This window comes from Anopheles nili, chromosome 3 (assembly GCF_943737925.1).
Source record: "Anopheles nili chromosome 3, idAnoNiliSN_F5_01, whole genome shotgun sequence".
NCBI lineage: Eukaryota > Metazoa > Arthropoda > Insecta > Diptera > Culicidae > Anopheles > Anopheles nili.
This window is the reverse complement of record NC_071292.1, coordinates 28,077,739-28,221,917: the sequence shown is the minus strand read 5'-3', so window position 1 is coordinate 28,221,917 and position 144,179 is coordinate 28,077,739. Positions and strand designations below refer to the sequence as shown.

General features: G+C 49.0%; 1 protein-coding gene across 1 annotated transcript; it reads right to left on the bottom strand.

The window, feature by feature from the left end:
- Nucleotides 1–48,929: 48,929 nt before the first annotated feature.
- LOC128723620 (transcription factor hamlet-like) lies at nucleotides 48,930–143,506 on the bottom strand. Its single transcript, XM_053817377.1, has 10 exons — nucleotides 143,470–143,506; nucleotides 88,164–88,345; nucleotides 87,927–88,103; nucleotides 73,850–73,975; nucleotides 73,577–73,691; nucleotides 63,841–64,174; nucleotides 56,342–56,498; nucleotides 55,963–56,052; nucleotides 50,410–51,636; nucleotides 48,930–50,330 (listed from the first exon to the last, which is right to left on the bottom strand). The coding sequence occupies exons 1-10, from the start codon at nucleotides 143,504–143,506 to the stop codon at nucleotides 48,930–48,932; spliced, it is 3,846 nt and encodes a 1,281-aa protein (XP_053673352.1).
- Between the last annotated feature and the right edge of the window lie 673 nt (nucleotides 143,507–144,179).

Genomic DNA, 144,179 nt, shown 5'->3' with positions numbered 1-144,179 from the left:
CGAGGCCATTTGGGTGCAATTTTAAACGCAAACAACGCCCGTCGTTGAGGCGTGTTCGCATCGCGCTGACCTGAGGTTGATTCCTTTGCGAGGCTCGCGGAGCACGACCGAACGCTTTTCACAGCTCGCTGACAGTGATGAAGAGTTGGTGCGCACGCCTAGCAGAAGCGCAGCCGCGCAAGCAAACGACGCAAGAAACAGCAAAAACAAACGCACCACAAATCGCGCCACCGAAGGTCTCTCAAAAGGGCTTGACCGGTGGAGAACATCCTGCACCGGTCGGGGATTGCGTCCACTTCCACTTTTGATAAACTTCAAGGCAACTGGTCGAGGTCGAGTGAGCGCCCCGTGATGCGAAGGAATGCGATCGTTTTGGTCCCGATCGTCGGCTCCCCGTCGAGGTTCGCCGTTGGGATCCTTGAGTTTGACCCTGTTTTAGCTGACACCGGTGCTGGGGAATCGGAAAAGTCAACGCACGGCTCACTCAAACACACGTCCACGGTGATCGCGGGCAGACCCTGTCGAGGAAAAGAATTCTTTATTCCACACCACAGCCGCTACCGGGGCTGCTATTTATTTTTGCATCCCATTTCGCCCGACCAGCAATCTGGCAGGTCTGGTTGATGACAGCTACCACACGACATGACACGCGTACAATGGTCTCGATGGTGGAAAGTTTTGAGCGATATTCAAAATAACTGCCGTTGCTGCCGCTGCTTCATCGTTGTTGCGCTTTCGCTAAATCACCACGCTCGCCGAGGTGCAGCTTCCGTTGCAGAAAATGGCAGCTTCTGGGTTATGGAAATATTTTTCCACTCGCACCGTGGATGCGAAGTGATGGATGTACTTGCGCATGTCATTGAGCAGTGCACCGGTTGGGGGTCCGTGCAGCCACGACAGGTGAAGAAATGAACAGCAGCGTGCCGCTAAAAGGCACTTTCGTACTTCCGTGTAGATGGATGCGAGAAATAGATGGGCTAGATATGCACTGCGAAAACGGACCGAAGAAAGCTCCCAAATAATGTTTTGCAACATGTCGAGCTCAAGTACAGGGGTTTTGGGTTATTTATACGTTATGTATTTTTTAAATTTGCTTATGTAAGATTTATATTAGTTTGTAGATTAAAATTTCTTGATAGATCGGAATTGATTCAAGAGTTAGATATTTTTAATCTATGCTCATAAGGTAACCTATTTGAATTACTTTTTATCATCTTGCAAAGACAGGTTACTGTTTTGATTAATTTTCTAATTGTTTTTCTAGTTTTTGAATATTGTATAAATGTTTTGAATTGTTTCTATTATCGCATATATAAATTAAAGAAGTCTAAGACACGAACTATCAATACAAATGTGTGCCACGAAGTAAAACAACATTATATTCAATCGTATTAAACCTGCATCTGAGAAAAAGATCTAAACAAAAAGTAATTAAAAGCGATAACAATTTACATAACCATGAGCAAAACAAACTGCTCGGCACAACCACTCAGCTTAACACTAAATCCTAACGCTCGGCCATTGCCTTAGAGAACCCCCACGAGTAACCGGTCCCGTATCGTTCGCCACCCATCGACGGCCAGGAAGCTTAGCGAGATGAATTGACAAGCTTAAAATAATTTCCTACAATTTTCCATTCCCCAACCGTGGTGGCCCCCTGATTCCAACCAACGCGGAGCACTTTCTTCCGCGATCACGGAAGACAATCGGTCCCGGAATCGGCAAACACGCCGCCGGATGGATTTATTCATCCCCGCGTCCGGAACGACCCGGACGGCAAAATGTAGCAAATCCTTCCACCAACGCCGAAACATGACCACTTCCCGTGGCACGCCGGAGCTTTTATTTCATGTCTGCACACACACACACACACGCTCGAGGCCGCTCGTCAAACGTCATCGTCTCCCGTCGATGAAACGTTGTAAATCAAAAAGCCTAACATCGAAAATATTTTAATCGTTTTTTGTCTCACCCACCTGCGCCATTAAACGGCCACCGGTGAGGGGCTTTCATGATGGGGTGGGTGGGAAACCCTCCGGACCGCCGGCATCGAACATCGAGCTCCATATTTCACTTCCCTCCCCCCCCCCCCACTTGTCCGCGTGCACGGTTTGCCCGCTCCTACTGCTCCATTTCGGGCGTCTCTCCACAAGGCCCAACTCCACACGCGGTGAACTTGCTCGGGTGGCGGTTTTGCGCGCGAACCGGTGGCCTCGGTTGAGCCTTGCACCGTGAGCCACCTTCACCCGGGGGTGGAGCGTTCGAGCTTGGCTTTTAAACCCGCTTCGTAGCGCTGGAAAAGCACATGCAAATCGACGGCATCTGACGCGGCGACTACTAATCCTTTCCTAACCGCGAGCGGGATGCCGAAAAATAATAAGAGAAATAATTTTCGGATTAAACATCGCTAATTCGAGCGATAAATTATCCTCCGTGCAGTGCGCTAGTGCTAGGAGCCGTGAGGCGGGAGGCACGATTTTTCTATCAAACATTCCGACAGCCACGTTGACAGGCGGCCGGACGCCGAGGGTCATGGGCAGGAAGCATGACACAGCATCGATCGACATGGAACGCGGTTTTTTTTTTCTGCATCCCTTCGTGGCCAAGGGGGTGGCTAATGGAAGTCGTGCAAAAACATAAATAGATATGAAAAAAAAACGACGACGATGGAGAACAATATGCGACGCCAAGTGGTGGCCTTCCAAAGGTCTCGCGATCGATGACGAAGGAGGCAGCATTTTAGAAGGCGGCGTGGAAATTTTAAACAAACTCCCCCTCGAGGGCTGGGAAATCGAGAAGGAATCTTGAATTCTGAACGTTCGAATGAATCAACGAAGCTTTGCGCTTGTGGGACAACTTTCACGGGACACAAATGGGCTATGCAATGCATCACCGAGCGAGGACGAAAGAAAGGATCGATTGGACGTGGTTATGCAAAAGAGAAAAAAAAAGTGGCGTAGAAAAAAGTGGGGTCGACACCCAGGCACGACCTCGGCCACGACACGCTCACGGGTTTAACATTGCCCCCTTGCACAAGCAGGCTCACATCATTGCACCAAGTGCACCACGAAAAATAATCACCCCAAAATCGCACCACTAACAAGCGATCGAGCGATCGAGCGAGAACATCCTCCGATCGAATGGCCAGGCCGATTCCCACACGGCATCAAGGAGAAAAGTAAAAGTGAACCACCTCGTCACCAAGTGAGCTGACTGCCCAACGCCTTGCAAGCGCTGTCAGCAGGATGATCAACCCCAAGATCAGCCTCAAATCGTTCACTCCCTGTATGGGTGGACGACACCACGTTGCCACCGGACCGGTGACAGGCGAACGCAGCGAACCGAAAGTAAACCCCACCAAAAGCGGTAGTTCTCGGGGGAGCCTTTGTCTTCTTTCTTTTTTCCACCCCATTTCAGGGCTGGGATGTGTTTTCGGGTTGGGATATATTCGAGCTTTGTAGGAACGGTTGTTTTTTTTTTCCATTTCATTTGTTTCCTCTTCTTCGCCGCGAGAGGACGCGCTCACTTTTCGCATGAAAGATGCCTGCATTGCACCGAGACCTCGACGATCGAAATCCGGCGCGTCCTGTACGATTCGAAAATTAAAAATCATGTGAACCGAAAACCCGCTCACGAGCCACCCCGGGACAGTCGCAAATATGGTTTGGACGAACGAATTAAGGACCAGAAGAAAAAAAAAAAGGCCAGCGCTTCAACGACCCATACCAGACCGGGTAGGTCCGCTAGGTGCATTCCGTTAATTTAATTAAAAAAAGGAAGGTGTACATTTTTGCCCACCACTTACCGAAACGGGCGCATCGCGGGCTCGAATTTTAAGGCGATCCTCGATCCAAATAACGCTAACGAGAGCCTCACCGAGCGTTGGCACAGTCTGGCTGGATCCGACACTAATTACGACCCCGACTCATCGCTTCATTATGTGTGCGCTTTGCTGCCAGTGTGTGTGTGTCTGATCAACCGGTGCAGCATTACTTGTCGATCGGTGTTTTATGGCATCCTGCGTCGGGTGGTTTCGGAGAATTTCACGCACATATCGCATCGTTTCGGGGAATGTTGGGTTTGTGAGAATTTTTTGGAATGAAATTTTCGAGACGACGATTCCCGTGGGGATTTTCGCGCACTCGTCCTGCCGAACATAATGGAGGGACTACCGGTTGTTCCATCTCGATTTTCAGCAAGCTCGAGATTCATTGGGCAAAAGCGACGCGATCACATCCTTCGCGGGGCGCAAATAGTATTCTTTTTCCTGTGCACTAGATTCGCAAGAAGAGAAATGTTAATTTGACCTTAAATCTTCCCCCGTTAACACGTCGACAAAGCGGAAAAAAATAGAGAAAGAGGGCAGGCTCACTGCAGGCTGCACCGGTTTAAGCCACACGGACATGAGGCACAATTCTTAATGATAACATTTCATTAGCGTCGCTCCTTGGCCGCGTCCGCACGCGAAGTGCAAATTGGCCGTCACTCGAACCGGCTGCGCGCAAAAGTGCGAAAGGAAATTATAGCCCCCACCGTGCCGGTAACAACAAGCTTGCGATACAAAAATAAAAAAAAAAACCCCTCCGTCGACGAAACCGCAAAAGTAATACAACTAAAAGACCGACCGCGGGCGCGAGCAGAGCACAATTTCGAGCTCATATAGCGCCTTTCCACGGTACCACGGGATGGCCAGCGCGCCAACACCTGACTGGCTGTTGCGAAATTCTACACTCTTCGCTGCTCCGCCGGAATCGCAATTCTTCAACCCTCGAAATGCCCACCGCCGCCAGGGGCATTCGCCGCCCAAAAACCGTCCGACCGTCCGTCAACTGACAGTTATGCTGCGTTTGGATCGTAAATTTTAATGAACACGTACACGCGGTGCCTCGCCTCGTTCGGCGGGAGTTGGGGTTGAAGCGAACTCGACCAACCCGCGGAAGGAAATCCCAGGCAGCGAACACGATAATTCGGAGCGAAACATTCACGGGTGACATCGGCGCGATGGGCCGAGCCGCCATCTAACGGATGAAGATGTTCGCATTTAAATTTGGCGCACCCCCTGTACGGGATACTTTTTCCCACCGAACCACTCGATTGGGTGTCTCGACTGTGCGAGCTTTTGGGGCCTGGTCGGGGTCAGAACAACTCTTCTCCCTTTTTTGTTTCGTTTTTTTTTGTTCTTGTTTTATTCGCCAGCTTTTGTAAGGTGTGAAATTCGGCACATTGCGTGGAAACGAAAGCTGATACACGCGTGCGGCGAGCTCTGAATTGGAGGTTTTTTTCTTTCTGGCGAGGATCGTATCGGATCGGGTTCCCAATTGCGGCCCTGATTGCAGGGCTGGGTGCATGTGCAACAGAGTCGCGATTCGTGGAAATCCGTCAAACCAGCCGCATCAATGTCGGATCGTCACTGGCAACGAGACATTGTCAGAGTGTGTCGGGTGGTTTTTAAAATTGGGGTGAATTGAGCGCGAGTTAATTTCCACAAATTTTTGATAAAAATCACCCGTCGCAGTGGAAGTTTGTCCGGTTATTGTGGCCGATTGCTCTGGGACGCTTCGCCAGCGGTTTTTGTTAGGCTTAACGAGATGGACGAGGTGAGCCAACATAAAGGCCGCCTGATTCCGCGATTGTGCATCTTGACAAATCTCTCCGAAGCTGGCCCGCACAATGGTGGATCGTAAAACTTGTTTTTCTCGTGCACGTGCTCGCTGCAGTCTTCATAAGCCCTACTCACCTTCTTGAGAGAGCCACAAAAAAAATGCCCAATGTTGTCCCAATTGAGCATCGGATTAAATGCGCCTTGTTTGCATGTGCGTACACTTTTCGAGCCAATTTGTGTGTGTGTGTTTTTTTTTTAATCGTTACCTTGCGCCGGTGAATCTCTCGTGATCGTCACCGAAGGAGTGAAATCGGAGGCGCGTGGACTCGTGTCGGTCACACTTGGAACATCCAGGAGTGCGAAATCACGACGCGTGAGGAGATCATCGGACCGAGGGAGCAACATCAAAAAACCTTTAATTGATTCTGACAGTTGAAGGTAATTGTATCGCCCGGATGACCTTTTTGCTGCGCTGCGTTTCCTCGTGCGAAGCGTGGTGGATTGACGTGGGCCCGAAATTGGAAATTGATCCAAGGTTCATCATTTTGACGTCGCTCGACGTCATGTCTGGGTGTGTTCAAGGAAATTTTCATCTCAACAGATTCAAGATTGCATCGCTGCTGCATTCGAATTGTTGAGAAAAAAAAAGCCGTCGCAATGTCAACGTCAATTTATTAGAGTGTATTTTGTAGCAGATACAAAAAATGTAACCCTACCTGCTGTTTGCATTTCATTGCATCTAGGGAAGATGATGTCGTGCATACCTATGAGACCCCTTAATTGATCTATCCAATTGTCACGGTGCTCCAACGCCACTACCAATCGATTTCCCGAAGAAAAGGCGAAGAGTTAATTATCCCGTGATTTACCGCCCAATCTGCTTATTTATGCATACACCCGATCTCGGCGATCAACAACTTTGGCGAAAGCTTTTACTAGCGTCGTAACTTACGCCGACCGGTACCGTAACGCACCACTTTATGGGCAATACCGTCCACCCAACCGGACGAATCACCGCAAATCCTCATGTATTTTGCTGCAGCGCACGAAATGGGTCGTTAAAAGTGAACGATGCAGCACAAGAACTGATCGGATCTTTATTGATCGCAATTAAAATGTGACTCCCGAAACGCGGCTGGCTCGTAACCGCGCAATCCAATCAAGAGAAGGATGCGTTCGATGGAAGGAATCTTCCAAAGGGAACGCACCGGTACCTATTTGATGTTAAGTACTGCAATCGATCAACGAGCGAAACGATTTCCAACCGATATATTTATGGCCGCTGATGCAATCGGTGCAGCAGAACCTTTCACCCGAAAAATCGGACCGTTTGCACGGTAGCATTTTCAACGTTCGGCTGTGAAAGTCACATCACGAGGCAATCACTCAGTGGGGCCTCCTTTCAACTGTTCTGCGAGCTCAAATGCGATCAGAACCGTCGCAAACTAACGCCCTTATCGCTGCAAACAAGATGGATTGCATCAAAGTGATCTTGCGGCTGCTAATTATTCAGCCGGAGACTTCAACGCAAACGGCAAGCGACGAAACGGAAGCTTCGGCCAAATATTGTGCCGCTTTCTCTGCTTCCAGCTTTGGAATTTTCACGACCGCAATCGTAAATCTTATCATCGGCGAATGGGAAACAGCGATCGAGAACAGCCGAATTCGCCGGTTCGATCGATCAATCCGGTGCAGCGAATCGATCGAACGTAGGAAGACGATCGCTAACGGTACCACGCGTTCGGTTAAAAGCTTTGACATTTTGCAACCGGCCGGGGTCGTTCCGGTGTGGCCGGTGCAGCGGCTCTAATATCATCCCGATCGGCGTGATTGCACACACTGGCATGGCATGGCGCGGGTTGTATTCATTTTTTTTTTGTTGCTTCAACAGCTGGCTAGATTATTGTTTATTTTCGTTTCGAATTTTATTTGCGCCTAATGCGCTGGGATGTCCTGGTTTTTGTTTTATTTGACGAATTTTTTTTTGCTTCTTCTGCCCGTGTGCTTTTGCACACTCCAATTCAGCGCAGGCTGCATTTTCTAAGCACTTTTTAGTTGTTGATTGCACCGCAATAAACGGCCCCGTAGCGTTCGCCGATTGCGGAGGATTTTGCCAGACATTTTACAGCCGGCTCTCCTAACTGGGTCACCTTCTGCAGGCGGCTGCTTGCGGGGACTTTATATTCTCCCCCAGCCCAGAACGGGGCACACAAATGAAGCCATGCACAACCGGTCTCCAACCGGGTTGCGCGCGCGCGGAGCTGAAGGATTAACGGCCAAGCGCCCGGAAGGGGAATAGACACGACAACGCTTTCGCGCCATCGCGTCCCATCGTGGGCACCGAATTTTTGGCAGGCTTGCGCGAATCCGCATGGCGATGATGCGATGGCTTGCGTGTTGCGCATGTTCCCCAAACGGAGGATGATGTCGATGACGTTCTCGGCTCAGACACTGGCCACCAAATGTCGATGCACACTGGGGTCCGGGTTTGAATTAGCATAGTATAAACTTTACAATGCCCGTGATTCCCGCACCGGCCGCCGAAGGTGGTCGTCTTCGTACGTGTCTGCATCTCAATCCAAATCGACCGATCGACCAGCGATGGCTACGAAAAAGGGAAAGAAAAGCTGCACCATTGCAAAATGCAGCCATATAAATTTTACGATAGCCATACAAACGCAAACAAACAACGGCGTAGCGAAACAAAACGGGCAAACGCCAGGCTTTGCTACAGGATTGTTTCCCGATTTATTTGCTTTGCATTTATGACGCGGAATTATACTTCTCGCTGATCTCTTTTCATTTTTATCCGCGATCGTGACCAAATCGAGCCGAGTGATATTTAGCTCGACTTTGTATTAGGAAAATGCACTCCACCAGTGGGACCGCACGAACGCTGTCAAATTTCCGATGAAGTCTTCTTTAAGTTATCTTGGTTCTCAAATGCTGCTGCCACGATTCTTGCGATCGTTCACGTTTAAACAGAACACTTTCGATTATGTTGCTCGTTCTGTTACGATCGCGAAGCTTAACAATCAGGCTTTGAAAAAGAATACGATCTTCTTCAAGCGCCCACAACAATAATCTTCCGTTTGGTAAATCATTTGCTAATAGGATCAATTCTGCATAATTTTAAGATCACATGCCAGTCAAAGAACCTATAAAGTGGTATTACGATCGGTTCTCAAAAGGAATCGCCCAAAATCGACAATCGCCCCGATTGTTCTTGCGCAGCAGGATGTGCTAAGACGTGCTCGTTTTATGGCCTCTGGGATGAAAGTTTATAGTTTTGATTTCGTGAGATGTCAAAACGGACGGACGCTCACTGAATTCTGAGACCGTGAAAATTTGTACCCCAAACCCACACTAGAATTCCGTAATTCCGTGGGTCCAAAATCACCTTCAATCAGCGATGATCGATACCAAATGAGGCACTTAACACGAGGCACGTCTAATGCTCATGTCCTAGTTCCCTCATAACACAGAAGTCAAAACCCCAGCCTTGCAGTTATGTTGCCCCGGTTTGCGAGACCGCGCACACATTTCCCCCGTGAGACCTTGACGTCGCAGTTCAGCGAAATCACAAATCAGCCATCTGTGGTCCTCGGAGCATGGTCGATTCCACACATTCCAATGCCTTGCTTAACGCCAGGTTCCTCACACTCGTTTTCATCGCGATCGATTCGCGGTTCATCGCCGTTCGAGAGCGGTCGCGATCTGCGCCACCGGAACGCGAACTGCGACCGAAATGAGTTCAGAGGGTAAACATAGTTATTTGGAGCGAATGACCGTTGATGATAGGTATTCAAATGAACTGCAACCACTCGGTTCAACCGCGACCAGAGCTCGCATACCTCAGCCAGACAGCCCTCGACGGCGTGCATGGTAGAGCGCTCACCGCGACTGGGTCACCTTTGCTGAAACCGTGGACTCACCGAAATTACGTATGCGTTCTCTGTTGGTTCGATTTTAATTTCGGTGCGGACGAAACATCCTTTTAGCACGCTTCCCAAATTCACTGGTCGATGGAATGGTGACGCCACGGAAGCTACTCCGTGATATGGCCGATAAAGTCGCAATGTGTACTTTCACCTCATCCAGACGGGAACGCAAACTGTTCAACAAGAAGGTCCGAACAGTCAGCAAGATAACGCGCTAAGTGCAGACTTAAGAAATCCCTAACATCCTAATGACGAACGAGCTAAAGTAGAGTAAAGTCGTCACATTCCGGAACGCTGAGTTATTGGTTATCTAACAATCGAAAACTCCTTAAAGCTCATCAATCATCGCCACCAGCGAGCGGGCTGGATTTTCTATCAGCGAAACCGTTTCTTCAATCACGGTGCAAATACAGAGCTCGGTTTATAAAAACCACCACCTGGGCCGGCCACATCGTGCTAGCTGGCCTGCGAATCGTAACATTTCTCGAACCACCCAAAAAGCCGCGCGAACCAACCGATCACTATCGACCCTCTCCCACCCGTGGTGACAATATTAAATAGTTCGCAAGTGGGCAAGAAATGAGCCAAAACTGCCGAACCCAATTACGATAAAATCGATCCCGGAATCACAACTCCACCGCAAAGGGGACAGGCAAGACATTGGTTTGTTTCTTTTTTATTTGTTTTTTTTTTGTTGTTGTTGCCATTCAGCTCGCTTTGCTCCTCACATTATAGTGGGGAGCTTTTTTTGTTTCTTTTGCCATTCAAAAGCGAACGAAATTGGAGCAAACCAGCGATACCGACGGATGGACACGCAGGCCTCGGGGGAGTTTTTCGCTCCATTTTTTTATCTTCACTTCACTTCGCGTGATAGCACGGTGTGGCCTGACGGGGCGAATAGTGCTACAAGAAAATTTAAAACACAAAAAAAACACACAAACAATGACCAAACATTAAACGAGCGCCATTCTCCTTCACCATCACAGCACCATCACCCACCGACCGTCGTGCGGCAAAAAAAACCAAGCCCAAAAGGATGGCCAGCCGATGGCGTGTGGATCAGCGCGAAATTGAGACACTTTGCGCTTTGGCACTCGCGCACCGGAATGAAGTCAATCCGGGCTCTGCACGCCTACGCCGCTGCGTGGAGCTAACGAAAGAAACAGAGAAAAAAAAACCCCTCACCGATCCGCATTTGCGTAAATCCGCGCACCAGCACCGAAACCCACCCCAAAAGAGCTACGGCCACGATCAGAAACTCGGCCCCCATCAACAGGTCGTTTCGTCGGCCCACCTGCGATCGCGCGCCAAGTGCTCGTGGTGGTCATTTGAAACGAAATTGAAGCATAAATGTCGGCAATAGAGATAACACCACTGAACGCCGCATCATCCGCGGGCCCGGTTTGGGGGATGAATCTTTCACATTTTCCTCGCGCTAAAGGGGGTGCGCTCGCCGTTAAGGGTGCTGGAGAAGTTCAAACTACTTCCATCCCTCGGGCCGGTCTAGGCACACGGTCGGGACGGATTAAGTTTCCTACTTCCTCGCTCGCTCGGTCGGAGCGCATTAGCGCGGATGGATAAAGTGATGAGAGCAGTGCGAAAAGGAGCAACAATATTAAAGAGAAGCAAAAGAAAAGAAGAAAAAAAAACCACCCCAAAGCAGAGATCCTGCACCGTCTCCCGAAAGGCTGGCCAGCGTAGAGGAGAGTTCGCAAGATTTATGCGCACGGTGAAGGTTAATTACCTTACTTTAACAAATTTATTCACCACCGAAAAGGCAAATGATGCGAGCAGCGACGTGTACGGGCCAGTGTACGGAGTGAGCGCAAAACTGAGCTAAAGCTACACACACGTCAAAAAAAAAAAGTGGGCATAACCGAACAACATACAAGCACATTAAACTGGTCTCCCCTACGGCCTATGACGGAGTGTCGCACGAGCCAAAACGACTTATGACCGTCGCTGCGCCGGTGGTAATAGTCCGCTAATCTCCTGCAATATCCACCTGACCGGCAGGCGATGGTTTGCTATTTTTTTGTGTGCTTTTTGTTTAAGCTCTTTCCCCAGCCTCAAAGGCATGTTGGGTCGCTTTTTGCTCGTCGCTCGATCGCGCACCAGAAAAAGATGGTTTTTGTCTCCACGCGAATGGAAGTTTAGATCATCCGCCGATGTTGGCTACGGTTTCGCGAGTGACCCATCATCTTTAGGATTAGCTGGCCCCTCGTCTTATACCACCCTGCAAGGAAGGCGTACCATTTTGATAGAGTTATTAGGCGCTGTTTTGTGGCTCATGCACAAGTGAGAGTGCGCCGGCAAAAGCTGGCCACCCCTGGCGAAGGTGAGCGTGTGCCCAATCCACCGTTGGCGTATTGAGTGGCTCTTAAACAAGATTTACTAGCCTTCCGGGGGTGGGATTTGCTTGCGCTTTTTTTTTTTGTATATGGTTGTCCGGAACTTTCAACGGAACGTAACGTAACGTGTCGCATCTTTCGGGAGCGTTTCTATTTGCGCAAAAAAAAAGCTGACTTCAGCTTAGGTGTACGCTTAAATTTACGTTTTGTGCGCAACATTAACGGCCCGCGGCCCGGTGCTTAGCGGCGCTTATGGACGCTAGAATTTAAGACTATGGTGAAGATTTATTAGACGTCTTTTGCCTTTTTGTCAAGCGTCGCGCAAATGCCTCCATTAAGCGTGGCTGACAGAAAACGAATTTATTCTGACGCCACACATGGTGAATCAATCCCACCGATGGTGCGATCGCTCGCGCATGTGGTTTTGGCATTTGTGTAGCCATCGGTCGTTTTTCCGATCGTTTAACGCCAAACGGTGTGCCGTGCGTGCTGGGGAGCGTGTTTAAATTCACCAGAACGGTTCGAAGCGCTTTACAGACTCGAACGAATAGCAAAAAGGAGAGAAATACAGCGCTAAATCAACACGCCATTGATCGGAGAGTGATCGTAAAATATGCCACCTTAGCACGCTTCTGCTGTTCTTCCTCGACAGTTCTGGTGCGCAAATCATGCGCGCCCTTCCACAACCACGGGATCCCTTCAGCTTTTTCGTGCTCCTTGAGGTTGAACCCAACCGAAACCGAATCAATAGCTTCATCGATCGTGTTGCGTGCTGCTCCATCACCACCAAACGATCGGAGTCCGCACAGCTGTAAGCCAAGCGCTAACGATACTCCGGACAAAGTTGTCCACACGATCGACGTGGACTCGAGCGGGGAGGTCGATCGCGCAGAAACTCCACCACTCGTGCTCGACAAAAGGGTTCCGATTTAATTAATTTCGACTCTAATTCCTTCGGAATCAATTTTCCTTCCAATCGGTGCGGCTGATTTATGGCGTCAAGTGTTTGATTGATGTCTTAATGGAATCTTGAGCCTGCTGATGCTGGTGAGCATGCGCATTCTTCAGGGCAGGTGTCCGGTGCGGCGATCCAGCACACGTTAGATCTATGAGCTGCTGATGGGAACTTAAATTACGCACATCAAACGCTTGCTCGTGCGTGGTAATCTTGATCCACCGCAAAAGGTATCCCTCACAAATGGGTACTTGTTGTCAGCGAGCTCGTCACATGCTATTTTGTTTAAAAGACACTCAGCTATTGGAAGCCGTCTTGGGTGTACAAGCATTTGGATGTCCTTGGCTCTGGCCTTAGCTTCCTGAATGGCAGTAGTAGAATTTCCAGTACACCGTGCATTAGGTATTCAATCAACCTTTGCGACATCCAATCGATGAGATACTTCCCTTGAACTTTACATTCAAACCACCATCGATCACTCGATACGTTTCCGTTTCGCAGACAAATGAAGGGGCAACACCTAGCCCCGATTTCGAAAAGAAATCATTCCAGCACTGATAATCTTGAAATAACGAGCCGATAAGCTCAATAAAACATAATCAACATTTATTGCACCTTCGGCGAAAGTGTGTCCTTTACGCAACGCCGCCATCAAATTTTGCCCGATCGCGTAAAAAAAAATCCGTCCGCGTGACGAATCAACGGCACGGGGTGAAGTGCACGATTTTTTTTTTGCTTCACTACGAAAGCAAACCCACCGAAAGCACCGTTTGAGCGTAGCAGAATACACCAAACTCGTGGGCTAGCGTTGGAGCTCACCACTCTAGCCATTTCCCGATCCTTTTAGATCTGCCAGGCGCGATTTAACCCACGCGAACCGTTGGAAACTCTTTCAACCGCATGTTCGACAGCGTGTTGCCTGTTCCGCTGTTGCTTTTTTTTTTTTGTTCATCTCCTACTCGGTTTTGCACCATTTTAGGGGGAGCTCGTGCTTATCGTGATAGCACGTGCCGAAAACGACTAAAACAAATAATTCCATCCACCTATCGGTCGGATCGGGGCTAGCGAATGGTGAACTTGTTTATGGCTTTTAAATCAAATACCTTTCCAAACCGATTTTTGAGGGTGTTTTTTTGTTGTTGCTGCCGCTCTCTACGCTGCACCTTCGATTGATGGGTGTCTTCTTTGGTGTTTCTTCCGCTCGTGCAGATAGGTGGAGCGTGATATCGTGACGGCCTCATTCCGGAACGAACGCGTGAAGGTAGCTTGAAAAATGATTTTACTGCAAACTATATATTTTCTTAACATTTATACTAACTATAACGAACGCTTAAAGAGCTTATGAAAGTAATGGTATGTTTTAAATTGATGTAAAAGTCTTACCAAAATTACATTTATTAAATTATTTTAATATCCTTTAAAAAAAATCATTAAAAATGTGAAAGATGCATCACAATTTATTTAAAACTATTATGTTAAATTTTTCCTAAAGAATACTCAACTCATCCAGTACGCTGTACATCAATCGAATAATAAGCTAAACACTTTCACAACACTTGCCGCAGTGGATCTGGCATCTGGTCATAAATTAACGAAAAATCACATCTCACGATACGGCAAGTTTTTTAATCTCTTTTCCCACCGCGCCCGTATGATTATCGTCCCCAAGGATCGTCGCTTTTCCCATAAATCAACCCAGCGGTTCGCTCTCTCGCTCCAGATCGCACCGACGTTGATCGGTGATCGACATGAATATCATCACCGTTGTCGTCGGGCGTCGATCGTCCTTGGCAGAACCGGCACACTGCCTCTGATTGGCTATCTCGTGCAATGAATCCCATACTCATTACTCAAAATAAATATTTGCATAAACCTTTACGACCGTAATTCTTGCTCTCATTTCCTTTCCACTTATGACACGGTGAAACGCAATCACCATCTAACTTTACGTTACTGCCCCGTCGAGCGGTTGGGACGCGTCGGTTTGCCGGGTTTCGTAACGCAGCGCGTCTCGAACGGTGTGGCAGCGCGATGCTCCTTGCAGGCTAAAATGGTGATGGCAAAATTTGCTTATTGAAACCCCATTTTCAGGGCAACCAGCTAGGTGAATACAAAACATTCAATTATTTTAAAGTAATTTTCAACACGTTTCACTTGTCAGTTGTGTGCATTTTCGGTGTCGATCTTTTTCACAAATATGAGCCCGATTTAAATAAGCGAAAAAATATGACCAATCGGCCCGACGACACGTCAACACAACACCATGTTCGCGGTAATGTTTCCTCCCAACCTGCACCGCGATGCATTCGCGTGCACCGGTGTGTGTGTGCAGAATGGGCATTTTACGACGCTACGTGCACCCAACCGAAGATCATTTCACCCGTGAATGCCATCAGCAACGAAAACACGCATCTGCACCCTGAAAACATCCATGTCGTCTCCTCTGAATCCCTTTCTCCCGGCGGGTGGTATCCTTTTTATTGCGCTCATTTTTCTCTCTCTCTCTCTCTCTCTCTCTCTCCTTCACTAGTGCATGAGACGTACCATCTATGCCAAGGTTGTACGAAGACGGAACGCGATCCTGTCGTAAAACGTCGTTCAAAAATTGGCCAACTGCTCGTCCTGCAGCGTCAGCCGGCGAAAGGAGATCCATCAGGCGCACGTAAAACTCAAAACAACCGGTAAATGGTAAATCACTCACTCGCATCTCGCCCGGGCGTAAAACATGGCGATTGTTAGCGTAATCTTGTTTAGGACCCATCCAGCTTCCAGCATTGCTTCTGGGGATGCGCTTCGAACACCCATTCACGGCCGCTATTCAACGAGGGCGACTTGATGGTTCCATGTTTTCCCCGTTCCCGGGCACGTTTGACGATCCTGTTGCACCGCCACGGCACGGCAATAAAAAGTTCAATTATAAAATCCAAACTTTAAGAACGTCGTCGCCGGGTCCGCACGTCTTCATGGTTGCTTTTCGCCAATGGCGACTTAATTATCGATCCCGTGCCACGCCACATTCTCGCCGACTCAAACCAAACCAGCCACGAGCCGCTGCGACCGGTTGGCGGTGATTGCGCCAATAAATCACACATTTATTCCTCGCCCGTTGAGCGAACTGGAGGGTTTCATTTATCTCCGTAATAGCCGCAATATGATCGTTTTTTAACGTTCCATTATCCGTTCCATCGTTTGTGTGTCTGTTTTCTCCGGTGATTTTCTTCCAACCGGCGAGTCTGCGCTCGCTCAAACGCAGACGTTGGGAGGAAATTCGCAACATTGTTACAATCGTTTCCTCTGGTTTGGTGCACCGAGAAGAGAACGCTTGATGAGAAGCTTCTTTTGCAAGAAGCCATCTCCAACCATATCCAGGGAGAGCGATAGCTGCCGATGATCACTCAATATCATTCACCCAAGCACGTCCTGCTGCGAGGAAACCGATCGCAACGCTGGCTTTCGCACATTCCGAACCCGTGGGTGCCAATTAATCTCGCCTCAGCAGCTTAGACGACAATAAAGCGCACCAATTCGATCGTTTGCGAAAGCCAAGCGGCCACGACGAAAAACCGTTTCGACGCGTTCAGCCCCGGGGAAAAGTTTCCCGCGAAACCGATCGGTGCGAAACCGCACCCAACACCGGACGGGAATCCTGTATCGGTTTGTTCGGTCGGCACCTTTCGCACCTGATCGGAACGGCTCCGTCTCGCGGATAACCACCTCACCGAGTGGCTCGAGGGCAACGTCGCGCAGTCGCACATTTGTCACATTTTAATTACGACGAATCCGGTCGTAATTTACACCGTTATTGTGACAGTTATGTTTGCTCCAGATATTTCTGTTTTCTTTTCTTTCCGTCCAGCAGCTCGCGACGATCGTGGCTGCCTCCCGCGGCTGCTTCTCATCTTTCGCTGGTTCTGGGCTGGCGCTTAATGGATCAAGCGATCGTTGGACCCTTTTTCCGAGCGAGGATGCCTGCGAACGGGTCGAATATGAGATACGCCACGCTCGCAACGTTCACATCATCTGCCTGCGCCCCATCCGGTGGTTTTATTTTATCGATACAATTTTCGTTTCTGTTTTACCACGCCCGGGACAGGAAGCCCGACTCACCATCGGGCGCTTATCAATGGAATCGTTTCTCTGGTTTGGCTCGAGGTTGGGCCCTTTAAGCGCGAACACGCAGCGCGTAGATTCGCGCAGTGGAAATCAACGCCTGAGCAACGCCTGAGCAACGCCTGGGTAACGTCTGAACAACCGAGTGCCGTCCCGATCGATCGCAGCTCGCGACCCTCGAGGTGCTGCTTACGAGACCAATTTGGTCAGCTATCATAACAATAATAATAAATTATTTCAACTTACCCTTTCCGATCGCCCTTCCGTTTTGGTTTGGCTGGCACGCAGGACGCCCTTCTGGCTTTTGGACGATATTTTACTCATGGCCCCCAGCATGGAGCCTCACAACTCGGGGAAAGGATGAGTTTATCGCTACGATGCGGTTTTTCCAGAGCTCGGTTGACAAGCACTCACGCGATCAGTTTCCTTTTTCTTCACGTTGAAGTTTTGTTTTTATTAACCCCAACACAGCCCACCGGCATAACGGATGCGCTGCTGCTCCGTTGTTGTGTTTATTTCGAACGCGCGAACCAGGCAACTCGCTTCATCGCGCCTTGTCATCGCGTCCGTCCACCATCAAACGGACCATCATCGTGGTCATCATAACCGGAGCGCGGATGGTTCGATCTGATCGATCAGCAACTCAGGCAGGTCGGAGCTAAATGTGCCCAAAATGTGGACCCACGATAAGATCGAGATCGCCGGCGATGGATGGAACCCGCGATGGCGATGGTGCAGAATTTCGATCCCATCCCGTCCGATCCTCGGCGTCTTATTTTCACCCCTGGTTTGCCGTCGGAGGCGTTGGCCCAGAGTGACAGAGTGCGACGCACCCTGCGGCATCGGCTCGGGGAACGGCATTTTCGATATCAACCGGTAATTTACTACAATTTATGATTATTAAAAATATATTCAATACCCCCAGCCATCGGGTGAGATCGCTGTTCGCAACGCGATCGCGACCATGGCTAAGGGATGCGCCGTACGCAGGTGGTCGCTCCGGTCGGGAACATAAACCGTTTCCCGAATCGATGCTCAAAGTCGAACGCATCCTGCCCTACCGCAATAACGGTGCCCATGGGGCATAGACGTGTACCACACCGAGCGATGGAGCCAAATTTTGGGAAGCCCTCGATCGTGGCGGATTCGTAAATGGAACGGTTTTCTGGCCGGCTGGCTGGCTCGGAGTGGAAAAGTGCTGACCGAGCGCTGAAATCAGATGACGCAGCAAATGATCATACTTTAAGCGCGGCTGATTATAATGTTTAATGTGGTTAAATTGGTAAACGATGCCATTTTGCGTCTTGTAAAATCAATTGTTACTTCATAATCACTCGCACCGGGTGGATGATGGTGTTTTTCCGTTTCGTATGTGTCGTGCTAAAACGATGCATCCTACCCCAGAAAGCGAGCCTTAATGCGACTGTTTGTTTTCGGTGCTAGACCGATGAGGAAGCTCAATGATGAAAGTATAACGATCAAAAGCAAAGCTCCCTTGATGCTATATGATGCTGCGACGTTAAAAATTGCCATCATCTCGAAGCTGATACACTGGCTTGGCTCCAAACGAGCCCGTGTAGCTTCTTGCTTTGATAATGAAGGGGTTCTCGAAAACCAGACAACACTTTCCACCCGTACCGGAGCAATTTGCCTACGTCAACCAAATTATCGGTACTCAACTGCTCATAAACGGATATCACACGATTTTTCAATTTGCATCCGGCCCCGCGCGCGATCACCACCGATCGATAAGCGCCCGCTGCTGGAAAGATTCCCATCCACCGGGTTCGCATTTAATAATGATGTTTCTGTATAATTTTCGAATTAAGCAACCAATAGCCCCGGCGATCGGCGACCGACCGAGCGCCTTCGATCGATCATTATGCGTCACGAGTATCACACTATATTTTTACCGAAAATAAAAGCGCAAGATTACCTGCCCATCGCCGCATATGTCCCGCGGTTGCCAGTGCTCCTCTGCCGTAGCTATCTTTTTTTTTTTGGCGGATGGCTACGAAATTGAATCTTTAACGATAAACTGCACTGCCAAAAATAACGACCATGGTAATTCTTCAACGTCCGAAACCAGGGTACGGGAATTGATTTCTTCTTCTCGTTCGCTCATCTGAATATTGGTAGCACCGCATGGCTCGTGAATATCCCGCATGGCTCGAAATAAAGATTCCACGCCGTGCAGCGGGATGAAAATTAATCCCCGCGCCAGGGTAGCGCCGAGGACGCAAGCTTTCCCGAACCGAAGCCCAAGACACCGAAAGGGCGGTCGCCGCTTAATGGCAGCGCGCCAAACTGGCCAAGAATAAATTGTGGAACAAATTGTAGCTGCCGGGCATTATTTCCTGTGATTCCGTGCGTTGTTTCGGCGCGAAAAGGTCCTCCTTGAACGTTGATTTATTTAGTTTACTTTCCCGCAAGTAAGCGCTCGAGCACGCGTGTGTGTGTTTGCCAGGTTGATTGAAATAAAATAAATTTGATAAATTTATTTTGACTCACCGTTAAATTGATATGTTATTTCTTGCACGCCAGCTCGACGTTCGGCAGTCGACTGGCCTTCTTTTGCGCCGGCAACAAAAAAAAAACAATGGGAAGCGCCAGCGCAGCGTTTCATCGCGCACGGTTTTAAATGCTTTTGGAAGTTAATTTTCGGTAATGCCTCATGTGGGCAACATTTTGACAGCTTTTTGAAGCAAATTGACGTCCCGGGGACGTCAGGTACCGGACGACGAGAGTAAGCATGACTAAAAGGCGTAGCGTTTTTGCATAATACAACCATATTGGTATCATGTAAACATCTACATTTAGTGGAAGGTTTCGTCTTGAATAGATTCAATCCAATCCACCGTGAGGTTCGTCATCAAAAAGGCTTTACTTTGCGTTACTATATTTTTTGAGCGATATCAAAAATTTAAATTAATGATACCTAAGCTTCAATTATGAAGCGAAAAACGTATTTGCAAACCAAAAAATTTGTTCATCAAAAATGTATTTCAAATCTATCGTTCGATATCATACGATACGTACATAGTGTATTTCAAGCATTGATCTCTTACAACCTCGGCCATAATGGCATGCCTGTGTTGGACAGTTACTCGAAATGACATTAAAAATATGTCTCCCGGCTATCATAAACGATGGACGAGCCCACTGAAATTGGTTACCGGTCGAGAGAGAGAGCGCGTAAAAGGACGACACAACGCCATCCGGCCAAAAGAAGCCTCCAAGCTTTCGGGAGGGCAAAATAAAAATTCAATAAAAAGCCGACCCCTGGGTAGAGTTGATATCGTCCCGAAACGACGCAGCGCAACCGTGTTTGCACAAAATTACTCAAGCCTCGCCTATCTGGAGCGATTTATCAACCTTTATGTGCGGAATTAATCAACATCCTCGGCAGCGCCGAGCGCATGGCTATGTACGCGAACAGCCCGTCGCCAGAACCATTTTGCTCGATTTTTGACCACGGCCCCACGACTTGCACACTTATCTCGTGCCTTTCCAGTGTGTTGCAAAAGCAGCTTAAAATAAAAGCAAACCATCAACGCACAGCTCCGATGGAATCGATTGACAAACGGTTAACCCGAACATGTGAAAATTATCATGTTTCCCAGGCGCCTTGCGAGAGCGATGCGCCCCGGCTGCGGGCGCAGATTAATTGAATTTAATTCCTCACAGATCCCCCTTTAATTAATTATGCGACGCTTATCGCGGCCCGGACCCACCAAGCCAATGTCTCGTGCATGGGGGAATTCCGTGGCCGTGTGTTAAAAAACAACACCATCACAGGCCGAAAAAAAAATGGATGCTTCCATTTTTGGATCGCCATCGACGTTGCGCGGTGCCTTTTTTTTGCGGCTCTTTTTTTCGTCCAGAAAAGCTCCGAAGCGCTAATTAATATCCTCCTTCGGTGAAGCGCACCTCGGTGATGCATTGGAGAAGCAACATCCACACGGAATGGCACATCTTCCCGCCGCTGGAAACCCTGGGAGTGTCGCCAATTTGCGCCCTCCCATCCGAAGATTAATTACACCGTCAAACCGTTTAAACGGCGACGCCAGAACGGTGGTGGTGTGAGCGAAGCTCCACGCCTTGGCGCGAATTTTAATTAAACCGCAAAACGTTAACCAACATCGCCGCAATCGCCAAATAATAACAAGCTAGTGCGAGCCGGCCATCCCGTGTCGGGCTCGTTAAGCGGTTTTTGGGGCGAGTGAAAAGCATCCCGCCCGCGAAAGAAAACAAAAAGAAATACATCGGGTATCACGTGTGCGCCGTTTTGATTCCTTGGCGCGCCAAAAACTAATATCAATTACAATTAAAAGACTCACGGGCCCTCCCATGGGTCGGGGCTGAGGATTGAACGAAACAACCGAGCTCGTACGTTGGGGAGGAAAATTCGCCAACACTAGCTTGATAAATCGAATTGCACCGTTGAATGCTCAAGCCCACGAGAAAAAGGGACACTGGAGCGCGATTTCGGAAAGCCAACTTTTATCGATCGTTTCATTATGACGCACGCAGCTCCCACTAGGGGAGCTAATTTTCATGCATGGAAAACACGGCGGGAAAACGCATTCCGCCCCACTAATGGGAACCCATTTGTCACATGCTTGTAAACGGCGTAACAACGGCGTGGCCGTCGTTTTGCTGGAAAAAGTGTCGCAATTTGCGTGCCCCTGATTACACGCAGAAGGCTGCGGTTTCCCTTGTTTTTTTTTTTAGGGTTGGGCCTCGTTTGAAGCCACCAAAAACAACAACCCCAAAAGTGGTTAAGTGAACGCGTATCTGATCTAAATTAAAACTTAATTTTCATCACCATTATTATAAGCCATGCATAACCGAACCACCGCCCGGTCGCCCGGTCAGCCGATCGATCCTGCGGGACGATCCTGGCACGGCCATTACGCGCTGGCAATCAAATTAACAGCTTCCATCAATCAGCAGCGCGACTATAAAGTCACTTTCCCGTGCGTTCCCTCGGCCGGCGGTTTCGGTTCACTGATATAAACCTGCGTCCCCGCCGAGATCGTGCGCCTTTACAGCACCGGGCCCAATTTGTCGCCGAGCCGAGCCCCGAATGGCACGAATTGCGAAACCGCTAGCCAGCGGCACCGTACCTATCGGAACCGTTGTGATAAAGCGCTGATAAGAATGCGCGAGCTCGAACGGGATCAGCAACACCCCATTCGTCCCTGAGCGGTCTGGTTGGACGCGAAGGAAGAAGCGAAACGGCATCACCACTTCAGGGACCTCATGGGGTTCGGTTGGGTCCAACCTGGGAGCGATTGTGCGGGCATCCGTGATCAAAACACACACCTAAGCTCGACCCGCGGGAAGGCACACACCCCTAAAGACGAGAAGCATCGGTTCGGTTCGTTGGGGGTAGAAAATGAAAATACGTACAAAAAAAAAACTCTTTTCCATCCCCGAGCAAGGCCGCCCGATCGGGACCCGACGGTTCCATCCTCGCGATCGCGGGACGGTGGTTTGATGCAAAATTAATTGTTACTAATTAGCGGTTCCGCGCTTCGGGCAGCATTAATGTTTGTGTCAGTTTTCCACTTTTTGGGATTGTTATTTTATGGGTGCGTTTTTTTTTTTTTGCCTTTGGGATTTTTTTCTTTGTTACTAGAGCACCACTGTCTGCGGTGAGTAGTGAATTGAATTGGCCAGAGCTTTAGCTCCGGGACACCTGCTGAGACGTGGTGGAGGGTGGAAATTTGGGGCTCGCGCGGGGATAGGGCGTTCCAATCAGCAACATCCTCCGAGGTGTTACGCCGGACCAACGCGAAACTGAAGGTGAGAGTGCCTCCGTTAATGTGGAATCAAAGTAAATCATCGAAAGCGGGAGGATTTCCCCACGTAAGCTTTCATCCTAACCTCAATTCCGCGCTTGGAGTGGTGGAAAATTAGCTCTAAACAAAAAAAACAAACACACCCTAACACACCAGCATCACACCACAGGACCTCATTCGGCGAGTTTGCGCACAGTATGGGGCACCTTTTTACAACCGCCCCGGAGTTTGTCACTTGGTCGGCAATGAATTTCGCTCACCGGTTGGACCCCTGGCGGTGCTTTTAGTGCGTTTAATAATTGGCAGGAATTATTTCCTCCACACCGTGGCCATTTTATTGGCGTATGGTGTACGGTACTACCCGAAACGTGAGCCAAAACTTTTTGCGATGGGCATTCGCGATGAACGCGGCGCTGATCGGAACGCGCGCGATAGCTGCCAGTGGGTGTCCTTAAATTCGATCGCTTTATGGTCCCGTCCAATTCGCGCACATTGATCGAGACGATCGATAAACGGGCAGACGGACCAGTCGCGCTGGTATGCAGCTGTAAACTATAACGGTTTGCTATTTTCCCTCCTGTTTTTTTTCTGGGAGATTCGCTGATTAATTCGCTCAAATTGATATTGGTCCCGGGGGATCACTGATCGGGAACAGTGGCCTTTGGAGATTTCGCAAGTTTCAGGGGAAATTTAAAAAAAAAATAGATAGGATTGCAAATTTATCACGCTTTGGACGATTTTGATCTATTTTTTTTTTGTTTCATCATCTCAAACGCTTCATCTGACGCTGGATGGACACAGGTTTCATATATTAAAGCGCACGCTGGTCGTAAAGAAAAAACAAGCATTCATCGTCATAAATCCTTACCGCTGCTAATGGTGTCCCATAAATTCTATTTAATTGCAATTATTTACACCCATCGATGCATTTTTTTTCACCCCCAATGACGATCCGGCCGGAACGGTGCGCAATTCGCTATCTCGTGGTTTCGCTACTCAAACGAACGGAATTAGCATCCGGGCAACGGCAGACCCGGTAGCACGGGCTTACTAGGACCAGACCTAGAACACCACGACCGGACTCAAGCAAATGTGTTTACAAAGCTTACGGTCCATAAAGACCGCCTTGCAGACCATTCCACCGAAACGCCGGCCACCGGACCCGGTGTTTAATGGGATCCCGGGATCCCTCCGCATGCCAAATGTAAACACTTTTATTCCAACTAATTAATCACGATTTTAGCTTTTATTGCTCCGGCGCTACCGGTCGCCAGTCGCCGTGGCAAGTGAGCCTCCGCATCGAGGACGGGATCCCGCCGGCTACCGGCACGATCGCCACAAATGAAGACGAATGGTGTTTCGGTTGCGGCAGATGCGAATGAGCCGCGTGCTATTTGTTTTGGGCTGTTTAGGAGCGCGATTCCGTGATTCCCCGGATACAAACCGCGTCCGTCGGCGATCGGTTGTTGAAATAGCTCAGCTGCACGCGAACAACCTCCGCTGCGGTGGTTTAAACGAAAAAGAAAAACCTCTTCACCGCTCGCAACTAGAAACGCATCTACGGAAAATGCAACGTCAAATGCCGCTTCCCAATGTTTGTCCGCTTTGGTCCGTTCGGCCCGTGATCCCACCTTGTAAGGGATGTTATTCGTGTCTGACTCGCGTGAACCTTACCGAAACCTGTTGCTGATCGCCACGAAAACGGGGCTCGAATTTCGGAATGCGCCTTGCCGGTTGGACCCGGTCGCGGGTCCGATTTGGACCGGCGGACATAAACATTAATTAGCACTACATCAAATACGTGGCGCACGCGATATGCGACGGTTTTTTCCGGGAATCGGGCGCGGATTCCCGGTTTCACAAAATGCCATCCCTTCGGGCTGCGTGCACCGATTGTGGCGCTGGATGTTGCCAATTTTAATTGGCCACAGAAGAAGTTTGTTAGCTTGCCGTGCTGGATCTGCAGGGACGCTTAAACGCGCCACGGAGAAGATATTTTGCATTAACCGTTTTTCGTATTTCCTTTGGGTTATGCAGTTTTAAAATAAAATTTAACATTGGCGAATATAATTTTCAATTTTAGTAAGAAACACATCACCGAGGTTAGGCTTAAATCATCACAAACACACTGCTTTTCACGGCATTGCAATTAAACATTTCCTTTTCCCTTGAAGTTTTCACGCAAAAATCATAAAAGTAAACACAAAACAGCTCATCCGGAAGTGGAAATTTATTTATTATCTACAAATATTTTTTATCAAATATCTTATGCAATCATCCTAAAAGTTTCCATGCTTAAACTATTCATACAAAAAATACTTTGGCTACCTGTAACAGTGACAGATGATCTCGCTTACAAAGCAACAACCTCAATCAACGCAAACATTAAAAGGATTTCCACCAAATCGCATCCGCCGTCAGCAAAGCGTCCGGAAACGGCATTAGCTCCATTCGCTCACTGCCTACACACACAGCTCCACCATAAACCGCCTCGCTGATGTGCTCAAAAGGTACCATTAACAATTCATTCGATGTTACAATTTAATGGTCCAACATTCAGAAAGCAGCTTACCACCTAATACATCCCACCTCCGGCACGCTGCGACCCGTGCTGGCGCGGTGATAATTTGCTCGATTACATCCGTATCGCACGTGCCGCACAAACGGGTTCCAATCCCTACCAAGTGGCGAGGGATCACAGAGGAAAAACAAACTCCAAAAACCCCGGGAGAGTTGCAAGCAAAATAATCCCGTCCCAGGGGAACCGAACCTCGTCCGTGTCGGTTACGTTTTCTTGCAAAAGGCTCCTGCATTATGGCGAGAGATTGCGACCAGCCGAGCGCGCGTGCGCGTCCTGCCAATTCCAATGCTAATGCGTTTGCTCCAACCACACACACACACGCACACAAACCCGCTCAAATCCATTCGCTTGCAGCGAGCCCCAACCAACCGTGCATGATGATCGGTCCGAGCGATCGCATTACAGATAAATCTGCGGCCCCTTGCGATGCCGTTACGTTAAAAAGTGAAAGGAGAAAAACTGGGCGTTGCACATGGCGGCTCGCTGCGGTTGACAGAACCGGATCAAATTGGACGTGTTGCCAGGCCGGGCCCACTGTGGCATCCATGTGCATGTGCGCCTTGTCTCAGCGAGTCCAACCGATCCGTCCTTGGGGATCCGTCGACGGTGGACTTCTGGTCCCGGGGCGCGAACCAGTTCTTTGGGCGATCTCGCTCGCTCTTTGCCGCTCTGCTGCAGCGATTCCGTGCGATCAACAATTAATCTTGTGCCCGTTTTCATCGGTGCAGTATTTGGCTTATCGAGTGGTGCTTCCTGCGCGGGCGATTGTCTCACCACCAACTCACCAGTGCGCCAGCGCACGGGTCGCACTTAAGCTCAGTCAGATGAGGCGAACGATTCGTAATCGACACACCAAGCCCCGAAAAAGGAGCCCGACACACGCACGGGCGTCAATTGCGGGTTAATTTATTTTTCGCAAGCATCTTTTTTCCTGCCAGAACAATTTTACCCGGGGGCCAAATTCGAAAGTTGCTTCCCGCTCTGATCGCGATCGCAGGACCCGATGCAGGACCGATAGCTACGCTGCCTTAATGGGGTAGTGGTCAACCGCGCCGAACCGGTCAGCTGGAATCGAAGGACAATGTTGGCGAAATGAAGCAACCAAGGAGAGAAACACAAAAAAAAATCACGTACCATACTCCTCGCTGCCAATGTTGCCGGAATCCAGCGGCGAGTGGTCCTTTTTATTCGGTGGTTTTGTTGCTCACATTTTATTTGTCTTACAATAAGAAGAAATCACTCTCCGGCCTTTCTCCTTCGTCACGGGCACGATCCGTACGGCCGGTGAATGCGGAAAATCCACGACACCAGCGCGCAAAACACCTGTGCCGTTCGTGGGAAACTAGCGCTCTGCCACACATGCGCGGTAAATGATGATTGAAATGTGCTGCCTTTAATTAACGTTTTCGCGTAATTTGGTTCTTACAAAGTAGTTTTACGACAAATGCGTCCATCCTACCGATTTCCGTGGGCCCACCCTTTTCGAGGGGTTTGATAAAACACATTAGCAGAAGCGCTGCTCGATCTGCTCGATCGTCTCCGCCCCGTACGCACTAATGAAATGTCGCACCCTTTTTTTTAATTGTGCGCCCACTTTGTGCGTCCCTTCAAAAGCCCGTTGCTTTTGCTCGATCTATCTCTCTCTCTCTCTCTCTCTCTCTCTCTCTCTCTCGCCCATCAATCCCATCACCGGCTTCGTCTTATCACGCACGGATCAGATGACCCACGAGAGCGGTGAAACTTTTAATTTCGAACGCAATCAATCAATGAGCGAGCAACGAAGAGCGTACCATCTTCACGCAACCGATCAACCGATCCACAACCGATCGAAGGCCAGTTGAACCCTTTGCCTGGTTGTACATCGCCACGAAACCAAAGAAAAAGGCACTAAGGGCATCCTTCCCGGTGAAAGGATGTCGTCCTTTCTCGTCTCGGCTTTCTGGCACTGCTCAAGGACTAGCTTTCCATCCCACCACGCGGTCGATGATGATGATGATGACGATCATTACGCCATCGACAGTGGCACCAACGCCGCATGTTCTGGTGATCGTGAGCAGCGATAAAAAATCATCATGCTTGTCGTCCCCATTTATCCCGCGCATTCGGGTCGGGTTGCGGCTTCGCCGACGCTTCCGCGCAAACGATGATTTATAAATCAATTTGTCATCTTTGTTTACCATTATTTTTAACAACGTTAAATTTTGTTATATTTTATACACCCCGCACCGCGCGTTTATGCGGAAAATTGCACTTGCATTAAGGTTATAATTATTATTAATGAACGATCGATTGATGTCAATCTCATTTTCTGCCGCGATGCTGCGTCCGTTACGATCGGGTTTTTCTTTCTCTCTCTCGCGCGCGCGCGCTCTTTCGCTCCATGCTCGATCGTTTGGGCCGCTGAACCATCCTGCAGTTGCTCGATGCATCGTGGTGCATTTTTACGGCTGTAGCACTAACGTTGTACTGTTCCCGTCGCAACCCTTACGTAACGGTGCGCTTCCCAACGCAGCGACGCTAAAGTGTGTACAGACTTTTCTCTACCCGCCTTTTCTTATGCATCCTTTTGGGGCGCTTTATTTCGTGTCCGTGTCCGTGCCCGTCGTCCGGCGCGGTACGATGATGAAAGTTGTCGTGATCTCGTCGAGAAATCTGTTCGTATTCGGCGTGGACGAACGGCAATCCGGGCAATTGACGATGGAGCTACCGAACGAAACGAACTCGGTCTACCTTTGGCCGGGTCAGAGGCAACGAAAGCAAAATGTTCTCGCAAAAGTGAACGCCTGCAAAAGTCGTTGGGGAGGATGTACGGACGCTTTTTTTTTTGCCTTCTTTTTCTGCTCCTGCGAGTTTGACAGAAAAGCCACTTTTGATTACCTCACTGCGATCGCGAGAAAGGGAATGATAATGCATGCATAACATTTAGCTCAACGCGTCGTGTGCTAGGGTGGTATGATCGCAGGAAGATCATACACGTGTAGGGAGGAGCATCATACACTAGTGTAGAACAATTTAAAATCACCAAAGTAATTCTAGGCACACATAACAGTAATTTTTATTTGTTAAAATGTGATTCATTAATAAAAGGACATTGAAACATCTCTAGCAATCATCTCATCAGTCTAAAAATCATATGAATTCATACGAATCATGATGGATTCAGTTTGACCGATAAATTTAAACCCATACTCAAGCATATGGCAAGGCGAGGCTCCTATTTTACGCTTACTGTTCCGTTTTAAGCTTTTATTGCCACTGGATTACATTTCAATCGCAAACTTGTTCCATTCAAATAAATTACCAAAATTCCTGCGATCCGATTTCGCTCTCGTTCAGCCTCGCGCGCGAATCCTCTCGGTTTATGGAGCAGCAACACTTTTGGTACGAGTTATACACACACAAACACACACTCCTGCACATGCACAATGCAACTGCACCTCGCTCTCCAAGCGCCCACCCCATGCGCCCACAGCACTCATAAAGTTGAGCCATTTTTAAAGCAATAAATTTTTACGTTATTCCGCTTATTGGCAATTTCACGAAGCCCATCGAAGGCTTTTGCGTGGCGAATCCCGGCCCCTTGCTACCGGCAACACTTTGGCCGGTTTGTTGCCGTTGTTGTTGTTGTCTTTGCTTTGTCTCGGCTGTCCCCTTTTTTCCCTGGCGTCCAGTCCCACAGCAGAAGAAGCAGAAGAAGAAGAAGAAGAAGAAACGCCAGCTACCATGCTTACAAATGGAGCGCAGATAATGCGAAATGATACACTTTGCATAATGAGCTATCGCGTCACGGTCCTGGACGGTGGGTGCATCGGGAAGGGCGGTAAAATTGCATTAAAACCCACCCCCTTTTCCAGCTACCCCCAACCGGTCGGTTTGAGGACCCCACGAACACGAATCAGACGCCTACCAATGACATCTTCGTGCCAAAAATGGTGCCTTCTTTCCCAAGGACATCGGCACCTCGATGGGTCACGCTTTCGAGGCGTCCGTACGGACTTCCCAACGGTATCTCGTCTGCCCGACCCGAATTTCCTCCCCACCGAGGATAAACTCCCCCCCACAGGAATGGGCGAGACGAGTCGTTTCGTTTTAGTATCGATCGCATCAGCAGCGCTCGAATTACGCCACCTTCCTGCCTGGTGGCACCGGAATCAGACCCGAGTCCGGTTCGGTTTCACTTTCAAACAATCGAAATGCCCTCGGTGATGGAAGGCAGAAGGATAGTTCAACGCGTGGAAGATGAGGGGAGATGGCCATTCAAAAGAGAGAGAGAGAGAGAGAGAGAGAGAGAGAGAGAAAATGCACGCAAAAATCACTCACACGGCACGATTCGATTCGGTTCGATTTTTCGCGATGCCGCAATTATGCTGCTGCTGCTGCTGCGGGTGCAATTGCAACGCAAAATGCAATTAATTCAACACCACACCGAAGGCCGCTGGGAACGCGATGCAATGCAGCGTGGCATTAAATTATGCCCCCAGAACACCATCCATCCGCTCAAAGATCGCGCACAATCAAAAGCCACCACCGATGCATCGGTTCAACGCCGCCAACGGTGGAACATCATCCAACGATCGCAATTCAATTTCGCTCAGCTCCGGCGGTAATGATTAATGGCGCATCGAAAGGTTCGTTCGATTTTTCGGGGGGTTCCTCCCAAAATAAAACGCATCACACTCAGGGTTCGCGTAATGGCGACGATTGAATGCATGGAAGGCGTCCGTTTGGCTCAATCAGTGCGACCATTGTTGCACCCATCCGTACGGTCCCATATCTCACGCCAGTGCATGCATCACGCGTGCACCGATTACAATGCAGCGAGCACAAACGAGCAGTCAACATTACACCACCGTAGCACAGGAATTATGACCCCTTCAGTTACAACAAACCAGCGTGAGGGTGATGATCGACCGTAAGGGTGGGTGCGTTCGATCGTGAAGGGGTGAAAAGCGATAAAAATCGCGACCACCCCGACCGCGTGTGTGTGTGTTTGTGTGCGCACACACGCTCAGACTCGCTGCATCGGTGGTAGCAGATTTCGCAGCGATCGTGCAACAAATCAGCTGCACATGCGCGATAGCGCGTTCCCAGGGCGGAAACACTTGCTTGGGTCGAAACCAGGCCGGTTGCATTCCTGTTCGAGTTTTGTTTTCCCCCGTTTGCGTGGTTTCGTTGTTGCCGCCACGCTTTTTTTTTCTTTTGTTTGGCCCACACCAGCGCTTTTGGTGACCTGCTTTTTGCACATGGGAAGTGTGATGATGTGTTCGCTGCTCGCGAGAAACCCGCGTGCGTTTGTTTGTTTTTCCACCGTCCGGGGCTTTTTTTTGGCGCGCCAAAACCCAAGTGCGTCCCGAAGCGCTCGCGGGCAGGCCAGGCGAATACAATAATGATACACAAGATTACATTTATCAATATGCGCGCATGTTCCACGATCGTGTGGTGGGTCGTGGGTCGGGGATATGTTTTTACATTTTTATATTTCACTCGCTTGTTTGCGCGCCTCGACGACCCAGACGACGCGTCCTGGCCCTGGTGTGGTGGTAAATTTAGCCAATTTTTATAATATTTCTTCGGCCTCCATCGCCGCCCCGTTCGGCTCCACGTTTAGCCACCTCGAGGGGGCAATATATTGTGCCCCACACGCATGCAGCTCAATTTAGCTTGGCGTCGTGTGCGACTGGGATCTGTTTTCGCATCCTTAACGATCCTTGTTGCGGATCTGGGGTGATGACGTCCTTCCCCAACGCTGTGTGTGTGTGTGTTTACAAGCACGAGGACGGAGAGAACATACAAAAAAAAAGCGATCCCTTCCATTGGTATCACTTGTAGGCTACCACCAACGATCGTTATCGTGTGATCCAATTGTGGTTAATCGTTTTTCGTGACGAAGTAATTTGAATTCGAAGAAGCCATTAATCGACGCGACCGCCGTCCGCCCGTCGGTGAGGTGCGTATGAGAACACGGTCCTCGTCCTCGGGCAGGATCGGTCGTGTCGGTTTTTGTGTGATTAATTACTCGACCGAGGTTTTTAAATGATTGGCAAATTTGCGGCCCTACGATCGGGAAGCTCGATCGGCGAGATATGCGGCGAGGGGTTTGTTTGCATTTTTTTTTTCTCCTCTTTTCTCTTTCGAAAACTTATCGCTCGTTTCGGCGTCAATAAGTGATTGATTCGTAATCCACCAAAAACGGTGGGATTATGATCATTATGCCTTCGGTTTACAATTGTGAGCATATGAATAAGTTTTATTTACATCTACAACAAGCATTGCGCAAGGAAAAGGGTCTGTCAATTGGCAGAAAAGGGAGTATGCTGTCCTGCGTACCGGTCACCTTCGAAACGATGCAGGAATGAAACAGGGACTGTTGTCGGGTTGCTTTTTATTTCGCTTTTAACATGAAACCCACGAGTGGCCCCAAATAAAGAAGATCTTCTCGTAGCATACGCTTCCCAGGAAAGGCACATTTATTCAAGCCACCCCATACGCTACGCAATAAATCTACCAACGGCAATTCTTTATCGCCTCGTTTTGTACCGAAATCAACGCGTCCTTTCTCTCGGCAGGCGTCATCCCCGGCAGGCGAGCTGACTGAGGTGAGTTGAGGTGCTTTTGAAGCAAAAAAAAGGCAACAAAAAATAATAACCATACAGCCACGAGGGAAATAAAACCACCACACCACGCACCGGGACAGAGACAACAAAATTGCTAATTTGAAAATTTCGCTTTTACCCGCGAACGATTAATAAATTTGATAAGCGACAAAATTTATGAGTGTTTTATTGAAAATCTCTCACCACGCGCGAACGTTCGCCCGGAGCCGGGCTGATAGTGGGCTCCTGCCCGGGTGGGGATTCCTTCACCGTCAGGAGCAGGCCTCGCGGCGTCACGGGACAGTGAACATGCACAACGTAACGAACTGCCAATTCGCAGCTTCACACGAAAATGCACCGGGACAAACTAAAAAAAAACAAAAACGAAGAAGGTCCCGAAAGCTCCCTGCAGGACAGGCCAGTCCTTCTGCAGCCCAACGAGCCATTTTGGCATGTGTGTAGGCATTCGAAAGTGTCTTCCCGCCGGGCTTCCCAGGGCAACTCGCACGCACTGCCAGCCGTAAAAAGCTGATAAATAAATTATTTATTTCGACTACGATTTTTTCGTGTTTGATATGAGCAACATAAATATTCATATAATTGTCAACCAATAATTTATCATCTCGTTTCCGTTTTCCACCCCGGCGCGAGTCCCGGGAGGTCCTCGTTCCTACCTTACCTTGCTGGTCGTGTTTCATTTATTGAGCAAACCGAACGTGAACAGCACCAAATGCACGCTGAATCTCTGCAAACGCATCCGCGTCGCCTTTCTTTTCGTGCAGCTTCCCGGGCAGCGTCTTCATTCACCGGCCGGTCGAGTAATTGGCCCGAACGGGGTTGGGCCGAACACTTTAGCACGAACAAGGGCACCCGGCGCTCAAGGTTGCCTCCGGGCGGGCGCGCGCTTCTGCAAACAACAAAAACGTAACGAAATTAAGCCCCACAACGCGGTTTGTCCTTGGCTTGTGCTTTTGCAATCCCACTTTGACCTCTTATGCTTGGAGAGTGTACAAAAAAAACAAGGCGGGCGAACAAAAAATGCACCACCATTCAATCAATAAATTGCAATCGAACAATGATTGTATCGGCCCGTTGTAACGAATGTTAATAAACATATCATTGCGAACTGAAGAGAAACACAGCAGCAACCGCGCGAGCACCGTATCTCCCGTTAACGTTATCGCATGAAACTCCCTTTCGGGGGTTGAAAAAAAGGTTCCATTTTAAGAGGCTGCTCTCTCGATCACTCACCGATCGCGCGCATTGGATAGATTGATCGAAGTATTTCCCTCAGCCGGCTGATAACGCCATTTCCCCACATTCCCAAGGCTGGATGCTGGATCTTCGACCCGCGGACATCGAGCCGATCGGGTTGAGTGATAAAAACGATCCAATCTTTCACGGGGAGGTGTACATATCGCCAAAAAACCTCCCAGTTTCGCTTGGTTCCGCGGTCGGTAAATTGGTACCGAGCGACCGACGGCGATTATCACCGAAATGACGCTCATGAATTTCGAAAATGGATGAAATTCTTCACTGTCAATTTGGCGAGCCCTTCAAGCTCGACCGTACGGTGCCATGCAGGAGATGCAGGCACGACCGCAATGATAAAGCACAGGATGCCATCCATCCTGGCCGGCTGACTCGGTGCTCCAAGGCCATCTCCATCGATGCCGGTGTCCGTTCTGCATTTTGCACGAGAAAATATCGTTCTGTCCGCAGCTTTTCACTGTGGCTTTTTGGTTGTTTTTCATTTTCTTTCTCACTCTCTCTCTCTCACCGCAAGTTGTTCAGACGTGACCCGAGCGTTCGGTAATCACGGTCTCACAGATAACGTGAGATGCAAATTGAATTCCACCAGCAAAAATAACGCAACCCGGTTGCTTCACCGCGTGTGTGCGCGTGCGCACGCGTGTGGAAAAGAAATCCCCAAAAATACAAAAAAAAAAAAAAACGTCTCAAAAATTAGCTCCCCACGAAGCTGAGCTCAGCCCTTTGGCGAGACTTGGCGGTCAGCGGCGTGAGGCTGCCTTTTCAACCCGAAAAGTGTAGCATGTTTCGCGTTCGTGTTGCCAAATCGTTGGCTGTCGAATTCGCTTCAACCGAAATTAATAAAACCACACTTCATCCCAGCCGGGCAGACTGGTGCTGAAGGAGCACCACGGAAAGCCCGCAGGAGCTCTTGGGGAAATGTAGCAAACAACGGCACAGCCCGATGCACTCGGTGCACTCGAAGTGCGTCAGTGCATGTCAAACTTTCCTTCCACGTGCACGCGGATGCTTGGCTTTTGGCTTTTTTATTTTTTGCGTTGTTACCGCGAGCTTGAGGTTGCTCAAAATTCTGGGCGGGCCACATTCATCACGCCTCGCAAGCGCCTGCGCCTGGCCCAGTTTGCTTCGCTTTGCGTATGCCAATTGATATTAATATTGCAATTACACCCATTATTATCCCGCTACCGGTCTGTTATCTGCCCGGGTACGGTGAACCGCACCGTTTAGAGAGCCCCCATGGGTCGTGTCTTGGCCTGCTTCGGCCGCACGTGATTGCCGAACATTAATATCGCGTTGCGACAGCGCGATTCACCCGCGATAATAATGGTACGCTGGGAAATGCACCACCGGACCCGTTGGCGGTGGTCTGCAATTGTGAGCTCTCAATTCTTTTGTCCCCACACGACGTGGAAAACCGTTTTCCGGCCGTGCGTGCGTGCAAGTTTACAAACAACGCGCAGCAAACGATGACAATGGCAGGTTTCCTAAGCAAGAATGCAACCCATCGGCCCCGTCCGGTTGCATCGGTGCACCCGTGGGGGTGCAGTCCCGATGGGACTGTTCCGCTGCTCGCGATCGCTTTATTTCGAAACTAAAACAAAAGAACACCCCCTCCGCAAACGGCGTTGGCTGGCGATCATTCTCGGCGATCGTTGGACAACAAACCATCCAGCGATGTGAAATTGCCCGCAAACATGCCAGCTCCCAGCGCCGGCCATTCCCGGCCAGCTCGATCGTGTCGGATCGCATTAAACGTTACCGATCGTTACCGATTTCACTGGTACGCCTGGGAGCCTGCTGCTTATCCCTACGAGACGGACACCCGATCGACGGGTGTGGTCGTCCCTTGATACGACAGTTATCCTTTAAATTACGACAGCGCGCGCCAGGTGAGGGCGAAAACGTGCGCGAAAACCAAAACGACACACCAAACGCACTCGCCGGTTGCGTAAGTGCTTTTCTTTAGCACGAGCTTTTTGCTTGTTTGTTTGTTTGCAAGCGCAATCGGTCGTAAATTTGACGAAATATACCATTCGGTTTCGCTACCGGTTTGCGTCAAGTGTGCGTTTCGCTTGAGCGGCAGATAAATGTGCGGCGTGCGCTAAATGGTGGAGCATTCTTTTTTTTTTATCATTATTATTTTCACCACATCGCGGGAGTTTCGCTTTCAGTGACCGCGTGGAAGTTTATTAGTTGTTAATGTGGAGGGGGCGATCCAGCAGTCGGTCATATTTCACGTCCGTCGGCGTGGCTCGAACAGAACGTCATCGTATACAGATCAATTAATGCCAAAGTGAAACGGTTTTTACTGCAGAACGTTTCCAGGACCTGGCCCCCCTGTGAATTGACTTTAAATTATTTGCCCTTCTCAATTTCGATCTCGTATAAATTCGAAGTGCTTTGCTGGTGTCGCTCTCACTCGCATCATCTCGCCCCAAAAAATATCCCACTCAACCTGGCACAAGGAAGCCCCACAAACACGGGCCCGATCCGAATTTATGCGACATCAATGCGTATCCGTTTCGCACGGTAAAATATGTGCGAACTATTTAGCGAACGTTTTAAATGGGTCTCCTGTTTTTCTTTTTTCTTTTTGGACAGCACGACCTTTCGTCGGTACTTACGCCCAACCAACGGTGCAACCGGGCGTGCTAACCCACAGCTACCCGTAACGGCTCGATCGATCCGACGACCCTCATCGATATGATTCCCCTTTCACCGGGAACCCGGATTGCAGCGCGGATCGGATGATAAAGGCACCCAGAGCCCGGTGCAATAATCGAGCGACCCGCCCGATAGGACAGCGCACCGTTTTCACCGATAACCGTACGTTGATCATGATTATTACTCGCTCGGTCAAGCCGGTGATGAAGTCATCAGCCGGTCCTGTCGTTGCCACAGCCCGACCGGGGCTTGGATTGGGAACGTTCGCATCCATTGCGTATGAGAAGAAGAAGAAAGAGTGCATACACGGCGCTGATGGACCGATTTCCTTGTTGTTTTTTTTGTTTGTCTTCTTCTTCTACTTAGCTTATGTTCAAGAGCGAACACCACGCCAACGCACGGTATCGTTCCGCGGAAAGTGGGCTAAGTTTCCGAAACCGAAACCAAAAACCAAATTGCAACCGGATCGGGATCGTGAGAATACTTACCACGATCGGTGCGGGGAGATAATAAAATGCAAATAAACATTTGCCAACGGTCGCCGGTGCGGTTGGTTCGATGTTTTTCCACCTCCTGGGTGCGATAAACAAGCGAAACAATTGCGCTACAACGAGCGGTGGCTTCTGCACGCGAGCCAGTATTTACACACACTCGCACGCGCTGGTCTATTATTTATTTCGCGTGCACATGCAATGGCCACAAAGCCGCCTGAACGTTGCCTGAACGTTGCCCAAGTGCCCGAGCGTTTTAGCAGCAATAGACGGTGCAGCTGCAACACCCAGGTGCATCTTGCCTGGGTCGCGCGTAAAGGTTGTTTTGGGAGTGGGAAAATGAATTTTTCCACCCAACACCAGGCACCAGGCTCGAGTTAATGCGTTTAATGGCATCGCCTTAAGTATGTTTGCCCTCCAATCAATCACCACACACGCCCCCCGAAAGGGCTTTCCGATCGCGAAACGCGTTCGTGCGACCGCATCGCGTTCGCGAACAGTGCAGCAGTCCCTTTCATTAACCAACATGGCACATAAAATTAATTCCAACATAAAACAGTCACCTTCGCCAAACATTTTATGTGCCGTCGGTGACGTGCGGAGGGCTGGAATTTTGTTTTTTTTTTGTTTTGTTTTGGTTTCGTTGCCACTGATGCATTAAAGATAACGAGAACCGGCACTCGAAAACTGCACTAGCATCCTTGCGAATCCCATCGCTCGCCCGATCGCCGGTCGCTCGCTTTATTGGGGTGGATGGTATCTTTTTTTTTTTTCTCGCACCCCAGCAACCTGGCAGGATGGTTCGCGAAGCCTTGTCTTGCGCGCCAACGGGTTGCTTGTTGCGCGATAGGTTTGATGGTGAATAAATTAAATTACAATTTAATCAACCAAAACGACCACGACACCGCCGTCGTTCGGTGACGCGATGCCGTTGGCAGAAGGACGAAGCGGCCAGGAACAGGCGAGCAAAAAAAATTAACAGCGATGATTGTGGCGTGGAGGTTGTTTGCTGTTTTTTTTTTGTGAGTGTGTGCCTTCATCAGCTCTAGCCAGTTCGTTGGCCAAAACCCGGGCGAAATATGTTTAATGAAAAAGGCACCGCCTCTGTCGGTCGCCGCTTCCCACAGCCACAAAGTAAAAGTGAATAATGAGCTCCTGTGGTGCATTTCGTGGGCTCAAAAACAATTACTTTTTTAACGTTCGAATGCATCCTTGCCAACAATCTTCCAATCGACCACATCATACTTATGCAAATGCAAACCCAAATCATGGCAATGATGATGAGGAAAATTAAAACATTTTTTGGCTGTTCTGTTTTTGCTTTTGTTCTGCTTCAGATAACGGTTCGGGAAAGCAAAAAACCGACAAACAGAATTCCTTCAACAACGGCGATCGTGCGATCGATGCGTCTTCTTTATCGAGCGAGAATCGATCAACTACGCCGATCGCAGCATCATCGCGTACCGATCGGGGTCCCATTTTTCATTTTCGCTCATTTGATGGATTATCGAAAGCGCCGAATCACCCCGTAACCGTGGCCAATTAACCGTCGGCGAAGGAAGCAACATCACCGAACGAGACGGCAGCAAAATAAGCCCAAAATAAGATGACTCAAAATCCCACCGAGGCCTCGAACGGGTCCTTTCGCTGTCACCGTTTCGAACGGTCGAAATCAGCCGATTTCGGGACATTCAAAGGCAACCGCAATGTCAACGTTACGAACTCCTGCGCCAAGCTGTGCCCGTCAAAATTCGGCGCCCATCATCGCCGATCGCCAACCTGGCAAAAACCTGGGGAGGATCAATCGTGGCGTTCTCTTTCGCCCGGGCACGTCTCACCGACAGGCTCGTCTGCCAATCCTGCCAAGCCGGACGTGCTCGATTTGCAGATGAATTTAATGGAATCGCGATGAAATAATAACATTAAGCAAGATTAAATCTGCCTATCGCAAGCGGCAAACGCGGCATCCTTCACTGCAGCAGACGATGGAAGGAAAGAAAGAAAAACAATCAGCGCCCTTCGTATCTGCGCGGAACGCATCATCGCTCATTTCACCGGAGCGGAGGATTCGTGAAAGGATTTTTGCATCCCTCCCAGTCCGGTTCGTCTTTTGCATCCCTGACGGGCAGATGATCGTCCATGCTTTTGGGCTTTGTGTCATGCACGCGAGATGTTCCGAGCTGATTTCGGGACTCATCCCACCCGGTCGGCTTTCGTGAAGCTCACCCAAAGGCAGATGACTCGGAAGATAGGCCGAAAAATATTGATCCATTAGCGAAATGCTAAAGGGAACTGCGAATTGTACGCGCCTTTCCAAATCACCGCTCCGTGTTTCGATCAACCTTCAATCCTGCCGTGATCCAATTAAAAAGTAAACGTTGCCCGCACAATCCACGAGGCGAACAGTAGGCTGTGAAGCTGTGGCTGATTTCAGCGTCTCGTAAATTCTGGAGGCTTTTGCGTTGGGCCGCCTCTTTGCTCCGTGTTTGAGTCTGTGTTGCTGCAAATTGCGCCCTCGCTCGCCCGCGGTCGCTTTTCAATCAATCGTCAATCTGCCAACCGACGCCTACCCAGCCGGCGGCGTTTCATTAAGCCTGCCAGTGCGAGATGAGTGCTGCCAAGCGCCGTTGCGCCTTTCGGATTGCCGGCGATCCGCGACAACAACATGTCCCCGGGGCTAATTATTTGGCGACAATGTTTACCCACATCCTTCCGCGATAACCATCGCGCCGGTTCTCGCCCGGGTCGGCACATGGTGAAAAGGGGCTCTCTCTTTCTCTCTCTCGAAGCGATCGACGCGAACGGGCTGGGCGAGATTCGTGATGTAACCGGAACACAAAAGTGCTCCAATCGCCGGCTGAGACGACGCCGATTGGGGTCGATTTCCGAATCGCCGCCGTTTGCCGCCCGCGCAACACCGAACACCGTGATGCGAATCGGCACGGATCGATGCACATTTGCATACACCTTCCAATAATCCAATTAAAATGCAATCGCAGCTCGAACTGGGGGCCTTTTGCGACATCGCGCGAGTGCGCGCGCGCGTGCCCCGTGCACTTCGTTTTGCCGTTTTGGTGCCGCCTGGTGCGATTGGGATAAACTCATAGATCACATTGTCCGACGCCCACGTGGAAATACCGGGGCAATCATAACCGGGCAAACATAATCGCTACAGGAAGCGGTCGAAACAAGTTTTGTCCCTTGGCGGTGTTAAGCGTGTGCGCACTGGGGGGTTTTTCTTATTGGCTTTCGATTCTACCGCTTTGCTGAAGCCTGTTTAATAGTGAAGAATTCAGATGTGATTTTGCAACCGATCGGTTTCGATTCTCAACCACACTGGAACGGAACGTTAAAAACAAGTTTGAATAATTTCGACTAAGCCTAATGCATTTAATGCTAATGTGATTAAATTTCATGATACTAAATTTTTCAATTCCTATCCTAAATGCTTTTAATAAATCATCATCCATTCATGATTGCATCGAATTTCATTTCCTTTAGAAATAATATCTTCAAGCAACCGATATCTATGCTTGACAAATTGTTAGTTTTAAAAACAGTTCAACTAATCCTATAAACCTGAAGAAAACATAAATCAAAGCAAGCTATCTTTACTCACATACTAAACTTTAGCAATCATTTAACTTATCCGCATTCATCATCTGCGCTTAACTTATCTTATAAGCCTAATGAGTATCAAACAAGACCCAAACAAGATTACTTTACTTACCTACTAAACCCAAGCAAACAGCTACCACAAAACTCCCGAAGAAAGTCATTGAATAACCCAGTCAAACATGATCATCATCTACTGTCTGTATATAACCTGTAGAAAATTAAAAAAAAACTTACATCTTCGCGCAAATACAACCTTTCTCAACCTGCTTGAAAGCGATCTTTCGTTACTAATTAGCGATCTCGGTGAAAGGTCACTTGTAAAGGTCCTCGAACCCATCCCATCGCTTACCACTCGCAAGCGATCGTATCCAAAACCGATCCATTTGCATCCTCGATTCATTGCCACGCACTTGAATTGTGTTGTTTTAAGAAGGCTACCAGATGCACCGATGCACCCGCCAGCGAATTAATGTGCACCTTCATCACCCCATCACTGCAGTAGCCACGGCAAATACCAGATCACATCCGCCGATGCGCATGCCCAGTGCCCATTTTCTGCGTGACCTTTCGCGTGGCCACCAACTGTCCTGCTTGGCCATCGCATCGGCATCGGGTGCATCCTCACGCGGGTGCATCGTGCGATCACGGTGCGTGATACGTCATTTAAAATGCATTAAGATGAACGGTTTATTCCCGCTGCTCGAGATAATGACTTTATTAAACGCAAGCCGTAGCCAACTGGCGGCGACAGGACGTGCGCACGCCCTCGTGCAGTTCGTGCATCAGCCGGAGCCCATGAGAACCGTCGAGACGGGCGTGTTTAATTTCGCGGGTCCCGAAATTATGGACCCATCCCTGGGGGCACTTAATCACCGAAAGGGGTACTACCCGTGGAGGAGGATCCCCGGCTTCAGGTCAGTGAAGGTGATCGCACCCGACCCGAAATCCGCCAGCAAACCAGGCAACCTCTAAGAGCGACCTTAACCGATCGTGCATCGATCGTGCACTTTCTCCCACCAGGTTGATTAGTTACGCAAAGGCAGCAGTGCAGGGAAAAAAAAAACAGCGGAACAACCCGGGACAATATATATAGTGTGCGAAAATCATCGCATGATTACGGATACGTGGATGCATCCGCACCTTTTGCGTACTGCGGCGCCGAATCTACTTGCGCCTGAATTATGTGCCCGTGACGTGCTATAATTACTCAAATTAATGGGTCGGAGATGTTTACATTCGGTGGGTGCGTTCGGTGCGATGTACAACAGCCAAAAAAAATAAAAGCAAGCCTGCCCGATTGTCAAAATATGCCGGCACATGCGTGACACCGGCAGCTCGGTGGCGGCTTCATCGAGGATGCGGTGCTAGCTATATATGGTAGAAAGCCGTATCGTTTGGCAAAAGTGGGCCGGCTTTTGCACAAACATTTTAATCAAACACGATGATGGGCTTTACTTCACGCACGCGTTAATGGGCCCGATGGAACGATGGGACGCAGATTGAACATTTATCGGGCGGAAAAGCTTTACGAGGTTGCTGGCACGATCGTTAAAGATCGTTCATTAGTACACAAAATTAAACCCGATGCTCGGTCGCATGTGTGCACATTTCGCTAAATATATTTCACAGTCGATCAACGGGCGATGATCGAAACATTTAAGTGTCGCTTTCTCGCGGCATATTTCGCACCGTACGGTAGCTTTTAAACACGAAAAAGAACCCCAGTGCAACATAAATACCCTTTCGAAGGGGATGCCTTTCAGGGAAGATGAACGGTACCATCCAATGGCAAAGGTTAAAGGCTTCGTTTTCCGGGAAGCCCACGACACATCATGCAATCCGGCGGCACATTCGAACGCCCAAGCCCGACGGTTCGGCTGTAAATTGGAAAATAAACGCAACAATAATCAATTATCGTCATTACCGGTGCCGACGGAAACACTTCCAGTCCTGTACGCTGGAAGCTCACCTCGACCATCCCCAGTTGTGCCCGGTTTTTGGGGTGCATTTTGCGTTGAAAAAGGGCTCGGTTCACACAGCTGATGCGTGCAGCGACCACAAAATCTGCTGGTTGTCCCCGGCGGGTGCGATGCATCGCAATGCAGCGACCGCCGCGCGCATCCTGCGGCGGATGTGTCTTTTGGCACGTCTCGCAAATAACTTAATTTCGAGCCGAGCGTGTTAAAAGCGATCCCATAAACCTATACTTACGTCAATGACCCGGTCCTTGGTTGAACATTCAAAATTACAACGGAAGGTAAAACAAAAACATCCTCACGCGCACACACACACACACACACACGCTCTTCCCTTTGGCGGGTGCCACCTGGAGAAAGAAAACGTGTTCAACATGACGCCTCCTGACCAACGTCCGCCGGCTCATCTCTGTCGCTTGGTAGCGGCGTTCAGCACGATCGAAAGAAGACACCCTTTCGCGCCCAGGACACGGCGTGGACGAAGGAAAAGCATTCCGTAAAATAAGCTCAGAAACGGGAGGGAGAAAAAAAAAACGACCGAATCTGATACCTTCGGGGGATGTTTTATTGTGCCCGCGTTATTGCCGGCACCGATCGTGTGATGTACGCACGGAAAGGCATCCGAAACACTCCCGTTTCGTGTTATGTTTGGTTGGAGCGGGCAGGCCACGTGAAAAAAAGCTCAGCGGGCTCAAGCCGATCACGGGAGAAATGGTTGAAAGCGCAAGAAAATGCACACGCACAGCGCCTCGATCAGTGATCGATCGTGGATTCCTCCCAATAGCACGCTGATTGATATGCATGCTGTTGGAGTAACGCTGGTAACGGGTTTCGATATCATGACGAGCTCGTCACTCAACTCACCAAAAACACAATCACCTGCAAAAGCACACGAACCGTTTCTAAAACTAAACTAAATAAACGTCTGACCCCCTCCGAACGATCACGATTTTGCGAGACGAACAAATCGATCCGGTCCCCTTTTTTGTCCCGAGCTCTTTTTTTTTTTGGCAGTTGACATCGATGCGATTTACAATGCATTTACATCACATGAGTGTCAAGCTCGGCTCGCACCACGACACCACGAAAGCTCATCCATGCGCTTTTCGCCATATCCTTACTCGCGCTTCAATCCTCGGACCATCATCCATCATCCGGGCCGTATCGTATGGTCCCGCGCGAACAAAGCAAAGAAACCCATCCATCCGACCCGCATGATGGATCACCGGTGGCCGCGGAATTAGCCAAATAAAAAAAAAGCTGCCAAACAATCGGCAATTCAAGAAGCCCAAGATTACGCTTAATCCCCGCCGAAACGCAGGACTGAAAATTGGACAAAAAAGGCCTCGATCTGCAACACACCCTCTTTGATGGTAACAGAACGCGACGGAGGTGTGACTCATGATGAACCTTACCCATAGGCAGGGCAGGTCACCTTCGGTTTGGTTGGATGGATTGGAGGGAGAGCTCACAACAACAAAAAAAAAGGCTCAACAGAAAACAACACTCAACGTTTTCGGGTGGGTCGCAGACCACCCACGGGTAGATAGATAAGTTCAACCGCGGATGCGAAAGCCACAAAAACGCACACTTTGCTGTCGAAAGGCAGCGGAATGGCTGCCAAAATTGAGACAGAGAGAGAGAGAGAGAGAGAGAGAGAGAGCGAACAAAAAAAGAACATCACCAACCATAAGCCTAACCCGGGTGCCCGGGGGCTTCCAATTAGAGGGGGTGGATCAGTTTGGTGAAATCATAAATCATAGAAAACGGCGAGATATACCTTCCCCGATAACGCACGTCCGGATTCAATCCATCACCGGGTGCGCAAATGGAGGCGCGGTTCGAGCGACAACAGTGCGGGGTTAGAAGATGAAAAAAAAAGGCACACATAAATCGAAAACAAGCATCCCAATTGAGGAAGCGGAAACACGTTTCGGTTGAGTGGTGGAAATGTTTTTTTTTGTTGCAGATCTATCGCTGTAGATAGCGTCTTTGGTGGGTAGGGAGTGAGTGAGCTGAAGTCAGTAGTAGAAAAGTCGTCAAAGAAGCGGTTGCTATAGGCAACGCTTAAGCTTTCGCAGTTGCTATGGTTTAAAATACTTCTTTTAAACTCTGATTACTTTGAGCCGTTTAATGTAATTATTAAAATGTGCATAGGTTTACAGAAGCACTTTTAATAAGCTAAATAATTTAAACAAGCGCAATTTTATTGCTACACAAAATGGTTTTGCCTATATATAATTTAAAGTACAATTCAATAATTTTAACAATTAACATAGAGTGAATTATGAATATATTCTTATTTTGCAGTTCTGCATGTATTTGCTATATTTTTTTGCATCCATAATCAATAATATATTGTCTAATTTTAAGCTTTAATCAATTTCAAATTTTTGATCAGTGGAAAATCTAGCAAGCCAGCAAACTTTATCATTTCCGCAGTTCATACGTTGCCTTGTACATTTGATAATGAAACGCATTTTCACCACACGAAATCCCCATTCGATGCACCACAAATGCACATCGTTCAGTGTTGCTCCATTTAAAGAACGCAAGAAAAAAAATACGATACCATTTTTTCCCTACTGCCCAGAAGCAACCCGTGCCGTTGATTGGACCTTCACGAGGGCTCCATTTGCCGGACTCGTCGCTGGGTTTAGTCGGTGAGCCAAAGAGAGTGTGGCCAGGCGAAAGCCACCACCCTCAGGCCTGGCAAATAACTGTCCTCCCAGCCCACAACGCGGCCCTTTCTTCGCCATTCAAACGGAAACCGCCCGCCCGGAACCGATTTCGATACTTGTTTGCTCTTGGCATGCTCCGTGCTCCAGCGACCACCGACCAGTAGCTCCCAATCCACAGGCACGAGACAAACACGGGCGAAAAAACAACATCGATGCCCTCTTAACTGCTGCCCTCGATTGCGATTGTCCGAGGGCAGTTCACGATGCCCTCTTGCACGCTAGCCCCACGGTGTCGCTGGCCACCGCAATGGCTGCTGGAAACAATGCACCAACGTGGCCACGAGCCACGGTTAGGCGCTACATTGTTGGTTTGCGGAGTTCGCGAAACGGCATTCCACCGTTATCGGTTCGGTCCCGTTTTTCCTAATTGACTAACCGCGAGCGAACGTGGCCGTTTTCGCGCCGATCTGGTGACATCCGCGCGCGCCTGAGAGCCACTTTCACGCAAGCTTTAATTAATTTGCGCGAATCCTTTTCACTCCACCGGCTTTCCTTAATCAGCTAATTGTGCGCTTGCATCAAACGTAAGCCTGCGATCATCTTCCCAAAAAACTCTTACGCCTTCCGTGCGAGACGACAGCGCGCCGATCGGATGGGACATTTGTGATAAATTATCACCCATCGTTCGCGCAAAAGGAAGACAGCAGCGAGTGCAATAGCGCAAAAACAAAAAAAAAAAACAAAAATGCCACGTTAAACGAGATTTGATTTTGCCTCCGCACGCCACTGATCCAGATGATCGCAGATTTAATGTTCAGGCTCGTCCGGTCGGGTGCGATTACGAAACGGCACCCTGAAAGTGATCGTTCGCTGATTGACGGCCATCTCCTAGCACCGATGCACCGACGGAAACAAATCCTTTCTTTATACCCTTAATCTCGCGGCCGTGCTACCGGATACCCGGATCGAGCGGCAGAATGATATCAGCGCGCAGTCCGCGAGTTTCGCGACCCCGATGGCAGGCACCTTTGGCGTAGCGGCGATCTCCAATGAATTAGGCTACTTTATGGTGTCATCAATGGCGCAATCGGGAAGCCAAATCGGTAAATGCATCAAAGGTGAAACACCGGAAAATGGCGCTCCGATGGGGCAAGCTTCCTGTACCGCACGGCGCACCAGCAGCACCAGCAGCAAGTCACGCTGCAGTCACAACCAGGAGTTCGGCGAGAAAATACAAAAAAAGAAAAAACCAAACCCTGCCACAAAACGACAACCCGACAGCCTACATAACAGTGGAAGGAATGAGCTGCAACATTAAGCCTGAAAGCACAATTTACCATCGAAACCGACCGTCGTACTCTCATTTCGGTGGCCCGGGCCGATTATTCATGAGCCGTTCCTTTTCCTTCACCGGTTTGAGGAGACTTTCCCTTAATTGTGCCATATTTTTCAACTCCCGGGAATGCGAAACCCCGCGTGCTGCGGGTTTGTTTTTGCTTTGCGTTATGTTTATGTTTATTTTGCCTGCGTTTATTTGTACTTTGTTTTTTTTTTGTTTTGTTTTGTTTTTTTTTTTTATTTTTTGTTTGCCCCCGGTGGTGGTGTTTTAGCCCGTCCGGATGATACGCGCTTCACCCCGGTCTAAAGCCCCTGTTCCGGGAGATTCGAGGCCCAACGCTTCCAAGGGTTCGTCGCTTTCGCCAGCGCTGCAGTCGTTTGTTCGTGCGCTGCGGAATGATAATGATACGGCCCGCGGAAACGCGATTTAACCGGTGCGGGCGAACTCGCGTGCGGTGTTTATTTGCTTAATCAAAATTGCTCGCCAACTGCAGGAGGTTTTATTGCTAGAAAATGCACTCCTTCGGCCATCGGACCATCGGTGGACCACTTCAAACAGAAGCCTGACATATCGGTGCCAATCCGCGGTTCATTAGCGGCTCCCACTGCGTTCATCATTGTGGAGGATCATTCAACGACGCCAAACCTCGCTTGTCGCGCTTCAGAGTGACCTTCTCTCATTCAGCGCGTAGTGCCAATAATTAATCAATTGCACAATAGCTTTCCGGCCTCCCTAAACGTCGGCGCAAAGCCAGGCGATGGCAGGCGATGGTTTGAATTTAACGGCGGTTTGCATCGCGATCGTTATCGCGATCCCCGCGCGACTCCACACCGATACCGATGGCTTTTGCTCGACTTAAACAAAAGTATCACCGCCAACAAAGGGACCGCAAAACGGCCGATGGTGTCCGCTCGGGTGATCAAGTGCAATTACTTCTGACAGTGCGAAGAGAAACCAATTACGAGCGCCCGCTCCAGGCAGGCCGCTGTGAAGTAACAAACCGAAGACAGACACACAAAAAATGTACGCAAAACCACCGGGTATCGGGTGTCATGCGGTGGGCAATGAGATCAACAACGAGAAACCGAGAGAGAGAGTGAGATAGAGAGAGAAAGAGAAAAGCGACAGAAATCATACCAAAGTGATACCCCATAGAAGCCGATTTCGGTAGCTTTCAAAATCAATGGGAATCATTTCGGTAACGAGCCTTCAATGTTTGCAATCCCGCCGCCGTAAGGACACGTCGTAAGGTGCTTCGGTGGGAAATTATGTGCATTCCGGCCGTATGTGAGTGACGTACTGCGTACAGCCGGTGGAACGGAACGTTTCATTTACATGCGAAAAAGGGGGAAAAAAATAACACGCCACCGCATATACATAACGTGAGTTTCGTTTTATTCAGATAGCATGAAGTGTAGTTTTGAATATATAGTACATTCTGATCGGGTTCGCCTGGCGGCTGCTTTAAAACCTATGCTTTGATTTCATATTTCGCGCGTGAGCTCGCTACCGCGTTCATGATGCTGTTTGCTGTAATTACTGCATAAGTGCATTCCCGCTCATTGTCCTGCTGCGCTAGTAGTAAGTCGTTGGTTTGATAATAAGTTCGTTATCCTTGCGCTTATCGCATCCCTTCATCCTTCTACCCTGCTGCTACTACCCATTCTCATAGGTCGCCTTTTTTTTTACACATAACCTAACTTCTGCGCTTCGCTTAATTCGTTGTAAATCGATCCTGACTTTCGTCTAACTTGCGCTAGAGAATCCTTTCTTTTTACATTTGTTGCTTATGCACAGCTTGCCCCATGTATTTGTGCTGTAGCACTAACGAGCGTGTTCCAATTTGGTGTGGGTAAGAGTTCACAAGAGTTGATCCGTTACATTAACTGGTAAACCTTTTGCGTAGTAGCTTTCAGTGCGTGAAATTGAGAAAGGTCCGGCTCAGCTGGGTGAATTGACCCGACCCCGCGTCCGTTCTGGAGGCTTTCAGCGCGTGATTCTAATGCTTTAATGTACAGATTTTAAAACTAACTAACAATTGCCCTTACGCGCTACAACGGAGAAGCCTCCGTTGAATGATTCGCAATTCCCTTCCATCGATCCGGCCATAATTGTGCTAATACCAGGTTGAATTAAACAAAACGCTACTGTCCTTTCCCTGCGCCTTCGAGTCCCTGGAGTTTACATGCTAGTTCCTACCATTATTGACTAATTATCGAAGAAGTTATTCACAGATGCGTGTGTGTTATTTTTTTTTTCTTTATTTTATTTCTATCGTGTAAACATAAGCTCGCAACGCAGGAGAGAAATAAGTTACTTTTGTCTGTTTTTGTGTGTATTTTTTTTTTCAGCTTAAACGCTCCGATTGTAATTTTCTACTTTAAAAAGAAAAATATCGTAGCATGATATTACGACCCCAACCGGCCTTACTCTTAGTTCCAGCGTGTGGCCCACCGTTCAACGCGTAAGCACGTCGGTTGCGCGAAAGCTAGTGATTTTTGGAATAGTTTAGCATATCTTTATGTGTTCACTTTATCCCTGTTCTCTCGACAGGTGTCTTCGATTGCTATGAGTAGAAAATGAAAACAAAATCCTTCCAGTCCCAATCTAACTGGCTAGCCCCATCCGCTCGTTATCCTCGAGCTGTAAGATTAATCTGTGTGTGTATATGTGTAGAATTCCCCAGCTCCATCCGAACATCTGAGACATCACAAACGATCCCCTTTTTTAATGAATCCTAAATCCTAACCTAGCACCTATTCTATTCGACTGCAGAAAAAGCTCCTTTCGCTCATTCCGGTTCTCCTTGTCTGTCGGCTTATCCTCGTAGAGTTTGATTATTAGAATTCGAAGAACGTTGTGTGTAAAGAAAATTCTAAGCTATTTGAGCCCTGTCCTATTTACATACCCTAAACACCCTCAATTTGGCTCCTGCAGCCAATGCGCCATTAGGTCGACACCTCGATCGTGTCGTTGTTGTTGATCGTATCCTTATCGGAGTCGATGTTGATCAGATCACTCTCCCCATCGCAGCTGGCCGCATCCTCTAGCTCTTCCTCCTCCTCTTCCTCTTCCTCCTCATCCTCTCCACCGGTCACATCCAGTGGCGTTGCATACCGACGCCTTCCAGCGACACTTCCGGCGCGACTTCCATCACCATCGTCCAAACCATCCACTCCTTTGCTGGCCAGTGGAAGCTCCAACTCAGGCGCTCCAACCACCCCAGTTCCGGTGACTCCCCCAACCAACCCAGCCGCTGCCGCTGGCCCCGAATACGTCACCTTGCCCATAAACGACCGGATCTCATCGAAGAACACATCATCACCCCGTTCAGCCTCGTTGGATGAAGGCGAATCGCCCAACACCAGCCCGGCCGCATCTGCGTCGTGCTTCTTCAGATGCCGATCGAGGTTCGTCTGCTGGCCAAAGCATCGTTCGCACAGGTGACACTTAAACGGCCGTTCCTTGTTGTGGATGTTGCGCACGTGCCGCTGCAGGTTGCTCGAGATGCTGAAGGAACGCTCGCAGTACCGGCACTTGTACGGTTGTTCGCCCGTGTGCGTGCGCAGGTGCCGTGTTAGGTTGGCTGAGCGTGGGAACACCTTGCCGCAGTACTTGCACGAGTATCGATCTTTCACCTTGCCGGCGGCACTAGGTTGGCCAGAGTTCGTTGTTCCAGGTTGACCAGGAACGCCACTAGCACCGAGACCGAATCCCGGTGGCATCATACCCGGTGGTGGTTGATGGTGATGATGATGGAACGCTTTCGCCGGCAAGTACTGCTGACGAGTGCGCTTCAACAGGTCCAGGTTGGACTCGAGCGAGTCCAGTAAATTGAAAGCCGGCCGCTGGAAAGCACCCATCGCGCCTGGCCGGTGATACATCGCCTCGAGCAGAAGCGGATAGATGGGCCGAGGGTACGAAATGGGTTGGTGGTGTGGTCCGGCCAATCCAACGCCACCCACGGGGGAGGATGGTGATGGTGTAGGACGCGGTGAGAGCGATGGTGAAGGGCTCGGTAAAGTGAACACGACCGCTGGAGGAGAACCGGATGTCGGCTTTGGAGACAAGGACGAACCCATTGCGTTACGTCCTCGCGCACGCAAGGATAGATCGTGGTGGGTTACTTCCGCTGAACAAGGTGTTGGAACTGACGGGGACCGGATGGGACTGGCCACCTCAATTGGAGTCGGACTTCGGTTAGAGCTGCGGTTCTCGACCTCCTGGGTGTCCTTGTCGTCATCCACATCACCAAGATCATCGGCATCGCCATTGCGGAGCTTTTTCGAGCGACTCAGATCCAACGGTTGCTCTGTCGCTCCACCAGATGCAGGTTCATCCTTTTTCAGCTGGAAATAAAATCGAAAAAAAAAACAAAAACACCATTAGCATCAACCATCACACACCTGTCCATCCGGTCAACGTTACCTTTTTCGATTCAACAGGGCAATCTTCTGACTCGGACGAATCCCCTTCATCGAAAGTACGCCGTCGATCCTGCTTAGCCCCAGGCAATGCCGGTGATTTTGTAGAATCTCGCTCGTTCTTCGATCGCATCGAAAAGTTCTTCACCCGAATCCCAGACCCCACGGCAGGGTCTTCGTCCTCCACGTCAGAGAACTCCTGCTGCCGTTGCTCCACAGCGTCCTTGATCGAGCTGCCACGACTCGAAGCCCTCTTCTGTGGTGGATTGTTGTTCTCCTTGATGTGATTGTTGTTATGACCACCGTCGGTTACTGGATGGTTTCCTATCGAACCCGTCAGAGGACCTGGTGATCCTGCCGAGAGCAACGCCACAGCAGCCGCCGCTGAATTGAAACTGACCGGAATCGGTCGAGCTGGTGAAGGTCTCAAATGGTTGGTCGCTTCTTCACCCGTCGGTGGTGAGATTTTCATCGCCTGATGGCCATATCCCTCGAGCAGGCTGAGATGGCGCGCCGGTGGTGAAGGCGTACGACGATCCGGTTCACCCAACGGTCCTGGTACGGCCGGTTTCGGGAAAAAGGACAAAGGAAACTGCGGCACCTGACCGGGAACACCCGGTGGGAAAATTCCCGGCATGCCCGGGTACGGTCGAAAACCGGGCGCAAAAAAGGGCGCCCCAGGGAACATCAGGAACGGATTCGGAGGAGTCGCCATCCCAGGCGGCAGCGAATGAACACCGGTTCCAGTGGCCACAGTCGGTGTTGGACCACCTCCGGCACCACCAGATGGCGGGATTTGAGTGGTTGAACCCGCACCAAGACCTCCCCGACCGGCGTGCGGATAAGGATCGTGTGGATGGCGCAACTGAGATGGATGAGGAGGTCCACCCGAATGTAACGAGGATGCTCGCGTTACAGCCGTCGAGTCACAGAAGCGTTTGTGCTTGGAAAGTGACGTCGTGGTGCTGAAGCTATCGCCACACTTGTTGCACTTGATCTGCACCTGACAGTCGGCGTGCATTCGCCGGTGACGGCACAGGTTCGAGAACTGGGTGTACGATTTGAAGCACACCTCGCACTGGAACGGCTTCACCGACGAGTGGATGTGCGTGTGCTGCTTTAGCCCTGATGAAGTGGCAAAGGTTTTGCCACACTCTGGACACGCGTGGCTTCGGGCTCCCACGTGGTGTGTCCGGATGTGGCGCTGAAGGTTCGATGGATCGGTGAAAACCTACAATTGGGAAGAAAAGCAAACGATCGATTAGATGCTGGCGCTCTTAGAAGAGGATTTTATTTTTGGGAAAATGTTAGCTGACTCCAATTTCAGGAAGTCTAATTCCTTCCCTGCTAAGAGACTGTTAGAAGGACAAACGAAAGCATGATCCTAAGACAGGCTTAAACCTACACAACCAAACCCCCAACGAAAGAGAGTGGCACTTGTTAGCGCAAGGAGCTGATCCGTTCAATAGGCCCAACAACATTTGTTTTTCGATTTACGCTAAATGCCGCAACGTCACGACGGTTCGCCTTTCCCATCGCCGGCTTAATTATCAAATGAAAATTGAAATCCCAACACCGATTGGATTATTCATTAAACGCGAGCCTAAGGGCGCGTGCGTTTCAGCCAGCTCCTCGCCAAACACTTGACACAGCGTGGAAAGGAAAAGGCTCAGATGTAGACACACAAACACACAGGCCACAGTTATCAAGGCCCTTTCTAACTCCTGGCCACTCTCCGGCGGCCCTTTGGGGCTCCCGCGCGAGTTCCCATTCGCGATCTCCCTTCTAATCAAGATTGACAGTTCGTGACGATGGTTTTGCCGATTGTGATCTTGAGCTTTTGCGCTCGCGCACGCCCGCCCTAAAACGAGTACCGCCCCCGAAACAAGATGGAAAAAAAAGCATGAAAACGAGTCTGAAAAACCACCTCACGCTCTTTTCGATCCGGCTTCGATGGAGGTCTCGGGCGAGTAAATAGCATCAATGAAAGTCGTAGACGCTTTGTGCAAGGGTGGAGTTCTACGACGCACCATGAATGGGGCCAGGCGATCGAGCCACCGGGTGGATCATTCTCAACCCGCTAGTCGATCAATCGAAAGATCAGCGAACTTCGAGATTGTACCATCATCGTGATGTCATTCCGGGATTCGATGCGCTCATTTTGTGATGCTCTTTGTTGATCTTCTTCGAGAAAGAGTGGAGCGATATGGTCACAACTTCGTATAAGGACGAACTAAAAGGACACTTGCTTTCTATTGATTCAAGCTGTGCGTGCCTGGATAATGGAGTACGATTGCGATCTCTGTGTCCAACCACGTAAAGCTGAGAGTCTCCATTTGCCGGCGCCATTACACCTAACCAACCAAGCGAACAAGCGAAACTAATAGGCCAAAAACAGACCAACACTCACCGGACACCCTCGCAGCGAAAGGGACACCATTTTGTACCGATCCTCGCCGCCAAAAAGGCCACAGGACGGGCTTTCAAATCACGGATCACGGTGCAGAACAAAGGTGATTAGCAAAATCAGCTGTCAGATTTGGCAGCCCGCTGCGCTGAGCTCGCTCCCCCGTCGCGTTTGACGGTAGCCCGTAGGGTTTCGAGTAGCCGAGTGCCGCACATAAACGCGCATAACCAACCACCCCGAGGGCTCGCGTCCTTCCGTCAGGGCCGTCACAAAATGCGACATGGCTGCGTAACCGCGGTTCAGGCCACGCCGCGGGTGGAAATAAATCAAAATGATTAGATTGGAAATGTCTATTTAGCGACCGACGCGTGCTGTGCGTTTTTTTCTTCCTCCTGCGGTTGTTCGCGAACAATATCGCCCGAGCCCGAATTGATATTGCGAAAGGAAAATCGACTTGTGGGGGGTGCTAGTTTGCGGTAAACGAGGGAGTAGGAACCAAGTGTTACACAAAGGGGTCTCTTGGTGTGCGAGAACCGCGAAGAGCGACAAACCTTTACGCGATCACACAATGCAACAGTCGTGGCCAGTGTTTTTTTTTTCCTTTTCGTTTGTTGAAAAGTCTCCACTTGAACTGGCCACCCTCTAAGCGCCCGGTGGACGGTTTCCAGCTGGGAAGGAGTAGCCCAAGAGCACACACCGCGAAAACGCGAAAGGGTCCACCGAAATCCCACCGCGAGAAGTCCAAGCTACCGTTCGTCCCGGTTGCCTGGCGCTGTCACTTTCGGCCGCTTGTGGATCAATCGCCACGAAACAGACCGGACGCCCGCGTGGCGCTAGCTGACCGCGCAATCACACCGATTCGATCTCAAACCCTCGGGTGCGGGTTTGTGTCTTAATCAAAAACGCTCGATTCTCGATGCCCCATTAGTGGTTCGGGAGCACTCACCCGAATGGCGTTACGCAAACGGATCGTTCGCGCGAAGGAAAAACCACATTTGTTTGTCGCCTTACTTCACGCGCGACGTCATCTGCCTTCACGCGCGAACAACTTTCGCGCAGCTCGACGTCATCGCTCTAATGAGCGTCCCTCGCCCCTCGCTCCTTTGTCTCGGGAAATTCAACTAACCCTTTTTCAATTGCGGTTATCGTGGGGTTTCCGAATGTGGAAATCGACACCAAACACGGGGAAATTGCGACCACCAGGCGTGCACGTGCACGCCCAACTTGGAGCCCACACAAATCGAGTGTGGGGGGGGGGGAGCATTCGATTGCGAGTTTCCACTCGTTTGCATACATTTCCCGGCCACAAAAGGGGGACGCCTTGGGACGATAACAACGGGCGAACAGGAACACCATCACCGGACTCGACCCCGTAGAAGGAGATGACCCTTGGGGCGGTATCGCTTTGGGAGAATCGAACACCCCCGTGACACGCCCCCATTCGGGATGTGACTGGGAGAGGGGGGGGGAGGAGGAAACCCTCTCACCCTCTCGGGACACGGGGTAATGAAAGCATGACCGCGATTATCCATGTTGAAAGAAAGGGCTACTGAGATAAAACCAAAACCAAAACCAAAAAAAAAAACACCCCCAAGGGGGGTCGCTACCGGTAGTCATTACACGGCACGGAAGCTGGGGCGGAACTCAACCCCCCCACCCCTCCCCCACCCCCCGCGGGTGTGGCCATTGTTTCGGTTTCGCGCAACCAGCGAAGCTGGATTAAAATCATAATTTTATTCCAAATCATGATTCGCCCCGGCGGCCAAAGTCCCGGCCCCTTGCGACCAAAGCGTGCGCTCAGCTCACTTCGTCCGGTTTTGCAGACGAAAACGCGCAGATAAGCGCCCTCGAGATCCTTCGAGTGCGGTTGCGGGATTGCTAGAAACAATAAGAATGCTCCCGCGCCCCGCTCCGGGACAATGTCCGGCTCGGGGAGTGAGCAAACGGTGTAATAATAAATAACCGTTCGCGGTGATCTCGCACACCGGTGGCTGGCTGGCGAGTTTTATCAGCATCGCTTCACGGCACGGTACGATCGCGACTCCCGCGCAGCTTCTATTTCTAAACAAACTCGCAATCATTAATTATAATTAATGAGACCCCTCCCAGGCTGGAAGCCTTCCCAAAAACCCAAAACGCCGAGAGTCCAGAGGCCCTCAGATCGGGCACCCGAAAAAAAAAGAAAGAGAAGAGAAAAAAAACGCCAACCCCCAATTTCACAACACCCACGATCCGAATGGAAGGCCCGGTCCTCGAACCGGTTGCATAATCCGACTCCGACCCATGGCAACTGTCAAATTCCGTCACGTCACTTGTACCATCTCTCGCGGCCCCGTCGAATGGGCGCGCTTGCCCAAGCATCCCGCCTAATATTGGCCGCCCCTAACCGTGAAGCCGCGGGTCACGAGCCGCTTATCTATCGAGTTCAATCGAGGCTCTTTTTTTTTTTTTTACCAGCGCCAGGTTCGAGTGGTGCTCGCGCTTCGATGATTGATTACCCCATCTTCGTCAACTGGATCGGGCAGCCGGGGTCCGGGGGGTTCCAAATCAACACGGACGCCGGGAAAATCGCTCGAAAGGGCTCGCCTCACCAATGATGGCCGGGCGTGCGCCAAGTGCCGACAGCGCCACCTGGTGGAGCGTTCGAGAAAAAACTGCCGGGACTTTGCATTGGGAGGGCACAATTTCGGGGCCCGGGCCATAATAATCGCGCGCGTTTCAAATCGAATCCGAACCCCCGTTTTCGGATCGATGCCTTTGGCATTCCGAGTCCGATTCCGCGGGCCAAAGGTTTTGTTTGCTTAAGCGCGCGCCTCATGACTCTGGCATTGGCAAACGCCGTGGACGTCGTGCGCCGGGCTTTCGATTCTGCAACCGTGATTATTTAACCCTCCCCGTCAAACCGCTAGAGGCTGCTTATCGCGCTAAGGGTTGTTTAGGGAGGCGTACTTTGGGGCGCTTTCTTCAGCCCGATCATGCTCGATCGCGATGCACACCCGCGCGCGCGCTCGTTTGGCAAAAATATATTTTAATATGTCAAAACGCAGCGTCGGATGGCAACCGCCAAAAAGGAGTTGCGCAATCGGCGCGCGATGGCCGGTGGAAAATCGAAAGAAAGGGATGGGTGGTTTTGGTTTGTTCATTGCTTACCCTAGTATCATGAGCTTGCAGAAGGTAACTGAATAGTTCGCCCGACGGGGAAGAGTTGGGGGTTGCTGTGCTCAGCTCGGTTTCTTCGTTCTATAAGAAAAACAATTTACACAATTTCGTTTAGCGTCACGCTAGCAGCCACACCGGCCTTACGTGGTGTTAGTATCCACGTTTTGGGGGAAAGTTGGAAAAACCTCGAGGAAAGAACACATGCGAAAAAAGAGGAACACCAAGGACGGGCTAAACTGTTTCAGTTACCTTCGTGCGCGCTCGCAAGGGACAAAAGAAACCCAGGAAAAACAAAAACTCACACACACACACGGTGGAGCTGAGGAAAACACCACTCCCGGGTATGATTTTCCTTCGCTCCCGTACCTACCTTGGGACAGTTTTCGCAGGGAAAGCGCCTTAGCTCACCGTGCACGATCGCACGATGCCGCAACAACGACGGTCTGTAGCTGTACGCACGCGGACAAAGCTCACACCTGTAGGCGTCCTTCGGGTAATGGTGCGAGATCACGAGATGATCGTCAAGCCTGCGAGAGAGAGAGAGAGAGAGATAAAGAAGACCGCAAAGAACACGTTAATAGCGCGCACCGATTGTCGCCGCTCAATCAAAGACGAAACAAAAACAGCCGAACCCCGCCCGGCAAATGGTTACGAAATTCGAAATTAACCCGGCCTCGAAAGCAGAATGAATATTCAAGGAGGTTCGTGGCAGGAACATAGATCCCTTGTGGCTCCAGGTTTTCCTCTTTGCAACCCTTGGGTGGGTGGATAGAATAATGGTGAGCGGCAGCATAAATCACCATTACCACTGATCAGCCGGCAGCTGGCACACGGAAAAGCGCCACGCCATCGATCGTCGTACGCTAGAACGCCCGGGGTTCATGAATAATCCCAGCGCAACGATTCCGATCCCCGTGTCGCATCAAGCGTCATCCGGTCGCGCGAAAACCCGACAACATAAGAGAGGCGGTACCAGGGCGTTTGAACAAATTTCAACGCGTTATGCTGCACCACCACCACCACCACCACTATTGTCCGTCCACCCACACTGCCGCGTGGCTTTTGTCCTCGCGAAGGAACCTCAACGGTGACGCCAACGTGTCGCAAGTGAGAGGGGTGTTAGTATTTTTTTTTTCGTTTTCTTCTTCCTCTTTCGGGTGGGTGGAAAACATCCCTCGAACCGCCCTGTCACGCGCCACAACACAACACCCTTGAGTCCCGCCAAATGCCAACATGGCTGGGGTTGGCTAGAATTTCCTGATTTGCGTACGTATCAACGGCGGCTCGCGAAGGGCATGGTATGTAAATTTTATAACATCAACATTAACCGAACGGACTGGCACCATCCGGAACTGGCACGGAGGGAACAAATCACCAAAAATTGAATGCCTTCGCTCACCCTTGTGTGCCGCGAGCCACCATTATCTGACCACCCGAATCCGACACCTTCGCGACGCGTCAAATCAATTCCCGGTGCTTTCATTACGAGGGAAATTTGTTAATTATTCACTAAACGAGCAAACCCGTAATTGCGGGTCTGCCTCATCAGTGAAACAACACCCATTTGAAGTGCTCACCATTCGGGGGGGGGTGGTTGTTTTTTATTTTCTTCTTTTGCTCCACCCCCCTCCACGAGGCCACTGACAAACGGAACTGAAGGGTGGTTTAATTTGCTGATGCTATCCTGCCACGAGTGAGTGGAAAGCGTCATCAAACTAAGTTCCCTTTCTCAATCGCGCGGTGGACCTTTGTTGTGAACTTTGACTGCCCATTTGGATGGGTATTCGTGTTTTCTTTTTTTTCGTTTGTGTTCGTACCGGAAAAAGGGATTCACCAAAAAAAAAACCCCCCGGGGCCGGTGGAATGACAGGACACACGAGGAAGACACGCGTCATTGATGTGGACACGGAAGCGCGACTTGCGCTGGTTCTCACCATTAAAAAGGATTACCACGATTGAATGTTCACACGAACGGTGCTTTTAGCGGGTGACCTCCACCAACACCGTGTGGAAGGAAATGTCATCATCATTGGGTTGCATTGTTGATTGAAAGGGTGATTTGAGCACTGTTAGCGATAACCGGTGGTTGTGCGAAGCTCACGCCAGGTGAGTGGAGTTTTTCGGTTCGGGTTTTATCAGCAACCAAAAAAATGGGTGCAAGACATGCTTCAAATGGACATCCTTTTCGAAACCTGTTTCAAAAATGCATCGAAACTATTTTCGAAGCGAATATTCGTCATCACACGGATACGCTACAGAACGTGCTTCACCCGAGCTAACGGTGAGAAAGATTGATCGATGCAAACAAGCGATATAAAATTGCACAAACAAACGTGTGCCTGCATTTTCGATGCATGTTTTCTCCCACACACACATCCTGAATGCAAAGAACAACATAACATCAACCGCTTGCGCTTGCGCTTTCCTCGGCCAATCGGATGTGTTGCTCTCACCCGCGCGAAAAGCGAAAGGAGATCGATCAAGTTGGACAAATCGCGAACCGATCGCGACCGGTCGGTTGCTTCAGTTTGCACTAGGCTTGGTTGGGTGATTTTTTCGAAGGTGAAAGTGATAGACCACGCTCGACTCCTCAACCTCGTAGTGCAAATGCCCACGTCCGGACGCCTGCGCCGGGAAGCTGAACGCGCTAGAGATTAGAAATCTACGCCCCAGCGACCCTGCCGGACTCGCGACCCGGACGGAAATGAAGAACAAGATCGGTGCGATCTGCGGACAGGACCCCCGTTTGGTTTCCCGGCACGTTGGCCTGCGTACCTACCGCGCGGTTCGATGATTGATCGCCGTGGTGAATTCGTCTGACGTTCGCAAAACTTCGCCCTCCTATGTGTGCCGCCTCCGCGAACAACCATGAAATGGTCGGACGATGGTTCCGACACTCATCCAGGGACAGGGGAACTTGGGCACCTTGTGGTGTGGTGTGGAGACCCAAAGCAAGCTCCCAAACATGCCTTCTTTCGTCTAGGAGCCACGGGAAATCGTAAGCGAAAAGAACCGTCTCTCTGACGCGACGACAACGCCCTCCCCAAAGGCGATCCGTTCCCATCGCTCCGGAAAGGGTGTGGCGCGGACCACACGAAACAGGAAACTCGATTCATCCTCTTTCTGTCGCCGGATTCGCATGTCAATGACACTGGCACCGCGTGACCGTTCTGTGGAGGTTTTTCTCCGAAATGCGCAAAAAAAAAACATGCTGATCTTATCGCGATCGCTAGACAGAACAAGCATCTTTTTTCCTTCCTTGGTGGGGGTTTGTTGCCGCGTGATGCTGCCCTTGGAGGAGCTTGAGGATTTTTGCGAGTGGCTGGTAATCTGCCACTAGCCGCTAGCTTAATCGAACTCGTACTCAGATTCGAGGTGGTTGAGATCGTCTCCACAAGATGCGAACAGAAGGCGTTGGCAAATATTTTGACACTACTCAAAGTTGGATGAATTTAGTGCAGATCCTAGAAAAACTTCATCGCTTCCATCGTTGCATAGCCGTACTGCTTCTACATCTTCTCCTTCAACACCAACACACCGTGCACATTCCTCATCAGGCAGCATAATTTGTTTGGGCGAGCGCAACTCGAGAAAGATCGTGTACTACACGACCCGCCCGATGATTGTGTCGCGCAAAAGTTTACGATCGCGTTCGATCGCGAGAGCGCGCACAAACAAAACCGAACACCAGCATCGAGGCAACGACGGTGGTGTTCCACCTACACACGAGCACGCGCCGATCGCATTTAATGAAAATGTCACATAACTCATCACGACCGAGCTCGCGCCTCGGATCGTCCGCGCCCGACCAGCGAGATCCTTTCGGGGTGAACACCGAACCGCCCTGGAGGCCACCTGGTCGACGTGCCGTCTCGATCTCCCCCCCCCCCTCCGATTCCGTTGGTTGTGGGACGATCGTAGGGGTGGTTTCATCCCCCCTTCGAAAGCACCCGGTGCGAACAATTAGAGGCGTGAATAATTTGCGCGAAACCGCCACCCCGGCGGCGACAACTTGCGCACACGGGGCGCTGTCACGCGGCAAAACGCTTGCCCCACGCGCAAGGCTACGAGGACCCGGACATTGAGTTAAATACAAAAAAAACTATATATGTATATACAGACAACCTATCGCGCACCCCCGATCGCTGCTAAACAATGGCAAATCGCGCCGCCGCCACCTCACCGAAAGGTGGCCTTTTCAAATGCACATCCGGTGCAGATCGAGATCGAGCGTCTCGGTTGGCGTTTCGGAGTCAAGGAGTCACGCCCGTGGTTGGGCACGCTTCATCAAACAACGCGTTCCAGTTCGCGCGTGAGGCGCAGACATTTGACCGATTGTTTGCCACAACCAAAGCCCTGGAGACGGAGCCATCCGCGGGAAGGGCGCTGTAATTGTAGCGCCAGCCAGCCGTCAGAAGGCAGCACCATCGATCGACACATTTTTAATCAACACACACACGCGCCAGGTTCGCGGAAAGTAGTCCACCCTGGAGGGAGATAAAGTAGCCTAGATAAGGTGGAACCTGGGTCTGGCAAGCGAGCGAGCAAGAGTGACCCACGAAAGCTCGTGCGCGCGTGGCCACGATCGCAGGATGGGCCCCTACATCACACTCCCAGCAGGAGTGGGCACGATCTTCCGAACGAAAATCATCATCTTAATAATAATGTTCAACGCAGGCACACAGGCAGACTGATCGAGGATAAGAGCGGTCAAGCGGAAACCACGACGACAAGGGATTGCCTGATTGTAATTAGCGATGGACGACCTCCTGAACCGCCCGTGACGCGAGGTTGATCGTCATCGATCGCCAGCCTTTTTTTTCCACAGGTTGCTGCGAAATTTTGGGCTCGCGTGAAACGCTGTACCAGCATGCTTGCGCCACGATCGAGATCGAAAGTGACATGCGCGTAATTACTGGCGCGTCCTGGCCACGGTTCTGTTTGCTCGTGTGCGCGTGTTCGGTCAACACCGAACCAGCAGCGAGGCGTTGATTGATTCCTTCGATTCATTTCGGGCACTTCCGTTTGTGAGCCGCGGGCTGACGATCGATCACGTGGGGCCGCGTGACCTATAAACGGGCTTTCGTGGCTTCCGCGGGTTTGCGTGAGGCGTCGATGGGGGCGCGGACTTGAACAAATGAAGACATTTTTCACTGTCACTTTCGTGTTCGAGTCCCGGAGCTTGGTGAGCAACCATCGGCCTATTTGGGGTTCAGAAGCAACTAGAAACTTTACCGAAAGCCTCATCCAAGTGTGGGGTTTGGATGAAATTATCGCTCCAGCTGGAAGTGCAAGCTCGACGTCACGGAACGAAATCACGGCCCACTTGAAATGGCTTGTGCTAAATTATTCAAGTGCTGATGAATTTCCTCCGTCCTGTTGGAAGCTCAGTCAGTAATTAAAATGCAATCGCAGCAAAGTAATGCCCGCTCGGTTGCAATATTCATGGCCCCCGGGCCGTTTCGTCATTGTTGCCAGCCAACACGACAGTGATGGGACTCGCCACCAACGAACGCACGCGCACCCAGGACACGCGTCCATCAACACCGCGTTGTCACCATGGCACAATGTAGCACATCAACCGCGCTGAAGCAACATCATGATGGGCCAACGCTTCTGGCGCTCGCGAGAAGTCCTTCAGTCACCAGGCACTGAAAGCACCGCGGACGACCTCGTCAATTATTCATACACCAAATCAGTCACTTATTATGGCGTGCCGTGAATCTGTTACAAACCAAATAAATTATTACCTCTTTGCTTCCGGGTCCGCATCGCGCAGTTCGGTTGACAAACGGGTGCTGCTTCTCCGGCACGGAAGCGCCACACGAACAAGGAGCAAATGTTTGCGCGACAGTCACGACACCTTCGAGCTTGCATTGCCCGTCATGTAAACATTATGTGCTTTCAGCCGTTGGTTGACATAAAAATGTTCACACATTCTGATTTCAATTCACGCGTCCCCGTTGAGACAGAAGCAGTTCGATGTCGAGAAAGGATTTTTCCATCACCAATTTAGGGGCAATCACCCAAACGAGGCGTGTTTGAATCGAAAGATGACACAGGCGAGCTTTTCTGTCAATAATGTTCGTCCAAAAGCGTTACGAAAAGCTCCAAAAATCCCCATCAGTAGCTCAACCCCTAGTACGGCTTATTACCCAGCTTCTGGGCTTTAGATCACGACCATTAACTCGCTGGGGGGTTTGAAATCAATTCGAAGCGCATTCCAAACCCACCTAGCTGACATTACAAGACGCTAGCATTTCCTGTCAGCCATCGAACGCCACGCTTACGCTCGGCATCGGCTTGTGCAACTCCCCCGAAAAGGGCTCCGAGAGTAAACCACGCAAAACCCTCCACGACCTTAGGGCAGGCGAACGAGCCGCACGAGAAACAGCTCCATCAAAAGGCCGACATTTTCATTTCGATCACCAGCCACCATTCCCCAACGCCCAAACGGGCGAGTGAATTTAATCCATTTAGAGCTAATAGCACTGATTAAACGTCGGCCGAATGAAGAAATTAATTCTAGCCGGTACCGTCAACCCCACGAGCGTTTTTCCGAAAACGCGACGCCACATAAATCCCCTACTGACCCAGCTAACCAGGCTGGGCTTGCCACTCGAACGCTCCTGGAACTTTCGTTTTCACTGCCACCGCAGGGTGCGTTCCGCATTCCGCGACCCATAATCGATCTTCTTAAGTCCCCCGTCCCTTTTAAGCGCACCTCAACCGTCAGAAGAGGGCGTCAGAACCGGACAGCAAAGGCGCGTAGGTGCGCAATCGGATCGTAAATTAAATTCCCCGTCCGAATGGCGGCTGTAAGGCACACGAGGCAGCCACGTACGGCCTCGAGCGTTGCCGCTTCGTGCTGCAAATAAAAGCTGCACTCTGCACTCTGCTTAGTGGGCCACGGTGGACATCTGGCATCATGGCGCCAACCGCCATCCGTGAGCGAGTAATTTCATTTGCCCCATAACCGCATAAAGCAGAACCTCCGAAACGAGCTGACGAGCGGCTCACATTTCCACTTTATCGCACGGCGTTCGCCACGGGATGGAAGGGCTTTTCCACCTGCACGCGTGCTCATAATTTTATGCGCATCACCACGAAACGGGCTTTCCATTTGCGAAAACGATTTATGTTCGCTGCCGGCGTCTGGTAAGCCACGGCCCGAAGCGCCATCTAGTGGTGGGGGTTTTTTGAAAAAAATAAAAAAAAACCCCTCAACGTCTCGTATGCAAAGCGCACTCGATTCGAGCACGTGCATTGTTTTACCTCCACGCGCCGCACGGACGGCAAACAAATTGAGTCGTAGGTGGACGCAAATTTATTATTTTCCACCCTCCAGGGCGCATGGAACCGCCACGGTTCGGATGCTCGAATCCTAGCTCCAGCGCAGACTTCTCCCCAGACCGAGCGAATGGCAAATAAAATGACACTCGGGTGAAGATTAATTACTCGCTAAACGCCATTCGCTCGCAATCCACAAAACCCCTCAGGGAGGTGGCTCAGAGTTCAAGGGAGGAAAGGGAAGAAAAAAAAACGACCACCGTGCCGTACCCGAGCAAAAGGGGTAGGAAAATTGATTTCCCACCGACAAATATTTGCTCCCGGCTTCGATCGATCTTCTCCTACGCGCGAGGCGCGTCGTAATTCGATTTGGTTTCGTGGTGCGCGCTCGATCACGTCCACAGTCAAACCGGCCACGCAAAACACCCACACCCCGGTGGCAAACGCAAACGCAAACGCAAACACAAAAACGCAAGAGCCCAGCTAATAGCCGGTGGCCTTTGGCCCTTTGCGTCAGAGAGCAACCAGCGCACCAGAGCAGAAATCATAATAAATTATGCGGCCCATACTGCTACTCACTGATCGATATCGTGACACTGGCGATCACAGACGACACACCGCGCGTCGATGCCTTGTTCGTCCTCGTCGTCGTCCTTCGCGTCCGAGTGGTGGTGATGGCTGCCACCGTCCTCTGCCTGATGATGGCCGTTCCCGTTCGCACCGACCTTGCGATGATGGTGGTGGTGGTGATCGTGTCCGGTGCTGCCGTCGTGGCTGCTTCTGCTACTGCTGCTGCTGCTGCTGTGGCTGGTGCCGCTGTGATGGTGATGGTGTTGCTCCTTGCCGTGACTAGCGTCGAGATCGTTCGAGGTGTTGTACTCGTCCTCGTAGTTGTCGCTGTGCTGGGAACCGCCTAGGGGGGGATGGTAGCGATCGGGATCAAAGAAAACAATACCAAACGTACATTAGCATAGCTGCGCAAACCGGTGAAAGGGCTGACATATAAGGGGCGTGAGTTCGAAACGGGCGCTACAATTAAAGATGCGATACAATTGCGAGAGAATGGGCACCATTAATGATGAATTGTGCCGCGTGTTGCGTCTTGTTCCAGCCATGTGTGCGCCAGGACGAGCATCCGTAGAGGACCGTGAGATCGTTAAACCCCCGTCAGGTCGGGTGGTGAAAGAGATCTCTTCAATTCATGAGTCACTTAAAGCGAAAAAAAAGAACTCCAACTGAACTATTTGCTCGTGTAGTGGATGCGAAAAAATCGAACCCCCAAAAACCACGAACCGTCCACGTCCACAAACACGGGCCATCTATTTGGGCGCGCGCGCGCGCTTTTCAACCCCAACCAAAGGGAAGCCAGCGATCGGACGAACCTGGGGCCAAAAGATCGCCGGACAGATAATCGATCAACTGTACGCCCGGGTACACGTGAGCCAATGATATACACGCCCGGCCCTAATGCACCGTTCGCTTGGAAGCTCACTTCGGGCCGGCCGGTTCCGAAAAGCAGTAGTTTTGTTGATACAAACCGGTGACTGAATCGCATCAATCACTTTTCATCTCTCCCCACTGGCTCGCGAAGCTGGCGACCTTCCCTTTGCTGGAGGGTGGTTATGCGTGCATCTCCACCCAACGCCAACGTTCATTCCGAACGTGCCCCGGAGGCTGCAACCCTGGCCAACAGAAGCAGCAGTAGGCAGCATCCCACATGGAGCCGCTTAACGGTACACCGGCGGACTCACGCTCGGTCAGGATTAGGTTGCGGCCGCCGAAAAGGCAAAACTAATCTGTGCCACACATTCCATTCGGGTGGTTTTTTTTTTTTTTTGCTTCATTTTTCGGGAGGCTCCATCTGTGCGCGAGGCCGTCGACTATGGTTGTCGGGTATGGGGAGGACCCTTTTTCGACGGTCAAACAGGTTGGGCAGAGCACCACACGTGATACCCGCAGCCCGGTGGAAGATGGTGCGGTTCGAAATCGACGTCCCAAAAAACAAAGATTGCTCTCGTCGGCTTTCGGGCCCCGTGAGACCGCGCGGTAATCAATCATTTCGATCCTGAAACCCACCGCGAGTGTTCGAAAATGAAGATTACCAGACCAGCGAACGCGCGGAGTGTGCCCATTTGTGGAACGCGCACGGCATCTTTGCCGATCGTCGCCGGATCGATTTGTGTGCGCTAATTGTTTTTCTTTTTTTTGCTTTTTTTTTTGCCACGACAACGGTCCTGCGTGAGCGTCTCTTTCACTTTCGCGAGCCGTCCAAAACGGCGACACATCCTTTGCGAGTGATAATACACCAAATGTGTGCAAATGTAAACCTTTAGCCGGGATCTCTAAATTAAAACAAATGAGCACGGGGTCACGATTTCCGATGTGGAGCACGCGATGTTATGAAACTGCTGCCTTTCGGTTGCTTCTACACGTATACTCACTTCAAATGTAATTGCGTCGCCACGAAAGCAGCTATTCACGGGGAACTATTCTCGCAACACAACACAACGCACGAAAACGCTCACTGCCGAGAGGAGATGGCTCAAAGGCTTCCGATCTTCACGAGGATCCCCGGAACTGTGGAGGAACATCCGAACACGTCTTCACCTGGAACCCGATTGCCGGACCGTCCGGAATCAACGTCACATCAAAGCGACCGGGGAAATCCTTTTTCCCAGCGCGTTCACGCCCCACACACTCTCGCACAGGAAAATAAAAAAAAAGCATCGAGTAAAGCGCATAAACCACCCTCAGAGCATGGGGAGACAGACATCGCTCGTCACTGGCCAACGCTCGCAAGGACCTGCACGCAGTCAATCGTATCGCGACCAGGGGACTCATAAGTCACGCCAAAGGGGTCGCGCAAGGACCACGATGCGGTGCCCCACGTATGCACGCTTCGCATCGGTGCGTCCGTGCGAGAGGAGCCTCACGCACACTCACGCTTCGGCAGGACATGCATGGATGACATGAAGGAATACACCCCATGCTCGGGGTTTGGTCAACGAAGAAGGGGTCCTTCCGTCGTTGCGTTTCGTCCTGATGGTTGGGATCTTACGCAGCAGGGATAGAACAAAAAACCTGTACATTTGACTGAACCTGCTTCTCTCTTTCTCTTCGCTTTCTCTTCTCTTTCATTCAGTCGCATCGTGCGCTTTCGCTCACACAATCATAACGTGTGGCACGATATGATAAAGGATAATGGCACAGGACACTCCGTGTCGTAGCGTAACCGTCAACGGTGGTTGCTTCCCGAAGCGAAAGGACCATGGGGGGTGCGCGCGCGCGCGTTTTCCCGGAGTCACGAACCGTTTGACCACCTGTGCAGCGTCGGTGGTCAACATCCTCGGCAGGAGCAATGGAACCAAGCGTAAAGGGCAAGTTCGGGTAGGAATTGGATTTTCCATACAATACAATAATTGCATCAATTGAAGCGCTCGAGGTGGAACGAGCATGGTGGAAACGAGCAATAGTAATCCGTTTTCCCGAACTCTCAACCGCCGAGGATTCAGGTCAATGTTTCGTGCAATTACACCCCATCGGATGACATCCTTACATTAGAGTGCTTCACCAGCAAATTAAAATAAAAAATTAATTTCAAATGATGGGATTATTAATAACACTGTCCAGTGTTAATTTCACTCTCTACCTCAATAATAAAATAGTTAAAATATATAAATTAAGGAGCTTCCTTAAGAGCCAAAAACTCATTTACCCTCACATAACAATTTGCCATTCGCCAGTTTGCATTAATTTCCAAACATCTCAAAATTGGTAGCATTCTCTTAATTATTTGTCTTCCAGAACTTTTTTATCGCGTTCCCACGCAACTCAACCAGAAACCAACCCTCCTTCGTAGTTCATCTCTCCAAAAGGACCATATTGCACCAAATTTACATGCCACCAGTTCGGTTTGCTTGAGAAAATTTCCTAACCACCCGGTACCACGGAAGACGGCACCGGTAACAGATGGGACCGATTCGTCCCTTCGTATACGACAGCAAGGAAAACGTCGCTCCTGTTAGGCGTGCTGCATTTTTCCCCCTTTTAAATCGAGGGTCCTTTTCTCCAAGCGCAAAACGTCAGCTGGTTGCGCCGGTTTCTTCACTTTCAGGGTACTTTTCCTAACGCCTACCTAACGTAGCTAAGGTGGTGCTTCGGAAGCAGCGTCATCATCGTCGACGATGCTCGGTGACTTACCGGGAAATAGTTTTCCCACGAGGTACATTTTACGGTGTGTTGGCAATGGGCGGATGCTTGCAGAAAGCATACGTTCTAAGGTGAAGCGTCAAGCAAAGGAAGCTTATGCTTAATATATGTGTGAACCTTTGCCCATCTGCAGAAGCTATACCATATGGCTTGACAAAACCAAAGACGGTTATTAGACGGGGTGGGTTTTTAAAGTAAATAATATTAAATAATTCTGAGCCAACATTATGCATAAATTTAATCATTCAAAGAATGATTTGACTAATTATGAAACATTATTTTGCATTCAAACCAGCTTCGGAGCTCATGCTCTCGCTCATGCCATAAGCACCGCTTGGTACGTTTAGTAACGGCCGTTTTGGTCCTTATGAATCTCCCACTCGCAACGGATCAGAGATTCTGACAGGTGTGTATTTCGTATGCACCCTTCGCTGCGACAAGACCATAACCTGCACACAAACCCCATTAACCTTGGTGGGCATTCCAATTGCGATGGCGTCCAGAAAATTGCCAGTTAGCTTGCAATTACGGATTGTTCACCTTTCAGGGCATAGCCCTGGTTGCCCATAAAACCACAAACTAACTTTTATAATGTTTAAGCACACCGAGCAGTTCGCCTCCCGAGAGTGCATTTATTTGGACCAACAAAGCGGAATCAGGACATCTTTTGTGGTTAGGGTCTTATAAATGCATAAAAAATGCCCCGTGTACGTTAAAAGCCTTCAAGCAGCCACACGAAAATAACGTCGTTGGTTTAAACAAACCCTGCTGCGCTGGCAAGCCAAGAATAAATCAAACGATGACAGATAAGGTAAGTTCCCGTCATCGTAGGGCATGACCCCCACGGGACAGGAAGTTCGCCATCACGACCCAAGCAGAAGGCGCGTGCTCTCTGTTTTTTTGTTCTCTTTTTTCTCCCGTTCAGCAAAATGCTTGCCCACAAGCCCCGGAAGTAATCGCACACACACGCACACTCGGCAATAGCACACCATTATCCTGCCCGATGTTGCCGGCGTTTTTTTCCTCCCTCAGGTGCGTTTGCATTAGCGATCGAGATCACCAACGGTCAGAACCAACCACAGGTTAAGGTGAACCCATTCAGAAACCTCCAAAAGCCGTGCGTGCCCACTCGAACCGCCGCGCACCGTAGTTCCAAGTGGATGATTTTCCGATAATGGACTCTGGTTGGCCGACCGTTTATATTCCCCACGCGCAAAAGGTCCTTCCGGTGTGGCTCAAAGAAGTCAAATGCGCGCACGAGCACCGGCCGGCTGCATCGGTCCGGCAATCGGTGTTCCATTCTACGCATCACCCCAGATTTTCCCTTTCTACAGGGAGCGTTTTCCAGGATATTCAAATCAAGCTCGTCGACGGCTGCATTGGAGGAATGATTGGGGTAGACGTACGATCACGAGCCTGCCGTTGAGTAAAGCAATCACAACTGCACGCAGTCGGTAGGGAAAGTTAACATTCGGAGTACGCCCGTTATTGCCACGTGACGATACGCGTGTTAATTGAGTCGGGCACATACATCATGACCTCGCGCGTGAAGGTCCTGCTGTAACTACTCCGGTGTCATGTGTGGGAGAAATGATTTTGCGTTAAATTGCTTGATTCACTTTCTTTTGCCACCGCGAAGCTGTCTGCTATTTTCTTACACACTCAATTTAACCAAACAAAGCAAGTTTACATCGCCTGCAAGCAAGTGTCCTTAAGGTACATGAAAATAAAATAATGAGCATACGATCGTCGTCGCCATCGTCGATCGTGAGAAAGATCGCCGAACGACCGTGCCATACTGAATAACTGTGCCGAAAAGTGCACAACTCGAGTACGAGTATGAGTGCGAAAATGAATAAATGAAATAAAACAAGATAGGCAAAACGACCACTTCGTGTTGAAGGAAAAATTTCAGAAATTTACAATGGGTAGCGCTCTCGTGTTCAGTTTATTGACAAACTGTACACTTCGCCCTGATGTTTCATTTTTAAACTCATATCATTAAACTTTGTGTATGTTTTTACAAGTTTTAGGGATATATTATATAAATGTAAATGATGATTTTTTTCATCCTTAAAGCTTTGAATGGACCCATTCCGTGGGAAAGTATACAATTTATGCATTTCTGCTCAAAACATTCAAGACGTTACACCATATGGCACCAGTTGGGTTATGAAAAACGAAACGGAAAAAGCCCTAACTATTCGTTCACCGCACAAGCAGCCGACGGCCGAGGGATTCGAGCTCAGCCAAGCATAGCTTTACCATACCAAAAGCGAGCATTTCATTATATTAGACAATTATGAGCATATTTTACAATAGCAGGTATGATTATTTTATAACATTTGACCACTTTGGCTGTGCAAGAGTTTTCGAATTAAAATTGCCACTTGGTATTGGACTCACCCGTAATGTATCACATGCGATCAAAGGACATCGTTGCATGAGCTAAAAACTTAAACTCGCCAACGTGCCGCGAATCAACACCATCGATTCGGCATGACCCAACAATTGGCATGGCTGCGGGGAAAATGGCCTGACCCAAAACAGATGCGGGTTTTCCCACTTTTCAATATCTCCCGGTCATCACCACACACCATCGTCATCGTCAGGCGTGCCGACCTCCACCCGACTCGCCACACTCTTGACCTCTTGCCCGCAGGATCACATGTCAATAAGTGCCCTGCGGCCTCGTCTCGCTCCCACATCCGGCACGGGAATTAGTTCGAGTTTGTCGCTAATGTCCCCGTAAGGGGAGGGAAAGCGCACGCGGCCACGGAGAGTGCGGTGAAGTTATAATTTATGACCGAATCTCTATCGCCATTAGGAAATCACGAAAAAGCAAGATGTAACCGTGCTGATAGCGGGACGACTCGTGACCACCATTGATTGTCTACCGGACCCTCTCGACGCGAGTGGCACAAGGACACCAACGGACGTGACGTGACGGCTGATAGGCATAGTACCCGGAGGCAGTTGCAACGAGAAAGCTGCACAAATTCAATCATAACGCCTTTTTCACACTGTTCTGCTAGCTTTGTTGATTGTTTTTTTTGTTTCATACGTTAAAACGTGGGACGCTTTCTTTTTAATTGTAAAGATGAAAGCAGCCCAAAACTGCGATATAATTAGGCTTCACTCGGACTCGTACAAATCATGTTCAAACATCTTAATTACGTTTGATCAGGATTTATGGGACGTATCATATCGAGGATCGTAAGCCAAAAAAAAAAGATCGTCCAATCATCGTACAACCCAGCGATAGCTTCAAACAGACTTTGTATGAAGAACGTGAAAAAAAAGTGTAAACAATATTGTTACTGCCGCAAATAGTGGCGTTAAAGCCCGTGCTGTTAATGATCGGTTACGGATGCGACGATGCACGCGCCCTTCCCATCTATCTGTTTTCCTTCGCTCCGATCATTTGCGATGACATAATTTATCAATTTACACCCCGCGGCCAAACGACAATGAGAGAAAGATTCGCCCGTGCCAACGAAAGTCTCGATGCCGCTCCCTTCTCAGTGGTGTAAAATGCGCAATTCCCCTTCGCTTTCAGTGCCCTAAACGAATTTCGGGTGAAGCTATGATCCTTCCCGTCCTTCGTGGCTCTCGAGCGATCTGCGATGCAGCAGCCGTTCGTCCATTTGCCCCCATTATTTGTCTCTCGCCACCGCCGCAAATCATGTTCAACACGTGTTTAACAGCGGCACATCAGCTCAGAAGCTGCATCGAACCGTGGGGCATGTAATTGTAATCGAAAGATAAATAAATCGTTGCCATCGTTCGTTGGCAGGCAGCGAAGGACACAAGCAAGACCGTCCCTTTCTGCGTGAATGTCCTTTTCCTCGCCTGCTACCGGATGGAAGAGGAACAACAGCAACAGCAACAACAAAAAAAGTGCCAATCATAATCCACCCCTATGCGCATCATGGCACGCACGAGGCGATGGTGTTGCAATCAGCAGCCCATGAACGGACGATTAATGGGACCCTCGACCGGCGTGATGTAACTGTCGCTCGCCAGTCGGATCGGATCGTTCGACAGCACCGGGGAAAAAACCCGAGGGAAAGCCACACGCTTTATCCAGGCGCATCGAACTGCCCGCTAGATGGCCTTGTAACGTATCCGACACTCCCAAAACCGGCACCGGCAAACCAATCGGACATTAATCCTTTACGTCAACTAATAAACTGTCAGCTTTCCGGTCCCGCGCGGAAGGATCTAGCGTCATCCTTCATCGCCAACCGACCGTGTGGACGAGGGTGAGTTTTCGGTCACGCCGTCGAACGGAACGCAGTTGTGACCGAATGTGGTGGCAAAATCAATTAACCGAAAATTGTCCCATCTTTCGATCTTTCGGTCCTCTGCCGGCCGGGATAGTTGCGCGTTTCAAGGTCGAAAAGGATTACGGGAGCGCGGCCCACTATCTTTCAACCTTCACCCTGCACAGTGCCTGCGGTAACAGGGGCAAAAATATCGTCGGAAAACAAAGCCTTTTGCGTCGATGTAACCCTTTTTCCCGCATCGTCACTCGTGCCTCATCATGTTAGATGTTGGATGGCCGGGAACAGGGCGTTGGGCGATCGATCGGCACCGGTGACCATGCGGGATGGATGATTAATAGAGCTGCGGCTCGTGCCGAAAGATATCGATCCTAATGCAATGGTGATAAATGAAGGCTGGGCGGGTGAAATTGCACGAGCAGAAGAGGGCCGTCCTGGACGAATGGAATGGTGGTGCTATCGCAAATTTTCCCAAGCGCCAGCTGTTGCACCACACGATTGAAAGTGATATCTATTTGTGTACACGACGATATTGATACTAGCAATATATCCTATCGTTCTACGACAGCAAGAACCTATAATAAATAGGATTTGCTCGAAGAGTTCTATTAAATTGCCGTTCAAAAGCCGTCTGATAATTTAGCATTATTATTATCATTTTCTTATTAGCAGAACGTAAAATATCTTCTCACGATAATCGTTCACGCGCGTATCTAATTAAACAAAAAAAAGTATATCAATATGTTTTACTGAATGAAAAAATGACCCCCTACAGATTCAGACATTCAGCGCTTTCCCATATCGTTTCAATTAACAACTTCATCAGCACCTCCCTGCTGTTTTCGAGCTGGCGAGACAAAGTTGTTGTTTTTTTTTATACGTAAAATTATGAGCACAAAAAACCTGGTACGTTTCAAGCAAATAAAATCTGGCGCGTGGATAACACACAATTTAAAAAAAAAACTAGCGTTTTTTCTTCACAAAACGGCGTGTTTGGTGCGAAAAAAAACTCCACCCATCCGATGTGTGTTACGGTCGGGGAGTGAAGAAAAATCCCGAACCCGTGCCACTAATTTCCATACCTTGTCGAAGATTTAGAGCCAGGCATAAAAAAAGGCTAATCCATTTGCATATGCATGCATTAGAAATGGGTTGCACACGTAACGCAGGCACACAGCTTGCGACGCTCACCACTAGATGGCGCTGTTTTGCCCCTCGAGCAGGAGCAAGCCCAGCAGCGTGTTTTTTTTTCTTTACTAGTTTATATTAAACAGCACCCTTTTCTCGTGCCCCGCGAAGCCAACGGACACGCGATAATCATCTCATCGCGGGGATTAAAATTATGCGCGTTTTGCATCCGAATCAGATGAGTTAATAAAACGCAGCTCAGCAACCGTCGGCAGCTTGGGCGCAGTTGTTGGCATTAATTGTGCACACTTCACAGGATCACACCAGCGAGGTGACGGCAAACAAACCGAAGGCACGCGCCAATCATGCGGAATGGCGAATGGAATATAATTGTCGCCGTAGAGCATTGTAGGAGACTTTTATACTATCGGTTTTAATCCTTGCTTGATCCTGAGCCTGAATTCACCGAATGCGCAACACACGAAATATGCAATCGGCAGGATATCTGGCACGCGAGTGCGCGCTAATTCTTTTCTCAATTAAATGATCCCATCAACTGAACGGCAAGCCCGCGTTAAAATGACCCACAAACCCGGTAATCCTTTCAAACTGTGAACATCTGCATGCTTTCGGGTGATGAATAAGCGATATGTGGCCAATGAGCCACGCTAGAACGAACACAAATAACTCACCCGAGCCACGTTCGCTCCCCCTCTCGTCTTGGCCATCCCTGGGATGAAGAGGAACCTTTGGTCGCAGCAGCAGCTCCCTTCCGGGACTGATATCACATATCACTTCGTACCACAGCTGAAAATAGACCGCGCGACATCAGACCGAGCAAGGACCGAAGCAGGCGAATGGAAATCAAGAAAATGGATAGAAAGCACAGGCGTTAACGTGCAACGGTCTGATAGGGGTAATTATAGCGATTGCTTCCAACGATCTCATCGATCGCTTAGACTCACATGACCATCTTTGAGGAAGTGTTGCACATTCGCCTCGTCCGCGCTCGTGGTGCAGCGAATGTGCTTCATCCAGTTTGTCGGCTCGAGCGTTGCATCCAGCCAGCCTCGAATATCCAGATCTATCACCTAAGGTAGAAGAAAAAACAAGAAATAAAGTGAATACAACATGAAAGAAGGATTAAAACAACTTCGAAAGAAAGAAAAGCGAGCGTGATGGCCGTTAGCGCCTCTAGCGGCTGATCCCCGAACTACGTATGCTCACTTAGCCAAGACACACTCGAGCACGTCTAGAGCAATTTTACACCACCGCGATGGTGTCTTTCTTTCACGGTGTATTCTTTCCACAGCGCATGACCGTCGTCTAAGGGGCTGAGAAAACTTGTTTCTCATTCATTCATCGTTTTGTCGGTCCCATCTCTTCTCTTCTACCTTGCCATCCTTCTATCTCTCCCTTGCGATTCGATTCGTTACGTCTATTTCATTCCACCGCCAGCGGTGGGTTCCGGCATAGAAAAGCCTATTTTCTAGCGACACCGTTCCTTACCGCGCGCGCCCCTATCGATGGGAAAACGAGCGCCATTGTCCAATCACGAACCGGGAGGACCCCTCCGACGAGTCGCCGCTCCGTCGCCTATCCCTAGAAGGACATCCGATTCGGTCAGTTCGGTTCGAGCGGTAATATCTGTCTCCTTTTCTTGCCTCCTGCAAACCGGACGACCAATCATAAAGACAATCGTCCGATGTGGAAGATTGACACGTACGATTTCCCGCCAGGCGGCAACGGCCATCCCAAAGGCAGCTCCCTTGTTCACGCAGCACTGCTTTGTGTTCGGTTGGAAAGCAAATTAAAATTTAATTTTCAGTGAAAACCCGGATTACAACGCACCGAACAGCGCCTCGCTCTGAGCCGCTGGGCAACGGAAAGAAGGACAATGCTTGGAATGGAGACGGAACAAAAAACAACGCTCAAAAAATGCGAACCAAAATTCATCCCGGATCGGTCGTATCGGCTGAGACGATCCCTAATCCGGGGGTGTGAAGGATCCTGATCCTTTTGCCACGATAATGGGATGCCAGGATCCTGCCGGTCCATGCCGGTTGCAATCTTGCTGCTCTTGAGCAGATTAAACAGTGGCCGTCACCGTGCGCTTTGTTTCGTAAAACTGTTCTACACGAAAAGTCGAGAGAAACGCGCTTCTTCGCCAAAAAGCGAGAACATGCGGAAACCCGATTACCCATGCGGCCTTTCCACAGAGAATGGAAACTACCGAAACAGCCCAGATTCGCTTAACTTTAACGGATGAACACCTTGCAGGACAAGGAAAAAGATGTCCACCAACGCAAAGCTCGGACGGTCTGGTCTTAGACGAAATTGTTTTGCATCAGTAGAAGCGAGCTGAGAAAAAAAAAATCTGACCGAAAATGTAACCTTTTCTTCTCCGGATGTGCGCCCTGAACGGTTCACCCTACCCAAGGCTGCCCCTGTTCGTCGTCGGAACTGGAACACAAGTTCAGCTTTTCCATTAAAACAGTTCCACTTTCGATTCTTCGCATCCACGCCGATTGGCACGTTCGTTTGTGAATAACATATCGCAATGCCTTGCGCTCTCCTACCACGGCTTTCCGGACCCCAGGAGCAGTGTGTCGGAGAAATAATTAAAATTTAAGATTCAAAGACACCACCCGAACACACGCTCGGCACCACATGTTGGAAGAAGCGTGAAACCTGTGACGGAGCGTTGGGACGATTGCGATTGCTGGGAAGATGGAACTGACCGTGCCACGGGTCGCCGGCGAGGAAAGATGATCTTCGTACGTGCCGTTGTACAATACACGAGCTTGGCGATGGCGATCTTTGCTGCCTGCGTTCACCTAGTTTTCAGCTTTAGATGAACGAGAAGACGGACGAAGAAATCATCGCCCCATCATACGGTACGTGAGCTATCATCCTCGAACGCACAACTCATACGTTTTACGATCGGGACACGATCGGACCGATGGCATGAATCCGGCCCTGAGCGTTTGAAAATGCATTATACTCACACCGACACGTTGGCTGGTTGTCGGTCAGACTGGGAAATGGGTCGCACCGTGGGCTGTGTTTCTCAACACAGTGGGACGCTTTTGCTCTTACGCGACCATCATGTCCAGTGGCGACATTCCTAATTGCCGTGACGGCGTGAAAATGTCAGCGTTCGAGTGGCTTTGCTCATATTCGCGTCCAGTGCGCAGCAATCCTTTCAGCCATGTTCCACATTGAAGTAATACAATTAAGTGAGCTAGCGTCGCGTTTGCAATAATTGGGATCCATGATTTGTGAGCTGAGTCAAGGATGAGACACTGTTGCAAAACCGTAGCGCATCCTACCCTATCCGATTATCTTTCAGGACACAAGGATCGTAAGATGCGCCAAAGATAGAGCACCCTTTTTTCCAAACGTTACGCAAGAGTAACCACACAGAAAGGAGATTCATTCAAGAGATCATCACCCATTTCTTACTCTTCTACGGCTTTCGAGTGGCTTCCTCAACCGACACCGTTCGAACGGAGTGCACTGGATGCGCCCAACTGCACTCATGCATGATGCAAAAGGGTGCGATGAACTCCGCAGTCAATCCTCTCTACTCGAGTGTGTTTGTTTAGGCAACTGCTTGAGCGGATAATGAAGTACGCACGGCATCGGATAGCATGGACTGCATGGTTTAGCCTTCGTCGTGATGTCATTTGGAAGACGCGCCGGGTTCAACATCCCAACCAAACCACTCGAGAGACTGGCTTTAAGAAGCACGATCTGTGTCACCTTACCCTCGTTGAGGGTACGCTCTCAAGCGGGAACCGAATTTCACGCTTAATTATAAAGTTATTAAAAATCTATCGCTGCAACCCGGCCGGATCGTGGAGAAATAATCGAAAGCAGCCGAGCATCGAGTACTCGACGCAGCTCGACAGCGACAGATTGGTGCGGGAAATTTACGAGCGTTTTACCGTTTTTAGCGTCTCCTCGTGAAAGGCTGCTCTGTCACAGCTGGTCCCGAACGAATTTTGCCGTCAAGCGTGGACAAACCGGGACAAGACGTGGTCTCTTCCGTGCGACGTTTCGTCAGCCCGCCCCGGAAGCGCACGAACATGTGTCCCGTTTAGTCACAGCCTCCTGGTGGAAAAGCAATGACTAAGCGGCAGCAATTAATAGATGTCCGACAAATCTGGACACAATAACGCCAACGGCTTGGACCATCATCCATCCAATTTTCGACCACATGCACATGTGCCCGCCATTTCGAAACCCGTGCCTGGGCCAGTTCCATCATCTCAGCTTAGTTTGGCTGTCAAAATTGGCTTGTGAACTGCCAAAGCGACGTTTCGATTCGATTTCCGGTGTGAGAAGTGAACGCATTTGCATATCAAGCCACGAGAAAAACCGATAACGAGCGCCCTATTGTCAAACACCATTTGGTTTTGTGTGCGGACACTTCAAACGAGCAACCCGTCAATCACGGGCTGTCAATTTTTGATGACGATTCCTGGTCATCTCACGGACTCCCAGACGATGCAATGGATTCCCTTATTTTGTTTCTCGATTTGCATTAATAATCTCGCGTACGCCCCGAACAGCCTGCGTTCAATAATTGGCTAGCCAATAGGTTGTGGTTTGTCGCGTCAAATCCCTTCCATCCCAGGGATTCTGGATCGATGGAAAATCGGATAGGGCGCGACACATTAAAAATTCATACGAACCGCATCACCACCGTGTCCTTAGACAGTTCGATCGAATATGCGCTCCCGAAGCCCTCGAGTACCTCCTCGAAGGATGTGCAATGAATATCTATGTCAAGCGCACTTTCCCAACGAAGTCGCCATGGAAAACACGAACAGGTCGAAGGTCAACCCGGAGTGCTTTCGAAGGGAAAATATGCTAATTTCCATTACCGAAGGAATAAAAAGCACTCGGTGAAGGAGAGAGCGAAAGAGCGAAAAAAAAACGCGCACACACACACACACACGGAACCACTGGCCCATTCTGTCTCGCCGTGTCGGAAAACTCAGTCCCTGGCCGTTTGGGCGTACCGGTACGGTTCGGCCCTTGATTGACTTCTTCACAGCCGCTCCGGTATGTCTGTCGCGCGGTCTGACGAACGAAGCGAATCGCCGTTACGTAAAACTCGAACCCCTCCGCTTACGAACGACGTCAGTCGTCAGGCGAGTGCCGTGCATCGAATCACCCCCAGTTTTTGTTTCCCATTGCGCCCAGCAGCAGCAGGAGAGCACGCCTTACGCGCCACACCGCCCGGCAAACACAACGCAAATCAACATCCTGCCCAACGGGCGTGCGGAACATGCGGGAATGGAAGGAAAAACATATTTAAAAACACTCCAAGCGGTGGTAATTTAATCAAAATTGAGCAACAACTCCTGCGCCTTTGCTCCCGGGCGCGATGCCAGGACGAAGTTTCGAGGGTTCCGACCGAAACTCGCCGGCAGGATAACGCTCGGGGGCGTTTTTCCAGGATTGATGGTGGATAGAGGGATTGATCTCCGACAAGGAGCAAAGTGCGTGAGCGTGTGCGGTTGGGAAGTGGGAAGATATTTCACCCCCAGCGAAACGCGCGAAACAGATTGAAACATATTTCCCACATTAGCTGTTTGCCATCCCCTTTCGCTTAGAGCGGTCGGATTTTTCCCCTGATAAGGACAATTGATTTTCTCGCATCCTTCCATCACTGGCAACGGCCAGAGATGGGAACTTGAGTGAATGATCTAGCGGAGTTCCTTCGGAAGCGATTTTCCTTACGAAACTAAATTGATTCGTAATAGCCACTTAATGGTTTCCTTTCGGGTGTGGAACTCCTCCAGGGAAAACAAAGCACAGCGAATTCTTTTTCTCCTTTTTTATTCTCAGAACGGTAGCCGAAAAAAAACCAACCGTCACAGTCCGATCATCATGAGTTGCAATTTTTGTGTGAAACCACACCGAAACATGCCATGCGACACTCCACCTGATCTGTGATAAGCCATTATTCATGCCAATTTTCCGCCTCGCCTAACACCTTGAGATGGAACAATACCCCGTTCTCTTATCTCTCTCTCTCTCCGGGGACTGCTGGTGTCATCCTTTGAGCCGGCAAAGGAGAAACATTAACACGTTTCAATCGACGAACAAAAGGTTCAAACACATCGATACCGCTTCCAAACGAGGGTGTCAATATGCGAACGCCGTTCGCATTGTCGGGTTTAATCCTGTGCAGGGGTTTTTTTTTATTCCCGTTTGAGCCATTTCGAAACATAAAGAAGCCAATCGGCCACCAAAGAAGAAGAAACGCGCATGGTCCGCCAGAGACGCGCAGGTAGCATACATATTCATCCGTTTAGTGACCGATGCATGGCTCGATGACAATGCGAAAGTAGCAAAAAAAAACGAAAAGGACACCGTGACAAGGAAGGACCTTCCTAGCGTTTCCGAGCTCACATCTAGACGGGGGGTTTTTCATTCATTTACATTTCATTTACACGGGCAAGATACAGAGAGAGAGAGAGAGAGAGAGAGAGAGATTGTCGCTTCCGAAGCGCAAGAAGCCGTTCCCGAAATTGTTGGTGCACCTTTTCTGGGCCGAACTAGATATTGCCGAAATTCTACCAAAAAGTGCAGTTACTCCTCTTTCGTGCCGGCTAATCCCTTGAAAATGAAGGGCCGCCTTGCATGTGAACACCCCTTTTTACGCCGGCAGTCCGATGTCCGCGTGTCAATCATCAAATTCACACCGCTCACCGTTTGCCAAAAGTAAAAAAAGGGCCAACCAAACCCCATCTCGGACCGAAACAGACAAGGACTGCAAATTGAAATTTACTGCAGCAACCGCCACTGGGAAGGAAACCTCCACGATGATGTTCTCCGGAGCCACACAAGATATGATCTACTTTTCCATCACCGATCTGTGTGGTTTCTCGGTGACAGCGAACCCTCTTTTTCCCGGACGATCTGCTGCACCTTAGGGGCGCTTCCACAAATCGCTTCCAATCGTCGGATCTGCGAGCTGTTTTCCACCCCGGGGCAGATGAAATCCAGCTTCTTCTCGATTTACGAATACGGCCAATAAGCACCGGGGCGGCTGGAAGGGACGATTAATTTACACCTGGACGAGTGCTACCGCTGGTGATTAGCCTTCGAAACGTGGAACCTCAAATTGGGAATGGAAAAGGAAGTGAAAAAAAAACACCCTATCCAGTTGACACCCAAGATCATCGAATCATCCGACAAACCACGTCCACGGCTAATTCGATTTTCAATGCGAATATCGTCTTTTTTTTTGTCTTCGTTTTGCAAAAACTTCCCCGAAACGATCGCTCGGGAGCTGTCGATAGAGACATGCGGAAAAAGGATCAAAAAGGATTAGAAAGAAGGCTAAGCGTTCTAGCCGCTGTCGAGAGTGTGGAAAAATGCCGGATGGTTCGCATCTCGTCAAGGGATCGAAGAAGCGCACAAACGTACGGAAGCTTCCCTGATAGATTTGTCACCATTTTTATTTCCACAATCAGTGCCTGGTGGCGCTTCAGTTCTCTACTCGAGCAAATCATTGCAGCCGTTCATGCCCAACACTTATGCGGATAATTATGACAAGTTTCCACCCTTAGATCGCATCATCTGCTTTAGGCTATTTCCAGCCACGAATAATTTGTTTTGGTTGCAATTTGTAGGATTTATTGCAAAGTGACGGATTGCATCAAACCGAGCATCGTTTAAAAAACCTTTATAAGGTACATGTAGTCTATCAAACGGATCAAAGGATGTGTTGCGCGCCCATTTTCCTTCGAACAAGCTGTGAATGACGCTCCAACAGTCGTGTCAATCATTTCCAACACCCTGCAGCTATCTGTGCATGGAGTCGTTTTTTTTATCCATAAACAGCCAAAGGACCTTGAGATTGGATTCGAGTACTGGACAAATCATATCCCAAGTGTCCGAGGACATGATTAGCATATGAACACATTTCCAATTGACTTAACCGTCGCTCAAGGCACTCTTCATCGCGTCGTGTCGTGGCAAGGATATCCCTTCCTACTAACGGATCGATTGATTGAATAATGGTAGTTGACGCCACGCTCCTTTCAAGGAGCTCGATGACCCGCGAAAGTCAAGAGGCATATAAGTCGGCCACAAGAATATCAAGTTACAGGATCACCCCACTAGCCGGCAGCGTTACATCACAACGTCCGTCTGTCAATCAAAATATTTTCGTTAAAGAAACCAACCCTAGGTGAACGTAATGCTGACTATTGGAGAGGCTAACATGCTTTTGCTAGCTGGTGAAGCAATGGCTGCCAAACGAATGGTCAATCGGGCACGGCTCGGCCTATCGTTTCTAGGTATGCTGCTTTCTACGAACACAACGATGACTTAAAATACCAGCAACATATTGTTCAATCGTTTCAGTGCGGCTCTAAGAAAATGAAAGCTGAACGGAGAAACACGACAAACTCATGCACATCTTCCGTTGCGTATAAAAATGATAATTAAAAATGAAATACAGCCCGTTGCTCTTTCGGCGTGTTATTAGACTCACGTTGTGTGCAAACGCAACGTTTGATGCATTTCGATTAGAGCGTAACGTAATTTTCCTGCAAACCCCCCCCCCCCCCATTTCCAGCGCAAAAGCCCAAAGCCGACGTGACGAAGACAATAAATTGCGTCACATTTCGACGTAATTAACGCATTAAAACCCAACGCAGGTTTGCCGTTGCCACTGCGATTTATCGAGGCGTGAATTATTTTTCATCCCTATCTCCCAACATCTGCCCCCTTTCGGAGGCGCTTGCTTTCACTCCCTGCCTTTCAAACCACCGACAACTGGTGCCGGGTGAGGGTTCATAACTCATTAAAATTTTAGCACTGTGACAAAACTACATCCCGACAGTTTTGTCCTTCGTACGCAAGTGGAACCGACCGTGTGTGTGTGTGTGTGTGTGTTGCAGCACAATCGTGTTGTTAAAAACGGGCGCCATCGTCCCATCGGAAAAAGGACGAAACGAGCGTGCGGTTAAATGGAAAGTTTGCCGCTACACATAATTAATATTTCCGACGAACCCGGTGGCCTCACGGGCGATTGTCCACCACGTAGCGGTGGACTAGAAAATCGACCACCTAACCCTTTGATGTTGTGACGATCCTTCTCTCCCTGGAGGCTGTCCTGGCCGTGCCAGACTCACCATCAGCATCAATGATCAGGTCCTGGCCAAGCCTGTATTAGCATGCGCTGCATTGTGCGCATATCCCCAAGCACCAACCAGCACACCATCAAACGCTTCCCCACGCAAATGATTGTGGAGCGTACAATGCGCGCAAAAAAAGCCCTTTTTCTCTCTCTCTCTCTCTCTCTCTCTCTCTCTCTCTCTCTCCACCCACAACACCAGTAGCAAGCGGGGCTAGCCGAGCGAGAGAAGAAAAAAAAATGGCCCAGCATACACCATCAACATTATCCCGGCCGAGTGCGCATGATATTTTAAGCATGAAATTTTAATCATAATTTTATTGCAACTTTTTAATTTTAATTTCCATTCGGCTTTCCCTTCGCGCCCACCCGTACCCGCCCGGCAGCAACCCAGTCGCTTTGAGGAACTTTTTTTGTTTGTGTGTGCAGTGCTTCCGCTTCCATTACTCAAACGAACCGCACATTTCAGTGCTCCGATGCGTCCACCACCTGGAAGCTGCTGGAACCGGTGCAGCAACAACAACGAAAAAAAAAGTGCACTCCATTGTTCATTTAACTCTAAATAAAACTTGCGTTCCCGCTGGATCCCCGGTGCTCGTGTGTGTGTGAGGGTGTGCTTTTTTTTCACTCTTTTCATTGAAAATTAATTTGTCACCACATAAATGTGTCCCGCGAGGGCGCATGGAAAATAAAAAGGATACGTACGTACGGTGATGGGCGTGCATTGCGCGTTCGACAGCACGTAATGAGGCGGTATCGGACGCAGGCGACCGCAAACGGCGACCACCGTTGCAACTATTTCACAGGTGACTGACGTCGGACACGATTTATGGGCCCACGCCCGGAGCGGATATTAAGCGTCGGTTTTGAGATTAATTGCCCCGTTAGACCCAACTTCACGTGCAACGCAATTTTTAACAATAAATTAATATATTTTAATGGGATATCCTTTGTCGACGGATGCAGCAAATAGTGCACTCTGCTAAAAAAAGAAAAAGCTGCCCACTCGATCCAACCTGCACAAAATTGGTAACACATGCAAAAACCAGCGTAAAGTGTCTTATTTCCCCTTTTGCGTACAAGAAAGCACAAATCCGCAAAACATGACATCAGTTTACGCCGCATTAAGTGGCTCGCCCGGCAAATGGGACAGTCTAACGCGAGCCCCAGCAGGTAAGCCAAATTTACAACGGTAATAACAGACAATGTTCTAGTTCCTTTCTCGATATCCTTCCCATCGTCGAGTGCGGTTGCGACGGTACACGACACAGACAAACGACTAGCCGTTTGGCAGCACACTCGCAAAAAAAAAAAAAACAACCAGCCCGAGACCACTGTCCATTTCGGCCCCCGGTACAAGCCCAACGGAAGGAGGCTTCCTTTCTAGGTGGAGCCATAGCTCACACACACACACACACAGCCATACACACACACACACAAAATTTGCCCAAGAAATACGAGAAACGCTACCGGCAGACAATGGCGTCGTCAGTTGCGCCGTTCCTTCCGTTCGTCGACTTCCGTCCGTTCTTCCTTCACAGGATGGCTATTTAGCTTGTGACGACAGGCAAGCTACCTCCAGGCTACCGTTTGGTCATCCACTTGCCCCTCATATTTTCCACGCCTTTCCTTGCCCACCACCACCCAAAAGGACTCAGGACACTCAGGACAGGCAGGACACTCGGGCAGGACACGTTTTTCATCCCCAGTTTCGTGTCGTTTTCTTTGCCCGGCGGTTTCTTTTTGTTTCTCGCTCTTTGCTACCGTTTTGCAGGCGGTTTAACTCTCCCGCGGCCTGCATGGGTCCGAGGTGAGGGTATATCTTAATAAATGTGTTTGTGTCATGTTGCGGTGATAGTGCAGGTTAGTGTCTTGATCCTTCGCCCTCCCACCAACTGCTAGGGGTTGTTCTTGTGCGGCTCGAACTAACCCCTCGTTGGTTCGCTATTCGGAAAACGTGCTGCTACAACACGTGCTGCAGAGCCGGAACGAGGGAAGAAGGAAATTTATTACATTATTACATATTTCATTCTTCACGAAAATGTTGCCCTCCACTGGCAAAAACGCTGGCCCCGGAAAAGATGGCGTGATCGGTATCGCTCTCTCTCCAGTGGCTTTCGGACCCCTTCGAAGACACTGACGGCTTCATTCGTCCCACGAAACACACGCACAAACACATACTTTCGAGCAAGCAGCATGGTGAGCAGATTTCCTTTGTCTATTAGCAAAGTCCGGGAGTCCGGGGGAAAACTTTCTTTCTCCGACCCACGTGCCGTGCAAAGGTGGTGGTCGAAATCGCACACGGTGCCTCGGAGCTGGCTTGAGATTGGAGTGAGGCGGTCAAGTGCGTGCAACTGACTGACTTGATATTGCTTTATGATTTATCGTTTATTACTTTTTATGAGTGTGCGCGTCTTGGGAGACCCCAAGGCTGAGAGGTTCGTAGGGATAACAAGGGCTACCGGTGTCCATCGGAGCTCGTGGAAGCCCACCAGGGGGTTGGCCCGGAAACTTTTACTTGTTTCCTAGAAAATCACTGCCCTTGTAAGATTGATTAGAATGTGTTCTTTTTTTTTGCTTTTTTGTTTCATTATTCTTAAAATATTAGTACAATCTTAATATCGTTCTAAATACACTCATAATGGAGAGGAATTGAGTGTGTTGCATGTCAAAAATTGCACATTTTTTAATTGAATTTCCACGAAAACGCATCATCGTGGAATCAAAATATCACGCACATCATCATTTATCGAATACTTATTGGCTACTGTCGTGTAAAAATCGCTTCCCCTGGTCATTATCTACAGCGTATCACAATTACGGTTAGATCTTCCGTGCGATCGCCCATCGTCGGGTTCCCTACGCCAGCCTGACGCAACTGCAACTCAAGCGGCACCGGCAGAAGGCGCACCGATGAAACATAAATCATAAATCTCATACGCAAGCAATCAAAAACAGCATTCACCCTCCACTCGCGTTCCCAACCGACCAGCACGACGGTTAGCGTTCAAAATAAATGATTAAGCAATAATAATAACAAACCTCGATCGGGTGTACGCGACCCAACCCGGACCGACGGCGACGATGACGACTGCAATCGTCTTCCCAGCTTGCGGGCGTCTCTCTCTCTCTCTGCCCTGATGGTGGAATATTTATCAGAAAGTTTCTCGCACATTTCACGCACGATTACACCGCGAATCCATTCCCAACAGTTGCGACCGTCCTTCGCTGTAACTCGCCCGAAACGGACGGATGCGCAACGAGCGCAAACCTGCACACCCAATCGGTTCAATAATCGATGGGCGAAAGACACATGAGTGATTATCTCGGCGTGATAGCGAAATTCGATTCATAATTCCATCGTTTCCACGCGTTCGCCATTGTCGTCACGAGGTGTTTGTCCACCTAGGAGAGTAGCGAGATGAGTGATTCATTTCAAAGTCGAAAAGACAATTAAGCCATTCCAACGAACTCAGGCCCTCACTCCATCAAAACGACAGCTCGCAGCGCAAGGAAGCGAACCGTACGGCAGGTAAATCCCGGTAGAAAGGGAAAAAATATATTCACCCCCTGTTGCGAAGGCTCATCTAACCCCATCAGCTATCATCGAGCGCACACCTTCCAACCACCGAAAATCGATCATCTCCACCCCAAATTCGGCGACGAAGCCGGAGAAGGTCATCGGGGCTAATATCAGCACGCGTGACGCCATCAATAAATGACCGTTCGGCTACCGTTGACAATCTTATCCGTCGTAAATCGTCTGCCTTTCCGCGACGATTTCCCTCCGGCAGTTCTCCCAGATGGGGCGGGTAATACTTAAAACACGATAGAAAAAAAAAGCTAATGGAGACGTTTTTCGTAGGCAATTCATCCAACACACAATTCAATTACCCACACACACGCACATACACTCGGCTACTCGGCTTGAAAGGGGAAACATTCGTGCGATTGTTTGTTGTGACACAATCGTTTATCTCGACTGTCACCGCTCTGTCCGATCGCTAGATCGATGCGGCACGAGAACCCAAGTCCATCATCAGCGAGATACACCGGACAATGAGTCGGACATCCCAAGGAAACCCTACGAAACGGGGACCCACCGTGAACCGGAACCCGGGAATCCCTCGAGGGACCCGGGCGCAATGTAGGGCATGTAGGGCGGTCGCACCGGTGTCTTGGCCAGGTTGAAGGTGCGCTTAAGCGAAATCAAATGAAGATCGATAGCAATCTATCCGGGAGAGGTCGATGTCCAGTGTGTGACTATCAATCACCTACTCATCGGTGTGGCTCCCGGATTTGGGGGTGCGTCGATAAAGAATCGGCGGCCGGGACCACCGGACAATGGCATAAACGGACAAGAAACATGTATTTTCTGGTGACGTGCTGTCAAGTAGCGCCACATCTCAGGGAACGATGAATCAAACCATCAGAAACCTATCGAGCTGCCGAGCTGAGGAAACTCTCTACAGATGTTTTGAAACAAAGTGGATCTTTTTTTGTTGGAAATTGAAATCGTACGTGGAATAGGAAAATGAGCCTATGAGATGAGTCAGAAGATTATCTTATAATGCACATGATGCAAAAAAGAGATCCAATCCGAAGAACATTCGATAACCAATTAAGATGACCAGATTCGATAACCAATTCATTGAGAACTATTGAAGTAAATTTCGAGAAAACTATGTACGTACGTAGATGAATCTTTAAATTAATGCATAGGCTTAATTTCTCACATCCTTTTGCGAAACGTATTGTTCAATCGAACAATTTAAAGGTTCAATCGATTCGTTATCTTCCTTAAACTCCATTTTCTTTGATTTTCTTGGAGTTATTTTATCCCGAACAAAACGGAGAAAATTATTACATATTTATATACCACGTATATTGAATAGAAGTAGACATTGTTTGATCAATCAATACTATCTTAAAAGGTCTGTTTGACTTGTTTCAGTTAAACCATTGCGATCTGATCACTTGAAAGTCCTTTTTGTAACGAACGTCGATCATGTGAAACCGATGAAGCCACTTAATGTATACCCGTTTTATTGGGCATTTTTCGACAAAATGTTTGAAATATTGCTTGCTCTTACGTCTTGCGAAATGCCACCCAATAACGTGGGTCGTGTCGTTATTATCCTGTTTCACCGCAACCAAAAAAAAAAAAAAGATCAAAGATAGAGCAGCCTCACAGCACGGCGTCCACCGGCGAAGGGAAAATCAATGGCACCCTCAACCGGATTAACGAAGCGACTTCCCAAAAAAGCACCATATCACGATCATTAGTACAAATAACACACCCGTCAGTGATGCGTGTAATCCGCACACTCGGCAAACCCGAACCCAAGCAAACAGCGAGCCAGCGACCAAAAAGGACCAAACCGGGAGGGTTCTGGTCGCGAAATGGCGGTGCTAAACAGATTTAACTTATTTGCTAGTAATTGTGGCATAACCGCCGGTGTGTGGTACCGCCGTTCTGCTTCAGAGATAGAGCGCAGCAGTCACACAATTGGGTTTTGGGTTGTTTTTTTTTTCTTCTTCTTCTCCCGATCCCACAACACACACACACACACATGGTTCAAGCAATTACCGCCCCAAGAGAAAACAGGAGCAAACATCATCCACAGCAACCGAGGGTTCTTTGTGATCCTTCGTCCTAGGATCCTGGGGGGTGGCTCTTATCTTAATGGTGCGTTAACAAGTTTTTTTTTTCGGCGTCCAACTGTGGAAATTTTCAACATATGCCAGCATCTAACGACTCGTAAAAGGAACCAAAACGATGCCCTTCTGGACTGTCACGTGCCGGTGTGGTATCAATTTTTCCCCATTTTTGGAAGATACACTAACGTCTCATAAGGCTCCTATTTTGCTCTTACCTCCCAGGCGAACCGTCGGTCCATCGGTTCTCGCAGCAGCTTCCCAACGAACGGACCGTACTGTGTCCCTTTCGGGATGGTCTTTAGCGCCACGACAGATCCGGTTTGGACGTCGAGATCGGGCGGCGGTCGCTGCAATCGCGCCATCTGTAGAAGGAACTGTTCCGCACTCTGTAACTGAGGAAATGAAACCATTTAATTAAGATGATCAGAAAGCACGATGTCTGCTCTAAATACCTTTAACCGCTCGCGTACATCGTCTGCCGTTGGTAGGAGGTGATGATGCAGCGTAGTGGGTAAGCTGAACTCAGCCGGACCGTGCTCGTGGTGTTTGCTCATCGGTACCACCTGCAGCCCTGGAGGCACTTCTAAATTCACGGGTAGTCCACGGGATGCGTCCGATTCGTCGCCACTGATGCCTGGGGGATGAAAAATGGACCCCGTTGGGCATTAGAGATATTTCCTTTCGTACACCGAGAATTAGTTTAAACAACCCTGACAAAAACACTTGACACCAAAACCGCGTTTTCTGTGTTCCGAGTTCGCCCGAAGATGACGCAAGTTTTCGACTCGACGACATAAAAAAAACTGTGCTCGCTTTCGTCATTGCGACGATAATCGATGCGATTGTTCACGACATCCAAACGCTTCAATGTAGACGCTTGCCACGCATTACATTTAATCCATTCGGGTTCAAGCTGCGTCATGCTGATTGCGCATCCGCGTTAGAAATTATGCCAACCTCTGCTACACATAACCCCCCGCACTAAACCGCCTCGCGTATCGGCGTTGTTGTGTAAACACATTAGCGCAAATGTCTTCAACTTGTCACTGGGAAGAGTTATTAAACGGCCTCACTTTCATCGAGCAAATGTGGGTATCCAGCCCCAGTGCTTAGCTAAACGCGGGCGCTAGGAATTGTTCTCCAGCACGTCACGCCGTCGCTAGTAACGAAAGACACGCAAGATAAACGATTTCAGGCGTCTGGTTTCGAAGGACCGCAAAGACACCAAAATCATTGCTCCGGCATCCTCACGCTCGCTAAACTATAAACCGGGCACATGGCGCACGATAGCGGCGTGGCATAATTGGTTTCTTCAATTTTCTAGCACAGATTGTCACAGCACTTGATGCGTCGAAGATGAGTGGTTTTTTTTATTATTTGATACGTTTCTGTTCGTCTTCACTTCGTCTTTGTGCCCCAAAATTCCAGAACCCCGCCAGTTGGTTCTTGGAAAAATGATGAAAAATACTCGTCTGCCCGTTTGCCCAGCCACCGAGAAGGGATTTAGAAGTGGCGTTCAACAAACGAGATTGACCTATTTATTTCGGTTTCAGCGTTCAGTGCATTTCTGATTTACTCGTCACGAGCTGACAAATGGTGGCACGCAACAAAACGGGGGTATCGATCTTGCGCACACATTTTCCCGCTCATTTTCACCACTGCCGAAGCCCTTTTCCATACGGCGAAACACAAAAACTGACCGGGGAAAAAAGCTGGCTGACGTAGCGCAGGCAAACAAAACGCGGCTGCTGACGGCACGAGCCATCATCGCCACCATCGGTGGCACCCCGGTGTAACTTATCCGATTTAAATACAACACGATTAGCGCAAACTAATTTTATTCTAATTTGCCGACAATCGGCCACTCCAATCGCATGCAAACCGAAACAAACACACTCGAGCAGCGAGATTTAAATATCGTTTTCAAACCGAACTGTGCGGCCGAGCCGGCTGGGCCTCCAGGGAAACTCGAAACCTTACCTGAGCCGTGTGTGCGTAACGGAAGGGCCGGGTGAAGTTTTCCTAGGAAATCGTTTAATCCTGCGTGAAATCGGATCCGGATACGCCGATCTGTTCCCGCAACGCCACCGGTGGGTAAAGGATCCGGTAAGGAAACGAAAACAAATCAGAGGGCTGAGGCTGGGGCGACACAAGACAAAAAAAATCGCGCAAACCCATTGGCAGAGGTCTTCGTTCGTTGGCCAAAATTAGTGCCAGGAGTCCCTCGTAAAGGAGGGTAGCTTGGATAAAAAAAACAACAACGACGGATCAAAGCTACACGCAAAAAGTATTAAATTTTAAACCAGACCAAATTGCACCACACGCGCGCAACGGATCCGGAAGCTTGCTCTTTCGGTTCTTCTCTATCTCTCTCTCTCTCTCTCTCTCTCTCGGTCGATCGGGAAAAACCCTCGAGAAAATGTCACCATAAGAGTGGGCAAAACATGGGTAAACATCTTTCGGAAGAGCACGGACCGTTAACGTCTTCATTCCGTCCGGAGCGAAGGTTGGCGGCTCTGGCTTTTCGGAACCGTTTTAAAAGGATCGGCACCCAACCATGCGCCTCTGGACGGAGATGTCTCATAATCTGCTGGAAATTGTTTGTTTAGCCCTTGTCAAGCCCGAGATGCCCCGCCAGCCAAGATGCGGCAGCTACTCGAGTGTGGCCTTTTTTTCTTCAGGGGCGCAAAAAGCCAATTACATCACGCGTGTGAAAAGGACGTCACTCCGGTGCTGCGATGCCGGCAAAGGCTGACACCTCGATCGACCTCAATCGGTGGAAGATTAACCATTTCAGGAGCGATATTTGGGATTTACCGTACAAATTGGACAACTCGCGATCGGCTTCCGATCCCGCTCGAAAGGGTGCCCGTGGGCATGCGGGATTGCTTCCGTCTTCTCGAATTTCTTCCCAATATGCCATCCCAAGATTCGCGCGTAACGATTTTTGTTTTTCAAGGTCCTTTTGGAAAGCTTCAATATCCCGTCATGCCGTTCGAATTGCCAGCCGTTAAGCCGCTTCATCTTCGAGTTCGTGAGTCAGGAGAGTCTACCAAGATCGACTCATCGTAATAAACCGCTTGAACGGCACGATGAATGAATCCTACTTTGTAGCCTTACCGAAATTACGGTGCAACTTTGTTGCCCGCGAACTGGAGCTCTTTACCATACAATGCCAGCAAACGGCACGATCGTGCCGTGTCACCAAAAACCTCCAACCAAAACAATCCGTCCGATCATCTAACACAAGTGGGGGCATGAATTTTTTGACAACGGATCCGTATTCCTGGCGTTCTTATTTTTGGCGATTATCGACCGAGAGTAAACAATCCAATATCGGACCATATTCGGGCGAACGTCCATCTGCAACGGGATACCGTGGTGACGATGATGATCGCGGGTTGTCGTGAGACACGCGGCGCCTTCCTATTTTCACGCCACAAAGTATGCAGCGATCGGTTAGTGATGTTAGATATACCCCAGCACGGCGACGAGAGCTGGTGTGTATGGAGCGAAAATAAACAAGCGTCCAGCTCTTCCGCTGGAACTTGATAACTTTCGTTCTTCTTGCTTCAGCAAACTCCAACCGGACTGGCTTTTTTCGTCGTTCATACATTGTTCGCGCTACCGCCGCTATCACTGCGGGAACGAACATCCGGGATGATTAGAAGACATTCGCCGTAATATCTCCTAACCACGACGGCGATCGTGATTAATGTGCTGGAGTGCATGTGTTCTGCTGTCTCCAGGCACCAAAAAAAAACATTACGCGCATCAAACAGGCAGTTGTAAGGATGTTTTTTGGTGGAATCCGTCCATTCACGAGCACATCCGTCCGTATCCAGTTACCTTACGGACAGCGGCATCCGAAGGACATGTGAGCATCGCAATCGGAAGTGTTCAGCCCGGCTTCATGTGCTTACTTTTTTGCCCGATGCGCCCGATGATATCGGACCGAGATTCACCGCAAAACACAATGCAGCGGCACACGAGCTCGGTAGCATCCTCGCCATCGTCGGACGTGTTCCGTTCCACGCCGTGCAAAGGCGTTAAAGAAGGAAGCGAATCAGCGTGCCTTACGAGGAACTCAAAGCAAAACGTTTATCTTTCCCGGACCCGATTCACGCTGCAAACAGGAAGCAGATCCAGCAGCAGCGATGCTGCCGTGGACAGTGGAATTGTCGTTTTTTTTTCACACATATTTTTTGTATAATAAAAGATGGAAGATAATTCATATGGAAGCTCATCACGATCTTCTTCAAAATTTGTGTAAGACACCATGCTGCTCTCGATCTTCTGCTCCAACGGGGCGTGAAACACGAGTCTCATGACCTTACTCGCCTTCAATGGGATGGTACATCAGTCCACCAGGCACGTATGGTTTAAAACCAGTCCGACCAGCAAACAGGTACACGGGTCTAAGACACCCGGCACGGTTAAAGTGCCTTGGAGAACCGCAGGTTCGAGAATGTCCTGTTCGCACAGCAATAAACAAAACAAACCGCGCTACAAGAACAAAGCGAACAAGCAGAGTATCCTGCGAATATTGCTTTAGTTTTAGATCGTCCTTGCTGGCCTCTTCCAGTGAAAACCCACGCATAAGGGCACTTTTCGCTTGCCAAACCGGAAACGATGCGGTTCGGCGACTTTGAATGATAACGAACGATGATCATGGTGAGAAAGATTGACCTGATTTTTTTCTCCCGTGTTCTTTCAACATCCCATTCTAGCAAGCTGATGGGTCCTTGCCAACAAGTCTTACCAATCCGACTGAACGTGATTCCAATTGGCAGTGTTAGTTTGGGATGTTGTTTTGTCTTTCACCGCAGGCGTGCATCAAAAGTGAACACTGAAGCGGTGGAAAAGACACGCAACTTTACCACTCGCACAAAGCAAATGCAATAAACTGATCCCTTAGCGCGGTTGTTTGAAGAGGATCTGGACAGCTTTTACGTAATAAACTCGTGAGCGATAAAGAGCTAAAGATGCATTTTTTTATTTCAGCTAAGGTTTTTTCCACCTTTACATCAATAGAAGCGTCCTTTGCACATGATCACGACCATAGTTAAGCTAAATTTGAAAGCACAATTGCCTTGCATAGATTTGTTATCTAATTTATGTTTAACAAACAGAGAAAGAGACAAGGACCTGGAAAATGTTGGAAGCATTAGTTGGTTCATACCTAAGTCAATGGAAGTGCTCATTCGCTGAAGGTGAAGCGTAATAAAAATGCCAACAATTATATCTTCAAGATCGTACATTTGAGCTAAAACGAGTGCAAGTATTAAACCACCCCACTGGATTAATATTCATCTTCCCGCATCTCATTACACTCTCTAATCGCGACAGATTTGCAAAGCAAAATCTGCTGCCAGTCGCGCGGAGCGCAAATGAAACCCGCCATAAAATGGACCGCGCCAGGACACATAAATCTAAATCTGGTACACCGTGCGGCAGTTAACTTATCGCAATCGCGAACAAGCGCGCACATAAAATATATTTCCAACCTCGTAAAAAAACACGCTCCAACCGTTATCGGTTAAACAGTGCCCAGTGGCTTGGGTCAGTCTGCCAAACGATGCTCCTTGCCATATCCAAAAAACGTGGCGTAGAACGTAACGCAAGTCCGGCTCATCCAGAGCGTGGGTTCATAAAAAAGCAACAGTTCTTAAAAACCGAGCGCGACCTGTTCGGCTTCGTGGAGCGTACTAAATTTCTAATCAGGTACTCAGTTTCCTATTCCACTTACAAAGTAGAACCATACCCTCCAATTGAGCCGACAAGCACAAAAAAGCGCCACAAACTTACGCCAAAGCAGCGTGCCTCGGCACGAACCGTACGCTTTGATGGGAGGCAATGTCGAGCTGAATATTATTTTTAATATCGCACTTAGTTTTGCCTGTTGTATGTCGCTCATTTGCGTACGAAATAAAACACACAAACACCGGCCATACCGGGCAATTAATCGTCCACACCCATGCGTAATAATCATCGAAGTATTTGCCAGCGCGCACGAGCTCCGGCGAGCTCCCTATAACTCTATTACGCCCGTTCGCTTTCATGAGGCATTAATATTGAACAAGCACGCTCGCAGGGAAACACGTAAAATCTGTACAACCTTCCCCCCATTAGAGTGGGCACAAAAATGGCACTCTCCGCGAAAAAATCCCAATTATTCAATCATAAAACAACACCGACAAACGACCCACGGAAAAATATCTCTCCGTCCAATTTTTGGCGACCCGAAACTGCCGTACTCCATCATGTGCGGCACCAGCGTCCTTGCCCAGGTGCCGCTGGTGGTGGCTCCTTTCGTGCTCGATAACGGCGCACCATAAAGGACGATAAAATTTATGCAAATCAGATAACGGCCTGGCCCATTGTTGCGCGATTAACAGACCGCGTGGACGCGATTAGATTGCTCGCGGCACGGTTGCTTGCTGGCCATTTTCTAACGCGCAAACAGGGCGTTGGCGTAAATATGGGCCATATGATTTGGAGCTCTCTTTTTCTTTCGCTGTGCTTTGCGAAGGCAGGTAACCACTGAGCACCAAAGTGTTTAATCATAATTAATTAAATTCCATCCACGCGGCCACTCCGATCGCGGTGCGCTTTCGTGAGCGATAAGCACCGATGGCAAATGCGATCGAGAGTGTACTCGGCAATCGCACGCAAAACCCACCCATTGCTCGGGTCGGATTATTGCCAATATCCTTTATCATTTTACGGCGCATAACAAGTGAAACCTCCATACCTGGCATCATTAGTTCGATGTCAACCATAGCATGGATGGATGCGTTTTTATCCACTGTTGTTGCTGGTCACAGGAGAGAAGCAGTTGCGAACACGCAACCCGACACGGAATCGACTATATTTGTTTGCCTTAATTACGCTCGCAACAACACACGGCACAGAAACACTAATCTAGTTGTCTCGGGTCGACGGACCTTCAGAGCCCTCCGAAAGGGCTGTAGGAATATGCTTTCGCGCTATTTCACTATCTTGGTGTATTTTTCACATGCGATTGGATTCTACAATTCATCTCATTCGATTGGAGAATTGTCAGCCTTTGCCTTCACTACTCTGGTCAGGGTTTACGGGCACGTGTTTTTTTTATTTCAATTTAACTTCACATAGAAGGACACCTTTGCTAATGTTAATCACTCTCCTCGTTCTAATATTTTCGATTTAAATTTTTTTCCGGCAAAAATCAGCAATCACACACGGTTGATAACAAATTCGCATCCCGCTTAACGCGTTCTTCGCGATCATCCACGTGTCCTTGCGTGTCTCACGGGGTACAAAACGTCTAGCACACCACACGCCAGGACGAAACCGTCACCAAACACCGACCGAACTGTGCAATCCCGGGGAAAAAACCTCGAACGCGAAAGGCCTCTGTGTGCGCGCCGATCACGCGGGTTGTCTGTCTGAGGGAGATGCTAAGAATAGAGTAAAGTTCTTCCCAACATGCAACACATCGTTCTGATCGGGCCACGGAGGACGCGCTCGCTCACACGGCTTGCCTTCTCGCTCGCGCACCGAATCACTGTCAACATTAGCAAGGGGTTGGTGTTGTTTTCCCCGTGCTCGACAAATCGAGACGAACGACGACATGAGAGGGATTCCGGCGTTCGACAGCACGGCACGAGAGAAGAGCTAGGCGAAAAATCGCCGAGAGCGACAGGGAGAGAGTGTGCGTGAGAGAGAGAGAGAGAGAGAGCTCGTGACCGAGGGAAAATCTAAAATGAACACAGGATTCCAAAATGAACTCGGTGCCGGCCAGCTGTAGTGGAAAGCGGTGGTGCAAAGAAGCTCCCACAGTGGCAGCCGATGATAAAAATAGTCCACCACACGGCTCCTGGGGCACGGATAACGGGTGCCATTGTCAAGGATAACCTCTCTGCGCGGTACAGGTGAAATCCTGCCAACGCGCATTCACTTCCTGGCTTCTGCCTGTGGATGGACAGCACCAGAGGAGGGGCATCGAATCATCCCTTAGCCTCATCGTGGCGCGCACACATGCGCATGCATCGTTCCATGAAACCCCACCACGGATGGAATGATGGGGAAGGATAACGGAGCCAGTTTTATCTGTCATTCATTCGCTCTACCGTTCGACACGTGCTCCATCTCGCTCTCGCGTAGAAATGTTCTCTTCTCCAGGTCTTCATGTCACATTCGATTCTATCCTGCCTTATCTGGTGTCGTGTCCTTTGCGGAGGTCATTCGTACAGAAGGATATCGACATTGAAGATTTGGTGAGAGACGGCAATGAAATGAACGTAAAATAAAACGAATTGAAGGAAATCTTCTACAACTGAAAATAATCGACATTTTCTTCTAATGAAATAATCGGGAGGAAAATCGAAAAAACGAAGAAGAATATCACAAGCAAGGCAATCGAATGCTTCCGCTCAATGAGTACTAGATCGAAATTCAATTAAAATCACCGAAGGATATCGGTTTGAAAAATTAGTTTGAAGTGTTGCATTATTCAACTCACAACCGCCTTCGGATTCAGTCACATTTAGCTACATCTGTATCGACCCACGGACAAGAGCGCAGTGAACTTTTCGTCCTGTACACCACCGTTCTCTTTCACCACACCGGAAAGGTTCATTCTCGGCGCTCTGATAGCGATGGTGAATGGTGGTGATCTTCCGAAAACAGCAGAACAGGCAGCGCAGTGTCTAAGTATACACATCTCCCATCGCATTCAACCGATCCGGCACGCCGATCCCGTCCGCTTTTCTATTCCTTTTCCGGCGTTACGACCGCCGCATGCTGCAATGCTGTCATGCTGGCTGTAATTCTATGCTGTGTGCGCGTCAATTTAGCTCCTCCTCTCCAATTATGCTGCACACAGCGTTCGTGCCACCGCCAGCCAGTGCCAGTGCGCCGCAGCGTTACGCAAACAGGGTGGAGGCGACGACGACACGCACACACAGATAACGCGCAGACAACCCACAATCATGGAGCGAAGCGCAAGCAGAAGCAGCCACAGCCGCAGCAAAAACGGCAGCCCTTACCAGATAGGGGATGATGACAAACAGGGCACGATTGTTGGCAGCGCGAGCGAGCGTGCGAGCGAGCAGAACACGGACACCGGGAGATCGATAAAAAAGGAGAGCGAGAGCGCGCGTGTGGGTGAGGAGATTTCAGCAATTGTACGGCCAAGGACATGCGAGAAGTGCGCGTGTGGCATGGAGCTCGACCCCGCGGGCGAGCGAATGAACGAGCGCGTCCCATTATCTGCCGACAGAAGGCGGGATTTACAAGAGGATGATGCTGCAGCACTATAGGATGCATTGCGAGCGCCTGGCATTATCTTTCGCTGCTCCATTGGTGCCATCGGTGTGGTCGGCGAAGGAGCATGAAGCGAACACTCGACAGCGAGTGTGCGCACAGTGTCCTGTCGGGTTTTTTCCCGTCACCCTGTGGCCCTGTGGCCAGGACTCCTGGGACCGCGGGCAGAAGATCGCACGCCCGGGATGGATTCTAGTTCTGATACGACGGAATGATGGACAACCTCCAGCGAGGACATCACCATGGCAACCACGAAGTAGTAACTGTAGTCACTAAGCAGCACTGGAACAAGGATGAGGATGAGCGAAAGAGAGAGAGAGAGAGATCGAGAAAGAGAGACATAGCGTACAAAACACACAAAGAGACGAAGAGACAGAAACAGATAGAGAAAGAGAGAGAAAGAAAGAGTGCCATCGAGCGACCGAGAGAACGTTAGACAATCGTACAGAATATATCGCGCTGGTGAACATAGCACCAACACACCAGCGAATCTGGGAAGGCTCCCGTGCGGTAGTATCCACTGGCAGAACATTATCATCCTCGCAGGACTCCGACCAACTGATAACACTTGACGACGCCATTCGTTCGTGTTCGTGTGAGCTCCAGGTTGCTGGTGTTTGTCCTGACGTTAGCGTTTTCGTTCTGCTGCCACACGCCACAGCACATAGCAGCAGTCCAGAAGGCAAGAAGAAGAAGAAGAAGCCAAGGGATGATGAAGCTCGGTTTTGTCACAGGACATCCCATTTTCGCTTGCTGTTTGCGCACGAAACGGCAAACGCCCAGTGAAGTCTTCAACACCGAATGTGTTCCTCCTCGCAGATGGCATCCGAAAGGTGCCGTTTTCGGAGCCCCCAAAAAAAGGACCTTTTTCCAATGTATGCGCCATCGCTTCTTCCACGGTTCACGCCGGAGGGAGTGTTCCGAGTAAAGAGGATACATTTTTATATAACAGCGCTGCAAATGGAGAGAAGGAGAGACATGACGTATCTATGCATGCGGTAAGCGGTTCCTCGAAGGAGTCATGCGCCACATGCGAGGACGTCTACAGTGCGCCAGCAAAAACCCAACCCAATACACACGCAAAAATGGCGTGGGTGAACGGTGACCTCACGGCAAGGAGGGCGAAGCACACGAAGCGCATGTTTTCTCGTCCAATCGTCGTGGTTTATCTTCATTTATCTGTCACGATGCTAAATAAAGCACCCGGGATGGTTGTAGAACGGAGTGAGATACCCAAAACGGGTGCTGTGAACCGATAAAAAAGAGACCAATGGAGGATTGAGACTCGCAGTCGGATGTGATAAGCCACCCTGGGTCGGGTAAAGGATACATAGTACGGCATATTCGTCTTACTTTCTATGGTTCATGGGTTTGCTTTCTGTTGGGCAGCAGAAACATCTCATTGCTGTGGAGCGAGTAGACAGAGCTTCGTCTTATGTAACGATTGCGTGTGATTTGAGCTCTAAAGAAAGTGTCCCAAATATAAGTCCTCGTATAAGTGCCACGTAATATTAGATAGCAGCATTTTGACATCATGCTTACCAAAGGCGATGTGCGAGGCATCTCACGAGTTTTCGACCAAAATAATCGCCTGCTTTTCTGGCCATCGCAAAAAAAAACAATACCACACCATCACAGGCCCGCTAGGATAAAAGGTTAGGCTGCTTCCGTACGTCGGTGACGGTCATGACCGCGGCTACCGATACGCCAGATAATCTCGCAGCCACCGTTAGCTCGGGGTTATGCTCAATTTACCACCGCTCTTGGTCGGTTTCCCGGTCCGGGACACACACAAAAAAAAAGGAAAACAACAGCTCGCATTTTCCCTTGCTACCGTTCACATTATGCATCCCTTTCACGCGCGCGAACTCACCCCTAGAGCTCGTCTGTTTTCCTTTTTGGCCCCCTTCCGCCGACCAGGATAGCTTTCAAACATATATCCCATAATGACATAATAAAGTTGTTCGCACATTAATGCGGATTTTCCTTCCCCGCTGGTGAGCGTTTTTATTCTGCCTTTCCATTCCTTCTGCAGTTCTGCCATTCGCCCTTCTGTTTCTTCGGCCACGGTGCACACATCCCTCTTTGCGGCCCTTTGCCAACCGTAAACCGTAAACGATGAGATGCCGATTGTTTCTACATGCGTGGGCAAACCAAACCCATCATCCCAGGGCAATGGTTTTCGCGCAGGGTGCTAACATAAGGGAGCATATTTTTATAGGGCAGGTTTTTGCGTGGTTGCTGCGAGAGCGTATTTTTTTTCATGCTATCTTTTCCGCTCCCAATCCCTGGCCAGGTTTTGTTTGACGATCGATTTTCCGACTGCTTCCTACCGGAGGCGGGTCTTAATCGTTCGCGCTAGCTCGATGGCCTGGTGGTTCAAGGGGCCAAACATACACCCATTTTGGGGTGGCATATGCGGCCTTGCTGCTGCTGCTGCCGTCAAACGACAGCTTGCACCAATAATTGTTAATCCGATCTCGTTTACACAATGCTACGCCCCGCGGTATCATGCCCGGAATCATTCAATTATCACCAAACGATTAGTGCTTTTCGGTAATGCGTGCCGTTTAGTTAGCCGCCAACGGTGGCAGGAGAATGATGTGTTTTTTTTCCGCTTCTGGGACGCTTCAATGACGATCTATTGGGTGGATAGTTCGTTAATATAAATTAAACATCTCGTTTAACGCTCGGTCAGAAAAACTTTCATAATTGAACGCATTAACACCCAGCGACAACTGTCGTTATCGATGCGAACCGTTCCGTTTTGGTGCTATCAAACGCCTTTCGCAAAGCTTTCCGAACGAACGAAAAAATCCGCCCCCCATTAACCCGGTGCATTTATTTCCCCGTTCAAATAGATCGAATTTCGCAACGTCGTTTTCACCAGAACACCACGATGCCATGATAGTGACTGCCGCACGACCGAAGGATGCGTGCTACGACTATCAATCGGCAGCAGGACGCGAACAATCGAACTCAAGTGGAAATCGCCACCCACACTGCGGTGCTTCCATCCGAAACGAAGCGAAAGCACCGCCCGAACAAAGAACTGCTGCCTGGGGCAAGAAATCGAGCAGTATTTATATTTTATTTGTGTTTGCACAAAGCGCGCCGAGGCCACACGCCGTTTTCCACCATTTTCCCAAATGGACCATCAACGGACACGCCCGGGCACGAACGGTTCACGATCGCTGCTTAGGACCGCTATTAGGCGAAAGAAAGGATACAAAATCTCGAACCCGGTCGACCCACCCATCGCGTGCTCGCGTCCGTTAGCACAGATGCGACCGAGCGGCGAACAATGGCAACGATGGGAAATCCCGAATAACCCAAACGTAACTAACCGATCCGAGGCTCCATGGCACCCCAAAAGCAATACGATTTTTCTTTCCCTTATCTCACACGACGCTGGCGAAAAATAAATGTTTTAAAGTGGAAAACTACTTCCACCGTCCGACCACCGTGCTTGGCACCCGGGATCCGTGTCCTGGAAGCGGACAGAAACGACGCTGAATTCAATGGGAGTGTGAATGTTTTTTTTTTCGCTTTATTTTGCCCGCCACTTTCTCATTCCACACCCACGGCCACCATTACTTGCAGCGGGAAAGCACCGAGCGCATTTGCGGAAAAGTGATTTTCCGTGAAAGGAAAAGGGATAAAATGTAATTCTTCTTCCAAATGGGCATCGGGTTCGTCTGTGTGCAGGGTGGGTCATGGTGAGCGCACATAAAAGTGACAAGTTAGCTTCTCTTCGCTGGTGCTTTGTTCATCTTTTTGTAACCGTTGCTTGGTGGATAAATCCGCATTGAAATAGCCGCAATAGCAGAGCATATCGCCATCCCTTGCACCTGATGGTTGAAATGCGCTTTATTTTTGTTTCTTTTTTTCTTTTGCATCGCAACGATCGAACTTGTGCAGAAACGTTGCACAGAAAAAATCTCATTTGAAACCGGCACGACCAGGACGTGTTATCGAATGGGTCAAATTTATGGTCATCCGTAGCTATTCGGAACGGTCTTATCTGATTCGAGTTACAAACAGAATCACATTTTAAAAATGCGAAGGGAAATCATGCGAGTCGCGTGCTCAAGATGGGAAAGGATGAAAATTCCATGGAAGAGTCTTAGTTGTGAGATTGCACTGTTGATAGCACGGCACTTTAAAGTCAACAGCAAACTTATCTGTTGTCACTGTTGCTTATGCGCTATCAGATCTAACAAACCATTCGTTTTCTTCGCACCTAATGGAATCCAGAAAGAAATGGTAAAAGGATTTTATGCCATCTCCCATACAAACGAATGTCCTCTGACATCCCAGGCCTGCAGATCATCTGAAGTAGTTTATTCTCAGGGGGTCGTCCAATACAAACTGCCCGTTTTTCGTATGGAAATCATTTGCGAATCATGCCTATCAGCATTTCAATGTTCGCCATGCGCCGAAACAAGCCTTGCTCTATTGATGACAATGAGTTAGAAACTGAAGAGCATCACCTAGCTACAACGAATCTGCCCCAGAGTGTGAGCAGCGGAACATCACACCGTCACAATCACCGCCGTACACTCCAGTTGGGCCATTTGAGGTACCGGACTCCACGGGTGTTCCCCCTGACCCGCATTCAACAGTAGCTGGGGGACGTCATGGTGATCAAACAACACAAAAAAATCCCTCCAGCACTCTAGATATCCCTGGCAAATGGCCGTGATCAAAATCAAAACCAAGGTTGCGTTGGACCTCGAGCAAGATAGTCGTCATCGCGCTCCGGGACCCATGGGGCGCCATGAGACTCGCTTTCAGGACCTCCCTTTGACAGCGTGGATGTCATTGACGGCCACATACATTCCACCCCGTGGAATGTACGCTCAGCGTGCAAAGATTGCCAGATGGATGAACCATCTGCGTCAATCAATCTGCGCCGGAATGTCACCCAGCAACGATGGTGGCCCTCGGTTGGAGTTCGACCGATTCTAGGAATTTTCCATGTTTTTTTTTTGCCCGTGAGCTTTAACCGATGACATCTCCCACTAGGAGGGCGCTTTGCTGAAGGCCAGGGATGAAAACGCATTATGTACGTATTTCTGTAATGAAATAACGACCCAAAGCAAGAGAATCTGATGCGAAATCAAGCCTTTCGTGAAACTGAACGATCTATGAAGCGATTGTCAGCATGAATAAATTCTGCTCCTAGTTTATTACAGAAAGGGCTTGACAATTTCACGATCAGTGACATCATAACAAACCAAATTATCCCACCAACAAGGTCTAAGTAAGCGTTGCTTGCAAGGTAAACATAACCTCGAACAAACAGTCTTCCCCGCTGCTCGCTCGACACTCATACTTGGCTGTAGAGCAAAAAAAAAGCATAACAAAACCACTAATTTAAGCATTCAACACAACTTACGCGACAACGCACGCAACGTCTTCATTCCACGCCGCTCTAAAGCATGACTGCAGCGCACTAGAACGGGCAACGGAGCGCGATAATCCTCCCATTCGAATGCAAACAGACAGGACAAAAAACCCTCCAGCTCGGTTTCACGCTCGTTTACGCGCCCAGCGTGTATTACGCACCACGTAACGGAGCGGATAGTAAGCGCATTTTGCTTTTCCCCGGTAGTAACCGAGACCGAGACCGAGACGAACAGCAGATAAAAGGTGCTTCCCATGCAAGTGACAACAGTCGCAGGCTTATGACATCATTACACGCTTCGAACGGATCCACAACATTAAGTGATTCCCGTGCGTGTCCTTTCGCTGCCACACACATTCGAACGTTCGCTGTGACGATAGCGCTTATGGTTGGGTGCGAACGAAGGGTGAAGCGACTGGAAATAGATAATCCTTTCTGTCAACTTTTTTTTTTCTTCCTCCGGCTACCCGGCTGCCACGTCGGCACCATCGTAAACGCATAATAGACACACAATCGAATTTGAATGTAGAGCGATAAATCCGGCACGAACCTTCGGCTGCTTCCCACAGGGGCGAACTTCATACGGACGCAAGACACCAACCCTTCTTGGGTCAATCGCAGGTTGCATATTTACCGATACGTTTTACGAAAGCGGCAAATCTGTGCTTAGCGACAGTTATAATTTTGCATAGCCCAAACGGCGATATAGGTTCCCTTTTTTCTCGTTTCGATGAAGGGGATGAACGGATTTTTAATATCCCCTAGCGGGAACGCTATGAATAAGACATTGGAAAAGATATCTGTTTTGCTTTGCATCCATTAGAAAAGATGCACCAGCAGTCGCTTTCTTCAGCTGGGAGAAAGTTCATTTCGCACTACCTACCTGATACGGGCCCTCTAAGGATCCCTTTCAGATTTATCCTTTTCGCTAAACGACCCTAAATACCTTCATCTATATTAATAACCGTATCTTGTCATTCGCTCCTGTTAGCGCCTCGGGTGAACATCATAAAATAGGTTAATATATGTTATCGCTAAAAGTGCATCCGAAACGTGGCACAATTTTAAATAAATTATTTATTGACTTTTGCAAAACGGATCGGTGTACCTACATGTCTACTGCATATAAATTGCCAATATTACAGGGCGAAACTGTAGAGCCGAGTGAGAAGAAAGTCAAAAAAGGATGCAAATTCGACAGGCAATAATTTAATGTAAACTTACAACCGCAACCTATCGGCCCTCTCCGCTTGGGCAGGACACATGTTTTCACGAGCTCGGTTACTAAAACGCTAATAAATTTATAACTCTCCTGAATCGCTCATGTGAAGATGTGTGGTATGTTTTTTCGTTTAATTCAATTTCACGGATTGTTGAAGCGAACCGTACGCTCTATACACGGTACTACCCGCAGGCACTGTTTGCTCTGCAGCGAGATACCCAATAGGGAGCGACTTGCGGCAGGATTCACAGATGGATGCTCTTTTACCGTCGACCGGACAGGGCCACTGATTGGGTTTCCATGCAAAACAATGCGCACGTCTACGCTCGAGTGGATGATAAAACATCATTTAAAATTCAATCCCATCCGACTGCGTCGTCCTGCGTCGGTCGCTTGTTGACGCACGCTTCGGGCGACCTCGGTGGTGAAGCTCACTGACAAGAGTTGATCACTTGACTCCATGGCCACCGCACCGGAAAATGGGGAAGTTCGCATAAAGAAGCGGTGTGTCGCGGTGGGAGCGCCTGTGTACACAGAAATTTCCGCCTGAAGGAGCTAACTCGGAAAAATAACAACACCAGGCACACGGAAGCAAGACCGGATAATCAAGCCTCCTCTGACAAACAGAACCGAAAGCGAAGCTGCTCTTGGGGTGAATGTAAGGCTGGGTTAAGCTTGTTGTCTGTTGGCTGGTAATGCTGCTGGGAAATAACATTTTTGACCAGCAATCATATCAACGCCGTTGGATTATGAGTGTTACACATAATAACCGGTGTTTCTAAACACTGTGCAATTTAATATATTGCTGGAAAACCCATGATTTGAACACGACATAAATATGTTTTTTAAAAGCAAAGCATAGCAAAAATTGTTCGATGTTTTTATGCTGATATATGCTTGCATTAGTTTGCCAAAGTCCACGACCATTCATTGTTTTAATGCGTGGAATTACAAAGAATGAATCACAGAATATCTTTATTTCTAAGCACGGCGCAATGTTTCGAACGCCATAAATAGAAAAAAAAATAGATTAACACATATGTTCTATTGTGTATATGCTAAAATATGCTTGTACCAGTTCACCAAAGTCAACAACTGCTCATTACTTTCATGTGCAGTATATATTGTTGCAGTTATTCTAACCGTTTCCTAATATTTACAAGCTGAGGCATATTTGCTGCATTTAGATCAGAGAAAACATAAACAAGCTCCCTGTGACGAAAATTGAACCCGAAGAAAAAAAGCGCCTGGCTGTTAAATGAGAACACAATTCATAAACAATACCAACTTATCTGCTAATGGGATCTTTTCTTATCATCAAGCCTTGTTCGTTCTGCAAACAACCACAACAATTCACATTCGGTACGTTGCTGTCTTGAATATCAATTTCCAATTCGTTCCGGGTGCGGTGTTGCTGAAACTTGCCACCGTCACGAATGCTGCAGATTAGAATGCGCTTGTGTGTTTTGTGAAGCAATAATATCTCATAGCAACAAGTTCACCTTGTTTCAAATCGCTCCGAATGGATGCTGTGGCTTTCGATTGGTTGTCCTCAGCGGATCTAATGAACGGTATTAGCCATAGATGATACAAATGCCGAACGCGATAGTATGCCAGCCAGCGATCATGTGAACTGGCCTGCTGAAATAGGCAATCATCCGATGAAGCGTAAAACCCAGTATACCGCTCGGCTGATAACGTTATTTAACGGCGCGACCAACGCGCTACATGCGCCTATATCATGGGTATTATTTTTAAACAAGCAAGCAACTTGGATACACGGTCCGCTTTCGAACGACAAACATCGACCACGCCGCTTCTCGTGGCCTTCGCCAACACTCGCCGTCGAACCGTGGTGAATCGTGACGAAAACGCCACAGAAAGACGGAAAAGAACACGCCAAAGATGTTGCGCGGAGCAGATAGCCATGGTGGAACCGACGCTGAGCACTGGGAACGATGGTTATAATAAATTAATGCAATTTCAGCAACGGCAAACAAAAACCGCAACGCCGGCACACGCGCGTTTCGGGGTCGGGTTTACCAATGCGCATGACATGATGCGTTGGCTGTCGAACGTAAATAGCTCCCGGGAGCGCTGTGGAGCTTGTTTGCGCGAGTCAAGACGTTTTCCAAGATGGATGCGAAGAGCTGATCTCATCCCATTCCGTGGAGGTGCGATATTAAGGTGCATGAAAATCTGTACCAAACTTAACTGTGTCACATCGCATTTTCATTTAAAGGACATTCGGTCTATGTACAGGAAGACCATCGTGTCCATACAAATTGCAACAATCGTGCCCGTTTTTGGAACATTCTAATACGGTTCATCTTCCCCTTAGATCCGAAATTACAAAATCATTACATCTTCTTCATCTTCATGATGCTGCAAACCTAGCATCACCCACGCCAGCCTCTGCAGTGCGTTTCGCAGTGATTTATAACGTTATAAATTATGTTATTATTTTCTCGTAAAATGGGTTTTGTCATCACCAGACAAACCGAACGGGGTTCCCTGGTGTTATGATGCATTCAGTTTTAAATCAACTTCCGACGCAAATTTCCGGCTTCTTGGAAGGTGTTGCGTCACGGGGAAGCGATGTCTGTCGGAGGGATGAGTCCTGGAAAACCTGGTTGGCTTGGAAAAGATTACCCTTCAACACCGGAAGACCTTTTAAGGTTTCTCAGCACTCACTATCGGTGACACAACAGCCAAATTTCACCCCGTTAGTGACCGTGTTCGTTCTTGTGAATTTTCCTCCTTTTTCCCAACATCACCGAGCGGGAATAGAACATAAGTACTGCATGAAACAATCGCATCGTACCTTCCGGATCTGCCCGCAACCAGGCGTTTCCAAGCAATTAACCAAATCGTAATTCCGGGAATCACGACCACAAAACATCACAATTACTTTTCCGCTTTCCCCAACCATCGACCACCTTGATGACAATTTGCCTAACGCGTCTCAATGCGAGCATGAGATCTCTTTGCATCGGGCGATGAAGAAACCCCGAGGAAAGGTTTCTTTCGGAGGTTCCATGCCAGCGACAAGGAAAACCCCCAAGGCGAGGGCCGCGCGATTGTTTTGCTTTATCGCCCGCGCTGCTTCAACGATCCGTAACCGTCGTCGGTTTCAGGAAAACCCACACAATATTGATGATTTTCGTCCTGTTTGTCATCCCGACAGTTTTTGCACCATTGTTAATCATTAATTGAGTTTGCTCTCCGTTCCGTCTCGCAAGGACAGAAGCCATCGGAACGGCGGTCAAAACCGTGTCCCTTTCCTGAGGAAGTCATAAAATTACCTCGGAGGGAAGATACGACTCAGGTGGCAGCAAATGCCCATGGAAAACTGTGTAACATTCAACGGAGCTCAGTATACAAATGTCTGAAACCTCCTCAGTACACAATTTCCGTTAAGTTACTTTTTCTCACAACACTCTGAACATTTACTGTCGAAAATGTACATGCTAGGATATGCGATTGCTCTGTGAGCGAAAAAAGCGAATCCTGGGACGTAAAAAAGACGACCTGAAAATGGGAAATAAATTATGAAAAATATATGTTCTAACCATCCATCTTGCACACCCGCACGCCATTGCCTTCAGCCAGCCGACATCGGTTCCAGTTTTTCGTTGATGCCGAGCGATTCATTCAATGTGATTCAATTTCCCCCACACTCGGCGGTTTGCTCCATCCTCAGTCTCTTTGTAGCTGCTCGTTTCTAGCGACTTTCGTTACTCTTAAAAATAGGATCCGCACACCACTGGAGATGAAGGAAGAGCAACGTTTTTATGTGCTTTCAACACTGACGGTATGAAACTTTTCCCAGCCTGACGGTGGAAGTCAGTGAAGACGCATGCTTTTGACAGTTGACAGGTCGTCCTGCTCCTCACGGCCTGCTGCATGATACAGATTAACGTTTTGCCGATCCTTGGGTGAGGTGTCCGACAAAAAACAGCATCATTGCACGCTGGAAGCACGTTCATTCATCGCTGCTGGCTGATGAAGGATTTATATTCTATTTTGAAATTTCATTTTATTTTCAACACCCGCATAAAAGCGACTATCAACGATGTAGTTACGCTCATTTTTTTTTCTTCCTTCTCTTTTCCTCTCTCTCTCTCTCACTCTCTCGTTCATTATCTTGTAATCATGTCAGAAAAACCCCACCAAAACTGCCATCAACACCTCGACATCACACAACAGCGCAAAAACATGCGCAACTGAGAAACCGTAAAAGTTGTGATACAACATGATAATGAATTTGTCTCGGCGACGAAGGTCGCCTGAAGCTGTTGCCAACAGGTTCAACCTTCGTACCGCCACCGAAAGAGAAACACTTGCCATCGGCGAAGAGCCTGCTGTTGGCAACGGTTCTTGCCGTGGTGATAGAAAGGGAAACCGGGGCTTGGCGAAAGAACAAAAAAAAGCGAGCGCATAGCAACCGAGCCAAGGCTAATCGGTGCCGGGTGGTGACTTATGAAATTTTCTCCCCATCCCAAGGAAAGCCACCTCGAGTGCCTTTCTGATGATGACACCTGCCGGTAGGGTGGGATTTATCAGTCCCATCGGTGCCGAGGTGACCCCTTGCTGGGAAAATTAATTATTAGTTGTGCTCCTTTGCCGAACCAAACCAAACCAAAGATTTGATTTGGCAACCAAAGTTGGGAAGCCGTCGTTACGCCAAATCGTGCCCACCGAGAGGTGTCATTCCGATGGTGCTAAATTGAACACTTTCTCCGACAGCTCATGGCTCACTGCATGCCGTGGAAAGCGATGTTTTTCCACCGCTCAAATGAAATGTCTCTTTCGAACCCCTAATAGAGCCAAGTCTGCTGGGAACATTGATAAGGGAACACGGCTGAACGGTAGAAGAGCACAGCGTAGATGGGCAAACCAACATCAAGCCAATCGACACGCTTCTCAATCACTGCATGTCTATTAAACATCAAAGGACACACATATGAGTGTGCGGGAAAAAAAACCACACTCCTCGAAGTGAAGGGTGGTCAAAAGCCACGAGTGGTCAACGTTTGAGCGCTTGGTTTGCTTTTTGAACTTTCACACATCCGCACCACCACGTCGACGGTTTTCAATCACGGCTTTATAATCAAAACTGTCATATCGGAAACAGCGGGATCCGGAACATTCCCCCACCGGGAACGACGCTGTCAGGATATGATTTCGCGGAATTGGCTCCACTGAACGAATCGAACAGCAAATGTCCCATTCGAGCATAAATGTCGCACCATCCCGGAAAAGCGGCACCGGCCACCATCAACTGACCGTCGCATCTGACACGTCGTCCTTCCGAGGAGTGGCAGGATCAAGTGTGAATCGTGTGACACTGCCGTTACCGCCCACAGCACGCCCAATTTGGTTCACTTCACACGATTCGAACGGTCACACGCCGTTGTCCCTTTGATGGTAGGCGTCCTCATCGCTCTTTTGCCTGCTGCGCTGGAAATGTGGTGGTCCGCATTGGGTGAGCGGATTTGCGATTGAATTTTCATCGATAGTGCCTGCCACAGTTCACCTAATTTTTCACACGTCAACGGCAGAAGACGCTCGGTATCCCACCCAGCGTGTCATTGGCATAGGGCTTATCTTTTTCCGTCCCCGCTGGTGCTTTGATGTTGCACAATGACATCTGTTTTCTTACCTGTAAGAGAAAACATAATGGATACGGGAAAGGATTAGCGTGTTGGATAAATATTATGTATAAAATAGTGAGCTAGTTTGAAAAAACCTTTACAACAGTCGTTCATAACACACATTTTAAAAGCCAAAACATGGATTAATCAAATCTGTGCTACCCAGCATGTAAATCGATCCATTCATATTAAAACTAGGTGGAAATTTAAAGCCATCTGCTATAGATCCAACACTGTTTCTATCACTATACTCTTTGAAGAATTCGTTTTCTAGAGCCAGAGCATTCCCTACAGCTCGTTTCATTTCAAATCGATCACCCAGATACATGCCATAATTAACGCTATCTCAGCGGGATTCCCTTCCAGTGGCAATCGACTACGGCTGTTCGGCATCATTGACCCTACATACAAGTCGAGAAGGGGAAACCCTCATACGATCGACAGAATATGACACAATGATCATTCGGGTTTGGGAAGCACAGCATTTCGTCTAAGGAAAAGCCTGAAGTCTGCTTTCAGAACCCCTTTTTGTCGGCCCAAGCAACTGAATCAAGATGAGTTTCCAATATAGCGAGGGTCACACTTATACAGACTGTGATTTGGTGCCGCTATCTGCACAGTATGGTATCGGAATTAATAAAAAAATCAACATCAAGGACACTCAGAATGTGCACATGAATTGATGATTGAAGAAAAAGGATTGAACGGTAGCGTCGAAACAAAGGGTCTGATTAAAGATCAACCTCGTAAGACGAAGGGGTTGTCAAATGACGACATAGTCGTGAGAAAACATTGTTACTTGAAAAGCTTCCGAAGCTCTTCTTGCACTGTCAATACTCTAATACACAATTGTTCTTTCATGCTGAGTATTTTATTCTTATTTTTTTCTTATTTGAAAATTTAAGACAATAAACTCTAAAATGGAAGCAAGAGCAAGCGTCAATTATATTGTGTCTAAAAAAATATAATGGAAATAATGGAACAAAATTTAGACACATTTCAATGATATTCATTTTGCACAAGGCCAATGAAATGCTGGCCTGTTTGTAGATTTAAGATAGCGCTACTAAAATCTGAATTCAATTCAATTCACAATTCAGATAGCATATGTTTCAGCATAAGAGTCTTAACAGATTACTGGGAATATGGTTTCTGTTGCTGCACGTAAGAAAAAGTACCCAGTAATCCCGTTTCGTCACGCATGTTCTGCTATTTGTCTCCTTCTCAACACAACCCTTCAAGAACCATCCGATATAACGAACGAAAGATTTACCGGAAGTTCACCAAAGTCACCCAAGGATCATCTTCGGTGCTCTTCTTCACCCCACGAACTCGAACCAGCTCGTTTTCCGCACGCAAGCGACCCAAATTGGAGGCTTTCATCGCAAATTCTAACACCATAACAATGGCACGATAAATTGCTTTTAAATTAGTGACTTGTTCGCTTCCCCGAAATCCCCGAAAGAAAGGATGAACTTTGCGAACTTTTCCACCCCTAAACACGCCACGGTGAGATGAAGTTTTCCCAACAGATAGTTTCGTTACACACCGTTATTGATGATACCGTGGTACGGCTTTTGTACCGGGCAAGGATTGTCGGGATTTGAGACGAGAAAATTAATTACTTTGACACTGCAGACACGCCAGATCGTTATGGAACGGGCAAGGTGGCTCGAATTTGTGGGATTTTATTGATTACCCATACAGGATCGATTCTACTGAAATCAAACCAAAACGGCTCTCGAAACCTTTTTACAACCACACAAATACTTGTGAAAAAACTACACTAAGCTCATCAATCATTTCGGTGTTGATGATGCAAATTGATCTCAAGCGAAGACTCGGCGTTCTACTATGGGATTAAAATCGCTTTCGCTCTAAAGTGGAATGCTCCCTTACGACATGCCAACGTACGTCAACGACAGGACGATTGAGCCGTCTCCTTCGGCCCATATATGTACAGCCTGCCGTCACCGACGAACAATGGCAATAACCGTCGCTCGAGATTGATAGGTTTAACTTTACTCGTCCTATTAAAAGCCTCCTGTCCCGCCCGACTGCCCGATTCGACGGCGAAGGAGAGCAAAAAAAAACAAGTACAATAAAACACGGCAAGCACTAACGCCGCGGCAGAAGAAAACGCCGTGCCGTCGTTTTGCACGCGCATCGAAGCTTCACTTCCGGTGCGAGTCCGGCTGCAGCGACGAAGTGGTCCCGCCAAGGTGGCTTCTGATCATCATCACAGCCGGGTTCGTGCGCCATCTCGTGTCCCCTGGTATCATGCCCGGCTGCCCCTGTCTCGGCACGGGAAACTCTATTATTCTCCGATTATAATTACTATGGCTACCGGTCGCTATCCTGCGCGGTCCTCTTTTTTTTTTCGTTCGTTCTCTTTCTATCCCCGAGGCAATTACATTACCGAGGAATCTGTGCGCAGGACACGAGCATCCATTGTGGCGCAGCTGACGCAGAGAAATGTGCCCTATGCATGCACTCTTGCTCTGGAGCTCTGGAGATGCTTTATTTCCGAGGTACAAAAAACCTTCTCGACTTTATCTGGCGTGCATTAGCGATGCTGCCCACAAGACACGACCGCTAGCCAACGAGACCGATCCGCGCAGATTCCGCGTGCCACAAGAACGCAACGAGAAAAACGAGACGCTAGCGAAGGCTCGTCCTCGAAACCGACAAGCACTTCCGCTCACCTTGAGTGAGGGTAGCGACCATCCAAAACCAAACAAAAACATCCAGGACCACCACCGGTTCCGTAGGGCTGGTCGGGACCCCAACTGCATACGCATCGTGTCGCTTCCGTACCGTATCTTCACCGAGATACACCTTTCTTCCGGTGAGTCGGCAAACGAGAACACGCGTACAAACCAACCCGACGTCTGGTGAGACTGCACTCGCACCAGGAAGGAGAGCAAGATCTTCTCCGCTTTCTTGCAGCACAGCGCACAATGCACGGGCACAAAAGCGACGGCTCGCAAACCGGCTGCTGGAACGCCCCTGCAAAAGTATCAAATGCGCGTACCAAGCTGTTGTTTCTGTAGTGCGCGCGCGAACGCCAGACCTTCAAGGACACGCTTGAGAGGGCTATTATACGCCTCCAAGGATTATTACACGCCTCACTCTGTCCACACAAACATCGGTCGCGATCTGTAGTGCGTCTTCTACGAGGAAAAGCAGAGTATGGGTTTTTTTTTCTCCTCCGGTTGCTAGGATCGCTTCGCGGGCACAGGCCTAGTAACGTCCTAGCAACGTCGTTTTAGGTGATGCCTTGGAGAAGCAGTCGTAGTCGATCGGTCTCAGTTGTGGGGCTTTTACGTGGCCTATTATCACCGTTGAAATCCTCCCCTTCGGAGCAGTTTTTGCATCCTTACGTCAGAGAAACAAATGTTCGCTTGATATCCAGATGCACACAAGTCCTTATCCGGGCTGTCGGAACGGCGTGCATTGTCCTTTCCCTTGCGTTGGATCGGAGCAAATTGACGACATCTGGTTGCAAACGCGCTGAAGTCATTCAACCGAACGAGACGTACATATGTTCTTGCACTCGTTCTCCCCGTTTACCGTGGTTATTTTTCCCGCTACCGGTGCACTTCTGAAGAGGCACACGGTTTCAATGTCTTTCGAGCCCAAGGACCAAGGAGGTGGGACCGTAATTTGTTTGTAGGTTAAGGCCAAAACCATATCCGATTTGTGATTGTGCCGCTTCTGCATGGTCCTGCGTCGGATGTGGTGGACAATATTCGTTGTTGTTTTTTTGTTTGCCCCCCGTTTAATGCCTTGCCTTTGATTGTAACTGTATCACACGATTGTCAGCGCCCGCCAATACGCCGGCAACTCGCAATGCAACCTTCGTCAAGGTGGCGAGGTTTTTCTTTTTTGTTTTCTTGCCGCGTGATCAGCCGCACCCATAAGAATGCCGGCCGCTGGCGAAGGTCAAGAGGAACGCCCCGGAGAAACAATGTCACAATAGGCCGCGCGGGATTTCCCTTCCCCGAATGGAAAACTCGCGCCAAAAGACCCTCTCGGGGTGCGGTGCACGAGTGTCGCTGAGAAAACGACTCCAGATGCAAACGGGCGACGATATGCAAAACGTGGTCCACTTCGAACGGAGCCGTTGAGCCTCATGGAGCGATCGATTGTTGGTGCCGATTTGTGTGCCGATTGCAGTAATGAACGGTCGACTATAGCATGCATTCAACAAGCCTCCGAACAAACGTCTTTGTGGCCTTTCTCACGCTCACCCAAACATTGCGTGCGTCTTATCGGAGGGATGTTGCTGTTTGAGGCACGAAAAATTACTTCAAGCCGCAGCACCAAAAATGGTGGAGTGTGCACAGTTTCCAGAAAGCAACAATATGCTTTTTGAAAATCGCAATTACGCCATGGAAGGCACATTATGTATTTAAATTACAAAAAGCAACATACATGAAGAGTAGGAAACAAACGTGCTTTACAAACAAAGAGATGCAAGAGCATTGTAAATCAAATTATTCAATTTATTCTAGTGCTCAAACGTGTCGATAAAAGCGTGTTTGATTTCTTTCATGGCAGTCTTTTGATGATCATAATATAAAATGCTGTATGCTTAATGCATGAGTTTCGATTATTTTTTCCCAACCACAGACACATTAACGAGGGAATTAAGCTGAAAAACTTCATAAAAACAACGAAGCACAGCTTTGAAAAAAACTCCTTACACAAAAGACATTTTATTGATTGTCTTCCACTGATCCTGAGCCACCCAGAGTAGAGCACATCAGTCAAAAAGTCTCCAGGCTCGATGTCAAAACGATGCCGGAAAGCGTCCGAAAATAAGAAAAGGATACGCCACATTGAAACCTTTCGTCAAATTTCCACCCACTGATAGCTTCAGCCATCGGTCTGTTGCCCTTTCGTTTGTGTCGTTTACTAATCGTATACGAAAAAAAAAAAACGAACATCCTGAAAAGGAGCGACCATGGGACGAGGAAAGTGCTATACGTGATATGGTCACGTGACCGTACGCAGTTTAGCAGAGTAATTTATTTTTCCTTTCTTAATTTCCTGCCCACCCTCCATCAGTGGCCCTTGTCCTCACTCAATCCTCCCCCCTGGGCCGTGTTAAAACCGTGAATTTTCCGTTCACTCCAGGCGCAAGAACGTGGCGCGATTGGTGGCTTTTGCCAGTCGATTCCTAAACGGTCGGAAAGTTGTAAAACGTCCTCCTGCACGCCCCCGAAAAAGCCCGCGTAGCCATTCGACCAGGCCACAGCACGGCGGACAGTCACGGAAGGGCCGTATTATCATATCTGACGGAAAAGCGACCCACGTTTCATGTTCGAAACGGCTGAGCAAGTGCCTGCCTGCGGAATCCATTAGCGCACTTGGCGCGGATGATGGCAGCAAATTCGTTACGCTTTTCGCCATCCGGCCCTCGGACACCCTGGGCCCGATTGCGGTCTGTCACGAGCGATTGCTGAGTGTGGCAGGAAAAAGCCACTCAGCCCCGATGGGCTCGTGGAATCTCGCTTTCAGGTGAACCGTACCGTGACGGAAGGATGGCTACTTTATCCCTGTCGAACGGGGAGAGATCCCGAGCGAAAGGGTGACGAGGCAGTTTTATGTTGCCCACGTTGATTTTAATGTTGTTAGACCGGTTTTGATGAGATTATAAACATAAGGCTCCTTAACGTATCCTTTAAACCCCCGTCAAGGAGTTTGGTTTTTGTTTTACTCCCCAAAAAATTGCCAATTATTATTGCAATATCGCGCTGATTTATTCGACGAAAAAAAAACAAACACTAAAACTAAACAGCACCCGTTACGATCAAACGTCTTATCGCGACGCGGCCATAAATAAGTCCCGTTTAATAGTTTCACTCCGTTTCTGCGACAACCCGACCTGGATGGGCTCCACAGGCTCGATAAAGCTGTACAACATTTCCTTTTCGCATTTGCTTGTGCGTAATTGCATTGTTTACACACCGGGTGCGCGGTTTTTCACCACAATCAAACCACCCGCTTCGAACTCGTAAATAACGCCCGAAATAACTGGACGCTTCCTGGCGGCCTCACGCGCTTGGGTGTTCTTAATAGCATCGAGAAATGAAATCGCGTCCGATTGCTTCGGCCTCGGGACGTTCGGTCATGCTAATGATGCTTGAATATGTTCCCCCGGTTGCTGCTTATATGTGCTTTTGTCGTGCGCTTGGTTCCATAAAATACGAAGGCTTGGCCGGCAACACCCTTGCCGATGGGAGCCAATGAAATGCTACCAAAAGCGCTATTTCTTTTAATGACTTCGTACGAAATCTCGTCCCCTACTGACCACCAGAAAGGGATCATGGAAAAGTGTGCCATCTTAGCGGGTCGGGCTCAGCTTACCGTAACTCTTGTAACAAATCTTTTATACGTTATTACTCCCACCTAACGCCATGTTGGAGGTCCAGGCGCCACCGAAGGTCGAGATGTGAATACGCGTGAATTCGCCCAACGCTTGCGTATCTCCCACTAGCGAGTGTCATTTCGCTCTGATTTGTGCGCATTATGCAAACAACACGGTGGACATTTTCCCTGGTGTTGGCGTCTTTTTTAACTAACCCCGGCGCTGATCAAATCCTCCCACCCGGGCTCGGGTGGTTTATTAGGGAACAGCCCGCACATTACATTAACGAATGTGGTGGGGTGGAGGCCCCATTAAGCGCCACCGAGCCAAGAGAGCCTACGCTGTGTCTTAATTATCGCGCAAACGAGCTTCCTCCCGGGGGTTTCGGAGACCCCAACCCAACGGTGACGGGGGCCCAATGTTTGGTCATTTCTCATCGAAACTCTACACCTTTATAGCTCCATTTCTACACCTGTTCCGATGGACGTGGTTCTTAAATTTGGCCCACAGTTCGTGCGAGCCCTTTCGAAACGTGGCAGAGACTTGTTCTCGGGGTTCCTCCCACAAAAACTGGCAGTCGGCCGCGCCATTTCGCGATACGATCGCGTATGATTTACTGGAGCAACAATTCGGCTGCTACGGCGTTGATGAACCACCAGGCTTGGTTGGCGTGTTTGCTCGTTAGCTGCGTTAGCTTTCTAATGATGTGCTCGTGCTGTAAATTTCGACATTTGCTTATCCATCATGGTCGAAGCGAGTGGCAGCCTTCATCGCCAGCAGGAAGAGCTGGAAGTTTGTTCCAGCTTCTTATCACTGCTGTGGTTCATGAAACAGTTGTGATAAATTGAATTACCATCATGGGTGATTCATATGCCCTCATATAAACATATCTCTAAATTACCTCCGATTTCTAACACATTTTCGCTTTAGCATATAAAAGCCTCCATTTTTAGCTTATAACATCAGTGGAAAGTTTTTGTAGCTCATACAGTTCTAGCATTTGACATCATTTGATTGAGATTTCCTTCAACTGGCACACTTCGTCGTGTGCTTTGAACACGCGAGAGAACTTCCCAAAATGGCTTTTATTCCTTCAACAAGCTTCCCATCGAATATCCTCAGGACGAACAATTGAATGTCTATTTGTTGAAAAAAAAATCCATCCCTTCCAAACAAACCCCAAATATCACTCGAAGAAGGAGTTTCTGCCAACAAAAAAATTTCCCACCACCAGCATGACCCAACAAAAGGATGTTTGTGAGGTCTCTCGCGAGTGGAAAATCCCCCACCATAACGCTGCACGAAACACCGCCCAGCCACTAACAAACACAACCGTCACGAGACGTGTGTGTTTATCTCACGTTACAACATCCATCGACGGCATCGCTTCCGCTGACAAATTGACTTCCACATCTCCCCGGCCAGGCAGAGTTCCCTTTTGTAAAACGGTCGCCCATTGTCGCGCGATCCGAAAACTTCCTGCAATCTCCGCCTGCTTCTTTCCCGATTCGCGAAGTCTCCTAAGCGCAGGGGTCCACTGTCTTTCAACCGGGCCCAAAGCCCTAAACATTTACATCAGCCACCCGGCCAAAAGGGCCCTATCTTGGTGAGGTCGGTAACGGAAGCCGCCAAAGAGGTAGGAGGCGCACCGGTCTATCGGAAACGCTGACTTCTTCCGAGCTAGCGACCCCTGACGGAGTTAATTATAGTGTTTAAACGACATCACCAGGCACGAGAAGGCAGCCACGGTTCTCACCGAGTTTCCTGTGCAAAGGAAAAACGGTACGCGCGCGCGCGCGGGAAAGATTCCGTTGCGATTGAATAGGAACCGATGCCGCAGAAAGGATGCAACGACTTCGAAGCTGAAACGGGAGTACCACAGTCACTTGGCATCCCTTCGGCTAGACGAACTCACTCTAAAGGAAGCCTCTTCTTGGCGTCTTCAAAGTTAGCTCGGTACTTCGGCCAACCCTACCAGCGCAACACGCGCTCTTGCGATGTTCGCGCCAAAATCTGTTCCCACTCCTCGAGACCGCCTTTCGTTCCGCCCGAGGCTTACCACTTGAAACAATATGCCCGAAACAGCTGATCCCATCCGGTTGCGTTCGCCAACGGACCACTTCATTGTGCGCTTCGTGCTCGGTTTGCGCTGGCGCGAATAAATACGCGACAAGGACTGCGTGGAGTACTTCAGTGGCGCGCACTCCTCCACGCAGGGTCTCTCGACCAACTGCAGCTACTGTTGAATCAATAGAAACCACGGCCACTTTCCACTTGGGACGTGTGCTTGGGCCCCTCGGCACGGTCGCCGGTGGACCTTTACCCCGTTCTAACGTGCATTGAAAAGCGGCTGCGGCTCGGTCATTCCGCATCACCCACTTCATAGTGTGCGAAAGTGGTGGAAAAACTGAGCGCGCAATAAAAGTCCCATAAACACAAACCGATAATTACGGCAAAAAAGGAACGAGAGTGAGTTCCCACTCGTTCGATGGTTATCTTTCGGGAGTTTTCCCCTTCTACCCCCCCAAAAGAGCTAACGATTTTCCTTTGTCTTTTAGGGACAACTGCGCGCGGTTCGTTGTCCTTCCGCTCCACTCGAAACTATAATTACATGTGAATGAACTGGATAAGAGAGCTTAAATTAGGGTGGATTGGAAACTTCGAGCTAAATGGATTCTGGAGCACATGTGAGCAAAACACACGACGATTTGTGAACCCATTCAACCACGTTATCGTTTTATCCCGTACTCGAATTGGTAAAACGATCGGTGAATGTACACGTTTTACGATTGAATTTCGTACCGATTCTTCAAAGCGATTCGATAAAATTGGTGGTTTAAAATAGATGCTATCTCGAAACCCATCCCTTAACGATTTATTTAAATCAGCATAACCTCATTTCCTACCATCAACCGATGTGTTGAACCGAAGCGCTTACCTTCAAAGCCTTTCTTCGAATGGAAGTTCGTCAAAAAAAAATGTCCAAAAATCACTCAACCGCACCCTTTCACAACCCGGAAATAAACTGCATTCTAGTACGCCAAAAACCCCGTCCGCTCCAGCAGCTTCACAAGTACAGTCCTTACGCGAGGCCGCCCGTTGAACGGAGAAGTCCTTCCGCCGGATTCGTTCAGCCGGTGAGTGTTATTGTGCCACATTCAGGGTGCAACCGTCGGCCACATTACCATCGCCGACGGCAATTAGAGCCCGCGAAACACAATGCTACACATCCACAAGGTTCCGATAACACGCATCGACGGGCAGCATAAGGTCGTATATTTGCGCTGTTGCGTCTTCAAACGCACGCGCTTCCGATTTGCAGCTGATGTTCGTTCAGCTCGCGCCTTACTGGATGGGTTTGATCTCGCTGGTACACAATTTGGACGGCAACAACACCGCGCGTTATTTGTCTTTTTGTTTCCCCGCTCAACCGCTGGCAATCATTAACGAACGAACGTGTTTTTTTCTTTTTCAATTGAGAATTGCTTGCGGAAACCACACACAATCGATCGGACACGATTGCTGCGATGGGTTTTCAACTGCACGGGCTACTTGGATCCACTCTTGGTCGCGGTAAAACGGTTACACGTGCTCGTTCGCGCGCTTATTCAACGCATATGCTAAACAATCACGGTCCTTTAGGACTATGGGAGCGCTTTTCACCGATCACCAACTTGCATCGAGGAAAACCCCTAGGGTACGTTCTTTTCGGATCCAGTGTGTCTGCCAACGGCAAGAAAAAAAAACCCTACAAACTCCGCGCACCAAACCGTCTCCAAACTGACTGACGCGGGAAAAAAACGGAACACGACTAATCTTGGTGGCCTATTCGCGCGACTAAAGCCCCAAAACCCATCACCGGGCGGCGAACCTCCGCCGGTTTGAGGGTTGGGATTCCCTTCGATTTCTGTCCGACGATTTGGCTCCCCGAATTAAATGATAATACACAAACCCCATTCGCGCGGCACTCCCGAACCCGCGGCTCTAATCGACCCCCCCGTGTGGGACGCAATCAGCGAGTGCGAGAGGTTTTCGGGAGTCTAAGGGCGTTGGGAAGTTGGAAGCACGAAAATTCCGCCCAAGGAACCGCTCACCTTTTCCCACCGCTTATCTATCGACGGGCGGGTGTTGTGGCGAGACACGACGTGAGGGTGATATTGACTTATCAACATCATTACACTCGTACGCGGGTAAATGTTTACACGGGCGCAAAAGGGCCGGCACGGAAATGGAAATGGTAGGGATGAGCAGCGCACATAAGCTAATAACACGTGTAATCGTGACACATCGGTGAATGCCGATTGAAGGGCTGTCGAAACTCGCTAGAAGATGCTTCCGTTTATCGTCGAATACTTTCGTTTTATCGTTGAACAATTGAGTAAATTTGTATTCGTCACGCACCGCAAATAACGAGAGAATTAGACGTATTTGATAGAATTAGAAAATACATTTGAGCAACGAGTTTGAGTTTGTTAGATCATAGTTCTTATCATGATTTTCGGAACTCGGCTCGTGGTTCGTAATAAATCTCAGCAGTATGCAACAACATAGAGAATTCGTCATATTTATACGCGACAACATTTCCAACATTTCCTTTCACTACGACGTTCTCCATCGCTCTTTTACGTCGGTCGATACTCAACATACCTTTCTGTCTGCTGATGCAAATGTACCTCATTTGACCCAAAAGCTCATATCTGGTACGACTTCGCGGACCTACCGAAAAAACAAACTCACACCACCAGAAAGCTGTCTCGCCATGATAATCGTAAACCAAAATGATCCCACTTTCGGTGAGAAATGATAGCGATAGGATTTTTATGGCGTCCCTCTCCTGGAACTGCGCGGGTTTTGCAGCTACGGCACCTGACTGTTTTATGGCAGCTTCGCCGGTGTGCCCTTCTGGGGTCTTAGTGAAATGACTGATGCGACAATAAATCGTGTCAGTTTCGCAGTCCTGCGCTGCGCTAGATAAAGTGCCTCTTTTTTCTTGGTACGCCAGTCCGCCCTACCTTGCTTGCGGACAGTGGCATTACAAGTAGGGAGACAACACGATTTATTGAGGTGATAATTCAGATAAATACACGCTTCTTTTTCTTATCAATCAGCGACCGTTGGTATTGGAAAAATTTTGCTCCAAACAGCCCGCGAAAACCTTGAGAAAAGTCATATCTATGATCTCGCTGGCTGAAGTGACGTTCTTTCTCCCAATGACTAATCCGATCGATCGAGCTTCCATTGCGTAACGCACGATTCGTCTATTCCGAGCGAAGTTGTCACGTGAGAAAATGGCCCAATCTGGCAGACAATCTTGGGTGGCCTTTGCACTGAAATCCTTCCACCGAAACGGTAGCCACGGAAAGCGATCTAACTGCAGCGGCGTGCAGATAGCGCCGCTATCATTTTCAATTTACGACCCATTATTAGTGCCTCGATTATCTGCGCAGGAGCCCACACCCAACGAGTGGTGGTGCAGTAAGCCCAAAGTGGCCAAAAAATGAAAAAAACACATCGCAACCGATCATCATCACGACAAATCGCATGAAATTGCGCAAAGAAGCGTCATGGGCGTATCACCATTCGCGGGTTTCGTTGTACTTTATTTTTCTCCCGTCATGCCTATCGACACAAATCGATTCACCTCGGTTCTGAGAAGAGGAAACCCCGGGGACAGACGCCCGGAACCCGGAGAGTCATAAAGCTGAGCCCCAAATTGCGACAGTCACTCTGAGCCCCCACCGAAAAAATGACAGTAGCGCATCGGTGCTGGGGTGACAGCGCACCAGTACCGGGGGTTATAAACTCATCAAAAGGGATCGCGAAATAAATAATCGCTCGCTCGGAAGGGGTGGCTTGACGTTATCATTTTGAAGAGCCTCGTCATAAAACTCGCGCTGATCAGAGGTGTGTCAGTTTTGGGGATCATTTCACATACACGTTAGGGAACATTTACACTTTTGTTTTTCTCTCACCATTGAAGTAAGGCGCTGTGACAAGATAAAAAAGATGCCACCCATAAGCCCCTTTAGCGCGTCAAAGCACGTGAAATCCAATTTGAATCCTGCCTGAAATCCCAGACGTATGACATCACGTTTTTGCTTTGTGACACTTTGCTTTCAAAATGCGCCCCCTATTGATGGATGGCGCGCGCGTCTAGGCCCACCAATAACCCTCTCCAACAAACGGGATCAAGGTCAAATCCGGCCAACTCAGACAACCACGGCCAGGCCACCCGACACGCCGTGTGCCGGTCCGCATTAATCATACTGCACGCGCGCCACCACATCCACCCCAAAAGGCATCATTGCAAGCGCAATCAATGCAACGGTGCGAACCCTCTGGCGCGTCTGGCCAGGTGCTGCTGAAAGATAAAAATCTCTCTCTCTCTCTCCGCGGTTCAGCGCCAGGCAGCACTCCTTCTTCCGGCCCGATCGACCGGTGCCATCACCCGGTCCCGGCTCCGGTGTCATATGATTAACGGCTTCCCGGTTTTCGTTTTCCATGCCTCCGGTGCCATACAGCGGGCCAGAAAATCCAGCTTTAACGGATGCATTCGAGTGACGAACCGCCGAAGACAAGGTAGGGCGGCTGAGTAGAAAGAAAAGAAAAAAAATCTCGAGCACAAGGAAGCACTCATTGTGCCGGTACGGTAGGCCGAAAGGTGCTGGCGCCGTACGCCAGGAAGAGGTCGCTTAATGCTCGACGAAACCGGGCGACAGCTGGAGCCACTTTGGCCACGTCGTCGGAGTTCCGTGCTGCGCGAAAACCCGCCATACGAATAATGGAAACGAGCCGTCGTCCGCACTGGCGCGACTCCTGCTTTTCGGATGCAAATTTGTGCACGCGCTGCACATAATAATGCTTTATGATGGGTTATCTCATTATTCGTCAGATTAACGGGAGGAATTGTTTTCTTTTTCCTTCTCTCTCTCTCTCTCTTACATCTTCTTCTATTACCTCTTTTGCTAGCAGGAAGGAATTGGGAAAAAATGAACCTCTTTTAAATATGACAAAGGTCGAACTGGAATAGAGAGATAATGCTATGGTTGAATCGCTTCCCCTTCACGCTTCAAACGGCAATCCATCACAAACATATGTCCTCACGACATCTTAATAGTCCGTATAATCCAGCGTACCAGCAACGGGGCAGATAGCACCACGGACATCCTTGCACGATTCCATAATTGACTGAGGTCCCTTCCGACAGGAAGCGATCCTTCGCTAGATTGCGGAACACAGTTTAACATTCAATTATCTTCCCATCGTGTGCCATTGCTGTCCGCCAAGGTTCGAGGGTGAAAAATCGACATCCATTACCGGGTCCATTCAACACTTGTTTTTCTTTTCCCCCATGGTGCTAGGAATCCTACCCACCCTAGTTTGGTGGCGTGAAGGCGTTGATGCGCCACACCGACCAGACACGAACGAAACAGACCAAAGCACCCCTTTCGGGTTTTTGTATCCGCTTTTTTTTTATCCACAACCGATGCGTGCGCACGAGTGTCCCGGGAAATGGGAGAAACTTTTCCAATCGGGCACAGAACCGCGCCAGGATGTTTACACGTTCAATATAAATGTTTGACTCTTGGTTGATTGTTTTATTAATTTCAAAAACTCTCTCCCCCAATGGTGGCCAATGTGACTAAATCACGCATCAAAGCGATCGCGTTCGCAACCTCGAGTAGACTATTTTGCTCGTAGATAAACCTTAACTTTCCTCAACGAAACCTTCCAGGTTGGTAGAAAAAAAACGTGCTGAGGTTTGGCATTTTTCTTCGTTTCTTAGACGTATAAGGAGCAATAACCCCTACCCGAATTATATCCCCGTCGGCATACTTCACTGATGCAGTGCTGCTGATAAATGCAGGAATCCGAAGTTGCGTGGCCATTATCATAATTTTGCACACCCGTGCCCACCAAAACCGGTGTGCATTTGCGTTTAAATTGCTCGCCCGCGTACTGGTGCCATGCATTAAATCATCATTTCAACGGAAATTCATCAGCCAAAAATATTGAACGCCTTTGGTCAATAGCACCGGCGTATTAATCAAAATACTCGCGCTCAGCTTATTGCCAGCCGTGCCGTGTGCGTGTACTTACTCCAAGGAAGGCCTTTTTTTTTGGAGGCTTTTAAACAAAGGAATCCAGTCCGTTCCTTGAACCAGGCGGGGGTGGCGCAATTGAATAATTACGGCTACGAGTGAAGTAGCTCCCAAATTAAATTAGGAACGCAAATTGTTATGTTGAAAGGTACTCGTCCACCCTGCTGGCTCCATTCCCACCAGCAAATTGTCATTTCTCGCGCCTCGGACGTACGCGTACTTGCGCGTACTGAACTCAACCACTGATCGGAGCAGCTGATAAAGATCGGCCACACTATCGGGAGAATTTTGTTCTTGGGTAAAACTCGAATACAAATGCTTTCATTAAGACCGGCCCGTTGTGTAGCTTCCTGTGAGCTGAAACTTGTGCGTTATAGAACTGTTGGAATGCCCCGAAAAAATCGGTCGAAAAAAAAAATCCACCAGTACAAAAATTTTGATTAGGGTGTTTCTTCTGCTCAACAAACTTGTCCCAAAGGTTGGACCCGGATGACACAGATTGCTGGCTGAGGTAAGCGAACGGAAGCTTAAATTAACTCCAACTCATCGCTCGATAAAGTGTGCTCATTACGCGAAACAACAAATCGCCCGAATCGTCCCTTCATTAGCCCTCCCAAATATCAGCGCTTCTGATCGATGAACGATCGATCACAAACCGTCCCAACTATATCGCCTGGGAAGATAACACCTCCTGCTTCGTTCGAGGCTTTTCGGGACACGTTTCGGACCAAGCCCAACCCGATAAGGTAGATCAACTGGACCGAGGGCGATGATGGGATTATGATAAGCGATAGCGACGCACCGAACCTGCAGCAGTGACACTTTAATTGCTCGTTAATTGATTGGTTGCGTTTTCGGTTGTCGGGGCTTCTTGCAATGGCTACCGGGTTTTGGGTCGATTATGTGGACCCGGGGGGGGGGGGGGGACAAAATTACGCGCACATTTCAAATCACGCGCTCCGAAACGTAATCCTATCTCTCGCTGGTGGCTCGGTTTAATACGCCAGCCGATAGGGTTTATCAACAAATTCAGCATAAACAGATGGAAGCTTGAAAGAGACAGAGCGAAAACTGCGAGCCTCTACTACTCTAAAAGGCTTAGAAAAGGGCTTTTTATCATGCTGGTTCGATTGTGTGTTATTCAATACTCAAACGTCAGTCAATTTAATCTATAGTTTGCTTCATTACAACGCAGTTTAGGACGTCATCGAGTCGACGAACTACCACACTCCAGGGTAGCTAGATTAATCCCTGTTTTTGCCTCGATTCCAACATGATCTGATAGCGAATCAATCAGAACATGAAGCTCTCAATCTCATCCGAGCAAAGGGCGATTTTAATCTTCACTACCTTCAGCGCAACTGCGATTGCCTAACACCGGGGCACTCGGGAGATTGCACCGACCATGTGGTTACGGATCCACGCTGCCACAGACGGTTGGGCGTAGTGGCATATTTATGGTGACAAATGACTTAATCCAGCTCTCGTCGGGGATTCAACAGAGCAATTCGAAACGGAACGGTGTAACTTTTGCTAAGCTTGGTTGGGCGCTATGGTAGCAAAGTTAAACGAGGCACAAGTACGAGCTGCGATGAAACGCCTTAATCAATCGCTATCACATGTCCAGCCAGCAGGGACGGGCCGGAAAAGGGATTAGCATTATCTTCTGCTTCACCCCGGCGCAGATGACGACACGTTGGGTTTTTTCGAGCGCTTGATTGGAGGTATTTTGGATTTTCTATTCCGAGCCAACGCGATAACGTGTCGAGCGCGGTGCGTGGAAGATACAACCAAGTCATCGTGTCGCGGCCAAATATTGACATTGATAGAAGGAGGATTTGAAATTAATAGCCGAAGATAAGAATAATTTTTAAGCCCATAATTACCGCAACCGTACCGTTCGGCAAGCGTGTGTGATAAACTGTCCGATAAACTGTCAAAACAAGCGTCCTGTACTGGGGTGATGTGCGCAAAACATCAAACGAACGAAACGGAGCAGTGGCTACAGATGATCAAAGTAGCCATAATTAACCGTTTAGCTTGATAACGCGCTCCGTGTGTTGTTTTCACGAACGCAACGTGGCCATTCCCAAGGCACCTACACTGCAACTTCAATACACTCGTCATCGAAATCAAACGCAATGAGCTACAATGTATCGTGAGTCGGTTGTAAATTGGGTTGCCAAAAATAACACGCGTGAACTTTTACACGCCAAATTTACAACTTTAGCAACGTAGCTGAGTGCGTTTTGCATATCTACATTCCATCCCCACTACTACTTCAAACAATGAGGGGAAAAAAGACAGCACAACGCAGAGTTGTGGAACATTATTTTACGCAACATGTCGTATTGAATCTGCCTTCCATGCGCTCAAGAACCCAAGGTTCAGGAAACAGCCGCGATCGGGGGGCGACTCTTGAAAGACAGCTAAATTGGGGAGGCGTTTCCGTTTACTATTTTTGAACTGCTGTTAACCAACCTACAGGCAGTGCATTTTTGGCGCAGGAAAGCAAGGATCATTTTGCTTACTTTTCTTTCCCACTTTTGTGAGGTTATTCTAGGACATTCGCCAGAAACATCGATGGGCGCGCGCAATCAGAAATGTGAATTTTGTAATAATCACACCTGACGTATGGCTTTGGGAACGTAAAGTGTTAAGCAAATAAATTTCTTCTCAATACGTTACAGGCGACCTTCAGCATCACCGGTGAGAAATGTAAATTTTTGGGAAGGTTTATTTTACCCAAAAGGTGGATAGGAAAACTGCCCTTCTCGAAAACATGCACACACGTATCACAACTGAAAGGCAATTTCGTTGACGCCGATTGGCTTTCGATTTCACTGGTTTTATGTTTATTTTTGCCACTTCACTAACTGCTTTCAACGAGAATATGAGGGACACCGCGGCGTGCCACGCGAAAACAGCACTGAAATAAGCGCTCACACATCACCCTGAGTGAGGAAGTTACCTCAATTTCCACAAAAGCGAAGGGAAAGTTTTCGCCCAAAAATGTTCCCCAAAATAAAGTGCCACCATATCGGGAATAAGGCGGACGGCGGTTTGACATCTCAGTGACAGCTCAGGCACAGGCTTTGCAGGAGCCACAACAATTCGCCCATGAAGGACGTGGTGATTTTGTTTTTTTAATACTTTCCCCCCGATATTGTCTTGCCGATTCCGGAGAGTATGGAGCCGAGCCGCGTGCCAATTTTTTTTCCACGCTATTTTCTTCCATCCTTGCGGCCAAAAATGTGCGCCCAGTGTAACCGTGTCCCTGTGTTTTGTTTCTTTTTTTTGCTTGCCTTACTCTTTTTCCCACCTTCGACGGTCGTGACGGCGAAACCACACACATCGCACGTTTGACCGCAAGCCACGGAAAGTTTTCCACTTTCCCTTTCATCGGCCGAAGGGGAGTGTAAAAATAAGAACGAACAAAAAAAAAGGGCCAACGCGGCTCGGGGCCGCAAAGGCCGGAAACAGTTGCCGGTGGGTGTAGAGGTTAATTAAATTTATACGCTAAGGCACCTGGAGGTCGATAATTGTCGAAGGGGGAGGAACACGCTAAACGGGTTCATTGAGTACGGTTTCCATTAGGCGTGTTGCTTAAAAAAGGACAAAATTTGTGTTGTTATTTTTATTTTTATGCAATGAATTTTCTATACATTTGTTTATGTCTCAAGAGTGCTCAAAATTTATTATGTCGAGCTATTGAATCGTACTTATTGATCTTGCGCGTGTGATTCATTGAAAAGAAATGCTTATTTTGTGTAAATACTATTTATTCTGCTCGTCGCCAAGATCATGTCTAACATAAACAACCACAACACCTCGGCCGTGGCAATCTCGCTGCTGCCCACTATTCAAACCACCCCCGACTGGTTTCCATTTGAACAGCAGCGAGCATCGAGAGGTAGGAATTTGGAATTTATGAAATCATAATTCGCTTATCATACACTTTTACACTTCTTTTGCCAGCACCACGGAACCGACCGCGAGTGAGAAAGAATGAGACCCCACGCAAGCGTGTCATGAATATATTTCAGCCCAATCGAGCGAGCGAAAGCGGGCAGAAAAACTTCAAACGATCCTTCCCCATTAGAATTGCTAATTAGTGGGCGAATTGTAAATGGAGTCAAGCGCAAAAAGGCATGCGACCAGGTAAAGTGACCCTCTAGCCAGGACCTGCACGTATGTAACCGGTGGCTTGAAATATAACGACACGGTGAGTACAAATTTGACCGAAAACGGGGGTTCCACGAAGGCTCCACAACACCACGGAAAGTTTCGTGACTCCTTTTTTTTACGACCGAAGGATTTCGCATATCACCCGGGACACTATCGCTAGCTTTGTACTTTGTGATAAACAGATGCTGCCTTTGTCGGCTCTATCTTATCGCACCCGTCCCTGGGGGCTGTGTAGATGGATGGCTTTTTTTTTTTGACTGACGTCTTTTGACAGATTTTTGGGACCAATTTAAAACACACAGAAAAAAATCGCAGATATCTGCTCCCGGATAAGCCCTCAGGGGGAGACCTCAAAAGTGTCAGCTGTGTCGTTGTCCCGAAGATAGCCCTATTCAGAGTGTTTGCATCCGTTTCGAAATCACCGGAAACGAATTCAGAAAACCAGCCCGTAAAGAAGGATACTTGCCATAACCGGCATTGCAAAGCCAAACCCTTCGGTATCTTCCCAATTGCGAACCGCCCGGGACTAAACATGTGTTTACAACACCCGAGCCGCCGGGATGGGTTGGCCATCTTCACGATCGCTTAAGGATACGGCTCAAGGATACGCGAGCGGCGCACGTGTTTCCTGTAATTGAAAAATGCCGAATAAAACATCACACCACCCTGGGGCGAGGACGGATCCTTTGGCCACGTGTCGACGCTCCTGGCGTTGGATTGCGTCTCGTTTCCTGCCCTTTCGTTTCGTGCCAAACGCCAATTGCACCTGGTGGATCGAAACGGTACATCTTCAGCCAAAAGGGGCGCAATGCGGTCTGTGTATTTTATTTTCTTTTTTTTTTTGCTATCTCTTCCTGTAAACGCCACCAGTGGAAGGCATTCCACCCCAACGGAACACGCAGCCAGGGGTTTGTTGAACGGCAGTGTTCATAAATTATCAACAGGACGATGGGACGCCAGCGTTGCGGGAAGTGGACAATGAAACGTGTTGCTTCCTTCCGGATATTATCTTAAGCGAACCTTCCTTGCACCGGTTTTGGCGTTTGGGTTTTACCCTTCCACTAACAAAAAAAAAGCGAGAAAACAATACGTTCCGTTGCCATATGGTCACTGTCTGGGAGTGGGCTGGATCAACGAAGATGGAAAGAAAGCGAAAAGAAGCATGAAAAAAATGATAAAAGCAGCACTTACTCAAACACGAAATTAAGATATCACGCGGGCATTCTGAATAGCTAAGCGAAGCAATCCCTTGACGGCTGGTTTGTTTTTAAAACAAAAAATATTCACGACAGAGACTTCAAATCAGAGTCTCTTCTGTCAATCATTGGCCGTATGCAAAACCGTCCGCCGAAAAGTAGAGCTATAACGGGGGGGAGTTTCATAAACTTACCAAACGCTGTCTGATATCCGCAGGCATGATTTCTAGGGCACGGAAAAAAAACTATCTATCAGCAAGCAAGCCCCAGAAAAAACCTCGTCCGTCATTGCAGTCGTGGCACTTGACACTTCATTCTATGGCCTTTGATTGCGTTCTTCTGCATCTGGTCGAATCACGATCCAGACGTAGTAGGCCAAAATGTTGTATCTGCCTCTAGCGCTATCTTCTGGCTTCTTCCAAGCAGATCATGCTGCTTTTTGGGGTGCACGAAAAACAGGGCAACCAGAGCTCTTACACCAGCAGACCCTTATCATGTGTTGAGTAACGTGTTAGTCACGTTGACCACTTGGCTTGCTACGATCAGTTTCATTCTTTTAGAAGCATAATTGTGTGAGCCATGTGGTGATAGATAGGCTGACGCTATACTTGGTTGAAAAGATTTATATCATTCCCTGTAGGCTAGGAGTTAATTATAGCTAAAATAGACATAAATAATTCCAAGCCTATTTCATGACTTCAATCAACTGCATGTCTAAGCGAGTCTCGTTTTCGTTTCTCCTTCTCAGCCCTTAGCAATTGCCACCCAAATGAAGTTGTTTTTTATTAAACGTGACAGTATCGCACAACTTTCCCCCGGCCAGTTGGAAACAAATTATCATTCACTCGCAAATGAAATGACACAACTGCCCGCCCCACCAAAATCGAGGCAGTTTTTGGGACGTGCGTACGTTTAATACGCTACGCGAATTACGCAGCCGGCCACTTACGCCCGAACGGTGTCGACATCGCACGGGTTGTGCAATTTCCTAGATAGTTAATACACCAACGCCCGGAAGTCAGCTGACAACGGTGCCAGCCCCCCGGTACGAATCCGTTTTGCTGCGTTTGTGGGACGCGCCCCCGGAAATCGGTTCTCGCTTGCGGACGCTAGGAAACGAACCGACGTCACGGATTCAGTGCGTACGGTGAGTCCGGCACCTCGTCGGTGCGAAGGGTTTCTGTCCAATTTCGCACAACTTCCGCGACACACCCTGAAGAAGCAACTTCTGACAGTGCGCACGCACGCACCCACGCTGCACGCATGCAATCTGCACCAGTTTGGATGCCAACTCACTCGATTCGGCATGCCGAAGATACCGAGATATGGAGGCGATGCTTTTCGGTCCTGTCAACCCCACCACCGCACACACACACGCACACGCTACACCTGCACACAGATTCTGGTGTGGTTCGCACGCGCGAAAAACCCATTTGCGCCGGAAGGTGTGTACGCAAAATCCGAACAACCCCGCAACGGATCTCTGCAGTTCAGGTGCAGTAGCGCAGGAAATTGGGCTGTCATCTCGCACAATCGGGCACCGACCGGAAGCATTACAAATACCGGTCGACCGGGTGGGTACCGGGAATAATCGATGCTCGCCCTAAACCAGCGCAGTGTGCAACCGTACCTGTCCGTTTTTCCGACTGACACCACGGGAGCCTCGCGAAAAACCCGCCAGAGGATAGTGCAGGGTTTTTTGAATCCGGTGCGCCGATTTCCGGGGCCCACGTAAACGCGCGGATTGGATTCGATTGCGGTGCGTGCGTGCCGCGTGGGTGTGGGTGTGTAACAATATGTTAATCTCGTTACATTTATTCCCTGCTCGCGGGTTTGCAGGACCATGAGGACCTGCGCCATTATTTGGCACGATGGTTCATAATGGAATTTGGAACGCTAGCAAGAGGCAATAACCACCGGCCACGCGACACACGCGGGTATAATTTATCGAATGGAATCAGAGGCAGCTTTAAAGCCGCAAATCATTTTAAGCCGCGCGGTAAACGTAGGAATGTCCTTTATGGCACGTTATGGTGTCCTTTCCACGAAACCAACCGCCATTCGGTATTGAGCTGGTGTCGCCACCGTCGCGGTACGATCGTCGGGAAGATGAAAATTTATCGGTGCGCATAAATTTAAATTTGCAAAATGAAACGAATCGTGTGTGTGTATCGTGGTGGTTTGCTTTCCCCAAACCGAACAAACGGTGACTGTCACGATTGTCATGGACAGTAGCTGGAATGAATCGCATGGATAAGCTCAATTTCGCGACCGTGGAACAAAAAAACCCAAAAAATACCATAGCGTTGATGTTCAAATTGCTCTCCTACCGATAGTACCCTGCAAAAATTCGGTCGAGCGGCCATGAACTCGCGGAAATATAAAAAAAAGGATAAATTACCATCAACAGTCGCGTTTGACGTAAACCAACAATAAAGCTGTCCTTACGCGCGACATAATTCCGAACGCGTACTGTGTATCGGCACCCTCTCGGCCGGGCAGAACGAAAAGGACCCTCCTTTCATTACTGATAATCGGAACAAACAACAGGCAAAAAAAACACACCGGAAGGATGACACACGACCTCGTGTAATAGCCCAGTGGCCCGGTGACAGGCGCAATTTCAATTACTGCCAACCCACCCGCACGGAGGAAAGTCTTCCCCTAATTGAGGTAAGCGTGCCCTGCAAGATGGTCGGGAAATTGAAAGGAAAGACAAAACAACCGAAACCGTTACAAAAGACACCAATTATGCCACCCGAAACCCTCCCGCACATTGGCACCAATTGTCACCGGAAGTGAAGTATCATCAACTGCACCTCGCTCCGGGGTCCTTGCGCTGGTAGCACATCGCGATAGCGATAGATAGCTATCGCGCCTTGCTTTGGTGGTGAGAGTAAAGGTGCGAGGAAATTAGTGGGAATTTACTTCACCATTGGAAGCGCTCGTGTCCTTAAATTGCGTTGAGGGTGCACGCTTTGGACGTCGTTATTTACCATCCTTACCATGCAACGATTGAGTAAATGATTTGGCTAGGGGAGGGAAAATACTGTTTGATGGGGTAAACAATTATAATCTAACACTATTCCGACAAGTACGCTAATTTATTTTAATTTTGCATCGCGATGGTGAAGATACCATTATGAATACTTTGAAGATTTGGTTTTTGAAGACATTGAATAATTTTCCATATCATACTGCAATACTTTTGACGAAAATTTGCTTTATAATATTATCAATTTTATATGTTTAAACCATCTCTTATCCAACCCAACTCACACCCACACACTGGATCTTGAGAACATCGAAAAACTTCATTCTTGATCTTGAACTTATGCGTGTTTGGAAACCAAGAATGCCATGAAATTACAGAAATGTCATTTGCCAGAGTGCCACTAAGAATATCACCATCAAATAAGAACTGATTGCTTACCTTCACGGGATGAATTTCAAAGATTTCTTTACCGATAAAAAAACTACAACAAAACCCATATATATGATTCGCTCCAGCGTGAGAAGCTCTCCAAAGACTCCGTTACCTGCGTTTCATTCGGAACAATTAGTAGCGCAAACTCGCAGTCCCCATCATCGCCTGCTAGGATCAAAAAGGAATCGATTCTGCCTCGGCAAAGAACACCCATCAGAAGCTAGCATTGGCCGTCCTGCCAGGCGTCAAATCACACGGTGAAACTCCGTGCTGCCGGATGAATTATGCCTTCTAATAACAATAACCGTCAGAATAAAACGCGCCCCGTCTTGAAGCGACAAAAAAGGGAACGCCTTCTCGGGGTGCGCGGGTTCGAAAATCAAAGCAGACGCCTTACAACGGGATCTTCGGGTGTAGAGATGAAAAATGGGAGCCCCCACTTAGCTTTTCCGGCACGCGGTAGCAAAGATCATTTCACCCAACAACCCGAGTCCCCAGGAGTCGTGGGAGGGTGAGAGCGCGAAAATCGCACATAAAATTTATGAATAATAATAAACAAATTAATTTGCTCGCAAATGTCTCCTTGCCCGGGTCTTTGTGTTGCTGTTTGCTGCTCGAGAACTTTCCTACCGGCACGCAAAATAAACCCAAACGATGGAAATCCCACACGCTTTCCCCCAGCGCGCTGAGAACTTCCCGCGCGGCACGATTCCAGTCACGTCCGAAGCCAACGACGGCATCCGCAACCAAATAGACAAACGGTCCCCGGATTTTCCGTCAACCATCCCGGTTCGATGCGGAATCGTTCGTTCGCACGCGTGCGGCATCATTCTTAGCGCTCACTAATTAGTCGCCGAAGGAAACCTCATCGGTACCGCTGGCAGCCCAGCTCGCTGTTGTCGGCCCCGGGCATGTAGCAGCTGCTGTAAACTGCTTCCACGAACCCGGTAAAACGGACCCAAGAAGTCATCCTCCTCAGCTACCGGAGGCTTCACATTAATTCGCGCGTCAGCACCGTGTGATGGAGCGAGAAAACGAGCTTCTCTATCGCCCGCGGAAAAGCGAACGTTCACCAACGCTCGTCCCGTAGTAGGCGACAGAAAACGTTTCCTTCCTTCGCTTGTCATATCTTTATGGGGTAACCGGGCCGGAGAAGGAAACGATTTCTTGCAAGAACCCATTCCGCTTTAAGGGTGGGTGCCGTTTTCCACGGTGTGGGTAGGGTGAAGTGCAACAGCGAGCGGGAGAAATTATGTGTGTGAAAATCTTTTGATAATTAAAATTGATAATTATTGCCCACCCCCGTCGAGGTGGGACGGATTTTTTTTCGACTTCTTCCAGCAGACGCAGGAAGACGACGAAATTAATTGTACCAGCGCAGTCACACACACAGTCCTCATTCCACTTTCGTGTTTGGACGAAAGTTTTTCCAGCCGGCACTGCGGAACGAATTGTAAAATTTTCCATCCGCACACACACACGCGCGCGCGCTCTTCGACAGCTGTTTCTTCTTCGTTTCGTCAATAACTTCTGCCTTTCACAAACGAGCGCTTTTGCTTCGCTTCTTCCTCGTCGGCTGCGCAATTACAAAAAATAAAAATTAAAACTCCCTAAAACAAAGCGAACCATTCTGGCGATATCATCCCAGGCGAAGGGAAAACTCTCGTTACGGACGGGGCCGAAATAAATCCGGCAAAATATCTCTTCCCATTTTCTTTCCGTTTTCATCGCGACGATGCGCACTTGCGCCCGACGTTTCGCTTGGGATCAATATTTCATCGGGAGTTTTTGGCCATTTTCCTCGATTTCTTTCGATCGTTCGTTTCTTTTTTTTTTCCTCTCCGATTCCTGCACACCGTTCGATGCCGAAGAGCACTCGCCTGCTATGTCGGGTGAAACTTTGCCGGCTATTTTGGAGATGTGCGAAAAAAAAACTCGCACACACAAAAATCTACTATCGGAAAGTTTGGGCCATATTTTTTCCGGAAGTACGTTCAAACAATTACCAGCCCTCGTTCGGTGCAACGATGGGCATTTGGTCGAGCGGGCTTTGTTTTTTGTTTCTTGCGTTTCCTTTTTTCCTTTGTTCATCGGTGGCAGGATGAAATTTATTTATGAATTTAATTAAAAGATTAGCGCCAAAGAGGCGTGCACTTTACGGAACCAAACTTTTGCCCGTTGCATTCACAACGTTCCCGCGCGTTGATTGTGCTGCATTTCCCGTTCGCGTATCAAGACGGACCCACTCGGTTGCGGCCCTTCTTCGGGCGATTAGCGGATGCATTGAACCATCAAAGGGTAGCCATTCGGTCGACCATTCCACGCCAACAGCAGCCATAATAAGCATTATTCAGCTGCTTGTCTTGAATGGGAATTCCCCACACACGGTCTCGCGATCGCTTCTTGTACGAGGAATTCTCACGTGAATGGCTTTTGCGGCGTATGTTGACTTTGGCCTGCTACCGTGGAATATCCAAATGTGATGGGAATTTGAAGGAAAGTAAAACGAACAACAACAAAAAAATGCCCAAGACGCTCAAGTGTGCTATCCTCTGCAACGAACGTCCCCTGGTGCCCGAAAAAATTGCCCAGCACACAGTTTTCAACAGCCACACACCACTTGAGCAAATAAAAGTCCGGTCTTTGGATGAAAAAAGGGGTACGGAAAATAAGGCCTTCCAGTTGCCGCTTGTAGTGGCACTTCTTGGGCAATCAAATCAATCGAACAAGGAATCACGGAATGCCTCCCGAAACTAGCCACTGATAAAGGGAGCGCGCTGCTGCCAAACGGCTGCCATTTTATATTTGTTTCTTGAAAGATTTGCATGCGTTCCTTGCATTCGGTATGGTTTGAGATGTTTCCAGACCATCACAATGCCACTGCTTTGCCGTTGATCGTTGAATATGCGCCGTTGCGATGCGGTAAACAAAATTCCTTTACAAGCGACACGCTCTCGAACAACTACACATGTGCGAGAACGAACAAATAATGCAATAGTTTGAGCGGAATAATTGGTGATTTACATTCAGCTGAAGATGGGGAACAAGAAACTTGCAATATTGTATTTTGCAAACCAGCATCCGAGTCTGTTTCGCCAGCATAACATTATTCGCCGAAAAGGACAAAGTGTTATACAAATCACAATTGCTTGTATTTCTTCAATAATCATTTTGATTCATTTGACGAAACAATAATTGTTTCATTTGAAACAAAAGAATGTTAACGTTCACAGGTAGTTTATTTATTTAAAGGGCATCACAAATCCTTTAACCCTTTTTGGTATAATTATTTTTTCGTTGAAAACATCTCTTTAGCTTTTTTATCAAACATAATCAACTCGGAATATTGAGATTATTTTTCATAGCCTCTTTTTTTGCTTCTGAAAAAAAAACTGCATGTAATTATCGTCCAGATGATGCGAAATTATAAATAAATTTCATAAATTTCACAATCAAACGGGTTCCGAGTCTTGAGGGCTTTTTTTCTCAATCTACCGTCCTCTTCCATGCGCCGGTGGAAAATCGCTCTCTTTGTCCGCACTTTGCTTACCCTTTTTCACTCACTTGAGGACATTCTCGACATCGTGCTTCCTACTGTTTTATGCACCGCCTCGATGGCAAGTGGAGCTGATGAACGCCATTTTCACGCAATCTCAAATGACTCCCCTGAGCACGCACACACACACACGCCATACGCCTTTCCCAACCGCTCGGCAAAAGTGCATTAAACCTCCGACAACGCTTAAACCATTTATTTTAATGATTATGATTTTTTTCGAATTTTAATGAACAAACAGCACTACCATAAGCCCCGGGCGTCGGGAGGACTTTCGAAAAACTAATCTAATGCACAACCTCGCAGGCAATGCAGCAGAAGACGCCATCATGCTCTTAATGATAATGTGAATGCTGATAATAATAACGACGACGACGACGCCGGCGACGATGATGATGATGATTTTAATGATGATAATGATGCGACGGTTGAGTGAACGAGGACGAGGTGATCGAGAATTGAATACTTAAGCGTGACACGCCACGATGGTTGGGCACGACACGTTGCGCTTCCTTTGGATGGCCCTATCCTTGGGGCTCCAGGAGTCAACCAAGGAACGGAAAGCGTGACGATGATAATAAGAGTAACGGAAGTGGAAGCGAGAGTCAGAAACGACGGAAGGAGAGAGAGAGAGAGAGAGAGAGAGCGACCGGCTTCCGTTATGGTGCAATACTTTCCAACCACGCAGATAAGATGGTGGGTCCTGGGTGCTTAGGACCTCGAAGGAACCGAAACCCCTTTTTCCGGGCACTGCAAATGACCCGCGAGGTAATGACGGGCTCACGAAGGATGACCAAGCTTCGAGCAAGGATAAGGCAAGGAGCACTTTTTCTTCTATTTGCTGTTTCAACCACGAACGACAACGCACGAAAACCTTCGCTTCCAGCCCGGTCCGTGCATGGACATTGTTCAACATGATTGTAGAAACGGGGCCATACCGGCCGGACCGGAGAGCCAGCAGGCGCAAGTATCATATCGTGTTCGTTTCGCCTTTGATGACCGAAACGACTCGCTTGCGGCTTGCATGCGGCTATGAAATATATGCAAAACGAAGGAAAAAGCCCAATAGAACCCAAGCTCAAAGCTCACCAGGAAGTGTGTGTCGTGTCTTGTCGTGCGCAAACAGCAACGCCCATCGGAACCCGTCCGAACCGCCGTCGTTGTGGCCACAGCATGTCCATCGATTTTTCCGGCCTGTCCTGCCATAATGCACCATAACCGTGCAGTTGGTGCATTTCGTGGCTCCTTGGGGTTTTCCCGCCCCGTAAGCGTATGGGAAAATATGATTTCCATAAGTAATTTTCCACGGCGAATCACCGGCAGCAGCAGTGGAACGTGGCTGCGTGTCTCCCTGGGGTGGATTTTCCACGAACAAGATGCATTCGTTCGTGCATGCATGATAATGATGATGACATGCAAGCGGCCATTTTTCTTTCTTTCGCTCGCACCACAAAACTCCCTCCCGTGGCTCATTAGCCCCCCCGGGGGGGGGTTTGTGACCCGCATGATGGAGGGGAAAATCTTCCAATACCGAGGCTCTTTGTTTTACAAACGGGGAAAATGGCCATTTTCACGATCGTGGTCCGTGGTAATGGAATTCAGCGAGTTTTATTGCACTTTAATTAAATGGTTATGACAGTGAGCTTAGTGTCATTTGATTTACGAACACGCGCTTATTGAATGTAGGCCACCATTCATCACCAGCCAGCTGGTGGAAAATCCCTGCACAGAAAGCATCATTTAACAAAAAGCTGGAAAAGTGCATCACTCAGCGGCATATTTCCTCGAAGTCAGTGAAAACCCCCATCGTAGTTAAACGACACAGTTTGGTGGGAAAACCCGTACCAAAATAAATAAAAAGAAACGACCAAAAACTACCCGAAGAGAAGCGAGTTAACCTAAACCATTGTGCAGCGTTCTTGGGATGGAAATCGCTCGGGTGTAACTAAATATTCCATCGGCGTCATACGTACGCTCTGTGGCCTCATGCTCCGAAGAAGGGTGGCCAAACTTTACATGCCCCAAACTGGACGCTGTGCATTTTTCCGCCAAGCCAGCATGAAAGGAAAACGGTGCGCGGAAAGACGAAATGAGCGCTGCAATATAGCGACAAATGGCAAAAGAGCAAGATAAAGAATTCAAGCTCCGAGTGAAAATGCTCTCTCTCTCTCTCTCTCTCTCTCTCGCTCACCTTCACTTCCGGTGCAATGACCATCACTCTAACGCTGCACAATTCCACGAAACAGTAACCAAATGGTGAAATTTTTGCCCCCGACCGTGGGGAAAATCTTCGACGGGTAATTTCAAAGGAACATTTAAATATGGCCACAACCATCCCAGAAGCAATAAACGCCTGGCCGGTTCTGGTTCTGCAACGAAAGATTTTCCCTTTTGCCTTCGCTCTGGGCATCCGGACTTTCCGCCGCGACGATGGGAGAAAGTTTACTTTCGGTTGTGAAATTAAAATATCCTTTCTTTATCGTTATGCTTTATTGTCCTCATAAAGAGAGAGAGAGAGAGCCAGAGAGAGAAAAAGAAAGAGAGAGAGACACATTTGCAGTAGCTAACCGATTATTGCAGCAGTTGCTGGTGAAAGGTTTATATGCACTACTTTCGATGATTATTCTGCCCATTCACGGACCTTTCAGAGAAGAAGCATTATTCTTGACATTTTTTTTCAGCAGTATTAAATTAAAAGTACGTGGATATTGCGAATAAGCTCTAAATATTAAGAGCAACATACAAATTTAATAATTCGCATTATACTATGAAGAAAAGAACAGCAAATATATAGCACGATTCTCTCAACAAAAACTAGTAATTGAGCTCTAAAATTAGCCAACAATTATGGCGGAATTGGTCAAGACAGTACCGAAATCACATCTGGCTTCAGCAAACAGTCTCCCGAAATCACATCGCAGAATCGCCTTGTCCAATGCACAAACCAGGAGAGCTAAAATTAAAACACCACCCAGAAGCCGATCGCGGCGAACTCTCAAATGTACTTAGCGAAAGGAACATCCCATCCAACGGCTAGCCGTGAGGGTTTCTTTTTTTCTGCTCGTGTTGCGTTCAAACCCCAGCTAAACAAACTCCACACGCCAGAGACAAGCGCGTGTTTTGGCAGCATGCAGCCAAGGTGCTACGCTTGCACAAACGAACCAATCGAAAGGGGGGGCCAAAACAAACATCGACCCAAAAATAATCACCCCCCAGTCGGACCGCGGCGCACCGACTGACCAAAACTCGTGACGCAGTATCGTGCGCGAATCCGTGCGCATATCCTCCGCATGACGTGGGGAAGAATTTATTGCCAATATTCCCGCGAACGATCGTTGGCTCACGAGCGTATGCGCGTGAGTTTTTTTTTTTTGTTTTTAGGCACCAGCAACTGTCACCCCGTGACAGGTTGATCCCGTGTCCCAACGCAGGACACGCACAGGACCTCCTGCGTGAGTGAAAAGCCGCCCTCTGATTTTCACATCCAATCAGCCCGGTAATGGTTGGGAGGGAGATGCGAGGGGGCCCAAGAGGGCATTAGAAATTCAAACCAAAACACCCACCCACGCACACCAACGCACACCACATAAACTCGCTACATTTCAATATCGTGTAATCAAAGCCATAAATAAAGTTTTTATCTGCTCCCGGCCATCTCCCTTATTCCCAATTAATGCTCGCGCCCCTGACAAGGGGGGAGTGGCGCGATCCCCACGCTTCCACCCCTCACCGTCCCCCTGTGCTATTCCATCCCCGAAGTGCTTTGATCCTTCTCCACTTGCGCAGGCTTGCGTGCTGCCGAAGAAATCCGTGCGCCATCGCAAAACCCTCCCCCAGGCGTTGCTCAAGATTGATGGGTTGGGTGCGGGAACCTTCGTCGGGTGGGAGGGGGGGGGGGGTGGGGGGAAGGACCCTTGATAGCGGCCATAACACAGGCCAGGCAGTAAAAGGACACTCGAGTCATGTCCAAAAAATGAAGCGAGAGAGAGAAACCCAACCGTGGTGATGTTCGTGTATTCGTTAGCCTGTCGTGTGTCCGGTCGGGGACGTTTCCAACCCAGGAGGGGGGAGAGGTGTTCTGATTTCGTGTTCCACCCCCTACACGTTGAGTCGACAGGACACCCCCTTTAGAAGCCCTCAGAGGGGTCAGATCAGAAGCCATCACCATAAAAACCCACCAATATTTACACCCGGCATCATCGTCATGCACTTGGCTACCGGTGGCCGAAGGTAGTGGTAAAGCTGGGGCGAGAAAAGGCATAAAAATAAGGCTCATGTCCTGCCGCCAGGCACACCCACCCACCACAGTCTGTCGCCACGCTTCACAGCGCGATCGTTTTATGTAATCATAAATTTTATGACACCAAAGAGCCGTCCGCTCCGATGGACGCACATTCGGGCGGTACTTCCCGTTTATGATGTCTGTTGTTGTCCCGACCCCTTTTGGGGGGAGGGGGGGAAGCAATCCCACGGCAACCGGACAGTCGGACCCACGGAAACCGGACCCGAACCCTGAGCGAATGATAAATTAAAAGAAAATTGGCTCCTATTGGTCCGCCCGGGCTGGGGCTGTTTACCATAAAAAAGTGCTTACTTTTCGGAAGGGCGCCCACCCGAAACAAACCCACGCCAGTATCTCATGAGGTCCTAACCAAGGGGTGGAGGAGAGGGGGAGTGGGTGCCCATCAAAAGGTGACGTCCTTTTTCCTTCCGTGTTTCGTGCCCTTCACATTATCTCCCAGCCCGAAGGTGCACGTGATGGTGAATCGTCCCCCGCGGCTAACGAGAAGTCCTTTACGAAGAGAGACCCCAAGCGCCCCAAAAAAAAAAAAACCAAAAACCATTGCGGGTTTTCTAACGCTGCTGCTGGTAGCAAACTGCACGTCGTTATACGGCACTGTGCCACCGATTTATTAATGGTGGTCCGCTGTCTTTTGCCTCGCGACAAGCTGCGGGCGTGATACGATAAGAAAGCGGGGAGAAAAACTCCCGTCGCCTTTTCTAGGGTTGCCATTCGTCGCCCGGGACGTGTCCGGATACCAACCGACGTCAGTAACTTCCCTCGGCACACGGGAAAAGGACGCAGGGTCACACCGGGGACGGATGTGACCGACCACGATTGGAATGGGCTTGAATGGGCTCATAAAAATTCCCGCTACTGTCCGCGCGCGTGTGGTTGACCTCGCTGAGCTATGGCTGAGGTCTCCCTGAGGGCCGACAACGGCAATAAAGGGTCTAGCGGTGAATCGAATTCAGGACATCGCGCACAGACACCGCGCAACCATATTAACGATGGCGCCTTCTTGCTTTATGCGAAGACGTCGTGCGCCTCCATCCGAAAGGGCGTCCGGGGCTACGACGCAAAACGGTGTCGATAACGATGCAGGGTAATAATTACCGCTTCGACCGGTGGACAGTTTGGGGCGTTTTGAAGAAGTCGCGCATATACATATAAACGCGTGCCGCCCCCCCTTTTTGGGCAGACAACCCCTAACAACCTCATCTCCATACGCCGGGAAAAAGCCACGCAGTAGGCCTTGGCTCGTAAAACGATATAACTACGTAGAAAAATTTATCGTATCCATTAAAGCGGAGCGCTAGCAGCAAAACGTGGGTTGATTGTCCGAGCGAAGAAGGAAAGGATCCTTATCCAACGTGTGCATACAACGTGCCGGCGGGTGGACACACGCTACGCTGGCGCTAGGGTGCGAGGAAAAAAATATGACAGACCCCAGCCATAACTCGATGACGATCCACACACGGATCCGGGTGGACTCTTGCGCCCACCGGAAGTGGACCTTACCCGCCCGAACCGGGCCTTACCGGTGTCCCTGATGCTTCCGGAGGGCACACACACACACATACACACAAAAAGGCCAACCACCGGTCACGAAAACTTGACTCTCCCGACAGGTTTATGGTTGGTTTTCTGCCTTTTTTTTTGTTTCGTTTTATCTTCCCACCCAACCGGACGGTGGTGTTAGTGTGCACCACCACCACGGGTGATATGATTGCATGTCATGCCCTTCGGAAGGTTGTCCCTTTCGGACGACCCCCGTTGACGTTTGCCGTTCCACCGTCCCGCGAATATTAACTTATTTCACTTGTCAATTCTTATCGCCGATGTGAGATCGCCTCCGGACTCCTCCGAGCGGCTACGGAGGGTTTCTTTTTCCCCGGCCGGGGTCTGTTCCATTAGCGCGGCGATTGCTTCGTTCGTTCACGTGCGTCTTATCACTCCACGGGGACGTTCCGTCGTGGGATCGCGGGCGGGTTAAACGATTTCGCCCGCCATGCGAATGTCCTGGATTTTTTTTTCTTTTTGTTTCTGTGTCACATCCATTACCATCGTCCAACCATTGGCCAGTTTAGGTCAGTCCGGTTGCCGCAGCGTCGTCGACCGGCGACGTTTAGGTGTCTTCTGAGACGGTAAAACGACGGACCCACCTGCTGGGTCGCCCTGCTGTCTCTCGGCGAGTGAAGCCAGTCAGTGGCTGGGTTTTGGTTAGTGATATGACAGTCGCAAGGGCACCAACGTTGCCCGTAGCGCTGCGGTTGGCCATTTGGCACATGCGGACATGCGGCAGGACACCCTCACATCCACACTCACTCGCCACTCTAATCGACTGTCCGCATCCGGTGTTCGTGTAGCGGCGATGTTCTTTTTCCCCTTAACGACACCGAGTGTCATTTGGGCAGCATAATGATATCGTCGCTGAGGGCGAACGGCCCGAGCGGTTGAGCGGAAGACGTTGGCTTTTCGGGAGATTTGAGATATCGTGGGGTCGTTTTTTTTTTTTGGGGGTAGAACGGGTGAGCGTTTCGAGTGGCGTTGGGGGTGTCGTGTTGCGAAAAAGAAAAGAGCGATGGTGAAGAAAAACACGACACGCTTGACAAAGTCGATAATGATTTCGGTTCAACGAAAACGGTGAAACTCCGCAGAGTGCTGTACTGTACGTTGGGATCATACATTAATCGACTTGTATTACGCATCAAATAAGCATTAAATGAGTACACGTGAAACTGTAAACAGCGGTTAGCAAAACTGCCAATGCACTTGCATTTATCCCGCATCCGGTTTGCATCCGTAACGAATGCAACTGTGCGGTGTTATCGCTGGTGGATGTGAACGTCCAATGGAAAGCCGTACGATCGAGCTGAGTGCGATAAGAAGTATCGAAAAGGTATTTTTTGTCTGAAACACATTGCAAGAAACAAACAAACAAACACCTCGAGAAGCGCAACAAACTCGTTGTGTGATAAAACTGTTGTGCATTGAAAGGTAGTGTAAAATGAACAGAAACTCTTCACTTACCTTGAGCAAATCGTCGAGCGACCGACTTCGACCGCATCCTGACACGCTTGTCTCTCTCTCTCCCTTTCTTTCTCTCTGCTATTCAACCTTCAAATATCTCAACCAATTTTTTGGGTTATTGATCAAAGACCAGCTTCAGATGCGCTCAGTTTGCATGCCTTAAACACACCACCATCGTCACGTTTTCGTCCGTTTTTTTTATTCAATTTTACTCCCAAACACGGCACGATCGCGCATGATCACTCACGGGTGGCAAATGTCAGCTGATGTTGAACCGAGCTCGAACTCCAGCGCTAGCCTGATCAATGAATACAGCCATCAAATGGAGCCGCAAACGAATCACACTTTATTCCTGTCCATTCCGAAGTCCACCGGCACTGGGAAATTCACAAACACTACGGCCTGGCTCACGGGTTCACGCAACCCACCCAACTCGTGCTTGCGAAAACAGTTCACGGACGATTTGTGCCCACCCCGTTTGGAGCCACAACTCTCCCGGGGACTTCGTCTGAAGCGGGTTTCGTTCGGTTCTCGCTCACTACCCAGTGTCTCAGCCAGCGCTCCAGGTGTTAAGCGACCGCTCAAGACAACGGCGATTGTCTCCCAGCAGGTCACCCCGTTCGGGGCGGTGAAACAACAAAACAAAGGGGCCACCCCAAAAGCCACCCACAACTGTCAGCAAGTAGCAGCACCACCGCAAAAGGACGTCA

What these genes read in the sequence shown, in the direction of transcription:
- LOC128723620 (XM_053817377.1), bottom strand. Translation starts at nt 143,506, where the DNA reads ATGCGGTCGAAGTCGGTCGCTCGACGATTTGCTCAAG. An exon ending in CGCTCGACGATTTGCTCAAG is followed by an intron (nt 88,346 to 143,469) that starts GTAAGTGAAGAG and finishes TTCATCCCCCAG; the next exon opens with GCATCAGTGGCGACGAATCG. An exon ending in ACTTCCTCAAAGATGGTCAT is followed by an intron (nt 73,692 to 73,849) that starts GTGAGTCTAAGC and finishes GTCTATTTTCAG; the next exon opens with CTGTGGTACGAAGTGATATG.